At 32.8% G+C, this 110,186-nt stretch overlaps 4 protein-coding genes across 10 annotated transcripts; 2 read left to right on the forward strand and 2 right to left on the reverse strand.

The window, feature by feature from the left end:
• Window positions 1-4,485: 4,485 nt before the first annotated feature.
• LOC148615597 (beta-secretase 1-like) lies at window positions 4,486-20,983 on the reverse strand. Its single transcript, XM_088581985.1, has 11 exons — window positions 20,898-20,983; window positions 17,962-18,224; window positions 17,637-17,725; window positions 14,644-14,857; window positions 13,331-13,465; window positions 12,400-12,534; window positions 11,455-11,556; window positions 10,682-10,834; window positions 9,414-9,498; window positions 6,482-6,628; window positions 4,486-6,244 (listed from the first exon to the last, which is right to left on the reverse strand). Exons 2-11 carry the CDS (start codon window positions 18,154-18,156, stop codon window positions 6,051-6,053), a joined length of 1,449 nt encoding a protein of 482 aa, XP_088438111.1. The 5' UTR covers window positions 18,157-18,224; window positions 20,898-20,983; the 3' UTR covers window positions 4,486-6,050.
• Window positions 20,984-21,138: 155 nt separating this feature from the next.
• On the forward strand, window positions 21,139-99,487 carry LOC148615598 (uncharacterized). 7 transcript variants are annotated; one of them, XM_088581986.1, is made up of 97 exons: window positions 21,139-21,238; window positions 22,907-23,012; window positions 23,837-24,006; window positions 24,293-24,480; window positions 24,757-24,882; window positions 25,057-25,278; window positions 25,493-25,641; window positions 25,958-26,069; window positions 26,351-26,472; window positions 26,739-26,930; window positions 27,332-27,563; window positions 28,836-28,955; window positions 29,186-29,353; window positions 31,604-31,786; window positions 32,052-32,342; window positions 33,190-33,425; window positions 33,667-33,889; window positions 34,923-35,099; window positions 35,457-35,552; window positions 35,811-35,977; window positions 36,414-36,555; window positions 36,923-37,063; window positions 37,264-37,386; window positions 37,786-37,998; window positions 38,287-38,436; window positions 38,769-38,830; window positions 40,816-40,863; window positions 41,113-41,284; window positions 41,576-41,729; window positions 42,031-42,188; window positions 42,495-42,662; window positions 43,896-43,916; window positions 44,754-44,957; window positions 45,534-45,669; window positions 46,896-47,039; window positions 47,363-47,514; window positions 47,871-48,060; window positions 48,300-48,541; window positions 48,764-48,872; window positions 49,077-49,262; window positions 49,574-49,878; window positions 50,094-50,237; window positions 50,447-50,576; window positions 51,103-51,432; window positions 51,628-51,732; window positions 52,116-52,133; window positions 53,057-53,170; window positions 53,479-53,544; window positions 53,976-54,242; window positions 56,042-56,071; window positions 56,739-56,756; window positions 57,165-57,358; window positions 57,839-57,996; window positions 58,435-58,552; window positions 59,091-59,204; window positions 60,187-60,486; window positions 60,677-60,985; window positions 62,491-62,651; window positions 62,949-63,075; window positions 67,244-67,555; window positions 69,735-69,898; window positions 70,610-70,781; window positions 71,100-71,336; window positions 71,598-71,840; window positions 72,406-72,778; window positions 73,192-73,342; window positions 74,594-74,750; window positions 75,030-75,134; window positions 75,450-75,980; window positions 76,206-76,331; window positions 76,473-76,692; window positions 77,099-77,226; window positions 77,485-77,638; window positions 78,154-78,366; window positions 79,086-79,245; window positions 80,073-80,221; window positions 80,472-80,836; window positions 81,764-81,994; window positions 82,253-82,409; window positions 82,711-82,725; window positions 83,520-83,709; window positions 84,570-84,679; window positions 84,861-85,094; window positions 85,495-85,820; window positions 86,059-86,239; window positions 89,082-89,306; window positions 89,793-90,061; window positions 90,322-90,396; window positions 90,895-91,042; window positions 91,350-91,455; window positions 91,712-91,988; window positions 92,483-92,684; window positions 93,269-93,471; window positions 95,290-95,426; window positions 95,666-95,783; window positions 97,175-97,268; window positions 97,628-99,487. In XM_088581986.1, the coding sequence occupies exons 2-97, from the start codon at window positions 22,915-22,917 to the stop codon at window positions 98,773-98,775; spliced, it is 17,601 nt and encodes a 5,866-aa protein (XP_088438112.1). In that variant the 5' UTR covers window positions 21,139-21,238; window positions 22,907-22,914; the 3' UTR covers window positions 98,776-99,487. The 7 variants fall into 7 exon arrangements, with proteins under 7 accessions (XP_088438112.1, XP_088438118.1, XP_088438114.1 ...); XM_088581987.1 differs by having other exon boundaries at window positions 21,140-21,234; XM_088581992.1 differs by lacking the exon at window positions 90,322-90,396.
• On the forward strand, window positions 93,481-95,270 carry LOC148615599 (uncharacterized; the record flags this gene model as incomplete). Its single annotated transcript, XM_088581633.1, has 1 exon — window positions 93,481-95,270. A coding segment is annotated over one exon (615 nt), but the record flags the coding sequence as incomplete, so codon positions are not given.
• A 4,596-nt stretch (window positions 99,488-104,083) lies between the features above and the next one.
• LOC148615600 (uncharacterized) lies at window positions 104,084-104,854 on the reverse strand. The gene has a single exon (XM_088581681.1). The coding sequence runs from the start codon at window positions 104,852-104,854 to the stop codon at window positions 104,084-104,086; it is 771 nt and encodes a 256-aa protein (XP_088437807.1).
• Between the last annotated feature and the right edge of the window lie 5,332 nt (window positions 104,855-110,186).

Raw genomic sequence — 110,186 nt, forward strand, 5'->3', positions numbered from 1 at the left:
TCAAACCACAACACAAACAACAAGTCTGTTGTAAAAGTTTAATTATATAAATACCAACAAAAACTTAACAAAGTCTTTTTATATGGAAGACATCCGAGTTACAAAAATAGATCTTCTAAAGCTGCTATTCAAATACACTTCTCTAATTATCTAAAAGTTGCTGTTCATTCACCATGCTGTTACATGGTAACATGTTTCCTACTCAATAATTTTGATGTGTGATTTACACTTATTTAGTTATTAAGGAACTTTTGCTAAAAAAAAACTGAGGATTTCTAAGAATTTTTGAAAAAAAAAGAATTTGTTTAAAAATGATGATCCAAATTTAAGATATTGCAAAAAAATGATAAAGTAGCTATTGTAATTGATCACATAATTTCAATGTGTTCCATGTGTACCCACCTACATACAAACAAAGCTTACCACAACAACAGTGGGATGGGCATCATTCTTTTGCACCAATTGGATATAAAATTGTAGTTTAATTGCCTCAAAAAATATTTTTCTGTGTAATCCTTTTCCGCCAGAAAAAGACTACCTTTTGTGCCAAATAGGGAAATTAAATATTGAAGATGTGAAAATCTAAAGTGATCATAAAATACAGAAAATGAATTAGAATTCAAGAAAAGAAACATAAAAAATACATGTATTTTAAAAATGTATCCAGAATAAAAACCAAATATAAATTATTTATTATAATTTTTTTTTTTTTTCATTTTAATTTGATCGTAATCATTTGTTTTTCAATTTTTAACTTTCAATTTTAAAGTTAACAAAAAAGAAAGGAGAAATAACTGGATAAAATTTCTGTAAATGATTTGATAGTTCTGCTATTTTATAATGAACAAAGCATTGCTCGTCCGTCCATCTGTCTATATGTCCCATAGCTGATTAAAAAAAAGGCCATATTCATTGGTTTACGAATGTAACTTTGTAATGCAGTCATTTAGATTGACTTAAAATATAAGATGAACAACCAAATATATAGACATTTAAAAAATAAAAAGGTGAATAATATACAATAACCACACCATGCATATAATGTAGCACAAATGTAAATTTACTTGTATTCTGGGGCAAAATGATTATTAATTTATTGGCGCAATTTAACTACCTAAATCGAAAAGTAAACTGGCGCAAAAGAGTTGTGGTGCAAAAGGCCTCTATTTTGGCGCAAAAGGTAAATGCCTATTGGGTCATGGAATGGATTAACAGAGTGAAGAACTGTATGGACAGACACAGAAACTAAAATTCTACAAAATATTTTTTGTTTAAAATATAGTAATTCTTAGTTAGCACTAATCCCCCTCTATCTACAGTATTATCTAATAAATATAAAACATACCAAGCTTTAAATGAGTAAGAACTACAATTCTGATATTATTGCACAAAGCAATACATTATCCTCAATCAGCTGCAAATATCAGAGAACCCTTGCAGTGACTGGATATCAACAAACAAGTTTAAGGGCAATAACTAAGTCAAAAATCATCTGAATACACAAAAATTAAAACCTTAACTGTTATTTATCTAGACATAGATATTTACCAAATATCATGGCAATACCTTTAAATATATCCAAAAGTAGTCATTAAAAGTAAAAATTTGATCAAAATATATGAGTGCAAGTGTAATAATGCAATCAAACATCATTAGGAGGAAACTAAATTAAAGCTTGAACAGTAACCCATCAAGATATAGCTACATACAAATATCAAGTCAATATCTCGAAGGCCATTATAAAAAAAGGCCAAGACTATCAATATGATGGAGAGACAGAACATTACACAATAAATATCTAAGATTCAACCTATTGACAGCACTATTGATGAAAATAATATCCTTAAATATCTACATAATAGAGGGAAAAAAACAATTCTAAATAATAACAAATGGCTCTAAAAGAGCCTGAATCGCTCATCTGACAAATCATACCCTGTGAACCAAGTAAGTAAAGGTATCATGCTTTGTTAGATAAAAAATGCTTAAAAAGAGCATATATTGATGAATGTTGTAAGTTCTAAAGAGTACCTTAGGCACTGTAAAATGTTGGGAAATACCTTCAAGGTGTTTTTAGAATATCTGAAAAAAATTTGGGCAGGCGTCCACCTATGCCCTGTCATCAAGTCTGAGGGGGCATTAACCCAGTATACATTTGCTGAAGAAGTGCATAAAATGAAGTTAGACCATGGCTATCCAACATTTTCATCATCCCCATTCACATCAGGAGACCATGTTCACTATATAAACCAATTATTGTTGAAATCAAAGTATAAAAATTAGCAGGAAAATGGCCGCCCAGAACAATCTTTTGTCATCACAATTCAACTTAGAACACCTAGTTTCCTAAAGATGGAATTTGAGCAACTGGTGAAAATGGCTGCCTAAAAAATAATTTCAACACTGCCAGTCAACTCAGAACATCATGTTTATCCTAAGGGTAGTTTTCATTTTCATTATTCTTCTATAGATGAAGAAAAAATATTTAAAAAAAAAAAAGCATTTTGACTCCTGTTCTATTTTTAGTAACAACAGCCACTTTTTTATGACTGATGAAAAATTTTAAATGATCAGTTTGTGGAGGAAATCCTAAAAAAATCATGCCAACTTTGATTAAATTTTGTTGCAATTGGTTTCAGAGAGTTGTACACATTAAAATGACATAAAAATCTATTTCAGGGGCCATAAATCCTGCAACAGGCAACAAATCATTTTGAATATTTCAGCAAAGGTCTGTCTTCCGATAGTGAACAATGTTACTCTCCATCAGATAGATATAACCATGCTGAACCCCTTTACTTTATGTAGGAATTTGCCTAAACCTAATGGTTTTGGAGATATATGCAAAAAACTACTGTCTGACCCCATGTTCTATTATTAGTAACGGCGGCCATGTTTTTTGATGGATTAAAAATCTAAACATATCGTTTGTGCAAGATATCCCAAGGAACATTCATACCAAGTTGCTTCCAATTGGTCAAGTAGTGTCAGGAGAGAGGTTTTTGCAAGAAATGACATTCAATATAGCCAAAAAAATATAGTAGAAAAAGGGCAATTACTTCAACATGGCTAAGGTCTCACTAACCACTTCCGGGTCAAATGGCCACCCCCCCTATGTAGTACCAAAACACACTGAACCTAGACATATGCATTGTAAGTGCATTATTTGTGTGTATTATGATTAAAAGTAGTCAAAATAAAGCTGAGAATGTGTACTTTAAAATCATATATGTAATTAACTACAAAAGTGTCTGAATATTGTTTACATGTGTGAGTAATTTGCCTCCATGTTGTCAGTTAGCAGAAAAGGTAAAAATGTGGATTTTCAGTATTATTTATTCAAGTAAATTTTGTGAAGAATTTCTACAATCATCGTACCATTAGCATAATGATTTTGGAAGCCTTGTTTTCCAAGCTTCGCAACGGTATGCAACTTTAAGATGTCATTTGTCCTGGGCATTCACAGTGAAACTTTGAAAATTACTTTTTTTAACATGTCAAGAATGGAAACGTTAGAAGTGGTTAGTGAGACCTAAACAGATTAAAATGAAAATTTGACCATAGATAGATCTCATCATGCTGCACACTTTTACCTCATGTCAGAATTTGTTTAAACCTAACGGTTTTGGGGATATTTTCAAAAAACTACTGTCTGACCGCTATGTACTATATTTAGTAACGGCGGCAATGTTTTTTGACAGATTATAAATCTAAACATATCTTTTGTGCAAGATCTGTGCCAAGTTTCATTTAATTCCGCTCAATAGTTTCAGAGAAGATTTTTGAAAAATTGTTAAAAGACGATGATGACGGACGATGACAACAACAACAGATGCCAAGTGATGGCAATAGCTCACATGGCCTTGGCCAGGTAAGCTAAAAATGTAAAGAAGTATATATTACTGCACTTGTCTTATTTCACACTGTACTGATAAGCAAAACACTTTTCTAAAATATCTTATTAAAACTATGAAGTAAGTTTTATTTGCTTGAAATGCACATCTTTAGCTAACACCTTTTCCCCTCATAAACAAATAACTTCACATTACTGTCTGCCTATTAAACTAGATATATATGAGTAACCTAATGAACAAGTCTAAAATTTGTGAAAAAAAATTCATCATGTAGTAAATATGTGTTGCAGGCAGTACAGAAAAACCATTTTACCTGAAGGAAAAGTAAAGTTATGTCTCTATAAAAACAATTAGCTACTAATCAAACACACCTGGTCACCACCTACAGATTTAATGAAGTGTTATATATAACAAGGTCAGTTTACAAATTGTCAAAAAATATACAAAATAACAAAAATCCAAGACATGTTGTCACAATTAAAACTTTAAAATCCATGTACAAACATTACATTAATATCAATCTGCGAGTAGAAGTTAATGGTAAAAAGTTGTGTTATAAATACTAGTTACATAATTCAAAAACAAATTCACCTGTATTTCACCACATGTACATGAAGCAGAGTTACCTGTATTCTGCTATATGAATTTTGCTACATGAAGAAGAGTCACCTGTATTTTGCTAAATGAAACATAATCACCTGTATTTTGCTATATGATGCAGTTATCTGAATTCTTTTTTATATGAAACAGTCACCTGTGTTATGATACACAAAGCAAAGTCACCTGCATTTTGCTACATGAAGCTGAGTTACCTGTATTTTGCTACATGTACCTGAATCACCTGTTTTTTTTTTTTTGCTATATGAAGCAGTCACCTGAATTTGGGTGCATGAAATGAGTCACCTTGTATTTTGCTACACCAAGCAGAGTCATCTGAATTTTTCTACATGAAACAGTCACCTGTGTTATGCTACACAAAACAGAGTTACCTGTATTTTGCTACATGAAACAGCCACATGTATTTTGCTACATGAAGCAGAGTTACCTGTATTCTGCTACATGAAACAGCCACCTGTATTTTGCTACATGAAGAAGAGTCACCTGTATTCTGCTACATGAAGCAGTTACCTGTATTTTGCTACATGAAGCTGAGTTACCAGTATTCTGCTACATGTAACAGTCACCTGTATTCTGCTACATGAAGCAGAGTTACCTGTATTCTGCTACATGTGACAGTCACCAGTACTTTGCAACATGAAGCATAGTTACCAGTATTCTGCTACATGCAACAATTACCTGTATTCTGCTACATGAAACAGTCACCTGTATTTTGCTACATAAAGCTGAGTCACCTGTATTTTGCTACATGAAGCAGAGTTACCTGTATTTTGCTACATGAAGCAGAGTTATCTGCATTCTGCTACATGAAACAGTTACCTGTATTTTGCTACATGAAGCTGAATCACCTGTATTTTGCTACATGAAGCAGAATCACCAGTATTCTGCTACATGAAACGGTCACCTGTATTTTGCTACATGAAGCTGAGTGATCAGTATTCTGCTACATGTAACAGTCACCTGTATTCTGCTACATGAAGCAGAGTTACCAGTATTCTACTACATGAAGCAGTTACCAGTATTCTGCTACATGCAGCGGAGTTACCAGAATTCTGCTACATGAAACAGTCATCTGTATTTTGCTACATGAAAGGAGTCAATTATATTTTGCCACATCATGCTCAGTCTAATCAACTGGCCATTGAATCTAAAATAACTAACAGGCAGAGAGCACAACATCATCTCTCAGTATAAGAGGGTTATTTTCACCATTATGACACATTAAAGCTTTTCATTATAAAGTAAACAAATTACACCAAATAGTTTTATACAATGGTTGTAGAAATCGAAGACTCTCTAGAAGATTTAGTTTAAGGTATTTTGTCATGCAACCATTTCATGTAAACATATAACAGATTCTTGATAAGTCACTAGATGTGTACTAACTAAATGTGACTTGTACAATTACAACCTCCTTTTTTCTTGTAAAGCATAGAATTTCTTTGGATTTCACCTTCAACAGTTTGATTATCTACTAGCTTCATTCCTTCCCTGAAAGTCCTGGCTAGTTATACTTCACATTCTGATACATGTTTATACAGTTTTGAAAGAAGACTAATAATAATTTATTGCACCCTATCATCGTTGAGTGGGAATCAGATCTGTTGTGTCTGATCTCTGTTGTAATCTTCTATCATGTATTTTCCACTTGATGAAGACAATTATAAAAGGTATTATACAGAAACAAGTTAATCCAGCCATTATATATCCTGCTATTGTCAAGGCTTTTTCATTTGGTTCAACTTTATTATAGGCACAGTCTTTGAAATTACCTGTCAATAAGTACATTAAAATATGTAGTTACTGCAGTATAAAAAGACATATTTGATTAATGTTACAAAATATATGAATAGGGCTAAGTTAAATAAACCTTATAAAATTTAAACATTTCGTCTCCAAAAACCAAGAGAAAAAGTTTTCACAGGGAACACTGCCTGGGCTATGTATAATACCCATTATGGGAAACTTGCTTGCCTTAGATTGTATTCAACCCCTCATCAGATACTTGCCTGAGTAATGAATTCCACCCAAAATAGTAGACTTTAAAGCATTAGCGTCTCTTACAGGACATGTAGTCTGACCAAACCCTATCTGTTTGTTAGCCTTGTCAAATATCACATAGAATCCTTCCATAGCTACTGCTCCTATTACAGTTCCTGTCAATATCAGACAATATTGGACAATTAAATGTCAGATCTATGAACAGTTGTGCTAAGTATGGACACCATATTTAATTTATACAAAGTTGAAGAAAATGCTTATTTCTGACATTGTTTTAGTCTTTAATTCCAAAAAGGTGAGGGCCATAACAATTCAAATCCATCAAAACCTTCCTCTTGGTATGAACTAGCAGGACAATTTCAAAGAAAATCATTCATTTTTATTCAAGTTATAGTGTGTACCCTTTCTGGCCTGCAACTCCTTCATGGATATAGTAATCACCAAAGTACAATCAGTTATTTAGTGGTAGTTTCACTTAAAAAGAAGCCTTAATTTAGATTATCTCCCATTGCATTTACCAGACAAAACATGTCTTCTTTCATGCATATCTACTTATGATGTCTAATCATGTTTTAAAATTCCATCAAAACACATTAGGAAGGAGTTGCACTAACATGATATGCTGACAGACAACAGATGAGTTGATAAGACGAACTAGAGAATCCTTGCAGGGACATTAAATATCCCAACTGATATCGAAGTCCAGCAAAACATTATCAAAGGGTACAATTATCAAAATATGCTGCCATTCTGGATTAGTTCATTTATTTCACAGAAGAAAAAATACTGGCAAGGATTTTCATAGTACACAAGATAGGAATCGTGAAACCTATTGATATATGATGCCATTTTGAAATGCAACTTCCAGATTTCACATTTCTTTATCATTTGCGCATGAATTAGTCTAATTAGAGGTACACCAAACAGACAAGTTCTCACAAATAAAATTCTTTTTCTAAAAAAAAGTGAACTAAAAACATTTATTGAAAATAATTATACTTGTATTCAACAATGCAAATAAAAAATGTGCCATTAATAATTTTTTTATTTTTTGTATAGCTTCATTTTTTTAATATACTAGCATTTGCCTTATTTTTATTATACAGCTTTCTCAAAATGCATTCATATTTGATAATTCTACATGCTCAAACCAAAAAACTAGGTATATTCAAACTGCTTTGGCAAGGGAATTTTCAGGAACATTTAATTTTCTCATGATATAGGCTAAACATTTTTCTTTTAATTCATTTTCTTCTAACTGACAAGGGTGACAACACCGAATGTATATTATCAATTTTAACTAGAGGCTCAAGAGAGCCTGAATAGATCACCTGGTTAACCATTTGCTTATTTGAAAAACTTGAGGAATGAGACAGGCTAAGTAAAAATCAACTAAATTGTCAAATGAAGGAAATGCTTTTCATAGCATTTTCATGACCTGAACCAGAATTTTGCTAAAGGCAACAATTTTCGAATTTTTTTCAAAAACCTGTCTTATGACCCCTAAGTTCCATTTTAGTATAGGCAGCCATATCTGTTCACGGATTAAAAATCACAACAGTCATTTTGAACACAGTACACTAAAGAACTATTATGCTTATTTTTATTCAATGATCTTAAATGGTTTTAGAGAAGATTTTCAAAGTTGTACGTGTGAAAAAAAGAAAACAACAAAAAAACTGTTTCAGGGGTCGTAACTCCTACATTAGTCAATGAATGGTTTTGAAAATTTCGGCATTGGTCCTTCTCATGATGCTTAACAAGTTTATCCATGCCAGAAATTTGCTAAAGGCAACTGCCATCTGACCTCTATGTTCTATTTTTAGTAATGGCGGCCATGTTTTTTCATGAATCAACAATCCAATCTGTCAATTTGTGTGGAATACCCTAAGGAACATATATGTCAACTTTCACTGAACTCTGTGCAATGGATTTTGAGAAGATTATCTAAGTTGCACATGCGAAAATGCAAAAAAAACTGTTTCAGGGGCCGTAACTCCTACATCAGTTGACCAATTGTTTTGAAAATGTTGGCATAGGTCCGTCTCATGATGCTGAACAATATTACCCTGCAAAAATTTGCTAAAGGCAATGGTTTTTGAGTTATTTGCAAAAACTGCCATCTGTCCCCTTTGCTCTATTTTTAGTAACGGCTGCCATGTTTTTTCATGAATCAACAAACCCAAAAGTCATATTGTGTGGGATACAATAAGGAACACAAATGCCAACTTTCATTGAATTCTGCACAATGGATTTTGAGAAGATTTTCTAAGTGGCACATGCGAAAAATGCAAATAAAATAAACTGTTTCAGGGGCAGTAACTCCTACATCAGTTGACCAATTGTTTTGAAAATTTTGGCAAAAGTCCGTCTCATAATGCTAAACAATATAACTCTGCCAGAAATTTGCTAAAGGCAACAGTTTTTGAGTTATTTGCAAAAAAACTGCCATCTGACCCCTATGTTCTATTTTTAGTAACTGCGGCCCTGTTTTTTCATGAATCAACAATCCCAACAATCATTTTGTGCAGAACACCCTAATGAATAATCATGCCAAGTTTAAACCCTGTCAGTATAGTAGTTTCAGAGGAGAAGACTTTGTAAAATTTGTCCACGACGACGACGATGGACGCCAAGTGATGGCATAAGCTCACTTGGCCTTCCGCCAGGTGAGCTAAAAAGTAAATCTCCTGACTTAGAAGTATAACTGAGTGTGCCATTTCAGTATTGTGCATGTGAGTAAGATGTTGGAATATAAAAGAGTATGATTTTTACATTACCATGTGAACCTATAATTTGTGAACCATTTACAGATACTTGCCTTACAATCAATTCAAACTGGCATTAGATACTGTATACTGAAAAACTAGAATTAATTTTACTTGTATTTTTTCACTTTTTACTCTCCACTTTAGAAATAAGTACTTGTATTATATTCACCTGAAGTAGAATTAGAAACAGCAAATTTAAAGCAGTCTTTATCTGGTGCCTCATCATTGCTCTCTCCAACTGGTCTTAAATATTGCTGTAATACATATGATTATGTTTCTTAGAAAAATAAGTCCAAAATGTTCTCATTTTTATTCATGATAAAAAAATAAACTTTTTTTCAGAAAATCTTTAAGATACTCTCAAACCCCAGTCATTTCAAAGCCTTAAGAAATAAATCCCTCAAATTTTATTTCCTTGCAGTTAACTTACTAAGTTAACATTAATAGATTTGTAAAAGAAATCTGTGGTTACTGGGCAAAGATAAAACTGCATGTTCAGCCTCTTAATGTCTCCAAATGGAATATAATTAAATTTTGTATTAAATATGAGTATTTTAACATGGTAATGTTGGAAATTTGATAAAATATGAAACTGAATGGGAAGAGTGAATAATTAAAATATAATGAGTGCAGGAAAACACATAGACTTCTGGGTATTTCATTTCAAAATTAAATCATTTGTCCTAGAAAGCTTCATACGCCCCATAGACACAATTTGTTACAACTATAGACTTGAACCCTGAATATCAGTAGCAAGTATGGGCACTAAGTATCAATCTTAATATGGATTTTGATTGAATATTTGACACACGCTATTTTACTGATAGTAAAGGTGATACATTTTGTACTAGACTATATAGCACAAACTTTACTTAATAGATATTCAGTTTACATATTAAAATACATATAATCATTGTAATAACTCTTGTGGGACCTCAGTTACGGAAACAAAGTATTTGTATCTTGTATAATGCTAGGACACCTCTTGGGGCCAATCTATAATATAATCAATGCTATTTACAAAAAAAAACTCTTAATATTTACATGTGGGTCAGAAACCAAAACTGTAGAAACCACATTAAATTTGGTCAGACTTTAATAAATTATGCCATGTTAAATGTAGTTAGACCATTTGCACCATCATCACAATTGTTTTCAAGTCCTATGAAGTTTAATACACTTGTTACATTGGTGTTATATAAGGTTGAGGCTATCAGAAATTTTTTGTATATAAATTTCATTCAGATCTTTGACATTTTAGACCCAAACAACTCACTTAAATTCTTTTTGTAAGAAATCTTGCTGTAAAAACTTCATTTAAATCCATCAACTAATGCTCAAATTATTGCATGAAAACCAGATGTCTACAAATGACAGTACAATACATATATACAACTCCAAAATATGTGCAGTTGTATGAAATTTTGTTGCTTATACCTGTGGAGCTATCCTGAGTTCAAATTGAGTACCATTTAAAGTTGGCATGGATAAAGATATAACTGGAAAATTACTGTATGGAACATTTTTAGTTGGCCAACATATATTGGAAACACCTTTAAAGAATTCTTCTGATGGAGCTCCACCTCTGGTCTGAAAAAAAGTTGAACTATAAGCAGTGACTATAATTAATTATGCGTTTTAACTATAATAGCACTTTTGTAATATTTGACAAAGTAAATATTTACAAAATAAAATAAAAATTACAAGAGACTCCAAGGAGCCTCAATAAGTAACCTGAACAACAAGTTCCCATTTCTTTAAATGAACCAATGATAAAAAGCTAGAAAAACTGTGAGCAATGCTCACAAAACTGATACCCCACACACCCATTCAATAACATGCACCAATTGATTTGAATCAAAATCTAAATTAGAAGGTGCACAATGGGTATATGCAAAAAAGATACTGTGACAGTTTCATTAATAGGTAAGAGAGTGGTACCCCTTTGTGTAGCGGAAGAAAGGAAATACAAAGGAAAGACAGACACCACTATATATCCTCCCACTTGAGGGAGTACAAAACAGTTATTATAGTGCCTTGGTCCATTGTATACATTTTTTCCGTAATGATTATGCACACTTTTTTTAAATCTATATTTTCTATCAGTAATTTTTTTTTGAAGATCTAAGTTACCAGTTTTGACCAAAAAAAATGAAAATGCTTTTCATATTGTATTTGCATTGCTAATGCTCTGCATTAAAACTTTATACCTGTAAATAATCCTTGATTTGTTTAACTAGACTTGCAAATACTTTTATTGGAAGACGTAGATTGGTTGTTCCACTGTCCACTATTGTTTTCACAAAATTATACTAAAATAGAAACAAAACATGATGACATTTGATGTAAAAAGTGCATTTACTATAAAGAAAAAAACTATAGAAATACTGTGAACAATGCTCATTTACTCGATACCCCCACTCCCCATTTGATAGCAAACACTGTTTGACATACAAACACATTTGGATCAGGATCTAAAATAAGAGGTGCACAATGGGTCACATGTAATGAAGATTCTGTTAAAGTTTCATCAAATTCCATTCAGTTTTGAAAGAGGAGTAATGGTTAAGATAGGTACCCCACAAAGTCCATGTTTCGCTATGTGAAATCTTCAAACTGATATAAATCAAAATCTAAAGAAGGAGGTGCACAATGGGAAAATGTCATAAATATTCTGTAATACTTTCATTAATTCCATTCTACCTAACAGAAAAAAGCAATGATATACTCCCTAACACTGTGTCAAATAAAATATAATTAGGTATCCTATATATAGAACAGTCATCAATTTCACAAAAAAATAATCGTAAGTTATGATGTCACAATACTTTGATCTATTATGACATCAGAACATACAACTGATTTTACACTTAAGATTTTGTGCAAAAAGCTCAGCAGATTTCATTTATTCTTATCAGTATAATAGTTCTACAGGCGCTGAATAAACAAGGAAATGAAGCCAATGTTAACTTTGGATTGTTACTTCAATTCATCTCACGATTTATCGAATTACTCTTCTGCTTTAGGTGATGTGCTTTTTTCATATAGGTAGAATATGGTTTTTAAGATAAATATAAATTAATCTGTAATGCTGTAAACAAGAAGATAAACTTTACCCCCTCCCCACAAACACATTTATATTATAACACGCTAACCTCTTTACAATCCAGCTGTAGACTGATACCATTAACTTTGATATCTATAATAACTACATCATAATACCATTGTTTGTTAACTGGGGTATAGTATAATGGTCCTACATATAGAGAAGGATCTGTGTCACCAAATGTCTGCAACATGAAATTATATATATTCATATATTTCATATTCTTCGAATAAATATAGCATTAATGCAAATTAGAAAAACAATTTTTTATTAAATTCATTGGGTTAATATCACCTCATATCATAAGACTACAAAGTATCATGTCCTCTTTAGAATACATAACTAAGTAGTCTGCAAAATTTCAATACAAAATTGATACATAGATTAATAGTGTTTTTAAGTACATTGTACTTGTAATTAAATAGAAATACATCACACTTAAAATCAGAACACTTATGGTATTATATTATTTGTTCATTAAAAGAGGTGTGTAAGAATCTTTGTACTCTTAACTGTAATTAAAAAAATCAGTTTATAAATTTATGCAATAGTTGTACAACTTTAATACCTGACCAAACATTATGATGCTAGACATTAAGCCAATATTAGCTCCTGCAATCCCTTGAAACCATAAACATGATCCAATGATACACTGACACACTGGTACTTGCCAAAGTCCCACCCAACTCAACATCTTATACCCCGAGTTCCCTTCTATCTCCACATTTGATACACTGGCACACTGGCACTCACCAAAGTCTCTCTCATCTCCACATCTGTTACACTTGTATTCACCAAAGTCCCTGCTATCTCCTCATCTGAAACCCCGACATCCCTCCCATCTCCACATCTGAAATACTGACACTGGTACACACCAAAGTCCCCCCCAACATCTCCACATCTGATAGACTGACACACTTGTACTCACCAAAGTACCCCTACCGTCTCCACATCTGATACACTGACACTTTTGTACTCACCAAAGTCCCTCCCATCTCCACATCTGATTTGTCTTCTGTCTCATACACCAACCCACATAACTGTAAACTGAAGATGTTATCTATGCCTGTGTCCCTTACCATAGAATCAAAGAATGGAGTTACAGAACTATCAGGCTGAAACAGTAATCAAAGTATGGACTGACAGAACTATCATTACATGCCAAAAATGATATAGAGTAGGTATTAAAACACTAGAAGCTCTAAAGAGTCTGAATTGCTCACCTGGTTTGATAAGCTACTTCCAATTTCTTGTAAAAGGGGCCATGTTTTTGGGATGAAAATTCCTAACAGTCATTTTGTGCAGGATACCCTAAGGAACAAAACTTTCACTGAATTCTGTACAATAGTTTTAGAAGTTTTAAAGTCAAGAATGAAAAATAACAACAACAAAAAAATGTCCATAAAGGGCAATAACTCCCTAGATTAATCCTACGAGGAGAAATGACCCGACCAGTGAAAGCTATATTTTATATAGCCCAGCTGGTCGAGTGGTCTAGGGTGCTGGACTTGGTGCAGGCGGTGTTGCCATAGATGTCACAGTGGTACAAGTTCGAGTCCTGTGAACGACTAAAAATTTGACAGTTCTAACATCGTATATATATATATATGTGTGTGTATGTTCTATTTCAAGTAACAGTTTAACATGCATAGATATTGCACTAGTCATTTGCACTTTTAAGGTAACAGTGTTCACATGTAGCCCAACATATTACAACTTGTCAAGGATGTGTACTGAATGACTTTTACAACTGGCAATGTGCATGTCGTAGTTCTTTTTTTATTTACTGCCCTTTTCTGTTTTATCATAATAATTTCCATAAAAGGTCACAAAAGTTCACTTATAATGTTTTACTGAATATGAATTTGATTTTCCTTCACTTTACAAGAATGAATGCAAATGTTATATAGCTAATACACATCTATATAATACCTGTATTTATTTACAGAATTTGTGTGTGTGTGGGGAGGAGAGGGTAATTTACACAAACCATGCCTATTTTGGCACATGCTTCTTACATGGTTATCAAAATTAAACCATGGTTGTGGTCTCAAAGGCCTTTTGAGGATGTTATATAAGAATTTTGTATTATCTATGAAAACCAAACAGACCCTACATCTATTATTTACACCAGCAGTATGTTTAAAAACTTATACAATAAAGGATATACATGTACCTTGAATCTAAGACAAAATTTACATAAAAATTGACCATTGTTTGCTATTTTTTCTATCTATTGTGTTCATGAAAAGACCATTTTGGTTCATTTATTAGTCTGTTGTAAAAAACCCACCCTTGCTATTTCAGCATAGGCAAAGCCTAGAATGTCCTGCCAGTTAGATCCATTAATGAAGAAATTACTGGACTCAGTGATAAAAGTTATTTGGCATCTAGCAGTGACATTAATGGACTTGGTGGTGACTATATCTGATCCCAGTATACCTTTCCAGTTACCCTGTGTGTAGAGAACATAAACTTCGGTGCCTATCTCATTGTAACTTGATGATCTGTTAAAAGATTTAAAATATAATCAAAACTAAAGTACAGGGTCATTAAACTTCAATTGGGTCCTATTACAAACCTGTAATACAAAATTAGAAATTCAATTCAATTTTACATTTTTGATCAGAACAAGGTACTATTCAAAGAAGGAATTAATTTGGAATTTAGAAAATGAGAGAAAAAGAACTTGTAAATTTACCCCTCATAAAGGGGTTAGTCATGCTGGCACGGCTAAGTGGTGAGGTAAGTTGGATAGCAGAAGGCAAGGAAAACTATTACCCCCCCCCCCCCCCATCCCCAACTTAAGGCCAAAAACCACTAATTCCACTTCCCATAGGCTTCTATGCTAATTTCACAATATTCAATGGCTTCTCTGGACTTTACCTTAACTTTAACCTGCAGAGGACTATATATCAGCATGATTCTACATATGTCAGCTCACAATCCTCAGAATGGCATGTGGGGTTAGCAGACTTGCAGTGCAGTACTGGTCACCGGAAGTGAAGGGTCTATAAATAGCATGGGAAATCCCAGTGTTTTCACAAGATAGGGATATTTAAAAATCATTATGGAGATTAGGCTTCACATCACAAGAAGCCAAATGCACCTATAAAATGTACAGAAATGTTTTTCCTTTCAGAAACTGTTTAAATTTTTTAAATAAGATGAGAACTTTTTTCACAGCACTATGAGGAACAGGGGTAATTTCTGCGTAGGACTATTTTTGCGTATGTTCCAAATGCTTATTGGTTGAATTGGTGGTCTGTAACCTAAAGAGTCACTTTTTGTCTTAGAAAAAATAAATAACTATACAGGTATCTTCCTACACACATACTGAATGCATTTGCAAAGTTTCAGTGAAATGTGACAAGATTTTTTTTTAAATATTTGATTTTTAAATATAGGGTAACCAAGTTGTGCGAGCAAAAAAGTGACAATATTCTACCATACTTAAATGCATTAAATATTTGCAAAGAACTTTTTCTGACTTTTCAAATAAAAAATATCAATCACAACTTGTTTTTTAACAATATTAATGAAGAAATAGTTTTAAAAGTAATCATTTTCTGAGAAATTGGTCTGTTTTTTAAAATTTATTTCTGACATGCCTCCCCCTTTTTTTTGATCACATGTCAAAAATCCTAAATCTTTAGATTTTCACAAAAGGTGATATATTTGGCTTTAAATTTGTAAATACAGTGTTTTCACATTAAAACATGACCAGTAAAGGGCACCTAAAGCAAAAAAAGTACTCAATAATGGATTTTCCATGTTGCCATAGGGGAATGCTTATATGGCCTTAACCGCAGTAATGAAAGTGAGTTTTTCCTCATTTCTAACCTAATTTTTGCTCAAATCTACACAAAACTTGATTTCAAGTGCTTATTACCACCATATTTAGGTAAATATAGCCCTCAAAGTTTAATATTTGATATTTTTACTAAATTTTCTACACTTTTTACAAGATAGGACATAAAAATCAGCCAAAAAGACCAATTTTCCATAATTTGGACCTATAACTTAAAAAAATGCATATTTTGAAGGATTTTTGTAGTGTATTCCTCTCATGGCAAAGTTAACAAGATCTTCAAGTAGTTTAAAGCTATTTCAAGAAACTTTTCATTTTGCCATGGCTTCATCTTAAGGCCAAAAACCACTAATTCCACTTCCCATAGGCTTCTATGCTAATTTCACAATATTCAATGGCTTCTCTGGACTTTACCTTAACTTTAACCTGCAGAGGACTATATATCAGCATGATTCTACATATGTCAGCTCACAATCCTCAGAATGGCATGTGGGGTTAGCAGACTTGCAGTGCAGTACTGGTCACCGGAAGTGAAGGGTCTATAAATAGCATGGGAAATCCCAGTGTTTTCACAAGATAGGGGTATATTTAAAAATCATTATGGAGATTAGGCTTCACATCACAAGAAGCCAAATGCACCTATAAAATGTACAGAAATGTTTTTCCTTTCAGAAACTGTTTAAATTTTTTAAATAAGATGAGAACTTTTTTCACAGCACTATGAGGAACAGGGGTAATTTCTGCGTAGGACTATTTTTGCGTACGTTCCAAATGCTTATTGGTTGAATTGGTGGTCTGTAACCTAAAGTAATGACAGCATGACTAACCCCCTTAGTAGGGGTTCTCAGGTCAGTTTAACAAATTATTTTTTTATTTAATTTACAAATCCCTAGTTTCTAGTATTTCTGAACAGACCCATTCTATTGGAATTACAGTAATTAGTGATAATCTACTGTTATACTGCTAGAACCAACAACTAAATTATTTGATAAATTAATAAAATGAGCAAATCTTGATAAAACTAAATCTTGATACAACCACAAAGGTTCCTAAACACTTGGAACAAATATGGACACAACATCAAACTAGATACACCTCTTAATATGGATTGTGATTAAATGTTTTGACTTTTTATTTAGATATAAGAAATACCCTGTAACTAATTATAATTTCTACAAAGTTGAAGATGATGCATTTTTCTAGCCTTTTTTTTGGTTCATCATTCCTAAAAGGTAAGGTCAATTACCTTATATATCCATTTAAACATTTTTTTTTGTGGTGTGAAACCTAAAGGTACAATTTCATGGATACTCAAATTACTGCCCTGAAACCAGAGAATGTTTGTTTTTTGCCCCTTTTTGCCCATAATTTCTTCATTGCCATACCATTATAAGACCACAATTTTTTTTTACAGTTGTATGAAAATTATTTTAACAACTGGATTATACTGGATGAGGAATTAACAATTCACATACCTGTTTGTCATAAAAAAGTATTCCACTGCTGGATTAGGAGAGGCTGCAATAGCAAAGTTACTACTCCCTGTGTCAATTAATACATTCATCTACAAAATACATGAGAAATTGAAGCTTACTAAAAACTATTCCTTTTTCTGTGATAAATAAAGTATTAAACTACTAATTACCAGTGCTTAAAAATTTTATTATTTTACAAGATATTAAACAAAAGTTCAATATATTGTACTTACATCTTAATAACTTCAAAAAAATAAATAATTAAGAATGCCATGTTCCTCTTTTAAGCTCTTGAAATAATAAAGTACACATGAGAAATACAAACCCTCTGAGAAGGTGTTCCAATATCAACTTGTATGTAATACCCCTGACCAGGCTTTCCATGTAAATTATGCCTCTGTTTTCTAACATCAATAGATCCAACACAGGTAATGTGTAGCCCTAGTAGAAGGGCAAAGGAAGTTGAATACCATTTCTTTTTCGATGGCAGTCTTCTCTTCATACAAGCAAAGGTTTCCATATGGATACCTGGTTTGAAAATCACCTATTCACAGTGCAAACCATTCTCTTTTAAGTAAAATTGATCAACTGTAAAAAGAAATAAACATTTTGATTCCACTTTATACCATATTTTTAAAAACATTTTAGGTACAGTTCCATATAAATTTCATTGCAGAATTGTTGAAATGTCTATGGCCAGTTATCAATAATTTGAATAAATTTACAGCTTTCTTAATTCAATCTTAACTTTAAGTTTTTACAAAAGAAATGTGTTGTGGTTACAGATAAAATGTATGATGTCTTTCGATACAACCTCTTTTCTGTTGTCTTTAAATGCAGGAAAGTTGATTCTTGATAAAATGAAATTGGTCTGCAATTTCAAAGCAGCAGAGGGGGAATACCTTTTTTTTCATTTTGTTTGAAGTTTTGCTACTGGCGATTTATATCAATCATTTGGAATTATGTGATGCTGCCATTTTTCACAACGACTGCTATAGACTATAAAGTCTCTGGGCATATGTTACCTATGTCTGGATATGCAGTTTGCATATAACACCTCCTAATGACACCCTTTCAGCTTGAGTTATAACAGTAACATAGCGTGGGTAGTTGTTCCATAAATTATCTTTATTGTTGTTTCTTAAATATGACTACCGTGTGGGTCAGGGTGTCAAAAGAATAGGTACGCAGCAGCACTAAGCTTGTCATAAAAGGCGACTAAATAGTGCTCAGAACCCTGGGAGGGCTAGGGCACTTTGCTCACAAAGCAGCTGGGTTGAGTGGCCCAGGTGATGGAGTGGGGTACCCCTGGAATGTCACATGTCAGGCCACGATACAGAAAACCTGATGCAAACCATAGTGTTGCAATGTGTTTGGAAAGATGCCATGTTCCTCACACGTTAAAGAACCCTGTTGTGGTATTCTCCCAGAGTAGGAACCATTTGGCTCCGCCACAGAAGGCTGAATTGTCAAACCCTACCCAACTCTTATTTCCAGTGGCAATCAAAATTTGTCAACCCTACTATCCATGTGTCCCATCCCATTTTTCATGTCATCATCATTTCATGTTCATTTTATCATGGATTTCATGTTCATCGCCTGAATATTGCTGCTCGGGCATTAAAACCCAACAATCAATCATTCAATCTTAAATATAACTGGTTTTTTTTCAGTAGTTTTAAACAATAAAAAATTATTTGTTTATGTTCATCAAAGACATGAATGGTATTTAATCTGCTCATCAATTCTTTAAGTTTATTCATCTTTTCCTAACCTTATGAAAAATGCTTTTCTAATCAATTATTATTATAATTTTATAAGTTTACTACAGTCATCCATCTTTATTTTACTTAAATACAAATATGTAAAATTCATAACCATATACAATAGTTAAAAAATTATGGACAAAATATACAGTGGCTAAGATAATTTGTGACTTTGGTAAAGGTGGTAGTGTGGCCGAAACAACTTGCATCTGTGTAATTTATACAAACAAACGTTTTAAGTGTGGGTCTTAATAGGGTAGGTTCATTGATGAGTCAACTAGGATTAACTGAACTCAGGTGTTCTGTGAAGTCTTACATGTTGTTTGAGACATCACCTATGACAATATGGCAGTGCATCATCAACATTCATTTTCTAGGACAGGTAGATTCATCCCTTATAAAAAATCATATAATCTGAGCATGTATTAGAAAGGCTTATCCTAGTATTTGTTATTTGATTCTATTTCTTTGGTATATACATGTATGGTATTTTTCAATCTTTTCTTCCTTTATCTTGAAGATTGAAATCCTGTTGGTATTTTAATGAAAATCTTTTTTCAACTTTCATTGCAAAGCATACTCAACTTTTTTACATTTAAAAGTACTCTGACATTTTAAATTGTACCTCGCAATGGGGAGTGTATATTAGAGGGAGAAGCCATTTGCAATAATCTATATAGAACATTGTTGTTGCTATTTAGCTGTTCATTAGCCAATTTTCTCAAATTTCTCTGTTGAAAATAGGCCCATTAGGGTAACTTGGCTAAGAGTGTTTATAAAAAAAATAGATATCTTTTGATGAGTGATGTCCCAAATTAAAAATAAAAGATTGGAGAATGGCAACAGGGAAGAAGGAAAAATTATATTTTGAATTCCAATTGGAAACTAACTCCTTATTCTAATCAATAAGTGATAAACATGTATTATTTGTACATGCAGTCATGTTCATGTCATTTCATAGGCAATAGACAATTTTATTTGCACTAACACATTTACAGTACATGGTTATGGCATGAACAAAAACAGAACAATGTAATATACATTACATATAAACTAAATTTATGACCATGGTGCGACAGTGGTGTAAATCTGATCAAAACAGATTAATCTATAGTTTTAACGTTATATATTAATATAATTTCTGTTAAATTAAATTGACCTTCGATTCAAACATTCACTCATGAATTTGATAGTTATTTTTAGTATTTCTATAGTAATACTAATAGAGCTACTGTTTAATATGAATGCTATGTCTCTTGGTGTGAGGTGAGGTTTTGATGAAGAAATTAAATTATGGTTGTCCAATTTCATTCTGTATTGATTTCCTTGCGGTGCGTAGTGGGTGCACACCAAGAAGAAATGATAATTGATATGTACACAGTACAGTATCTCTGGCTCGTGTTTCTCAAATAACCTGCAATTAGTAAAAGTTCACATAAAGTTTTCAAACAAACAACATTCACTCCACATTTTCCCAGTTACTAATGCCTCTTACATTCTAATTTTCTCGGAAGTAATAGTTCATTTTCTGATTTCTTAAATTAGTCGATAAAGGGAGACAATGCCAATTCAACCACCTGTTCTCAACTTCCGGATAATATTTTTTTACAAAAACAGTTTGAGGTAAAAAATTAATTTATATCTTTTTTATTAATGTATATTTTAGAAAAATTAAGAAAGATTTGATAAAAATTAGATTTTAAAAAATTTTTTTTATGCAAATTAGCAAATTTGACTAGCAACACAAACAATATGGCCGACGTGTATGAACGCACTTGGAAGGAAACTACATAGACGCTTGTTTTAGTGCCCATGACGTCGCAACCTTAAAAGTTGGTAATTAAAAAGAGCATTATTAAATATACGTTTCCTTTGAGGTTAGGTAAATGACATATAGTAACATTGTTGTCTGTTACAAAATAACTATTTCTTGTATTGAACTGTTGAAAGGATGGTACAGCACCTGCTTTTATTCTTCTCTCAGTTTTCTAGCGTTCCTTCGCGGTCGAATGTCATACACCGAGCGTCTTATATGAATTTACAAAATCATGATGATGATAAATTTAAACAAGTTGATGATAGAAATCAAACATGTATAGATTTCAAAAATTGGTATATTGATAACTACATGTATTTGGAGTAGGTTATGGATAGAAGACAGGGATAAGGGCTGGTTCTGTGACCAGTGCCTTGAACCCCTCTTCTGTATTGGCAGAAGTGTACTGCATTGTAGTTTATTTCCTTGTGTAATTGTGTGGGGAAAGAATGAGTATTTGTAGTAGTCTTTGAAGGTCTGAATGCGTTTAAAGTTGTATGGTTGCTGTATCTTTTTCTACTCTCTGACTCTGATGGAATGAGTAAATTTGTTAGAAACTGTTAAATTTTCCCTGGAAGGATGGTTACTTTTTTTGCTTCTTTCTGGACTTGTCTTATTTTTCCCTGGAATATTGGGGACACTGCTTTTCATTGATTCCTATAAAGTTTTTGTATTTCTTTTTTTACTATCCTGCTGATCCCACTGTACCAAGGTATTACTAAAACAGGAACATGGAGAGATAAACATTTTCATGCAATATTTGTTGTGTTCAAACTTTTAACCCACACTTCTTTCTGGTTTAACTAAGGACAGGAAATTACAGGGAAGAATCAAAATTTGCCTGTGATTTTCAGCAATTTTCTAAATTTTCTATGGTCATGATAGAACAATTGCTGTCAAATTGAATGCAGATGAAGTTGGGATTAAAAAGTTCTCATGAACTACTGTAAAGGTACTGAAGTGTTTTCATATAAATTCCTAAATTGCAAGAGTTTTGGCAGAAACTTTTTAAGATTGATTGATTGATTATTGGGGTTTAATGCCTGAGCAGCTTTTGAAGACAAGTTTTCTTTTTTTATATAGTGATACAAGAGAGCATTCTTAAAGCATGTTAATTTACCTTACCTTTTGGCAAGCAATGTGGAACAATTGTTTAAAATGCTGCATTAGAAAACAAATTATTGCAATGAAAGATTAGATGTATATGTACTAACATCAGAGAAAGTAGAAATCCGTTTCTAGAGGCCTGTTATTCCTGAAATTTGGAAAATCTGTTAGCTTCTGTGATACAGTGAGACTTACTGTGACATAATTTATAAATAGGTATTATAATTGAATTTAAACTAAGAGGATACACCACCATTACAATATCTACTATCTCTACTATACTATCCTTAAAGAGTTTTACAGTTTCTTGTTATAAAGACTAACAAATTTTATCCCATAGACAGATATTCAATTCCATTAATTTTAAGTAATTACAGAATGAAAAGTTGTCAAATTTGTTAACCATACAGTCACCAAATTCATAAACAATTACTGTGTTCAATAATGTTATTGAATTTGAAGTTTTTTTTTTCAAAAATGGAAAGGAATTAAACTAATTATAAATATGTAGGAAAAAACTAAAACAATATTATGTATTTGTATGTAACTAAAAATCTCAGTTTTCAATTTATTCTCTATAGACAATAAGATGGATGAACGGCTGAAATGGTTGGAAGGGAGAATTAACTCCTCCCTTCGCCCTAGAAATGAGGATCTCAAGAATATGTTCCAAAATGATGAAAACAGGTAAAGATGGTTTTTCATAACTATTTTATGAAAGTTTGATACATGTATATTACAACTCAAATTATTTACATACAATAATAGAAGTTAGAAGCTAATTTGGTAAATTGTCTAGTAACTGCCGATATGATTTTATTTAAGTTATAGCTGTGAAGAAATTATTAGTGATAAATAACATATTTATCAGTTATTTGTACAAAATTCCTTTGTACTTCACTTGTTATTAATGTTTCCATTAGCAAATTGTCCTGATCCAGAAAATTACTGGGCTAGACATGCACTAAGTCCTGCACTGAGATGCCAATCACATAGTGATAAGTTTGACTTTGCTTGCAGAACAATAACACTTTCCATTGATAGATTTGAAATTGTATCCTCCTATGAAATACAGTAAATGTTTAGTTTTTCTTTCTAAGGTATTACATGTTTTTAGTAACATTTTGAAACAAAATGCATGAAATTATCTGATACATGGAATAAATCTAATTTTGATTTTTAATAGTTATTGAAAGTGATACAGGATTTTGTTGGGCTCACCTGACTTAAACTGTGATAAAGTCACTTTTAAAAATAAATGGTTATTTATTCTATATGTATCAGAATCTTAGAACAGTCCAAAGCCTTATTATGAATAAAATTTGATATTTTTGAAATTTTCTACAAAGTAAAAAGTATCATCAGTTAATAGACTTAGGTCTCTTGATTTATGTTACATGTATTTATTGATATTAATTTCAAATCTTGCAACAACAAAAAAAAACAAATGTTGAATTTAATTACCAACACAGAATTGTATTATTTTTTCTTTTTTCTTTTTTCATTTTTAGACTAGCTTTTTATGAATTTATCAACAATGAAGATGTCCGCTGCTTATATGTTTTCAACAGACCTCCAAAACAGATCATTGCTTCTTTGATACCTCCTCATGAACTCAAGTATAAATCTATCTTTTTTCTGAAATGTAATGCTGGGACAAAACTGACAAAAGAAAACATTGGTAAGAAAGAATCACTAATTACAATAAGTCATGTCATTATAGCCTTTAAAGCATGAACCAAAAAACACACCTTGATGTTACATTTTACAAAAAAATCTAATTCCAACCATCATTAGGTTTCACACAATTGGCTGTATGGACCTAATATTTGATGTTTGACCAATTTCTGTTATCTCTTACCAGTCAACCAATAACATTGAAGTTATGAAAAATAAACTAAGAATGACAGTATACTGTTTTGATCAAGGAGTCCAAAGTGTAACAGAACCTTTTTTTGTACATACAGGAAAGGAGGTATTTTACCTGGATTGTACCAACATTCCTCTAGAACATTTAGAACTGATTATTAGAGAGGTTTATCTCCCTTTGTTATGTACAAATCAACAAAATCTTGCCAGTTCTGGGGGAGACAAAGTGATGGATGTATTGCATCGCTTGATGTCAGTTGTAGAGGTGTCCCAAGGTCATGCAGAGGTAAAGCTATATCTGTTATGTTTTGTTTTGTTTATTTCATGTTTTGTTTATAACTTTTATTTTTACTGGTCTTTATGAATCAAAGTATCCAAGTACATTCCTGCCAAGTTTTTTTCATTGCTTCCCTGGCAATAAAGTAACAATATCCTCTTTGTTAATCAGGTGTGTACATGTGTATTTTTGGTGAAAAGAGGGTCTAGAGTTCACTAATATGGACAAGATTCAAAATCTTATTAAAACCAATATTTAAACATTTTTAAATATGTTTGATTTCAGGGAAGAATTATCCTGAGTTTACCTTCAATAGAAGTATTAGCTGAAGCAGCAGCGGCTGTTAACAGGAGAGGTGCAGTGTTACATGTCTTAGAGACAACAGTACTGGCATGGATCAAACAAATCAAGGTTCGTTTAAATGTAATATAAATGTTTAATTACAACTATTCTACTCAAATGATTCAATGTGGGCATTCTTTTTTTGCTTACAGTTTTTTAAGGTGATGGTCTTAATGTCTATGCTATGTTTTTACTTATTTTACTTATCAAATTTAATTTATTTTACCCTTTTGGGTGTTTTAGGGAGTTTTACGACATGATCCTATTGGGGACTTGTTCAACCATTATGGACCAGAACCAGGTCCTTTAGATGAAATTAAGATGTGGGAACGACAACTTGGAAGATTACATTCTATACTGAAGCAATTAGAATCACCTGTAGCCAAAGATATTTTACAGAATTTAGATTCAGCACAAAGCCAATACTCTAGTTCATTCAATCATGTCAGAAAAGATGTAAACAAGGTATTTTTATTGAAGAAAGCTACTTTTCTGGTTTTATCATCTTTAAATATCTGAGAAGAAAAATATTTGAGAAAAATGATGTTATGTAGGAGGTGTATGTTATAATGAATTTTATTCTCAATAAGTGTTCAATATTTCATTTGAATTTCAACTGTAAAATGAAGTATTATATATTTTTTGTTTCATGACATTCAATAAATGTTTGTTATTACAGGCTGTTACAGAAACCAACAGAACACTGAGATTCTTAGCTACTATGAGATGGTTGTTTGAAGACCTACATGACACAATGGATCCTAAACACATGTTGGATCTTTTCAAACCTATGATGCAAGTTCTCTTCCTCGTCTGGCAACACTCGGTGTAAGTAATAGCATTTTAATTAATGCATTTGTTACCTAAATATTTACAGTTTTTTTTTAATAGCCCTGTTTGGCTATTTTCTCGGTGATTAGGGAAATAATTTCAAAAATTGAATTAAGACATGCTACATGAAGTATCTCTGAAGCAAAATATAAATAACAGATTTTAACATTTTTATGATGTTTAATGTGTTAATGAGGATTGATAAATCATGATAAACTATAGTCATATACTTAATTGTTTAACTTTAGTTTTGGAGTGTATTTGTGTAAAATTCCTTTCAAGCTTATCTTGTATAAAATAATAAATATTATAGGTATTACCACCAGATGGATAAATTCCACAACTTGTTAAGATTGTTGTCTAATGAAGTTGTTCATAGAGCCATATCTATGGTTGGAGAAAATATACTCAGAGAACCATTAGAGGTATATAGTTTTGTGTCTTAAAAAAAACTTCTTCTTATGTTTCATGATGATAATGAAAGCATCTTAACTTTGGCTACCAGTTATCTTACTTAACAATGTGTTTCCTTTCAGGCACACTTATTTTCATTTAAGTAGAAAAGGCCTATAGGTTGATATTTTAAATAGATCATGAAAATTTCTGACAATCTATAATGATTTAACATAAAACCAGTTGTTCCATTGTTCAGTTTCAATCTGAAAAGATTGGCATTTATAATAGGAACTTTATATACTTCTTTCAGTCATATTCCAAGTTAAAGGAAGCATTGAGGGTTTGTGCAGCTTTCCGTGGAACATATTTAGATTTTAAAGATAAAGCTGATGAACAAAACCATCAGAACATTGTGGAAAATGCAGAAAGACTGTAAGTACCATGCCTCATTGACATGTATTTTAAATTTCTTTAATGGGGGATAACTCTAGAAATCTATCAATTTATGTGACTGAAATTTATTGCAGGTCTAATGGTCATCTGTTTGTTTTTTCCTTTGCTAGTTTTTGTCTAAAATCTTGCTATTGACTTTATGTCTATACAGGTGCTATTTGGAAACTTTACAATGCCACATTTATGTACCCAGTCATTTTATTTTGGAGTGCATTAATAGCAGAAATATTTGATTTTTAATACAGAGCCTCCAAACCCCAAGGAACATTATTCCTGACAAAGATGTATGGTCCCCATGCCTATACACCAAGGTATGGTCTGAGGACTGGAGATACAGGAAGTACGTCAACACTGAATGATGATGAGCTCTGGACTGACAGCCCATGGCCTCCAAGGAATGCTCCATGTTTTGATCTGTTAAACAGTTTTATGGAAAGGTAAGGAAGATGCAAAATTTGTTTAAAAGATAAAAATGTGAAACCTGTTTGAACAACCCTCATATTTTTTTTTTCAGTTGAGAAAAAATTATCAAAAATTTATATAGTTGAAATAAAGAAAGCTTTAACAATCATTGATCCATATACAGTGTAGTAGGGGAAAGATTTTTACACGATTCTTGAAGATTTGAATTTTATCATATGAAATTTATTTTGATATTATAAAAATGCAATCGTCTATGATGCAAGTCTGGTTAAAAAAATGAATTTGTTGAATTATTCATGGACATCAGGATGTCATAGAAAACAATTTACAGTTTATATCTAATTCATGTTACTATTGAAAAATTTAAATATACATGAAAAAAGGTTTGTTTTAAAATTATCCTCTATACTTGCAGATGTAATGATGTGTTAGAGTTAGTAGAGACAACCCGCCACTTCCGACTCTTGGCTGATGCTGCTGAAATAGGAGGTGCTGGGAACATGAGTTTAGATGCATTAGTAAAGGAAATCCACCAGAAATATAACTCAGTGATGAAAGAATTCTTCTCTGTAGTAGAGAATGTTCTCAGCATTGATGGATCTCAGAACTTTGAAAGGGCTTTCTTTAAATTCAGAACTGTTGTTAAGGTATGCATTAAAAAACAACTTAAGCATAGTTCAATTATATGATAATGATTTTGTCAGTTTTTAAGAAAATTATTGATTCAATTTTATTTTGTTTAAAATTGTATTACCGTATTCTTCTGTGTAATATGTGCACTCGTTTATACTGCACACCCCCTTCTTGGCAAGGGAGATCGACTGAAAAAGTAATTGTCTGTGTAAAACGTGTACTTCGAAGCAAGGAAAAATCACCAGCAGAAGACCACATTGAGATTAAAGGATTCCGGTAAATTCCCTGAAATGCATATCCGTTCATCTTTAATCTTTTAAATAAAAGCATTTTTTTTTATGTTTCCCTGCATTTGCAAGCCATTTATTGATTAACATACAGTGATGTATTGGATCAATTCAACGAGTCCGCCAAAATGTTTATATTTCCTGTTCGTATGAAAATCAGGTATTTCACGAAAACAATGGTGTCAAGTCCGACTGTGTATAAAAAAGTTGTTTTAATTTGTCAAGTTTGTGTATTGTTATTTGACATCCGGAAACAGTTCATCAAGCAGATTAAAGCATTAGTAACAATTGTTTTCACCTTTTAAATTGATCTTTTGTTAGGACAGGTTTGCAGTCCCATTATTGTAAATTTGATGTTCCATTGCACACATATGAAGAAAATTAAGAAGCCAGTTGTAGATTTTTGTACAAACTATGAAATGAAAAAAAAAAGGCATTGATGAATAAAACAACTTTTAAATAGCAGTAAAACTTTATTTGTTTATTTTACATAAAACTGTTATCAAAAATATGTAATGGCTCAATGTTGTGTTTTGTTGACGACTTCGGTTCTGATTCTGAAAACTATGTCTCCAGAAAAAAATCTAGAAACTCATTGTTTTGGTGTAAACCATGCACCTCACTCCTAGAACAAAGAAAAAGTTGGAAAAAAGTGTGCGGTGTACATGGAAGAATACGGTAGTTGTGAATCACTATAATTAGCCTTAAAAGGTGACCTCACTTTTTTTTGTAATTTGAGGGAGCTGTGTGGTAGGTAAGCTCACTCACAATGAGGTTGTTACATGAACCAATTTTCTTCCTGTAGGTTTTGATAAGAATGTTTGTTGGACATGTAGAAATTAAGAAATTTAGGGTGAACTGCTGTTTCTGTTGTTTTTTTTTTTTTGTTGGAGAAAACACCATGTATACTGTGGTCAATTTTCAGTAATGAAAATCACTGTCTATAAATAATTCTGTCAAATTTATGGTTATTAAGGTAATTAAGCTCTGTAATTGTAGACATTAGAAGGAAAGTTGGCACAGATATTGAGGGTATCTTTCAATCAATGTCCTACAGTTGAGGCACAGCTCAGATTGTTGGAAGTGTTTGAAGGCATCAGTGGAAGAGAACTAGTTCAGGTAATTATAAAAGAGAAGTTGTAGTTGAAATGTTATGCATTATTTTCTAAAAGAAAAAAAATTATACATCTCTTTTAAAAACATGACATAGAATTTCAAGTTAATATAACCTCTCTATTTTTATGTCTATATTAAAATGGAAGTCATTATTGACAGTTTTTAAATTGTGGATCATAAATATGTAGTTTAGTAATTGAAATTTATTTGATTAGCAATACTTTGTATACCAGGCACATCTAAAAGACAAAGATGAAATGATTGTAACACAATTCACTGAAGAATTACAAAATGTCCAGACAATATTTGAGGCAAATCAACACAACCCACCCCAACACAGTAACATGCCACTGATAGTCAGTAAAGTTATATGGGTAACAGCACTAATTGATAGAATTCAAGTAAGTTATATTTCTAGAACAGGACTGCAATGTATGAACCTGTGGTTATTCCTATAATGTGAGGAATGGATTTTAAGGTTTGACAGAACAGCAGAAATTGTATTTTAACATTTTAATCAATCTGGAAGTAAACATTGATGGAGGAATTGGAAATAAGCCTCAGATTTGAAGTTTCAATTGAACACATTTTGGTCCCGCCACTTTGTGATGGACGCCCTCTAGTAATCATTCTGTCCATCTGTAACAAATCACATCTGGGATGTCATATGTTGTGTGCTTTTGATATTTAGCCTGAGGGTAGATCAGCTCAAGACAATGTGTCAAGGTTGAAAATTCCTAAAGCCCAACGCCCGGGACTAAAAAAATTGTACCTTGGACTTTTTGTTTTCAGTGAAATAAGTCCGCCGGGCATGGCAAATCTAAAAAACTAATTTTTGAAAGATTTTGTTGTCATCATTTGGACCATGTTTCTCGATCTATTTCCTGACCTATAAATAGTTATAACTTTATTTTTAGAATGGGTATTTACTAGATCGATCTATAGGGTATGTAAGTCTCGTAGTTTCATTTTCTTTACCGGAATTTCCAATGTAGAACGTATTGAAAACTGAAGACGGATCTGTATTTTATTGTTTACTTCCGGGTACTCGAAACGCAGTATAACGATGCAAAATCTTCTAGGTTATGTTTTTTTCTTACTACATTTATCAGGTAGAAATAGTTATTTGTCATTTTTATCAGTATTTTTTAGACAGAAAGATTTTTGCCCTTAACACTGAACTCAACGCTCTCTAAATGACAAATCTCTATGCTTTTGAATGGTAGACTAGGACCCATTCTCATGAAATCACGGGGTCACATGACTAGACTTACATACCCTATTGATTAGTCATTCTCAAGTCTGAATCACACCTGTGCTTGATCAGACGCATTTATTGACATACTACAAATTTTATTAATCAAGCGCTGGAATGATAAAGATCAAATTTCGTTGATAAACTTTTGAGGAAAATATCGTTGCTCAATTATAATTTCACAGTTAAAAAAAACGCAGAAACGGAAAGCTGATGACAAGGCATCAGATATGGAGACGGAATCAATTGACACTGTGTCTTCTTCCCTGCAAACATAGAATTATACATAAGAATATCAGATAACAAAATTGCATTTATATCAATTAGGACTTGACACAACATTTTTCGGGTTAGTGTACAAAAGATGAAAAAGTCCAGGGCTCGAGTCTTCCCAAAAAAATTTTCAACCCCTGTGTGTCACATACCATTGTTGATGAACTTTGACCTCAAAGTCAAATTAATGATTTTGCAATACAGATTTGTGTCTGGGCTGCTACTTTTTTTTTATTTGGTGTTGACTTTTGATATTGAGCATGAGAGTAGCTCAAGGCAATGTATCATGTACCATTATTGATGACAATGATCTTGAACTTGAATGATTTTGCAGCAGATATTTGTGTCCTGGCTGTAACTTAGTTGAGTTTTTGTGAAAGCATTTGCTATTTGGCATTTGGGTAGATCAGCTTAAACATTTTGTATAATTCATATCCTCTGAAATGTTCATAATTCACTTTTTTTAGGCTACAGTGGGTCCTTAGAAATGGTTTCAGTTTCAATGTTACATTTGTTGTATCTATTTTTTTTTTTTTGTATTTTGTTTTTGCTCTTGTGTTACATCACACCTTATGTTTTTAATTTAGGGTACAATGGAAAAAGTGGAAAAAGTATGCATTATTTCTTTCAAAAGATTTTGTAGATATAGATTAAGTTTAGGGAAGTTTATGGAATGTTTCAGATTGATGTAGTATGAACTAATACATATAATACTTCAATGGGAAAATATGGAATAGTGCATGGTGATGTAGAGGAAAAGGCTTATTACTAGTTTTTATGCAAAGATTTGAATTATTTGAAGTTTAGTAAGAATTGAAAAAAGAAAAGCTATTTTTTTACAACTATAAGGCCCCTGTGCCTGACCTTGGTTGGTGAAGACGTCACTTATAACTTTATAACTTCTGATTTCGGGATGTTTGCTGTTCTTGAAAAAAATATATAAAGGTACTTAGTTGTTATGATGACCCTTTTGTAATTAGTTTTTCTACTTGAATTTATTTTTAATTATATTTTCTGGATATCACCTATTAACAAAGTTAGAAAGTTTAAATGTCATTTCCATAAAAGGTATTTATGTGTCATTTAGCTGTGACTATTTTGTAAATATAAATGTACTTTACAGAGACCAATGGACAAGATAAGGAAAGTGAGTCCCCATTCAATGGAAGGAGAAAGTGGCTGGCAGATGAGACATACCTACAATGCCTGTATGAAACAGTTAGAGAACTATCACTCTCAAGTTGTCACAGAATGGCAGAGTAATATTACAGCTGAACTTACTATGAAGCTGAAACAACCTCTACTGGTAGTTTTACATAACTGTTTATTTCTTACAAACATGTATTACCACATCATTGAACAGATGAAACAAGATTTACCAAAAAAAAGACTGTCTGTTGCTTTATAAGGTCTAAAGCTTTGAAGTTAATTTCAAGGTATTGGTCTTTAACCATGTTGCATAAAATTACCAATTTTTTTTTTATATTGATAATTTCCATGGTTTAATTAAGATTATGTGTTTAGAAGGTTTTTGTGTTACTTTGAGATCTGTCCAATTTTCTTCTCAATAGATTGCTGAGGAATATGATGAAGAAGTAGAAGTCAGACCACAAGTTGTTCAAGTCAATTTGGATTCTAAATTACCCACAATTTTACGGGAAATCCACTATCTAAACCAAGACCCATTCAACATCCAATTGCCAGCATCAGCAAAGGAATTACTAAGAAATACAGATTCTTTTGAACTCAGAGTGACATCAACAAGACTAGAGACAATAGTATCAAAATATAATACTATTATGAGGACTATTACAGAGTTTGAAAAACCATTGTTTGAAAGAAAGCTTCTGAAGATAGATACTGTAAGTTCAAAAAAATTCAGATGACTGTGTGTGTACAATGTTTGGGTTAAGTTTAATGTCTATCTGGCTAATAAACAGATACACTAAAGGCTGGGAACTAGTATAAACTGGTACACTGAAGGCTGGGAACTTCAGTGTAAACGGGTACACTTAAGGCTGGGAGCTTTACTGTAAACGGGTACACTGAAGTCTGGGAGTTTTAGTGTAAATGGGTACACAGAAGGCTGGGAACTTAAGTGTAAACAGGTACACTGAAGGCTGGGAGCTTTACTGTAAACGGGTACACTGAAGTCTGGGAGCTTTAGTGTAAACGGGTACACTGAAGGCTGGGAACTAGTATAAACTGGTACACTTAAGGATGGGAGCTGTAGTGTAAACAGGGACACTGAATGCTAGGAGCTTTAGTGTAAATGGGTACACTGAAGGCTGGGAGCTTTAGTGTGAACGGGTACACTGAAGGCTGGGAGCTTTAGTGTAAACGGGTACACTGAAGACTGGGAACTGGTATAAACTGGTACACTGAAAGCTGGTAGCTTTAGTGTAAAAGGGTACACTGAAGGCTGGGAGCTTTAGTGTAAAAGGATACACTGAAGGCTGGGAGCTTTAGTGTAAAAGGATACACTGAAGGCTGGGAACTTTAGGGTAAACGGGAATACTGAAGGCTGGGAGCTTTAGTGTAAATGGGTACGCTGAAGACTGGGAGCTTTAGTTTAAACAGTTACACAGACGGCTGGGAGCTTTAGTGTAAACTGGTACACTGAAGGCTGGGAGCTTTAGTGTAAACGGGTACACTGAAGTCTGGGAGACGTTATTCTGTTAAATATCTATATTTGTATTTTATTAACAGCTGTTTGAGTCTGGTTTACAACAATACACATGGAAGATGAAGGAGTCTGGAGATTTTATAGAACAGGCCATGGCCATGGTGTGTCTAGATGTGTTCCAGAACTTAGATATAGTGCAGACTAATTGTCATGAGATAGCAGAGATAACTATATCATGGTCTACTGGGATGTTAGATGTGTTTACAGGCAGGCAGAAAGATTCCTCATATTCCATGGAGGAGTTATTGACAATGCAAAAGTAAGCTGCATGGAGAGAGTAACTTATTTATTGCAGGGATTATTTTATCTTAAAACTGATAAAAGAACTATACCTTTACCATTCAACAACAAAAAAATAGATATATATATGTGTGTTTAATTTATCCAAGAGTTAATTAATTGTATAAATTAATCAAGAATGAGGAAAATTGGTTTTAAATATAAAAAAAATCCAGATAAAGTCAAAGTCAGTTGTACTCAATGAATTTCTATTATTTCAGAACACTGACAGAGGAGCATGAAAGTTTAGTAGTACCTTCAGGATTCAGAATACACACATTAGTCCAAATGTCATTTGATGCAGTCCAGATCAGTCAGGCCTCACCAGCTTGGCAGGATTATATAGACTATATTGATGCTATAGTTCTAGATGGACTTAAACAAGCCACGCTTACAAGTCTTAAATCAATGCTCAACAACTTAGTCCAGGCTAACATGGCTGAGGTTAGTCAGTGTTGAAGTTCTGTATTAGGACACAAAGTTTACAATGTATATTGTAACAATCTCTTTCATGTGATATGAAAATAAAATAAAACTAATTTCAAGTGCATGTACACATGTACAAGCATGTTGTCAACATCAAGATGTTCAGGATGTGTTTAATTATATTGAAAGATAATTTAAAATCTGTGTTTAATTGTATTTTAAAAATGATTTAAAATTAAGGTAAAATCTTCAAATGGCTGATTTAATACTTGGCAGTTAGAGCTATGTATCACCTTTTTTATGTATTATGATATAATAATCCTTATTATGGTAATATTCTCTCCATTATAATTTTGCATAACATGATCAAATATTGTTTATATTCAGAAAAAGCCAGTAAGTAATTGTTTTAGGCTTTACTGTAGTTCAATCATTCATAAATAGTTTGGTCAAAACAGATATCAATGTCTTTTACTCTGGTACAAACTTTTCTGGATGTGGCATCTAATTAATATAATCTTGTTTTTTTTCTATTTACTTTATAACTACTTTCTCCCCAAAGATAAAGTAAATCATATTTAATTTGATTCAAAATATAGTATCTCTTGGTGGCATTTAAGAGAACTTCAAATGTTTTTTTTTGTTTTACATTTTTCAGTAAATTTTTCTCATCATCATGTCTTTGTTACAGTCAGTAGCAATGCTAGATTAAAATATAATCAGTCATCACATTTTGATATGGATAATGTTTTAGGAAAGTTTGTATGTAATAAATCTAAGAAAACAAAAATCTTACAGCAAAAAACAACATACAACTCATTTAACCTTCAATAAAGAACTAAACCATTTCTCTTTGGACCAGTGATGTAAAATCAATATTCAATAAAAAAAAAAATACATCTTAGTCAATTTGTACAATGAAACGCTTAGAAAAAATATTACATTTTTGTTTCAAGTGTATTATGTTTTGTCACAGAGGACTTGGAATTTAAAATTTTTTGTTTGCCTTCTTTGTATAAAATTTTCACTTCATTAATTACACATTGTGTAGGATGATGATACATTGGTACCAATCCTGACGATCAGACTGGAGTTAATAGACAATAGAGTGGCATTCAGACCACCTTTGGATCAGTCAACTTCTGTCATTAGCGTTCAGGAACTAGTACAACAATGGCTTGATGGATACTTAGCCAGGGGGAAACTTGTCAAAATGTTGGGACCAAAGGTTCGTGTATCTTTTAATTGTTGTTGAAAATATTTTCTAGATTTAAGGATACTTAGACTGCAAATTATTAGTGAAGGTTGTTAAATGAGTTTTTAGAAAAAATGTTAACCTTGATATGCTCCTGTTTTTGGTTAAATTAAGGTGCATTATCTTCCATAATAGAGTATTATAATGTCCAAGGTTTTTTCTTAGTTTTATAAGGTAGTTGATGAATGGAAAGAAGAGTTAGTATTTTATGATAAAATATGCAAAATCTAGCTCTTGAACTGACAGTTCTGAGTACAATTAGAAATTATATTTATAATAGTTTGTATGGCAGTTCACTAAACATCAAAACATTGTATTTTACTTGCACAGGGTACCTACCAAGATTATATATCAGCTGATGATGAAGTGAAGCAATTACTACACAATATTAACAGACTGGTTGAAGAAAACAGTGAGGAATGCAAGGTTAATATTTAGTACTTCTCCAATAATACAAATATACTGATGCTTTACCATTGAATGTGAGCCAATAGTGTGAATAAAAGTTCCATCACCTTTAAATTTTGAAAGATGGAATATATTTTTTTACCTAAATGGTTTTTTGCTGATTTAGTGACAATTCCATGAAATGATCTATAACAAAACTTACACTCTTTGATATTATTACGGTAATAAAGACTGATTTATGTAGATTTTTCTTTTTCATGAGATTTCTTTTTTCAGAAACTGATAGAAATATTTGGTGACTACTCATTCCTGTGGATACAAGATGTCAACTTTACATTTGATGAGTTCTTGAGAGGAAAATTGTCCCCAAATCCACTCAGAAGTCCCAACAGACAGTTTGGAGGAAATGTCAAGCAAATAGTCACTGATAGGTCTGAATCAAGGTAAATATGAAAATAGTCACTGATAGGTCTGAAACAAGGTAAATATGGAAATAGTCACTGATAGGTCTGAATCAAGGTAAGTATGGAAATAGTCACTGATAGTTCTGAATCAAGGTAAGTATGGAAATAGTCACTGATAGGTCAGAATCAAGGTAAATATGGGAATAGTCACTGCTAGGTCATAATCAAGATAAATATTAAAATGGCTTGTAGTTCATCTTTTGATGAAGTAAGAAAAAACAACTGTTTATGAAATTCTGTTTTGCAGTAGTATAATAACACATCAAAGTTGGAAAGAAAGGTTGAAAAAAAATTTAATATAAAAAAACCTTGTTATTTTTAATTAGACAGTAATGATTGAGTATAGATGAAAGGATTTTTTTTTTTAGCAGTTCTGCTTTGTTATAAAATGTATCTATTTTTTACCTTCTTGCAGATCATCCAATGCTAGCAGTATGGACTCTGCAGCAGGCCTGAGTGAAAGAAGAGCTTTCCTAACACCCAAGAACTTTACTGAGGATGAGAAAGCAGAAATCCCTGCACTGGATGAATTTGATTCTGAAATCAACATTTACAGGGTATGATTATATTACTTGTGTGATGTATTTGTAGTGATATAGTATTGCTTGATGACATTGATACATTACATTTAAATCAGTCATTTCAGTTTAAATTGTTCATAATTATACTACAGGGAATAGTGAAAATCATGTAGCAAGTTAAAAATGTTTTAAACTTGGTTTTATAATTATTTCACTAAAAACTTTTATTTTGATGAAGTGAAATCTATTTCAAAATTAAAACTGGAAAGGTTGAGATTTTAAGGATATATTATTAGTCTTCTTTAGGCTTTGAATAAAAACACATTTTGATCGGTAACTTTTCATCCTGAAATACACAAAATATCTGCCATAGAGCGCTAAATCATTTTATTGTACATAATAGACTGCCAGGGATGAGTTACAGAGTTTAGAGGACTACCATAATGTAGGATGGTTACGTGTAGATCTTCAGCCCATCAAACAAGTCCTTACTACATATGCCTCCAAATGGATGTGGACATATACCAAGTATCTTTCAGATCAGGTAAGCTTTGAAGCCATTAGTTTTTGGAAAATGTGTACTCACAGGATCTTGAAAACCTTTAAGCGATTGCTTTCTCCCCAAACCTTACAATTTCATTACTAAAATCAGAGGTAAACATTTTACTATGGATATCTTGAATGGTTTGTGAATTGAATTCTATTTTTGTTTGTTTGAACCTATTTTTAGTGTTTACCTTGTAGGTTACCAGCATGTTGGAGAACTTAGATGCTTTCCTAAAGAGGACAGAGCCAGAGATTGAGAGTATTACTGGAGAAGAAAGGGACACAGCTTCCTTTATGAAAATGATGCGGCTTTTCAATGAGGTAATTTTTAATAATAAAAAGAGATAGGGGTTTGCTTAGGTTACTGAGACAGAAATAACATAGAATTGATATAAGAGGATGATGAAGTTTATTTCCTTGAACAATAAACAAGCTTAAAGACAGAGCTAAGACTACACCTGAGTGATACTAGTTCACCCTTTGCTGTATTTTGTAATAACTACGAGTGAATCCATCTCTGTTGGTTCTGATTTACGGATCCTTTTTGGTCTCTTTGACTTCCTCCTTTACAGATCATATCTTTTGTAGATTATTTTATAAATAATGATCCTACTGTAAAAATCTGCTAGGTCTACTGTATTTTTTTTTAGAAAATAATAGTTATAAAGTTGCTTAGTTTAAATAAATTTTCATTACTTACTTGGTGTATGATTCTTAAAGGTATCTGCCCAGCAGTCTGAGATGGATGGAAAGTTTTCTGAGATGAAGAAAACAGTACAGTTGTTGAGGAAGTATGGTCAGAAACTACCTGATAAAACACAACAGCTGTTTTCTGCAGCACCTGGAAGGTGGAATAATCTAAAAACCAAGGTGTCACTGGCCAAACAGAGACTTGGTCCAAGAATCCAGGAGGAATCGGTCAGAATTACACAGGTAATAAACAAACTGTCATTGTTAGTCATGGTTGATATTAAATGAGGTCTGTCAATGTTATGTAGATATGTGTAGTATTGTTCAAAGAAATTTTGTAGATATGTAAAAATTGTTCATTCAATCAGATATTGGCATAAATGAAACAATTACAAGGCATAAACTTATCTTTTCTTAAATTAATATGATTTAAAGATAACATGTATCAATGTGATTCATACTGTAACTCAAGAACTGATTTGTTCTTTTAGTCTGAATATTTTGTTGTTACTGAACTGTTCATTGTTTTAGGATTTGGAAGCATTTGGTTACAGAGTAAACACATTAGCCAAAGAACTGGAGAATTCTGATGTGTATAACAGGGACTGTAATATTGATGATGCTTGGATAATCATTGATAAATTCTCAAAGAAACTTACTGTGCTGGAAAATGAGGCACAGGTATTGAAATAAAGTTTTTTACGTCCTACATGTAAAGGCTTATCCAAAAATATTGGGCAATTAGGTGGAATATTTTATATAGATTTGTGACTCAAGCTATCTGTATATATATTAGCAGAACTTAAACTGTATCGAATATATTGCTGAATTACTGAACTTGAGCATTACACTAACATACACAAAATCTATTTTTCAAAAGATAAACATGTAAAAAACTGAGGAATGAATGTGATATGAAATCTGACAATTAACTTCATCTTGTTGAATCTTACCAGTAAAGCAATGGAGTATATTTCTGGTTGTAACTAGGAAAAGTCACTTTTTTATTTCAGGATTTGATAGAGCTACAGGAATTGTTAGAAACATCAGTTGTTGATTTTGCTATTATTCCACAGTAAGTTAGATATGTTACATCCTGCTTTCAGTTCTCCTGCATTTCTACTTTTATGCTATTTTAATTAAATCTGTCCTTTTAAAAGTTACTCGATACATTTAGTTAATTTTCATTAATTTTATTTTCTGTCTTATCATGATTAATCTTGTAAAATTTAAGATTCAGTATTAAAAATCGCCTTTTAGAATAAGGCCAGTTTGAATTGTAAGAGTAGTCCATTCATACATAACCAATATGTATTTGATCATAAGCAAAACTGATGACTTCAGGATTTTGCCAACATCAAGGTAGATTCCTTAGCAGATGTTTTCATATCATTTTATTTTGCTACACTGTCATAATTTTAATGGAAAGTGACACTGATTTATATATAAGTTAATTACACACATTTTATAAATGTCTCTACCAAATACTACATATATATAGTAATATTCATCACAAAAGTTGTTTAATTATAAACTCAAGCACATTTAGTTTAATTTTCCATTGATGATTATCAATATAATTGGTTTTCTATTATTGAAAAGACTGCCTTATTTATATATTTGTTTTTAACATCTTTTTATCTCAGTTAAATAGATAGATCAGTATTGGCAAGTTGGTATATAGCAGCATAGCTTCATTTTGTCTGATAAAATTCTCAAATTTGGGCCGTTGTTTTATTTAAGAAATGAATAACTCATGATTCTTTAAATGTGTCAAAATACTGAAGAATGAATGTAAAATGAAATTTAGACAATGAACCACATCTTGCAAAAAAATCAGTTGGCTTCCAAAATAAAAATATTGGTGTGTGTGTGCAGCACTTTTTGAAGTTTTTTTAAACCTACATAACAGCTTTACAGGTGACAATATTGACCTCATTTATTATTTATTTTTGTTACCATGATTCTGACGCTAACAATATTGATCTAGGTATGATAGGCATTGGAGTTGTAAGAACATGGACTTGTAAGTTAATGCGTCACTTTGTAGTATTCATTAAAATTTCCAGCAAATAACATCTATAGCAGATTTAGGTAGATCCTCTTCCCAATTGTCAGCATGTTATTTAGGACAAATGCATGTAAATGCCAAGTTTTTAAGCTCAAAGTATTAGAAAAAGTATTTGTCAGGAGGGGTATTTTGTATATATTTGCATGATTTGTCACCAAAAAAGATGTACATATTAATGTAGTATTGTTAAATGTATGAAAGAGTAAATTTTGTGTAGTATTTTATTAAATGTGGTTTACTTAAACAAAGTTTAAAACATATAGAACTTAAGTTTTTGTGTTCATCTGGTCATTTTCTTCCTTTTTTTTTTTTGGTCATGAAAATGGTGTTGCTTGTATCACAGTATTAACTTGTAATATACACAGATTATGCCTAATTTCATTTTTCTGTCTGGAAGGTACTGAACAAGTCTTCAAAGTTGCATCAACATATTCTTTTGTTTTTATTTTCTAAAATGAAATGTATCATATCAAAGGTATTGAAGGTTATTCTTATGTAGTTGGTGAATTATTGACATTTGGTTTAAATGATACCAATAACATGTTTAAAGTAAATATAACTTATTTTACGTTTTTTAGGTATAAAGTGCTATTCTCTGTAAGAATTAGGCAATAGGCGAATCATGGTGGGAAAAAAACATGTCTTCCAATGAAATCTTATTCAAAATTTTATCTGAAATGCAGAAATGGCAATAATTTCTTTTTTTAAGTGTCAATATTATGTCTCTCATTATCAAAGGGAGATAACTCACTTTCCCCTTTCATTCTATGGTGTAAAACTTGCTTTCCTGCATCCTCTGAAACTTCTATGACAAAAGAACTGTCAATTTATTTTCTATAACTTATAAACTATGTGCCCACATTTTTAAATTCATATGCTTTTTCTTAACACAAATCATTGTTTTTCAGTTCTGCCTGATTTTTTCAGATTGCAGTAGTTAAGTTTGAAAGTCTAAGTACTGATTGATTATGACATTGTTATATTTAAAGGTGCAGGCACGAACTGAATAATTTGAAGCAAGTGTGGGAGACTGTAAGGTCAGTATTTTATTTATTTGTTTTGTTGTTAGCCTAATTGTGTTGTCAATTCATTGGGTTTTACACTTAAAATAATAATTTTGCAACAAAATAATATCAAGAATATATCAAATATTCCAAGACTTATTATAAAATTATTAAAATTTATTAGAAATTCTCATCATAAACTCATACTTTTACTCTATTCAATTTATTGAGTTGGTTTAATGCTTTATATCTTTACGAAAGTGTATATTTTCCTCATTTCAGAGTAATTGATGATCAACAAGCTGAGTGGAAGAGACATAGATGGCAGAAAATGAATACCAAGTTTTTGAGAGAAGAGACAAACAAGCAGTTAGATATTGTCAGAGCACTGCCTGAGGATGTATTTACCTGGGATGTCTATATGGGACTGCACGAGTCTATTACCACCATTCAGGTATGCATGGATTTATTGTTTTAAACACTATATTTTTCGAATATCTAATTTGAATTTTATGTTTGATTGTATTGAATAGGAACAGGTACCTCATCACCAGCTAAAGTTTTTCACTTTTGAAACAAAAAGAAGAAACTGTGTATTCTGTCTATATTTTTTACAGTTATCAATATTCATTAGTTCACAATAAACTGGTTTAAATAGCTAAGACATTGATACAATTATGTATTGCTATGAGAAGTGGGTTTACCTAGTAAAAATGAGTACACTTAGTAGAAAGTTTTCTTGTAGGCCTGTTTACCTTTGATTGACGACCTCAGTAATCCTGCTATGAGAACCAGACATCTGAAGTTATTAGTTAGAGTGACAGGAGGGGCTGTTAACATTGACAATGATACACTAAAGAGGATGACATTGAAGGAATTCATTAACCTTGGATTACAAAGTTAGTGCCATGTTACCTTACTTTTAGAAACATATAATCTTATTTTGTTCTTCATACAAAATAAAAACTTACTGGGAGAGAAATGTACTTATACATTTATTGCAGACTTTACAAAAAAAATAATTTTGAGGTTTTTTCTTATATAAAGATTTTGGACCTCTGGATACATAGTGAACATAGTTAACCTATTGCAGCCACTTGTTTTGGGATAGAATTTCACTATTTACTAGTAAAATTATGTAACTTCTCTCTTGTTTTGGTATTTGAATGGTATTATGATGGTAAATATTAACTTTTTTAGAACACATTGATGATGTGAGAGCAATTGTCCAAAAAGCAGTGAAAGATCTTGCTATTGACCAATCTCTCAAGACCTATGATGAAATCTGGACCAGCAAACTGTTTGAACTGAGGGTCCATACAAGAGTCAGAACTGAACAGGAAATTCTAGCAGTTCCTGTAAGAATTGAAGCATAAGTAAAATTTGATAGGTGTCTGGTTTTTCTTGGTGATGAAAACAGAATAATATTTGAAAGTTCTGTAGAGTTCAAATTTTCATTGTTTTCATATTTTTTTCAAAGTACAATATTATAATCACAACTAAACATTGGTGCTTCAATGAACTTGAACTATTGGAATTTTTAGAAAAAAGTTAATTATTTAGTCCTTCCCACAATGTTGGTAGCAACAAATGAAAACGGGAGTAAAATTCTAACATTCTGACCAAAAAATGAGATATTGATGCTTACATTTGTTTCTTTGAAGGACCAGCATAGTGAATCACAGAGTGAAGGAGGATCACAACCACCACAGGCTGTCCCTAGTCGAAGTCAAGCCAGAACTACTAGTCGTATCTCTAATCAGAGCTCCACTGGGAAAAACAAACGTAGCAGTATAGCCTCTCTACCATCCTCCCTCCTTAATCTTGGACAGGTTAGTTATTTGTCATAGTATTTTGTTTAATGTTTAATATTTTGATATATGCCATAGTTATAAACCAGAAATGTATCACATACTACTCTCACAATTGTTTAATGGAGAAAATGAAAACAAATAAGGATTTTGAGGAAAAAATTTTTTCATATCCCATCAAGTTATTTCTGTTTCTGGCTTGACCACCCCTCCTTCAAAACAAAACAAAAACAAAATCAAAATTCTAATTTTGGTTTGACTTTTTTGTATTTTACATAGAATCAAAATAGAACAAGCAGTATTGTAACTTGTCAACTGTTTTGACATTTATTTCAGAGCCTTTAAATGCATGGACTAATTAACTATTAATACTCACTTTACACTACAGAATCCTTATAATTTTTCCTTGTTTCAGTTCTGTTGTTAGCAAGCATTACTTCTCACTGCTTCTAATTTAATTTTACAGGACAAGAAAAAGGTGTTTATACCAATAGTAGATGTATTCTTGAACAAGAATTTATAATTTATAGTGTGATTCTTTAAATGATTTTCATTTGTAGTATTTAAGCAAATCAAGATGTTTTAACATAGGTCTATATTTGCTTCTAATATGCATGCTGATAGTAAACCTAATTATAGATCCAGATTGGGGTTAGCTATATATGATAATAGGGGAAGTAAGTCTCATCATGTGATTCTATTGTTGTATGAGAATGGGTCCTAGTCTACCATTCAGATGCATAGAGATTAAAAGCAATGCATCTTTTCGTGTAAAAATACCAATAAAAAATGATACATATGTAGTTCTATATTAAAAAAATGATAAGAAAAGCGTAAAATATAAGATTTTGCATTGTAATGCAGAATTTCGAGATCCCAGGTGTAAACAATAAAATGCAGATCAGTCTTCAGATTTCAATACATTCTACATTGGAAGTTCTTGATAGGAAAATGAAACTAGAACGAGACTTACTAACCCTATATTGTCAAAATTAATAGTTAAGGTTGTAATGTTGAATTTAAAATAAAGCTGTTTGATTAAAACTTGTTATTGATGCTTCTTTCTGGATTGAATTTCCGATAACACCATGTTTAATGTTTAACTTAAAAAAAAAACACCTTGATAAAAATGTATGAGATATTTAAAAATCTGGAGAATATTATTGAAAATGAAAATTACATTAGCTGTTTTAATGTATGTACCACTGTACACAGACTAACTATAATGTATGTATTTAATACCTGATTTTACAGATAAAAGATAGCATAGTTAAGGTATCAGTTATGTGTGGCTTATTATTTTGTCTGTGTATAATTGTTGCAGTAGCTATTTATTAAAACTGGGTCAAAAATTGATTTGAAAATAACAAATTTAATTTTATTGAATCTCTTTTAATTCAATCTTTTTCTTATCAGGCTATATCACGTAGAATCCAAACTTAGATATTACAAGTAGATGTAATAGTTATTACTGTTAGTCAACATATTTATTGAATCTGTTTTTAACAAGTCAGTTATCAATTTTTCTGTGTAACAAAAAAAAACTAAAACAATTTAGGCTTTGCAAATAGGACACTGAAATACACAAGATCAGTATTAGGTATGGTATTAGTAAAATATATTTTTTTAAAGTACCATAAATGATTTTTTCATAAGTCAGAATTATAACATGTGTTATAAACAAATGGATAAAGAGTTTATGCCTTTGAATTTTCATAGTTTTAAAAATGTTGTGTGCTTATGTAGTTGTTATTTGTACATAAACTGAGTGAGACACCAACATAATGATTTATTGCCACTGTATCATGCTTATTGTGAGAGCATTTTTTAGAAAACTATATTTTCTTCAGTATTTCCATTTACATGTGAGGTAAGAAGCACCTTCATCTCTGTTTATATTATACACTATAATGTATGAACATTTTTGAATAGGTTTGATTTCATAGGTTCTGAAGGCCTTAATGACTCGTGTCATATTTTAAAAAAGCAAGGTTTTTAATAACGGTATGCTTTATATGTTTATTATCATTAAAAGCAATATGCAATGTAATTAAGAAAAGAAAAAAAGAAAAAAAATGTTTAGAAATCAACTTAATTTCAATACTTTTACAGGACACTGGACTTATATACCTATTGAACAAATCAGGACCAATATTTGAGGAGCTAGAAAACCATCAAGTGTCATTACAAGCCATGCAGAGTTCTGCTGGATCATTCCTTGATGACATCATTAAATGGCAGAAGAAGTTGCAACAGATAGAAGCTGTTCTAGTAATGTGGTTAGAAGTACAGGACAAGTGGATTGAGCTAGAGGAGGTATTACTAATGAATATGTTATCATTGAGATAGGTACTTTTGAAGCTGATCATATATGTAATCAGTATCTTTCATACTGTCTTATTGGTTCACTCATGTTTACAAGTCTCTATTTGGATTTAATCAATGTAACCTGCTAAAGGGTGTAACATTTTACCTCATTTATTCAGATAGATATTGCTGGATATAAAATCATTTGTATTGCAGATTAGTTTGTACAGTGTCGATAGAAGTCTTTATTGTCCCCAGCTGCTACATGTAAGGTTACATAGAAGTGCCAGTGTTGGTGCGTCCGTCCATGCATCCTTCCGGTCACACTTGTGGATGCAACTTCTTGGAAACCACTTGACGGTTTTTGTTCAAATTTTGTAGGATTGTTAGTAACCATCTGTAGTTAATCATATTGCACCACCATTTTGATTCCACAAATTTTACCGGGGTTATGGAACTTTTGCATTCAACTTCTTTTTTTGCAGCAGTGGGGGACATATGGCTACAAGTTTCTTGTAAGTGTTGCCTTTTATTTGGTAGAATCTTCTTGATGTCCTGTTCACTTATCATATTTTATGTTATCAGATATTCTCTGGAGCTGATGTTAGGACTTCCCTGTCACATGATGCCAACAGATTTGCTGTAGTTAACAGAGACTTCAGACTTCTAATGAGAGCAACAGAGAAAAATCCTAATGTCAGACAGTGTTGTGAAAGAAAAAGTACGTAGCCTAATGTCAGACAGTGTTGTGAAAGGAAAAGTTGGTAGCCTAATGTCAGACTGTGTTGTGAAAGGAAAGTAGGTAGCCTAATGTCAGACAGTTTTGTGAAAGGAAAAGTAGGCAGCATAATGTCAGACAGTGTTGTGAAAGAAAAGTAGGTAGCCTAATGTCAGACAGTGTTATGAAAGGAAAGTAGGTAGCCTAATGTCAGACTGTTGTGAAAGGAAAATTAGGCAGCCTAATGTCAGACTATTATGAAATGAAAAATAGGGACAGGTTTTGTGAAAGGAAAGTAGGTAGCCTAATGTCAGACTGTGTTCTGTAAGAAAATGTGGGTAGCCTAATGTCAGACATTGTTGTGAAAGGAAAAGTAGGCTGCCTAATGTCAGACAGTTGTAAAAGGAAAAGTAGGTAGCCTAATGTCAGACAGTGTTGTGAAAGGAAAGTAGGTAGCCTAATGTCAGGCAATGTTGTGAAAGGAATGAAGGTAGCCTAATGTCAGACTGTATTGTGAAGTGAAAAGTAGGCTGCCTAATGTCAGACAGTGTTGTGAAGTGAAAAGAAGGTAGCCTAATGTCAGACAGTGTTGTGAAAGGAATGAAGGTAGCCTAATGTCAGACTGTATTGTGGAGTGAAAAGTAGGTAGCCTAATGTCAGACAGTGTTGTGAAGTGAAAAGTAGGTAGCCTTATGTCAGACGATGTTGTGAAATGAGAGTAGGTAGCCTACTGTCAGACAGTCTTGTGAAGTGAAAAGTAGGTAGCCATATGTCAGACAGTGTTGTGAAATGAGAGTAGGTAGGTAGCCTAATATCAGACAGTGTTGTGAAATGAGAGTAGGTAGCCTAATGTCAGACAGTGTTGTGAAATGAGAGTAGGTAGGCTTATGTCAGACAGTGTTGTGAAATGAGAGTAGGTAGCCTATTGTCAGACAGTGTTGTGAAATGAGAGTAGGTAGCCTATTGTCAGATATTGATGTGAAAGGAAATTAGGTAGTCTAATATCAGTGTTGAGAAAGGAAAGTGGGTAGCCTAATGTCAGACTGTGTTGTGTAAGAAAATTTAGGTAGCTTATTGTCAGACTGTGGGGTTAATATCAGACTGTGGTGTTTGCTTTAGGTAATATAGGGCCATAGTTCAGAATATTTAATTTTTTGGTATTGTCAAACATCCTAGCTATATTGATATACTGTTTGAAATAAATCTAACTATATCATCTTATTTTGCAGACATCCTAGCAATCTTAGAACACATGAACCACAGTTTAGAACAGTGTAGGAGATCACTACTGAACCATTTGGAGAGAAGGAGACAGATCTTCCCTAGGTTCTACTTCCTGTCAATGGAAGATGTTCTACATATTGTCTGTAATGGTAATTATATCTTAACTGAAACCAATAATTTTAGAATTAGAATATTAGCTGTCATTTCAGCTAAAATCACATTATTTTGTCATGGTAATTTTGGTTGAGTGTAAATTGTATTTCTAGTTGCCTTTACGAAATTTTACAAACAATTCGTCATCTAATGTAGGAGTTATGGCCCCTGAAACAGTTTTTTTTTTGCTATTTTTTGCATGTACAACTTTGAAACTCTTATTCTCAGAAAACATTTTACAGAATTCAATGAATATCTAATTTAAAATGGAGTTTTGTTAGATACCATTAAGTTCTAGTAAGTTTTCACTATTATTTAGGATATGATTTGAACCAAGTGAATGTTTACATTGGTAAAGTATTTGAGAATGTTGGAAGTCTGCTATATGAAGAAGTGGAAGACAATGAGAAGTACCACTACATGATAACTGGAGTCAACAGTATCCTAGGAGAGAGACTGGATTTCTTACAGGTAAACAGTTCTTTGTTGATGATTTGAAGTTATTCTTTTGTTTCCGAGTGAACAGTGCTGCTGATTTTTAAAAGATGGCAATAGAAGTAATGTTGGTCTCTGTTGAAGAGTGGAACATTAACCAGATACGTATTGTACCTATGATATCTTGGTATTGGCAACATGTCATTTGTGCTGTGTTCCCTGCTGTTCACCATTACTTTGTCATCAGTGATGTTTTATCAAAGAAAATGACACAACAAATTCAATGGAATTTCTATTCCGATAGATCAAAAGACAAGAAAGCTACCTCACATCATAAATTGTTTATCATTCCATTGATCAATATCTGATTACCTTCTTTGATCTATTTTCAGCCTGTACCATGTGAAGGACAGATAGAGACATGGCTGACCAGCTTTATTCAAGGTCTAAAGAATGCTTTACAGTATCAGATGGCCACAGCTTTAGGACATGAGAAACCAAAAACCAGAACAATCAGAAGTGCTGGGTCTAGAAAAGTCACATTGAAAGCATCAGGATCTGCAACCAAACAGTCTGCTAGAGGTAACTAACAAGAAATGCGTAAAATTGATTTGTTAATGTAAATTTATATCAGGGTTAGTTTTGTAATACTGAATCTTCTTCCACTGGTCCCTTAGAAGGTATGTGGTGTTGAGAAGTTTCAATGACTTTAAAACAAAAAGTATTGACTTGTTTGGATTCATGAAGAAAAATGACATTGGCATAAATAATACCCAGTCTGGAAAATTGCATAGTAGACATTGATAATTTTTAACTTGCAGGCCAAGGCAGTAGACCTAACAGTAGACAGCCTAGCAGAATGAGTAAGAAACAGGCTGAGGAACAAAGCCGTGCTTCCTCTGTGGCTGATCAATTACTGACAGATGAAAACAAGAACTCTCAGAGTTCATGGACATTAGATCATGTGTCTGAGGTGGTATACCTTGCCACACAAGTTCAGATGACAGAAACCATCGAGACTGCTTTAAAGGAAATGGAGAGTGGAAATAAAGATAAGCTTGAGGTTAGTGAATGATTTGAACTATTCTATGTATTTTGTTGGTATATCAAAACAATTAGCTTATGGATGATATATTTTCATTTTAATAATAGTATATCTAATAAAACTATTTAAAATTGACAAGTACCAGGCAATGTTTTTGTCATGTACCAATATTTAATAAATCAGCTGACATTTTAGAAAGGGGAAGAACCTGTTTTTAATTAAGAAACTGATGAATTACAGGCTGCACTTGCCAAGCTGAACTCTAGTATTAAGGCCACAACATTACTGCTGAAAGGACTAGAAGGAGAGAAAGAGGCAAAACTCAGGCAAGAGAAAACAGAAAGTGAAGGTCAGTTTTCAGTCAAATGCTTTGTAAGGACTATTTTGTTCATTTTTTTAGAGCAATTTGGGATTGACAAATTTTATAAGATATATTTTGTGACTTAAATCTGCAAGATTTAAAGAATATAGAATATGACCTGCTTTATATCTTCTAGAGGCAGAAACACTAATCACTACAGTTAACAGTTATTTTTCCAATGTAATATTTCAGCTGCTGCCAGATCTGCAAGAGATGGTATGTTAGAGGATGAGAGTGCATCAGTTGCAGGTGCTCGCAGTAGTTATGGTGCTCCATCTCTAGAAGCCTCAAGGAAGGATGGATCCCTGTTGGACCTTGCTGATACTACTAGGACTCCTATAATAGAGGAAGAAGGAGAACCAGGAGCTGATGGCTTGTGTAAGTTTCTAGTCACAGACAGAGTTTGTTTTTTTTGGGGGTTTTTTTCAGCTACTGTAATTATGTCATTTGCAATATGATTCCAGCTTGTTTGTCAGATTATATTTTTCTTCGAATATCTGTATAGGTATATATACCTTATGATAATATTGTACAGATGATTTAATGTGGTTTTAATGGTGACTTGATAAGTATAAAACTATATTTATGTCAAGATATAACTCTTCCTTAAAACGAGGACTGCCTGTGAGTAATATTGAAACCAAATTTTGAAATCAAAATATGACTTCAGATTATTTTTACTTGAACAGCAATAGTAGAACCACAGACTTTAGAGCCAATAGATACCATGAACATTACTGCTGCTGCTGCTATGGGAATGAAACAAGAAGAAAAAGAGAAAGAAGAAGAAAAAATAGACCCTATGGAACTAAAACTATTGTTGTTCCCTGGACAGATACAGAAACTGTCATCACTTTTAGCATTACTGGCTCATCTGAGGGACTTCCTGGAGAGGATTATAGATTCTGATGCTGGAGCTGAGGCTAACTCATTTGACTGGAGTGCCCAACTTAGATATTACTTCAACAAAGATAACAAGGGTATTTCTGTTAAGGTATAGTCTATTTTGTTGCTTTTAGCTATTTTATTAAAGGAAGTTTTATATTACAGACATATTGACGGTCATTGTGATTCCTATTAGGTGACTCACATTTTCATTAATCAAAGAAGGGATATTACTTTATGGAAATCAATAAACCTTACAAGATACAATAAGTAAGATAATTGAAGTAATATATAACTAGCAGACTGACTGACTTATCATTTCAGTCTTTAGATGCAGAGTTTGACTATGGCTATGAGTATATTGGATCCAGCAATAGAGAAGTTATTACACCACTTACAGAGCGTGTATTTGTCTCCCTTACCCAAGCTATTAAAGCTCATATGGGGGCCATGTGTGTTGGACCTATTGTAAGTATTGGTTAAATATTAGAAAACTAAATTTCTGGTGTCTAACCTGAATTAACAGAGAAAAAATCCAGTAGTTAACATGTATAAAGAGTTAATCTTATCACTTATTTAAGGATATTTTTTTTAGATTTAAGCTTTTTATATCTAAGTCATGATTATTAGTTTGCATTTAAAACTAACCAAAACTCATATATGTGTTTAATTAATAGGACTGTGGTAAATTTGAGCTTGCCCACGAGCTTTCCAGGAGCCTTGGACATCCATTGTATAAGTTCAGCTGTACTAATACAACTGATTATGTTATCCTGCATGATATATTCAGAGGATTGGCTTCTACAGGTAATATTTATTAGTCATGTGAAGCAGAGTTATTGTTTATTTGCCGATGCATTTGTAAACAGAGAGCATGATGCTTTCAATGAAATTCGATATACCTTCAGTCAACAATGATCAAACTTAGACCCTTGTTGCAAGTCAAGTGCCAAACCCATTCAGATAAAAAAAATTATTCTCCAGTCAAGTTTAACTGGCTATTTAAACCTACTTTTTTTTACAACACAAATAGGCTGTCCTGCCACAGACCTTCAGCAGGCTATTTTTTATAGATATTTAACATTTGTCAGATGAAATGAATCCTCTGACGAAGGCGTCTACCAAAAAAACTCATTTGTTTAGTGAAGCAGTAAAATGTAAAGCATTAACTTTCCTATTTATTGTATTGTGTTATTTTAATATAATAAAATGTTTTACTTTGGTACTCAATACTAGTATGTGCATTAATACAACTTAAAAATAACATAATTGCCTATAATGACAGAAATGAGGTACATATTTAAAGTACAAATCTGTATTGTTTTCTGTACAGGTTGTTGGGTGTCCTTTAACAATATTAACCACCTACGTCCATCAGTCCTCAGTGTGTTTGCTCAGCTGATTCAGTCAGTAATGGATGCTTTGAGAGCAGGAAAAGGAGCTGTACACCTTCAGTCAGAGGACATACAGTTAAATCAGTCTGGAGCATGTTTTGCCTTGTTAGATAGTGCTTTACAGGTTCAACCTGGAAATCCTGATGCTCTGCTACTCTACCCATCAGCTACAGCTCACTTACCAGACTACATAATGGCTCAGTTCAGAACTATATCTATTGTCAAACCTGACCTTCAATTAGCATTAGAGGTCATGCTTTGTGGACAAGGTAACTACTTTCTAAGATTTCTCTATTGGTCAGCATAAATATTTTGAAGATATAAATGATTGTGTTAACTTGAAAATATGTGTAGGTTTATTTTAACCTGTGATTATGATAACTTGAAAATGTTTGTAGGTTTACTTTAGCCTATGACTATTGTTAACTAATTCATCAGAATTAAATTTGTCATGTGACTTTCAGGATTTGTTGGTGCCAGAGAACTATCCAGGAAGACAATGACTCTGTATGAACTGTATCGTAAACTTCTGGGAACTAATGTACCAATTTCAGAGAATATTATCCTAGGTAAGGTTATTAAAATGCTCTCTGATGACCCACTTGCTAGGAAATAACCCAGATTTCTGTCTGCTTTAGATGTTAGTTTAGTTAAAACATATTGACCTTTGTTTGAAGGATATAAGATTATATGCAGCAATATATATTGATCACTTTATCATGTTTATAATTATGGTCCCATCAAAGTTACAAAATGTCTAAATTTTATTCCTTATTCGTTTCTCTTCAAAAAGTAGGAATGAGAAATGAAAAATTGGACTTATTTCTCATGGTTAAGATACTTTTGATTGTGCTGAACAGATTAATAGGCTAGAATATGGAATTAATGTGCTTTTGTGTGTTGTTTGCAAACCTTCTGTTATGAGAACATGTGTAATATTCCATTATAACAGGTAGAATTAAGAGAATGGGTAAGTTTCTGAGCAATTGATGCTTTAACAATGGATGTAGTCAGTAGTGCATGGAAGGCTGACACATAACAAAGCTTTTGTTTACAGGCTACATGTAAATGGAGACAGACAAACATTATTGTAGATGGTACAACTATCAATACTGTCAGCTTCTTGATTTTCATATAATGTAGATAGAAACATTCTGAAGTCTTTGCAGCAGGTTAATTTGAGGGCCATGGGGTCTTATTTCTCTGTCATTTTTTAAAGCTCAAGTTGTCATTAACCTCTCTTAAAGTTTAGATAATTATAAGGTTTAATGTATAATGAAGATTTAGTGGAGAGTTTATTGGTCTCTATCTGTTTAATTATATTTTCATCTTCACATGTAAACTATGTTGTGTAGTAGGATAAATCACAAAGAAATCTTCTTTCAGTCACTGTAGGGAAACAAATTAGCTGTTCAGTAACTGTGCCATTAATCTGATTTGGTTCTAACTTATCTCATGTCTTATTGGAATGGTTTTTGTTGTCTTTTTAACTTCTGGGTTAAAGTGGGTTTGGATTAATACTCTTTGAAGATCTGAGTGTTTATATTGATGTTAGAAATGGTAGAACTAGAAACTATTGCATGTCAAATATATTTTAGGGATAATCAATTTCAGAGTCATTTTATTCTGAGATATTCTTCTTCAGCTTGAGCAAAACTAGGGCAGCAATCTTAGTTGCCAGGTTTATTTATAGGCAGAACTGTTTTAGCTTTTTTTTCCTTTTGATAGATATGTATTTTTGAACATGAAACATTTGATTTAATAATTGTTGGAAGTGTAATCCTTAATGATATAATTTGAACTGATTCATTCAAAGTTATACATTACACAAATGTTATGTGTAATGATTTTTTTAATATAAATGAACTTGACCGAGGAACTTTTTGTTATCAGGATGTGATGTTAGTGGTAGTAGTGGAGGTTGGAGCATGAAAACCATGAAGGGTGTAGTGTCTGAAGCAGGAGCTTACCTAGAGAGGATCAAAGAAGAACCAATAGAAGATTTAGGTAGGTTAATTATCATATCCAATGCAACATTTTGAATTTTGCTCTTTGTGCCAATATTTCAATATTACCTTGAAAAACTGCATGTACCAAGAATTAACCAGTGGCTAGTTGTGGAAAATGGTATACTTATACATTTATTAGACTGAAAAAAATTTAGAAAATGAATAATAGGTAAAGCCATAAATGAAATTCATCAAATGTGATGGATAAAGTTCATTTGTCTTAAACTGTTCTAATGTAGTTAGTGATACCGTCTCATTAAATGTAATTAACAACATAATTGATGGTACCAGGTAAATGTTTTACAGACACCAACAGAATTCTAGAGGAAGATGAGGCTGGAGGAGACAAACAAGAGAAAACTGAAGAAGACTGTATGTATTGGACATCATCATGAATTACATTATAATATAATATGATATACCATATGATATGTCATTAGGTTAATAAGTAAGAATTAGCTTTGAAATAAATCATCCAAAAGAAAAAAACAAGAAAAACAACAGCATATTAGATGAACATTATCATTAGATGTACTTGTGGATAATGACTTGTGGATAATGACTTGATTATGGTTGCTTTTATTCCCATATCTTTAACTATTTTTTAGATGTGTCATTTCAACCAAATACAGTTTTGACTTAGAATTCTCTTTTGTTTCTCATTTCTGATTAGATGTTCTTGTGCTTTTTTATACTGTAACAAAGTAATATGACTTATGGATTAAATAAACTTTCTATAACCGTATACTGTAAGGCACAAGTTAAGTATTAATCATAATATCTGCGTGTACTTGATCTTTCAGATGGGTTATGGTCTGAACAGAAACTTCAGCAAGAAGAGAAAGCACTTGTAATGGCAATCAGAGATACTTTCCTCCCTCGTCTCCATGGCAGAGATGCCAGTGTTTTTGCTACTTTGATTACTGACATGTGGCCTTACCTCAACATACCCATGGTATTTGGCGGTGAACTGGATGTCTTAAGTAAACCTCCTCCTTCCAGAAGCCTTAGAGGAGGATCATCTAGGGCAAGAACTGCAAAGAGTGTTGAATCAAATAAATCTCTGAAAGGTTGGTATATCATAAGTTTTTATTCTCTGTAATAAAAAAAATAAGAGAATGAAAACTTTTGCAGTTTGGTGTTTCAAGTAACCAGAAATGATGTGTTTAACCTGATTTTTTTTTTTGGTTTCTAAAAAATAGTTACAAATTATTTTATGCAGTGGGCTTTACTAACCAGTTATGGCCATTTGAAAAAAAACCCAAAAAAGCTTGATTTCTTTTGTGTAGCTCTTAATTCAATTCATGAAGTAAATTTAATTATAAGAGTGCTCCATACTAAAATTTTAAAATTACCAATAGCTTTGATGGTAACAGAATTCAGAATCATATATGTTAGATGGAATTTTATGACCATGATCACACTCTAGTTGTTTGGTCCTTCATTTTGTTAATGTTAACACATTTTTATTTCAACAAAAGGATTAAAAGGTAAGGTAACATGCACAATTGAAGTATTTATTTGTGAACAATGATTATGATGATTATTGCTTATAATGGCTTTTTAATCAACATTGCAGCTTGAATTTCTAGAATCAAATACATAGCTGATTTATGCTTGCACCAATTGCTTTCTTCACTTCTTCCAATTTTTTTAACAATTTAAAGCATACTTAATAATTAGTGTTTTTAATCACTGAAATAACAGATCTGGAAAAAAATGTGCCCTATTAAAAAAGTAGATAATATTTGGAAGGGTTTTTTTTGCATACTGTGAAATGCTTCAAATTCATTTAGATCTATCATTTGCCATAAAGTTGCTGAACTTAATATTAAATCCACCAAGGAAGTTGGGTGTGTTTGGATGTTGTTTGTATCCTGGTTGTCCAGTGACCAAGGGATTTTGGTGTGTTTGGATGTTGTTTGTATCCTGGTTGTCCAGTGACCAAGGGATATGGGTGTGTTTGGATGTTGTTTGTATCCTGGTTGTCCTGTGACCAAGTGTTTTAGGTGTGTTTGGATGTTGTTTGTAACCTGTGTGCCCTGTGACCAAGGGTTTTGGGTGTGTTTGGATGTTGTTTGTATCCTGGGTGTCCAGTGACCTAGGAATTTGGGTGTGTTTGGATGTTGTTTGTATCCTGGTTGTCCAGTGACCAAGGGATGTTGGTGTGTTTGGATGTTGTTTGTATCCTGGTTGTCCAGTGACCAAGAAATATGGGTGTGTTTGGATGTTGTTTGTATCCTGGTTGTCCTGTGACCAAGTGTTTTAGGTGTGTTTGGATGTTGTTTGTAACCTGAGTGTCCACTGACCAAGGGATTTGGGTGTGTTTGGATATTGTTTATATCCTGGTTGTCCAGTGACCAAGGGATTTGGGTGTGTTTGGATGTTGTTTATAACCTGGGTGTCCTGTGACCAAGGGTTTTGGGTGTGTTTGGATGTTGTTTGTATCCTGGTTGTCCACTGACCAAGTGTTTTGGGTGTGTTTGGATGTTGTTTGTAACCTGTGTGCCTTGTGACCAAGGGTTTTGGGTGTGTTTGGATGTTTGTATCATGGGTGTCCAGTGACCTAGAGATTTGGGTGTGTTTGGATGTTGTTTGTATCCTGGTTGTCCACTGACCAAGGGATTTGGGTGTGTTTGGATGTTGTTTGTATCCTGGTTGTCCAGTGGTCCAGAATTATTATTATTATATTCTTCAGATTCATTGTGTTTATGATGGGTCATTAAAGTGTAATATATACAATTAGGTTGATTGAAAAATTCCATTTAAATCATTAGGCTTGATATTTCATTATACCATCAGAAACAAACTTTTCATTTTGATACATGTACTTTATCTTTGCTTCTCTTTTGATACTGTTTCTGGTAAGTGAAACTTTCTGATGTTTCTTCTTTTTTGAGTAAGTGTTATTGTTCTTTGTTATTATAATGTTATTATTATTTAAGAAAAAAACCCTGACAACAAAACCCACAATTTTTGTTATCATTTTTTTTTACTTACCTGGACATATATGCAACCATTATTGAACATAAATTATTTTACTTCTTTTGAGAAATGTAACCTTTTTGATGTATTCCTATTTTACCATGAGACTAAAACCCTTGCTTGAAAATATATTGTTATACTCACTCCTGCAATGATTGATAAAATCAGATCTTTTACAATTACTGTATGACAGAGAGAGAATTTATTTTCGATGTGCTTGTCATATTTTATATTACATAAACAGAATTTATCATTGAGAAAAGATTTCAGAAATATTTTACCTAGGAAACAAAGTGAATATTTTTTTTTATTGGAGACAGATTGTATAATATACTTTTGTTCTTTAAGAATATTTTTTTTTTAATTTTATTTTATTGAAGTACATGTATTATTTTGTCCCATATGTTTGGGTTTTTTTTTTCAAGACGATTCAATTTAAAATGAGTAATAATTGTATGGTTTAACTAAAATGTTTTTACAACTACTAAACAGCTAAAAGTAAAGCACAAGATGCATGCTTTATATAAATAGTCAATAATTTTAATAGAGTGTAAACAACAATAAATGTAAACCTGTTATAGATGTCAAGGCTAGGGGATGTAAGTTTTGTCATATTTCTGTTATGAAGTTAGCATGGTTTATTTTGACATTGCATGTGTCTTTCCAGTTCCTGTTGCATTTATTTTATATAAATGAGAATATAATTAAAATACTTAAATAGATTACACTAGATTTCATTGAATTTGAAAAGTTAGAGGTTTTTTATGAAAGCTGCCAGTGTTTATGTTTTACAATTGTTATTAAACTAAAGCCTTCTTAAATTAATCACAAAAAAATGTAAGATTTTGTTCAAAATAGGTATATTGTGGGGAAAAAAATATTAAACCACTATCCATGATAAGAAAAATGATTTTTAGGGTTTTTATAATATTCCTTTTGTCTGTGTAGCTGGATCAGTTTTTCAGCTGTTTAGGTAATATATATTTTCATATTTTTGTTTGCCACAGATTCTATTCCTCTGAACACTCCAGTAGTAGCATTACAGACAGCCCCGAACTTCCTTGATGCTCACCAGAAGCATGTAATAGAAGACATGCAGGATGCCATTGCCATAGCAACAGGGGAATTAAATCTGCTTCCAGGTGTTGCATTCCAGGCGAGAGTAGCTCAGTTGTCTCAGCTGAATGCAGCTCACCAAACAGTAAGTACTATTCAAGTTATTAAAACAGATACTGTGAAAGTACTATTATTCGTGGGATACCAATTTTCATGGTTTTTGTGGATGAGCCAGACCAGATTCCCATTGATGTATGTACCAAAAACCTCAAAACCACAAATTAAAAAATCCGCAAACTTGTGTATTTTCCCTAATCCACAAAAATTGGTATCCACAAATTAAAGTACTTTCACAGTATTATTTAAGAGATTAAAAACCATGCAAGGTGAAAATTGTAATAGAAGCAAAATGATTTTTTGACAAACACTTATAGGTGTTGTAGACCTTTAATAGACAGATTCCAGTTCAGAATAAAAGCAACATATGACTAATGGCATGACAAAAACATTAATGTGAAAGCAAAATGGATTTAATATCTTTAATTTATAGGGTTTTGAATCAAGTGATGTCTGAATATCTTTTTTTCTTCAGTACCATTTATAATTTGAATATATATTTTTCCAGATATTTGTCGTTGGACCACCTGGTTGTGGTAAGAGTGAATGTATTAAGACATTTGCTGTAGCTGAGAGAGCCAGAGGGAAGATCATCAGTGTTCAGAATGTTTTTACCAAAGCTGTAGAATCTGATGAACTGATGGGATATCTAGACCCTAAAACTAAGTATGTGAACTGATGGGATATCTAGATCCTAAAACTAAATATGTAAACTGATGGATTATCTAGATCCTAAAACTAAATATGTGAACTGATGGGATATCTAGACCCTAAAACTAAGTATGTGAACTGATGGGATATCTAGATCCTAAAACTAAATATGTGAACTGATGGGATATCTAGACCCTAAAACTAAGTATGTGAACTGATAGGATATCTAGATCCTAAAACTAAGTATGTCATTTTAGACTATAAATCATTCTGTTTAACCATTTTAGATTTTTTACATGATTTGTTTGTGTTAGTAATGTCTAGCTTTGTGAAATGTATATATAGCAGTTGATAATTTTCAGATGGAGGCCCATTACCAGTTATTCCTGAATTATCTCTCAGCAATTCATCTCTAAGATTGCTTATTTATATTGTTGGAATTTGTAATTGTAGGGAATGGAAGGATGGTTTACTTGCATCAATTCTGCGAAAGTTCTGTGTGCAACCACCTAATATAAACTATGACTTAAAGGCCAAACCAATCATGAAAATTGTACAGTTAGATGGAGAGGTAAACTGACACAGAAATCTATTTTCTTTTTTAGTGTGCTGAAGCAATGTTAGTTTTTACACTTCTTGCATCTTTTCTGTCAAGGAAAGAATTAATTTAGATAAAAAAAATGAAAAATAATCTTTATTAAAATTTATTTAGAATCTTTTATCGTAAGAAAAGATGTAACTTTGTTACAGTAGAAAAAGAATGTATATGGTGAAGCATAACGAATAGATCCTGCTTCTTGCAAGGTAGCCCCTTGTGCTGCTTGCTGAAATTTTGTTACAGAAGACGACTAAGCAGTAGTATACTGTTTAGTTCTTAGGCTGACCCAAAGCTTATTATTAAAGTTTCAGTGTCATTCAAAGTATTACCTTGTAAAAAATTTCTTATGCTCCCTTTAAATTGTTGCAGGTACGTGATTTATGCTTTACAGTAGCATTACTCATATTATATGAGTACAAACTATTTCGTCTAATGAAAAATTGTATTGTTGAAATTGAAACAAAATATCTTGACCAAATTTAACACCATTAGTTTTGTTTTATTATTTAAGTCTGAGCCAGCCCAGATGGAATTATTAGGTGCTGTATTGAACAATGATGGATCAGTTGTTCTGGGTAATAATGAGAGAATTGTCATAGCTGACACTATCAGGTTCCTCTGGGAGGTGAGTATTATATTATACCAATCCCAAGAGCTTTCCAAGGGTTATCATACTTTTATAAGAAAGAAACTGAAGGGTCACACTTCCAACATGGGTTGTAATTGGTATATTATAATGAATACTTCTTATAGACTTTAAATAAAAAAAAAATCATTTTAATTTTAACAACACAAAAATTATATAAATGTTAAATTGGCATTTCACTACAGTGTTGTTCCATTAAAGCTCTTAAGGGCTATGTGAGCTATTGCCACTACTTAATGGCAATGTTATTGTCATCTGAAAACCTTTTTTCAAACATCTTTTCAGAAACTACGTGACATTTTTCAGTGAAAATTATGTTATCTGGGTTGTCCTGCACAAATTTGCATTTCGATTTTTGATCTGTTAGAAAACATTGCTGTCATGTCTGTTTATAGAACATAGGGTGAAGCCACATATTTCAAGGTCTATCTCAAAAACTACGAAAGATAGAGGAAAATAAAGGGCACTATTCTTTTGGGCTTGAAGAGCTCTACTAAAGTCTCTATTTGATGGAATTTGTAGGATGACTCTTTGTAAAAGTTTTTGCCCTTGAAAAGCCAAAAATGGTGTTTTTGTAGTTTTTAGCTAATATCTTGAAAACTATATTCAATAGAAAAAAACTTTCAATTAATGAAATTATCTTTACAATAAGGAATACAAAAGTCTCTTTTGAGTGGAAGTTGCAGGATGACTCCTTGTTAGTATTTTTGCCCTTAAAAGGTGAAAAATGAACCAGGTGAGCAATTCTGGCCCCTTGGAGACACTAGTTTCACCATAACATGCAGAGTATCACTTAATATTCCATTAATGCCCTATTTTTCTGTTATGTTTTTTCATTGTAAATTTTGAAAAAAAAATTGAAGAACATTTGTATGCTGGCTAATATCTAGATTTGACATTAAATATGAAATTCCTTAATTTTTAATTGAGCAAAAATGACCATGAATTATTGTATTTGTAGATGGAATCAGTAGCTCACATGAGTCCTGCCTTATTAGCTAATGTAGGTGTTATGGTGATGACCCCTAAGGATGTAGGATGGAAGCTGATGTTAGTCCAGTGGTTAGAACATCGTCCAGAGAGTGAACGAGAATTATTAACTGGTTTTTGTGATGTGTATATTGAGAAGATTATAGATTATTTATCTGATTGTTGTACTCCACACATGTTAGGTGGAACAAAGAAGAATTTACCACAGTACAAACGTGTCATACAACATAACATCGAGAATATGATAGGAACCTTCTGTACTCTATTGGAGGTTAGTTAATCATTTATGCATATTCAAATGTTTAAAGAAGAATATCTATTCTAATACCAAACTGCTGTATATTCTATGTTAATAAGAACAAATCTTTGTACAATAACACATACATTTTGATCACAATCAGATTATAAACAGATAAGGTCTAATAAACTATAATTGACAATTGACATTACTTGTATTGAAGGCTGTAGTAAACAATACCTCCACACAAGAGCTTAGTGATGTTGAGTATGAGAGATATTTTAACTTTGCTGCTATCTGGGCATTTGGTGGTACTCTGGAAGAGAAGTACCGTGAATCTTTTAGTAATTGGTGGAAGGAACAGTTTGAGCACCACATTGAATACCCATCAGAAGAAGGGACTATATTTGATTTCATGGTTGATGGAGATGATCATGAATTTGTCAGATGGAAAGATACCTTACAACAGTACAGTGGAGAGAGTAGGAAAGGCATATCTGCTGAATCCTTTGTACATACTGTATCTGTAGAGGTAAGTATTGGTAATTTGTACAAAATTCCTTTGATGCATACTTGCTGGTAAAGCTTGGATGGGCAAACTAACTTGATACAAGAAATTATCTGGTCAGTTTGAAATAGGTATGCTCCAATTATCTACATAGGGATTCCCTTTTTAGCTCAAGAGTTGCCCTGGAATGATGAAAAATGACAGGTTTGTTTAGTTTTTAGCCAATATCTTGAAAACTCTAATAGATAGAAAGAAACTTTCAATTGCTGATATGATCTTATGATAAGTCCTACCAAAGTCTTCTTGAGTCAAAATTTTTGGACAACTATTTGTTAAATTTACTGCCCTTGAAAGACAAAAGCTAATCAGGTGAATGATTCAGGCTCCTGGGAGCCTCTTGTTTTGAAAGCAAATGAAATTACGTTTCATTGTGATGTTGCAACGACCGACAAATTTGTACTTGTACCGTTACTATAAGCAATTTTGTTATTAAATACAAATGAAATGCAATACATGAACAGCAGTATTATAAAGTTCTATTATCAAATAAAACATATAACATGGATTGTAACCAACATTGTTTATCATCCTTTGGACTTCAAGCAAGTGTTGTATCATTTCTGACATTTTCACCACAAGGAGTGACTTATCTTCAGGAGAACTGACAACATCATTAAAGAATTTTAAAATCCTTCATAATAAAGCACAAAAGATGTCAAAAAAATAATCTTGTGATATGCCAACCAATCCCCATCGCTTCATCAGCTGACACATATGCTTTCCAACTTTATCATATCTCATATCTCAGGATTAATGGTCATCCAATAAAATAGTCCACATTTAATAAATACTTTTGGGTATTACTTTAAACAAATTTCAGATAACAAGCATCATTTTCTTTTATTCTTCGCAAATTACTGATAAAAGGAATGAATGACAATTTGTGTTAGATGGTGACTTCATTACGGTTAATATCAGGGCTGGTTGTAGCGGACTTATTTGATATAAACTGTGATAAAGTCACTTTAAAAAACAAAATGTCATTTATTCCTATAGTAATACGTTTATTATAATGAATTCTTATCTGATTGTTAAAAAAATAAATCAAGTAAGAAAGTAGGTATGTTTTAGCTTTGTTTTTTCATATGTCTATGCAGATATGACTATTTATTATAACCATGAACATATGTTAAATCCTACCCTTCAGATGATTGTGATATGAGAATAGCTGTTTTCCTACCCTTCAGATGATTGTGATATGTAGAATAGCTGTTGTTTTTCTACCCTTCAGATGATTGTAATATGTAGAATAGCTGTTGTTTTTCTACCCTTCAGATGACTGTGATATGTAGAATAGCTGTTGTTTTCCTACCATTAAGAGAAGAGTTGTCAGATATAAAATGGTTTAAGGAGTGAAATTGCCTGTCATTTCTTTCTTACTTCATTTTCTTGAGCAAAATATCTCTCCTTCAATATGATATAAATTGAGTTATTGGGTTTTAATGTTTATTCATTATTGTTTTCTGCAGCAATTATCCTTCCTGATAGGAACACTAACAGAGTATGGAAAACCTGTAATTCTGGTTGGAGAGAATGGATGTGGTAAATCTTCCATCATCAATGATAGAATTCGTACTGTATGTTCAGGTGAAGTGGCTGAGGTCCTGTCATTGTCTATACCCGCCAACAGGTATGTAACTTACATCTACTATTTCTATTATTTCCAATTAGATAAAAATACCTTTGATATGTAGGTAAGTCCAAAAAAAGCTCTTTACACTATTTATAAATTTCAGATTTTGACAAAAACTTGGACTTCATGATTAGTAAGAATGTGCAAACTTGTACTATTTGATATTTTTTTCCTTGGAAATGGAGAACACTTGTGAAAATATTTGCTGAGAATTTTTATAGCTTAAAAGTGAAAATCACAGCATCAGTGTTGTGTGATTTGTTGTTGGTTTATTGACATTTTTGTAATTGTCAGGTTTACCAATGCTCGATTATTGTATGACCGTCTGGATGAGAAGTTAGAATGGAAACATGGAAAGACCTATGTACCCAAAGGCAACAAGAAACTTCTGTGTATGATTGATGATATCAACCTATCCCAGGTATATATATACTCCAATTTAGCATAATATAAATAAAAAATATCAGAACATATTAAGGTAGAAGATACATAAATATTGCGTCATAGAATTTTTCTGAAATTTGCATGCGGAAAGATCGACTCAAATGTAATCATAAAATAACACACATTTGTATCAAAATAACTTAATGATAACTTCAAAATATAGATGAAATGGACAGGTATACGATCGTTACATTTTTTTGTTATTTTGTTTTGTTTTTTTTTGGTGTTTTTTTTTGTCATTCCCTGTCAAAAATGAAGCAATTGATCAAAATATTTTGTTTTTTGCTACTCTTGGCTTTCCATTGATAAGTTTTTTTGCCTAGTAGCTGTTTTACAACTTCCACGTTCTGCATTGATTTGCTAATCTCAAATGCAAAGCAGTGATAGTTCTAATCCAGATGACGCATTTTTCTTAACCAAAGGTTTTGAAATTACACTAGACGGAACAGATGAGACAGTTTCACTTCGGATATTAATGTCCCTGTCCTGTTTTGTCTAAATGAATTCATGATGAATTGAACGGTGAAGGTGTGACTATTAATCATTTTTTTTTTCAGCATTTGCAAAGCTTTCACGTCCTGATGGCATCATGAGCGTCATATGATATGCTTAATAAATCAGTTACTAGTACTACCTGACAAAATTTTTTTTTTCAATTTTCCGCTTTACTGAAAACTCCTTCATAAGTGACAGAGTATCTATAAATCCCACACACTATTCCTTAAAATTTTCCAAAAGGCCATGTGAGCTATTGCCATCACTTGGCATCCGTCGTTGTTGTCGTCGTCTTCTCGTCATCGTCGTTAACAATTTTCAAAACTCTTCTCCGATGACACTACTTGACCAATTTGAATCAAACTTAGTATGAATGTTCCTTGGGGTATCCTGCATAGAACTGTGTTGGGGATTTTTGATCTGTCAAAAAACATGGCCACCGTTACTAAAATTAGAACATAGGGGTCAGACAGTAGTTTTTTGCATATTTCTCCAAAACCATTAGGGTTAGCTAAATTCTGACACTGGTAAAAGTGTTCAGCATGATGAGATCTATCTGTGGTCAAATTTTCATTTTAATCTGTTAAGCCATGTTGGAGTTATTGCCCTTTTTCAACATTTTTTTGCTATTTTTTATGTTATTTCTTTCAAAAATCTTCTCCTCTGACACTACTTGACCAATTTGAACCAAACTTGGTATGAATGTTCCTTCATAGAACTGATGTGGTTTTTTTTTTATCTGTCGAAAAACATGGCCACTATAATTAAAAATAGAACATAGGGGTCAGACATTAGTTTTTCGCATATATCTCCAAAACCGTTAGGTTTAGCCAAATTCTTTCAGTAGCTGAAATGATCCTAATATTTAGGACTACAAAGGTCTTCAGGCATAAAAGTTGTCAGATGCCTCCTTATAAGAGTTATTGCCCTTGACAGGGGAAAATGACAGGTTTTGTTTTTTTTTTTTACAGTTTTCAGCCAATGTCTTGAAATCTATGATAGATTTAAACTTTCATTTGCTGAAATGACCCTTATGATAAGTCCTATCAAAGTTTTCTTGAGTCAAAATTGTTGACAACTTCTTGTTTAATTTATTGCCCTTGAAAGGCAAAATTCAACAAGGTGAGTGATTCAGGCTCCTGGGAGCCTCTTGTTCCTCTCGGGTTTGAGTCGATCTCCCCTTTATCCAATTATTATATTATTTTGGTTTGATTTCCAATACAAGTGGTAAAAAATGATATGCATTGTTTGGGCAAAACTGAGCAAATAATAGAAGAAAAAAAAACAAAACAACAAAAAACTAACAACATCAACTAAAAAAGCTGAATCAAATGAACTAAAAGTGACTGCTAGGTCGAAAATAAGTAGTGTGGATTGGTCTTCATTAATTTCAACAGAATTTTAGCACGACTATCGGTAAAAGAAATGACAAATAAAATAGAACTTTGCAAAGACAGTGGCATGGTAATTTTCTAAGGAATGGTGTCAGTCTATGGCATTATTGCTGTGTTAATCATCTGTATGGGTGTCTATGCGACAATTTGTACATTTAAACTATATAATAGCTTATCAACTGAGAATAAGTTGTGGATAGATGAGTAGTTCATGTACATGTAAATAAGGGGAGATTTGATTTCAACGATTGTGGCTGAAGTTTGAATAATTTGACTGACAGTTTCGATCTGCAGTTCGCTAAATTGAATTTCGACTTGATAATATAGAAACTGAAAAATGCCAACTAGTATAGTTTTAGTATTCCATGTAAAACAACAAACGAACCCAGATATTATAGTAAGTGGCGCACTGCTAAAGTACCAATAGAATTTTAATATGATACTTTAAAGATAAAATGACCATCATTTGTAATCAGAATGGTGAATTTAAATAAAAGTGTATAATTATAACAATTTATAACAACAAACTTGTGTTAAGATTCATTTAAAACGACCTGGTTCTTTGATTTTATCTTAACCCTATTTTTTCAATTTGACGATTGTTTGAAGCATGAAAAATTAAACGATTGATATAAATTGATTCAGTACAAGGGTACTTTGATTTATTTTATAGTTTATTGTCCTAGGGATGCCAATCGTGTCTTGTTTGTTTGATATCTGTTGTTTTCTCCTCGACCTTCCCTTGTTCGGTTGAATATATATAATAACTTTGTATGTGTATATTTATTCAGGGCTATTTCCTCTTGTATGGCTCTTTGGCAAGACACATTTGTGCAGCTGTCAATCCTTTTACCTATTTCTCTTTCTTTTTGCTTTAATTTTTTTATGCTTATTGGTGGTATCTTCAATTCAGCCAGGAAATTGGTAGTTTGGTAAGGACCCGGCCATTCCCATGTCAAAGTAGGATAAAATATTGTATTATACATACAAAAAAGTTTTATAAAACAAATAAATTCCCAGACTAAGTGTGTTCAACAGTATTCACACACACACACACACACACACACACACAAGTGCTTCCAAATTCAACCAAATAATAAATTTCATGCAAAAGATTTTACAAAAAGGTAACAATATAATATTTTGCAAACTGTCTAACCGTTCATTTAACTCGTTTTCATATTTTATTCTTCGATACATGACCGGTCATTTATTTTCATTTGGAGGATTGGCGGAAATTTCCAATTGTCTCATTTTTTTCGACACCCTCACAAAATATAAGATACTTTTCTAGAGTGAATTAGTGCTCAGGATGTCACAGATTTCCTTTAGAAATTCGACAATCTATTTTTGAATGGTAAAAAGTGGACCCGAGAGAAGTACATGTCCAAATAACAGAACATGGCTTACTACATTATTTAGTGTTGTCTTTTCATCCCGGGATTTTTGTCTGTGCTTGCTGTTTTCTGTGTCACCTTGTGGACAAAAACAAAGGAATTAGAGTTGTATCTCAGATATGTTCAACATGAACATATTTTTTTCTTATAGGTTCACTTTATTTCTAAAGTTACTCGTTTTTCTTTGTATCTATGTATTTAAAGCGAGGGTGGAAGTGCGTATATGAAATCTATCAGATATGTAATAAAAATGTTTTCAGAGATTTCGTTTTCTTTATACATCCTTTATGTCTTTTTAGGCATACATCAATTATCATAAAGATGCTCCCAAGACCATATCTTTTCTTTGATTAAACAGTGGAGAATTATAGTTTTTTACACCTATAGAACAGCTTATCTGCCACATGTCCCAATACTACTACTCTTCTACCCTGTTGCCATTCCAAATTGTTGTTATTACTTACGCCTGCTTCTATTTTTTTTTTCTCAGTTCTTGTGAACATCTTCTGGTCTGTCTATTCCACAAAGATTATGTAATTTAGTAAAATACAATTAACGAACAAAATATCCACGGGAATTTCGATTACTGGACATTTTAGTCAGTGGTTGAAGGGAAATAACAGTAACACAACGTCAGCGTTTTTTCCCGCAATTTGCTTGGGGCATTCATTTACGTAACTCCTACCTTAACAGAATGACAATTAGCAACTGCATTAAAAATGTGTATTATAGACCTAGTATACATATAAACTTCTCAAAAAAAAAAAGATAATGACTATGAAGCAAAAATATTGGCATAAGACTCTTAAATTAAGTTTAGAGATTTAATTATTCACAAATTAAAACTTGTCTTTTGTAGGTTGATCAATGGGGACATCAGACTGCTATAGAACTTGTTAGGGAACATATTGATGATGGAGGATTCTACAATCAAGACACACATGCATGGAGATATGTAAAGAATGTCACCTATGTTAGTACAATCAATCCCAATACCACTGCCAATGTACCTAAACTCAGTCAGAGATTTCTCAGACATTTTGCTGTGTTCCACTGTCCATACCCTGGCCAAGAGGAGCTACAGACTGTGTTTAGTACTTTACTTCACTGTCATTTTATACTGCCAGAAACAGCTGGAAGTGGCATGTCTGCTCATCATATGGATCAGAAGGTAGAGTTTCATAAATGGTCATTGTTGTTCATATGGTTTGAATTTCTTGTATTGTAATTTACTGTTTATTACTACAGGGTTAATGTTGAAACTACAACATCTTTATTTTCATTGTAATTTACTGTTTCTTCCGATTTTAGAAATAATTGGTTCAACTTTGTGAATTGGTTGTTTTTAGATGAATTGTCAAAGTTCTTTTTAACATTTTCAAAGTTCCTTACAAAATTGATAACATTGTGAACAAGCACATAAACAGTATCCTTTGTTAAAACAAGAATCTTGAAACATAATATTTGATGTACAGATTATATAATAACAATAGATAAAAACTATATACCATTTCTATGGTTTAGAAAATTGATTGTTTAAAACTTTATTACCTTGTAATCTCAGAAATATAGTAGTAGCAATTCCTTGTAAAGAAAGATTATACTCTGCGATTTCAATGAAAATGTGATTTTTTTTAAAAGGGCGGTACATGTTTCTAAAACTGTTGAAATAGTATTGAAATATTTATTACCTCCCTTACCAAATTTTGGTTATAATTTATTGGGGTTAGATTATATTGTTCACACTTTTAAAAATTGTGCTGTTCAAAAAATGTTTTAAAAAGATATTATCAAAAATGAAAGTATTGTGTATAGAATTCTGTAATATGTACCTTGAAAGAGTAATCAAGGAAACCAAGGTTATAGCGGTAATCAAAAGAATGTAATCCAGGGACAAAGAACAGACATGGAAAACAGACATACACAACATAGAACATAAAGTAACTAAAATCATACATACAAAGTAACAAAAGCAAATGAGCAACTTGGACTCCACTAAAAACTTGGAGCATGGACCAGGTGCACCGGTAGGGTAAGTGTCCTCTGCTTACACCCACCGAGTTGCTCATAAAAAGTCAAGTCCAGGGTAGACAAACGAGGAAATGAAAACTACGACCCGTTGTATAAATCAGTTTTCATGGTGCAGATGGATACACCGTAACGATCCACTAGTTCATGATGACGACCATCAAACTTCTGTAGTGATGACTTCAATCTTGTAGCAACATAACCCTGTTCCAGAAGCCTATTTGTTAGAGTTATAGCGTGATACAAGAAGTCTGAGTAGTTTCAGCAAGCTCTGGCATAACATATGAATTGTGATATGAACACTCCATACGCAGGTGCTGAAGGGATGTTGCCACAGATGAAAGGAAAGTTGACAATTTTGAATGGAAAGTCATCACGTTTGTCATAAAGTTTGGTCAATAGTTTTCCTTTACCATCGATTTCTAAGTGTAGGTCAAGATATGAGGCTGACTTCACAGTGTCTGTAGTATCCTTTATCTCAGATTCTTTGGGTTAGATGCGATGTATCAAATCCCTGAAATTAGGATTGTTTAAAGATAATATGTCATCTATATAGCGGAAACTGAGATTAATGGATCTAGCTAAAAGATATTCTTTCTTTCGGATCAGATCAGCTATAAAATCAGCCTCATAATAGTGAAGGAATAGGTAAGCAAGTAAAGGAGCACAATTTGTTCCCATTGGAATGCCGACCAAGTAATTCTCATGCTCATCAATTACTCACTGTGATAATATCTATTTTTGAATGTAATAAAAACCTAGCTTTGATGGAAAGGCTTGGAAAATGCTGAACATTGATTTCTGGTGATTGTTGAACATTTGAAGGTTAAATTGGTTGGTATCATTACTAGAAAAATAAAATTAAAATTAAAATCTGCTAAACTGTATTAAGTCTTTTTTTAAGTCTGGTATTTTTGCAGGACTATGAAAAGTCACAGTTATTTAAACTTGGAATTCAAAACACTGTCTAAAAATTGGTATAATATCCAGCAGTTTTTTATGTACCTTAACTGGATTTGTTTGGTATCACTTTTTTAAATTAATACACTTAATTGTATAAGATTGTTACCGTAATTGTTAACTTTGAAATCTTCGTCAGCAGGGCAAGAATCTTGGTAAAGGGTACTCTTTGTATGACAGAATGATTTGACTTCCTTTGTACACATATATAATGACTAGCCTGATTTAAAAATTGTATCACTTTTTTTTTCAAATTGGTATGAAGAACTGAAATGCTGGGCATGTAGTTGAATTAAACAGCTTTTAATGTAAGATGATAGAGTTTCGTAAGGTCAGTCTAGTTTTTTTTATTATTTTTACAGGCCATTAACAAAGTAAAGGCTGAAGAAGAATCCATGAGAAAACTTTTGTCATTGATGGTCAAAGTGAATGTAGAATTACAGGACAGATTACGTCATATGTTTCTGTCAACAGCCCAGAGATGTCATTATATATTCACCACCAGAGATCTCTCTGTTATCTTCAAGTAAGCTCAGCTGTATTTTTTATATGAATTTTTAATGTAGTGTACCTATTTTGCATTTTAAACATTGTTCCATCATTCTTTTTCATAATATAATTATCAGCTTACTAGCCAGTTTCTAAACTGTCCACAAACAATGATAGACCATATATACTGACTAATTGAAATAATGACCAAGATAATCTTTGAGTTAATGAAAAATACAATGTACTTATTATTGTTTATTTTCATTTTTTGTATTAAAGCCCAATCAGCGAGGGGATGATATATTGGAATCACTAATCCATCCATCCAAATTTCATAGCAGTTATCTTACTTCCAGTGGATGGATTGATTTCAAATTTTGTGTTTGGCTTTATATAGATGGGGCATATGTTGTAAGGTGTTGTGCTTGGCTTTATATAGATGGGGCATATGTTGTAAGGTGTTGTGTTTGGCTTTATATAGATGGGGCATATGTTGTAAGGTGTTGTGTTTGGCTTTATATAGATGGGGCATATGTTGTAAGGTGTTGTGTTTGGCTTTATATAGATGGGGCATATGTTGTAAGGTGTTGTGTTTGGCTTTATTTAGATGGGGCATATTGTTGTAAGGTGTTTTGGTTGATGTCCGATATCAACTGGCTGATTCATGGGAGTCAACAGTTTGTAATGGTCACCATCAAAATCTCTGATATTTCCCTTTAATTATCATCATGTATATATTTGTATTTAGGAATTTGTGTTTATCACTTCAACCAGCATGTTCCCATAGAGATTTATTGTTGCTATGGAGACATGAATGTTCATGGGTTTATGGGCACAGACTGGTGACAGAAGTGGACTATAAGAGATACAAACAAGCATTCATTACAGCTGTCAAGAAAGAATTTACCAGTGATGAACAGGTACTCTGTTAACCATGTTATTAACACCAGTTACTGAAAGTCCCTTTATTACTTCCAAATTTAATGCAAACATATCAGTAAAATACAGAGAAAGCTACAAATAATAAAATCTAATATTGTGATCAGAGTTTTATTTCTCTCACTATATCTACAACATGAAAAATAATAGAATCCCCATCTAAGTAGTCGGTTTTTTAAATGTATGGAGTACTATGTATTTCTTTATTTGTTATCCAAAAGCACCAAATTACAGATTATCTTATAAGAAAGAAGTAAAACTTTCCTTTGTTAAGTCTTTTGGTATTTGTTTATTTGTAGATCCGATTGCTAATCTCAAATAAGGAGCCATTGTTCAGTAATTTGGTAGAGCAGGACAGTGGTGTAGTTACAGCAGGTATGATTGATGCTCGTCACATTTCCAGTATCTCTGAGGATGACGCCAAGACAGATCTATATAAATCAAGATTTAAACAAAAGGAAGTGGAGGATCTGATGATTAAAGGTGTTGAGGAATACAATAAAATACATCCTAGGATCAAGCTAGCGCTGTACAAGGTTTGTTTTCTTATTGAATATTGAAGAAATTATAGATTGAAATGTTCATGGAAATATCTTGGTTTATGGGAAAAGAAAATGAAAAAGTATTGGTATTGATTTATAATTTTTGTACACTGTAATTTTTTAATTTAGTTTTAAAACTAAATTGTAAGTAATGCATTCTACAAAATTTTGCACTCTCTTATTATCATAAAAACATTTTTGACTATTTTTCTTTGTAAGTAATAAATGTAAAACAATTGCTGTTTTATGTTGCAGAGTGTGATAGGACAAGTATGTAGACTGGCAAGGACAATAGCCTCCCCACAGGAGAGTGCACACACAGTTCTAGTTGCTGAAGGATGCCCTGGTAGGTGTACAGTCATAGCCAAGTTAGCTGCCCACCTGTGTGGCTACACTGTGTACCAAGTCAGTCCATGTTCTCTGCAGAGCTCCAGGGAGTACAAAATGGAACAGTTCAAATCAGACTTGGTTCAGTGTTATACAAGAGCAGGGTCAAAGGTTAGTTTACAACAAGTATCAAAACTGCTTGAAGCTTGATCCAGTTTACTGTACATCAAAAGTTTAACCTACACTTCTAAAGGTGGCAACATGATAATAAGTATGGTGTTGCTCCTTTTGTTCTGATTAGGACATTTTAAAGTTTTGAAATGAGGTCAATTTAAAGTTTCATGTAGGTTATTTAAGTCAGTAGGGTATCACATAATGACCCACCACTCTTAGTGGTGACGTTTGATGTAATACCATCCAAAAATATGCATGTCTGTCTATCACCTGACGGTTTTTTGATGATATCTTAGAACAGTACGATGAATTTTTTTTTAAAGTTTTCACAATTGTAAAGTACAATTAAATACAGGTGAGGTTCAGTTTTCAGAAAAATTTAAAGCGTTGTTTTCAAGTTAGGCCATTTTGAAAATTTGGCATCCTTTTTTTCTCATCATTACATGGCAGGGTATCACTAAATGCCCTATTTTTATCATTGAAATATGTAAAAACCCAATACTTTTATTTCATTTTAACTCTATGAATAAGCATGAGTGGTGATAATCAATCTTCATTTTAGGGAGAGAAAATTTTATTGTTACTACATGAAGAAGAGTTGATGGAGGAAGATTTCTTAGTTTTCCTAATTGAATTTATAGTGTCTGGTTCTATCAGTCATTTGTTCACATATGAGGAACAAACTACCATCATTAATTCTATAAGGACAGAAGTGACATTAGCTGGACTGACTTACACAAGGGATACAGCATGGAACTTTTTCCTTGGCATCGTTAGAAACAACTTCCGTATCTGTATGATTACATGTGATGGAGGTCAGCAGTTCCAGAGACGATGCAGGGAATACCCTGCATTCACCGAGAATGTCAACTTCTTGTGGTTCCCACACTGGTCCAAATCCACCCTCATAGAACATGCAATGTATCACCTCAAAGGTAACTATGCAGCTTAGTAATTGTGAACATAGTGTCAAATGTATTTGACTAAAATCATATTTGATGAAGTAAAAGAAAACATTGTCAAAAACTGGGTAGGTTATATATTGACTATAAAGTGTTATCATCATTGTAGATTGTAAAGCTATAATGATGATAACACTTTATAAAGCTTAACTTCTGTGAAAAATGACTGTTTATATGGTAAGGTATTCATGGTCTATTTAAAATAAAGTATAGATATCTCTGGTATATTTTATAAAAAATTATAGGTGATGTCAGTGCAAGAGAAAATTGGCTTAAGACAGTCATAATTTATTCAGCTATAGATATTTTCTAGGGGAATTCAATAAGCACCCAGTTTTATTCCTTATAAATAATGCTCCTATCTTATAACATGTAAATACTTGTAGATGTTGGTTGGATGGATAACATACAGAGAGAAAATATTGCCCATATGATGGCCTCAATGCACCTAGTCCTTAGGCAACAAGATGGTGGGGAAAAGGATGCAGGAGAATACAGACATGTGACCAATACTTCATATGAAAAGTTTGTAGAAAGGTAAGGAATAGGAGTATCAAGTATCAATGAATGTAACAAAACTATTAATAGAAAAAGGAACAGATATGGTGAAATGCAAAAAAAATGCACCGTCACGTGACTTTTATGAAAAAAAAATAGTAAATACTTGAGAGATCACCAAAAGGTCTTCAATAAGTGTAAACACACTTTCAAGTAAGCTGGGAAAGGCCTGACATCAAAAGTGATAAAACCCAGGGTAACAGAATGATGACCCTTCTTAAAAATAAACTAAAAATTCAAAAACAACACATAGACACATTAATGACACACATTGTCAAAAACTATTGACATAAGGACAAAATCATTTTTTCCTAACCAAGCATCATGCTACAATTGCAGCAGACAACTTGGAAATAGTCTACAAACATCAGAAATCAACAAAATTAGATTAAGGCAAAGAAAAACCACCATAAAAAATGCATCATTTATCAATTATTTTTTCAAAATTTTGAATTTGATCTTGAACTTGATATCACAAAGTAATAATTCGTGCAATTAAAACCAATGCAGGGCCAAAAATTTACTTGAAGATTTCAAAAGAAATAGAATATTTATCTCAGTGTAGTACAGCGTTTCCAGATTATAGAAAAAATTAGTGTACTTCGAATATTGGACATATTTTAAGGAAGTTCCATGAAATTTAGAAGACATTATTTGGTTACAGATTGAAATGAACTGTTTTTTTTCTTCTCCAATCCATCTGAATGTATATTATTCCTCTCATCTGACATTATATTGGCCCATTCTGACTACACTGTCCCATCTGACAGTACATTGGTCGATTCTAACTACACTGTTCCTCCCATCTGACAGTACATTGGCCTGTTCTGACTACACTGTCCCATCTGACAGTACATTGGCCCATTCTGACTACAGTGTCCCATCTGACATTATATTGGCCCATTCTGACTACTCTGTCTCATCTGACAGTACATTTGCCCGTTCTGACTACACTGTCCCATCTGACAGTATGTTGGCCCGTTCTGACTACACTGTCCCTTCCATCTGACAGTAATGTTGTGTTTTTTGAATCTTGGTTTCCTTGATTACTCTTTGACAGAGTTATTGACCCCAGAATTATTCAATTGCAGAGCATTTCATTAAATTTATTGCCCATTTTGTGAAGTAGATATGATCTTTTCTTTGTCCATTAGTGATGTTACATTTTTTTCTGACAATATTTCCTCCATTGATAGAGACTGAAAACTAGCCATTATCTATACCTTCCAGGTACATTTCACTGGCAGATGCTAAACATTCTGAGATCATTGATATCAATGATGCTGTTTCAAAATCACTGAACCAGATCAAGAGTGAGAATGAAGTAGCCATCAAACTGAGGAAACAACTGGAGCATGAAATGGTGGTATTAGAGGAGAGAAAGGCTGTAAGTTATCAATATTCTTCACAGACACATTTAAGTTTATTTTGTTTGATTTTTGTTTTGTTTTTCTTTTTATTGATGGATTTTCATGAAATTAACTATTATATTTTTCTGTAGAAATACTAAATAAAAATCATTATCTTTGAAGACTGCAAAAAAATTGATTGTAAAATTTTCTATTGAAAATAGTCAATGCTTCCAATTAATAATAAATATAGACACGATAAAAGCCTACCCTACCATGTACAAACCTATATGGTTCAGTGATATGTTTACTTACAGAGTGCTGTTAAGTTCCTCTGTCAGATTGGACAGGATACTGCCATTACAGAACAACAGATCAAAGTTGTCAAAGCCCAATTGGAGAAAATATCAAGGTTGAAGAAGGTAAGTTTTGTCTTTCAAATAGACTGTTTAGTTTTAGTATATATTTTCTAAGCATAGAAACTCCAGTCTCTCTTTTCCGATTCAACATTGTTAAAAAGGGACAAATAATTATTGACTTCTTAGTATGTCAGTCTGTGCTTGGTTTCCAGAAAATAAACCACAATTTTGTTTACTAGACAGAATCTTTGAAAATTGGTCCATTTACAGTATAGTTATTTTTTAATGCAGATTTTGTTTTTGAAAATAAACCAGAAGGACTTCATCTGTCAATTTATTTAAAGAAAGATGAGTCACATGACAATTTGTTTTTAACAGCTTTTGCCTGAGTACCAGATAGCAGAACAAAGAGCTGTGTTTAAGACAACACAGATTTATGGTGATACTATGAAAGAAGTTCAGAAGATGAATGCTGACAAACACAGCTTAGGGGAATTAAGGGGTATGAGTAAACCTCCTCTGGATATTGAAGATCTTATGGCAGCTGTTATTATGATATTAAAGTCACCATCAGCTGATTTGACCTGGCAGAAAGGGGCTAAAAGACAAATGGCTAACTTAGAGAGATTTATAGATGAGATGATGGTATTTGATAAGAACCAGTTACCAGAGTCAACATTGAACCTCGTAGAACCTTACTTAAAGAAAGCTTCATTTGATCCTGACACTCTGGAGAAGAAGACAGGGAACTCAGCATGTGGCTCTTTGTGTAGGTGGGTGAGGGGTGTTGTATGGTACAACAGAATGATGATTTCTAAGGTTGAACCCCTACATAAGAAGGTAAAGGAAACAACACAAGCTGTAGATGATGCAGAACACAGAATGTCCAACTTGGAAAAGAAAAGAAAGGTAAAGGGAATCTGTGATATGATATCCTTGTCTAACATCTCATAACTCAAATGATATTTTGTGTGTTAAAAAAGGACAGTTATTGATTAGCTTAAGATAACATTAACTTTTGCACACTCTTTATGAAAGGCAATAGTTCTGAACATTTCTTAAATGATTTGTGTTTTTTCTTTAAATGTATATACTAGAGGTATTATTAAATGAAATCTTATATATAATTAATAGGATCTAGAAAGTAGACTTCAAGGTCTGGCCAAAAGTTTTGAGGAAGCCACAATAGACAAGAACAAGCAGGAAGAGAAATGTATAAAGATGAAAAAGATGTTAGAAACTGCAGCTAAACTTCGAAAGGTATTACTTTATTGATTGTTTCAGGTCTGACCCGTTGTTGTCACATTTATGGTAATTAAATTTACTTTTATGTGGTCATGTAACTTACAAGCTCTATACATTTGGTAGTCTGACTGTTTATAAAACTTGTTTTCTTTTCAGATTCTGAAAGGAGAGAGACAGAGATGTCAGCAGATCTTTGATTCCTTTGAGAGACGGTTGGTATCTATTGCTGGAGGTTGTGCCATGGCCTCAGCGTTCTGTACCTACCTTGGTCCATACCATCATAACTTTAGACGAATGATGCTCACAGTACATTGGCCAAACTGTCTCAGGGAAAGGGGTGTGCCACTGGTCATTGACTCTATAGATGGACTGAAAGGTAATTTAACAGCTGTGTCAGTTGGTGTTGTTGATGTATAATTTATAAGTGAAGTCTATCATTTGGACATTATACATGGAAATTTGTAACCTACACTGTTCAAATACATATCGAAGAAACTAACAAATACATGACGGTGACGCAAGCCCAGACATGTATTGGTCTTGTTTTCAGTACCCACTGAAGATTTCATTGCATGGCTTCATACAACTAACTTTATAATATTTTATTGTCCAATACTATGTCATGGAAATCTCTTATAGCCAATAATATTTGAAATGAATGTTAAATCTTTTCTGTATTGTGCATGTATTTTTTTTTAATATTATAGTAACTTATTTATATTTTATGTAAAAGAAAACATCTACATGTAACTATGTAAGACTTAATTATTTTCATTGTTCAGGTCGTGTGATTGATTGGTCAATAGATTTCCTGAAGACAGCTTCTGGTGCTAGTCAGGTTTATGATATAGACTACACATCAGCTCTGATGGGACCACAAGGAGAGGAGGAACAGGGTGAAGACCCACAGGTATACTTACTGTCATGTGCTGTCTTTCTAAATGTCAGTGAGAATCTGCAGATAAAGTGTGGGAGGATTAGAGAAAATTAAAAGTGCAAGCAAGACTAATTTTGAATTGTGTTAAAGCTTGAATATCTTAAATATTACGACAGGGCTACACTTAGTTAACATTTAATTGATCCTATTTTTTTCTCTTAAGCATAATTTTTTGATGATATATAATGCTCACTTATATTCGTGCTATCTTTCACAATTGTTTATCTGTAGGAGAATCAAGAGGAATTAGATGAAGGTGAAGGTGAAGAAGAAGACAACAAGGAGAAAGCAAGTGAAGATGAAGGAGAAAAGGAGAAAACTGATGAGCCCGAGAAATCAGAGATTGAGAAAACAGAGAAGGAAGGAGAAAATGGAAGTGGTAAAGGTCCGTGACTGTTGAATTGTAACATCTTATTTATTGTAAAATGTCACCTGGCCTTTCAGTTTCTACAAATTGGTTAACCATTGCTTCAAAATCCATATAGCATTTATTCACTTTTTTTTAGCTACCCCCTCTCCTTAAAAAAAAAAACAAAGTTACTCATGGAAGTGAGCATTTTTTTTAATTTATTGGATTTTGATGATACTTTATGCGAAGGTTGTTTTATCATATGTGGATATGCATGAAGAGAAGGTGATTATAATCAGATGGTTGCATGAGAAATATAATCCAGTTTAAGGCTTTACATTTTCAAATTTTAAATGAAAGTTGAGTCAACTCACAGTTCCGGTAGGCAAAGTCCACTGTTTGTTTGACAGCAGTTTAATTTATGATGTGCTTCTATCGAAGACCATGAGAAACTTCAAAATGCTTTCGATGGCTAGTCTTTTTTATTTGTCTTGGTGACAGTATCAAGGGATGTGTTTCACATTTTTATAAGATTTTACATTCAATTTTAGAATCATCAGTATCAATTCGAGAGGAGGACCAGAAGACTGATAAGACTTTAGATAAGATACAGGAGGAGGAGAGTAGTGAGATGCAGGATGATGACAATGCCACCGATGTTACAACATCCCCAGTCCTAACATCTACACAGTACAATAGATATGTGGGATCTCTCATCAAAGTACTGGTAGGAGAGACCATCCTTAATGATTGGATGAGAAAAGGTTATTCGTTTTTTAATTTTCCTTTCATACAAAAACCTCTTGGACTTCATCACATTCGAGTACCTCTCACTACACTACACTCCCTTTACCAAACAAGTTTTTATGCTCCTGTTTCTGAACCTACCTCATCATTATACAGACTTGTGGCCATCATTTTGGGTACTAGTTTCCACAGGCTTTTTAAACCAGTTTGTGTAAAAGGTCAAGATGAAGAAAAAATGATCATTTCTTCCACTACCATTTGTCAACAAAGGTGTATTTGGCTTACATTCTCCATCACAAAAACATCACAAACAAAATTCCTCAGTATTTCAAAGACAAATCAATACCAATTATTTCATATTCCTATACTTTACCTATTTCATCAAAATTATCAATTATAAAAGGCTGTTCCAGGACCTCGAGATTGAGTTCTGCAAGGCTAAACCACCTGACTGTTCTTGCAAAAACTCTCTATTCAAATATTGTCCTTCTGGTCATGTCATTATGGAAGATTTTAACATCATTGAAAACAAATCTCTCTATAAGATCCTTTCTAAAGGTCCCAAGTATTGTGAAGTTATAGAGTAATTGATATACACCATTATTGTTCCTTAGTTTGGACAGATATTTTATAGAAGAAATTTTTATTTCATTCACATCAACAATCATAATTACTTTCTCACATGATGCTAAGCCTTTAACCAAAACACTATGTATATCATGGTTTTAAACTGCAGATTTCGGTCCCAGACAGTTAGAAAATGCTGCTATTCTAATATCATCGTGGCAGAGGCCTCCTATGCTGATAGATCCCAATGGTGATGGATTTACTTGGCTTGGACGTCTGAATAAACTGATGAATAAACGTAAACTGGTTTCACTTGACATGGAGACACGGTTAGTAAAATCCTTCATTCTTACCTTTGCTTTAACTTTGAATGAATAATGATAAATTCCTCTGGCCTGGGTTTCTTAAAAAAAACACCTCAAGTTGAGAATTTCCTTAAATCTTCAGTTTCAAGTGATCCAGTTGTTCAGAATTAAGAGTTGACGAAGGATTTGAGGAAAGTCTCAATTTGAGATTTTTTTATGAAACCAGGCACTGACCTCATTGTGATGTTAACAGTTTTCACTTGTTTGAGTTCAAAGTTGTAAGTCGTACCTTTAATTGATTTTTTTTTAATTATTGTATTTTGCAACTGATCAATAGCTTCCCTTCTAACATTGAATGATTTGAACCATAAACTAATACACAGTTGTTTGTTTCTATTTTCCCTGTGTGTGTTTGTGTTGCTGTGACAATTCTAACAACAAACTACAAACAGTTGGTAAGTTGTAGTTATTGTTTCTGTACATTATTTGTCAACATATAAAAAAATCCTTTTTTTTTTTCTTTTTTTTTTTCATAGAATTATTCTTTTTAACACTGTTCATACAATGCAAGTCATGTGTTTATTTATATGGTTTTGTTTGGTGGATACTTTTTTCTCTCTACATGGTTTATGGATATATAAAATAAATCGTTTACTGGAATCAATGATAAAAAATATATATATATTTATGTGATTATTGCAGTTTCAAATTTACATTATTTTAGAATTAAATATTCTTTTTTAAAAGAAAATTCTGTCATTAAAATCAATAACGAAAGGTACAATTTTGAAATATTTGCAGTCAGGATGTGAATAAGTTTCTCACTATTATGTACCTATTTCTAACAACAGGTCAGATCCTCATGTTATTTTAACTCTGGAGAAAGCTATAATGAGAGGGAAGCCAGTTATCCTCAACAACTGTGAGAACCATATAGACAACATTATTACACCTCTGATGCATCATAGAAACACAGCTAATCCTAAGGATGAAGATGAAGGTAAGTCTGGTTACGTACTGAAAATGAGAACACTCTGGTGCATTGCAGAAATATTGTTTATATTCAGGCTGCATGGGATACTATAAGTTTTGATGGGACGATCCTTTAAATTTTACATGCATTTTGTCAATAAAAGCTGAGCTTTGCTGCAACTGCTATTTATCTACTACATTGTCTTAGAGTATTTTAGAAACTTATCTGAGTTTTATTTTCAGTGTTGAGATTTTCATTCCCTCTGTTTTGATTGTAGAGCCAAGAATGATCAGATTCTGTGGACGTAGAGTTCTTTGTCATCAGGACTTTAGATTTTATCTGTCTACACCACTACCTAAACCCAGATTTAACCCTGAGGTTGCTTCAACAACCAGCATGATTAACTATGGAGTTTCCCATGATACTCTGACAGAGGATCTCCTTACTAGAGCTTTTGCTCGTATGAGACCAGAACTTTACAAGGAGAAGAGAGTAGCACTACGTAACATGCAGTTACAGAAAGACACACTATTGAGGTTGTCAGATATTGTAAAAGAGAAAGTACTGACCAATCAGGAGGCCATGTTAGGAAGTGCTAAAGCTCTTACCTTCATTACAGATATAACCAATGCAAAGATAGAGGTAAGATCAAAATTCATGTCCATTACAGGACTATGTTTGTTTATATTATATATAGTTATATCCATCAGTGTAGTCATTAATTTCAGTAAATCCCTTCCACCAGTGTGGTAATTAATCTCATTAAGTTCCATTCTCCAGTGTGGTAATTAATCTCAGTTAGTCCCATCCACCAGTGTGGTAATTAATCTCAGTCCCTTCAACCAGTTGGTAATTAATCTCAGTAAGTCCCATCCAGCAGTGTGGTTATTTATCTCAGTAAGTCCCATCCACCAGCGTAGTTATTAATCTCAGTAATTCCCATCCACCAGCATAGTTATTAATCTCAGTAAGTCCCATCCACCAGCGTAGTTATTAATCTCAGTAATTCCCATCCACCTGTTTAGTTATTAATCTAACTTATTCCCATCCTCCATTGTGGTAATTAATCTCAGTTAGTCCCTTCAACCAGTATGGTAATTAATCGCAGTAAGTCCCATCCACCAGCGTAATTATTAATCTCAGTAATTCCCATCCACCAGTTTAGTTATTAATCTAACTTATTCCCATCCTCCAGTGTGGTAATTAATCTCAGTTAGTCCCTTCAACCAGTATGGTAATTAATCCCAGTAAGTCCCATCCACCAGCATAATTATTAATCTCAGTAATTCCCATCCACCAGTGTAGTTTTTAATCTAACTTATTCCCATCCTCCAGTGTGGTTATTAATCTCAGTGAGTCCCATCCACCAGTGTGGTAGTAATTCTCAGTAAGTCCCTTCCACCAGTGTGGTTATTAATCTCAGTAAGTTACTTCCTCCAGCGTGGTTATCAATGCCTTAATAATTTCCAGCATTACTTAAAATGAATAAGAAGGTTTTTAATTAGTTAAGTATTTTCATAGAAATATATCTTTTATTGTATTTAATGGTTTTATTCTTGTCTTATACAGTTGGCTAAGAGACTTTCTGAAACACAATCACTCTTGACAGACATAGATGACTTGAAGGATGAGTTATTTCCCTTGGCTAGGAGAGGTGCCATGTTATTTGCTATCACTAGAAGTTTACAGAGTGTACATAATGAGTACCAGTTTTCACTCAAATATTTCCTAGAACTGTTTGATGAAGCTGTTGGAACTGACGTCCCTGATGATTATAAGATAGATGATGATGAGGGTTCAGTAAGTCAGTTTAATCCTTTTATCATTGCATATCTATTTGTCTTTGAAAAATAATATTTGACTGCCTGTGCAGAGATAGCACTTAAATTATGTTGATTATAGGATATTGAATTTGACTAACAAAATAACAAAAAACATAGTCATGAGTGCAGAAGAAAGCAAAGATTTAATGTTGACTTATTCATTTTTTTTACTGTGAGAAATTAAGGCATTAATAGTGAATAAAGAGGAATATAAATCTTTATTTCTATCTTAAAGGCCTATGAAGATGATGATGAAAGTACTGTTGCCCCTAAAGCCAGACAGGGCAGTACTTCAACACAAGGATCACGACAGGAGAATCCTGAGAAACATGATGATGAAAAGAAAGACAAAGCTGAGGGAGACTATGAGGCTGACTTTGAAGACACTGAAGGTAGGATTTACATAAAACATTTTAAAGTCTCTTAAACTTAAAAAAAAATAGTAGCTATACTTGTTGTTTATGTCTAGGTGGATCTAACTAGTAACCAAATGGATGTTTCATTTCTATAATAACAACTGCTTGCCAGTTATACATTGGTAACTTTTAGAAGCATTATAATCTTTGATTCACTCTATTGCCTTGTTACTTTTAGGTTAGGTTAATATTATATTGTACAGATTATAGTGTTTGTTTATTTTATTAATTAATCAGTTACTGAAATAAAATAAAACATGTCCATTGCTGATTCTAGGAGCTAAGAAACAAGGTGAGATACAGCTGTTTTCAGTTTTACTATTTTACTGAGACATGTGTTGGTTAAATCATTTCATATGAAAACTTTCAAACATTTTCAGAAATTTAACTATTTTCTTTTGATGTTTGTGACTTTTGATTAATTGAAGTTCATGTTTTTGAGATAATTTTATTATTATCACATTGTTAATAGTCAGCACATGTTTCTGAATTGGTTTATGAGGCAAATGAAATATGCTGTTTTATCTGCAAATTTTGCAAGGAATCTATTTTGAAGGAAGTTTTAACCCATTCACAGCTGCATATGTTTGTCAAGAGAGTTTTTGAGCACTGTTATTCCCCTTATCATCCCTTGGTGAAACACAAATCCTAAATTTTAGTGATTATTTTGTACTTTGTTATCATGATAATAGTTAATTAATGATCCCTGAGTGAGAAAGCAATGCACACCTTTCTTTATGCTTTGTTTCTATGTGTTTAAAGATAAAGTAATAATTATAATTCTTAAACCAACCAGTACAGATCTTTGTAAAAACTTATTCATAACATATACTTTATTATTTAATTAAATGTTTTATGTGAAACAGATATTGGAAAAATGGCAAAATGCCTTTTTTCAGTTTTTTTTTTTATTTTACTACCTTCCAAATGATATTGCAATATATTTACAAGCTGACAAAATGACTTTTTTTTATAATTTGATTTGACTACCTTCCAAATGATATTGTAATATATTTACAAGCTAAAGCATAAATATATAAAAATGTTTCAATTCAATATTTTGAATTTCACTAATCTGAATTACAGGAGATTCTGCCAGTACTGCAGCTGCTCAGAAACTGATAGCCGGCACAGAATCAGAAGAGTTACCTCCCTTGGAGATACCAGAGACTGTACCATTACCATCAGAGGGAGTAGAGTACTCCTCACTGTCAGCCAATCAAATCAAACAAGTCATGGATAAGCTCACTGGACTGGTCTACAGGAGAATCAGAGAGTAAGATTAATAGAAAATGATTACATGAGGAGAAAAGTGTTGTGTAAACATATATTTTGTTGAATACCTCCTTAAATATGCAGAACGTTCATGTTTGTATTGAATCTAATACTTTTCATCCTGCAACTAATATTATACCCTCACTCAGCTAGTGGGTGATATATTGGAATTACCTTTCTCCATCTGTTTGATTTTTATTCCAATTATCTCAGTTTCCAATGAATGGATTAATTTCAAATTTGGTTTGTGGCTTTATATAGATATGCAAATGTAAGCAATTTTTTTGTGCTGTCAGATATTAACTTCTTGTACATAGGGTTTACCTATCATGACAACATATGCAAATTTATGTTGAAAGCAGTGTGTTGTTAGCGATTTCTTGCACTCATAATTTCAGTACTTTACATTCGCATGTGATTTGCATAATTATATATTACTACTCCACAATAACCTGCTGATCTGTGCTGTTTTTACTGTCTTAGCTTCATAGTTCTAGCTTCATATGAGATCGAAATGTTCTTCTTATATATCAAACGTGTTCTTTGTGTGTTTTTTGCTTGTATGTGAATGGGAAGTTGACATTAAAAAATGAAATGATCAGTTAGTATTGAACATTACCCAGTTTCCAACTCAGACACATGGGCTTAATACAATTGACTATATAAGTCATCACGGTTAAGAAAGAGTAATAATATTAAGGGGACCTAAATTCTAGCCGAAGTCAACTGATTTTAGAGCATATCACATTCATGCCATTTCGGATGTTGAAAGTAAGCCAAAATCAGTGGCATAGAACATTTCACGATTAGCTTCTTTGAAGACTTCAGCCTTTGATTTTTATTTCTTTTTTTCTTTTTCAGGAGCTTGTATGAAGAAGACTGTTTGTTGTTTGCCACACTTCTATGTCTGAACATAGAGGCTGAAGGAATGGAGAATTTCTCTAATGAAGAAATGTCTCTCTTACTACAAGGTAATTTAGGCATTACATTTTTTTTAATCCAACATATAATTTGCCAAACACAATCAAATAAGGCATTTCAGTTATGGTAATGGTTGAGGGTATAAGGTTTCTATATTTTAAGTCATCAGGAACACTTTCTATCTCTCTTTGCATCAGTTGTTCATCATTATGATTGCTTTATTTATAACAGGAAATCCAGGTTTAGGAATGCAGTTGACTCTGAATGACTTTGACTACAAGGATGACCCACCTACCTGGTTACCCCAGGAGAAATGGGAAGATATCCTAGCATTGTCTGTCCTCCCAGGACCATTAGATAGTCTTTGCGTCAACTTTGCTCAGAATTCAGAGTCGTGGAAGGCTTGGTACAAATCTCCCCACCCTGAGAAGGAACCATTACCCTTGGCTGTTGGTGAAAGTTCTGGTAAGAAAATTTCCTTGTTGTGACTCTGTAAAAAAAACTCACTGAAATAAAGCCTTAGATTGTATCTTGATTTAACTATCAGTGATTAATAAAATAGCTGATAATTTTACAAGATTACAAATGTTCATTCTGGCTTAGCATTAAGCATAGAAAAGGAAGAATATTTGAAAAAGGAACTCAGGGTTTATCTTTAACACAGAATATAAATATATGCCAGAAAGACAATAAACTAATGCTAAAATAATTGATAACTTTTAAAATTAAAACATTTATGAAGCTGTATTTCCAAACTGAATGTATTCCAAAAATACAGGAATGGAAAACTAAAATGAAATGATATTTTTTAACCTTTATGAGTAGTCTAATCAACTATTTAAATTATTGTTATTTTTAATTGTAGAGAGAAGACCAGCTTCTGGAGGCAGTGCAGAGAATATTAAGACACCTGACCTTGGGCCAATGACAGATTTCCATCAACTGTTATTACTAAGAATGTTACGCCCTGACAGACTACCTACAGCACTTGTTAACTATGTCAACAAACATTTAACATTAAATCTCCCTGATCAATCAGACTTCAACCTGGCAGACACATTAAAGGATGCCAAGCGACAAATGGGTGTACTACTACTGCTGCCACCTAGTATTACAAGTGGACTGAAACCATACTCGACCAAACTGAGAATGACAGATCAGCCAGTAGATGTCCTGTACAAGATGGCTCAGGTTATTTGATACCTTCATATTATTACATTGTATTCAAAGCTGTCAGCTTAAAAGTTTGTTTGGGATTTTGTTTTAAAGGGTTTTTCTAAAATTATCAAGTCTTGTGTTTAATTGTATTTTATATAATATTTTTGAGAACTGCACACTAATTGAACATATGTATGTCCTTCACAGGCTGTAGATGCTGAGGTAGAACATGTGAACTAGGCACTAACTACATATGTATGACCTTTTACAGGCTATAGGTGCTAAGGTAGAACATGTAAAGATTGGTGAAGGATGTGAGTATCTGATACAGGAGGCCATAGATGGTGCTGAGAAACATGATGGATGGGTACTGATAGAAAATCTACATTTAGCAGATGACAAACTCTTCCTGAATCTCAAGAAACAATTAGTGAGGGTAGCTAGATCACGAAGTAAGAGTTAGTTATTATTACCTTGGAGAAGGGTATTATTTCTATAAATAGATGTGTCGTGATCCACTGCAGGATTTGTTTCACAGAGTTTTATTCGGCACACTTTAGACATTATTTGCCTCTTTTCATATCACAAGAGCACACAGATCAACTGACTGGTTTCCTCAAGGATTTGGTCAGTAAGTCTTGTCTACCTTTTTTTTTATCTGCTTGGCCTTTCATTCACAAAAATAAATCTGTTAATGTTTCCAGATTTTACAGTCCAAAATGATATTTGTAATGATACTTGGTATACAGTTTGACATATATTTTCAGCTTTGTCTGACTGTATCTTTCTGTTTCAAACCATACATGTATACTCCAAAACAGTCATGTGATACAACCTAATGTTATCCTTGAATTGAATATCAAACTAATATTAGTTGATCAATATTTATGTATCAGTCTTTATAAAAAAAAATCAGACAGGAGGTGATTCGAGCAAGTCAAAAACCCACCAAATTCACTTTTGTTACTAATTCAGAATCTGTTACACAACCAGTCATGGTTTGAACACATAAAATAAAAATTCTATAGATTTTGTATGAAACTGATTTGTTTGATTATGTGGGAAATGAATGCATGATTTTCTCCAAAATACATACCTAAATACAGAAAGGACAGAAAGGAAAAGTATGGTAAAATAGATGTAACCAAGAAAAGTTTTTATAGTGTGTACTTCTACACCTTGAGTTACTTTTCCTTTCTAATATGATGTCTTCATATCGTCAAACAGTATATGGCAGTACAACCCCACGTTCAGCACCTGTGCACTTTCTCTTTTCATTCTCTGTCACAAAAATTACCGTATTTGTCATATTAAAACAGAAGTAATTCCTTCTGGGGGTAGATTTGTACTCATTTTAACATGGGTTTGGCATTTATATTCTCATTTAACAATTGCATATGTATTCTCATTTAACACCTCGCTGTCACTCTGTGTGAAATTATCGAATATAAATGCCGTACCCAAGTTAATATGAGTACAAATCTCCCCCTCCACATATTATTTCTTGAATTTGCAGTATCTAAATTGTACATGTCATGTTCTTTATTTTATTGTCATCATGTAATAGAATGTTCTACTCCATTGTGCACATTACTTTGTGAATTTCCCTTTTTTTAGCTCACCTGGCCAAACACCATGTGAGCTATTGCCATCACTTGGCGTCCGTCGTCATTGTCACTACATGACCAATTGAAACCAAACTTATTATGAATATTTCGTTGGTTATCCTGCATAGAACTGATGTGGGGATTTTAGATTCGTTGAAAAACATGCCCGCTGTTACTAAAAATAGAACATAGGGGTCAGACGGTAGTTTTTCATACATCTCCTACACTGTAATGTTTAGCTGACACAGGTAAAAGTGTTCAGCATGATGAGATCTTTCTGTGGTCAAATTTTGGTTTTAATCCATGTTGGAATTATTGCCCTTTTTCAACCATTTTTGCTATTTTTAATGTTATTTCTTTCAAAAATCTTCTCCTCTGACACTACTTGACCAATTGATACCAAACTAGGTATGAATGTTCCTAGGGGTGTCCTGCATAGAACTGATGTGAGGATTTTTTATTCATCGAAAAACATGGCCGCCATTACCACAAATAGAACATAGGGGTCAGACAGCAGATTTTTGCATATTTCTCCAAAACCATTAGGTATAGCTAAATTCTGACTGGATAAAAGTGTTCAGCATGATCAGATCTATCTCTGGTCAAATTTTGGTTTTAAATTGTTGAGTCATGTTGATTTTTGCTATTTTTAATGTTATTTCTTTCAAAAATCTTCTTCTCTGACATTATTTGATCAGTTAAAACCAAACTTGGTACAAATGTTTCTTGGTGTATTCTGCATAGAAATGAAGTGGGGATTTTTGATCCGTCAAAAAACATGACAGACGTTACTAAAAATAGAACATATAGGTCAGACATTAGTTTTTTTTCGCATATATCTGCAAAACCGTTAGGTTTAGCCAAAGTCTTTCAATAGCTGAAAGGATCCATATTATTAGGACTACAAAACTCTTCAGGGATAAAAGTTGTCAGATGACTCCTTGTAAGAGTTATTGCCCTTGATAGGGGAAAAATGACTTCTTTTTTTTTTTACAGTTTTCAGTCAATAACTTGACTATATATAACTATTGTTATATCAAAATTGTTGGACAACTTCTTGTTAAATTTATTGTCTTTAAAAGGCAAAATTCAACCAGATGAGTGATTCAGGCTCCTGGGAGCCTCTTGTTTTGTGCTATTATTTAATGTATATTACATTATCATTTCACTGCTGATTTATTTTGTATTTTTGATTTGAGATTTGTTTTGCTGTTTTTGAGTTGTATGTCAATAGTGCCACACAGAATTGGTTGCTATTTGAGCAATTTATTTTGAATATGTGGCACATAAAATCAGATAATCTCATGACACTGAATATGTGGCACATAAAATCAGATAATCTCATGACACTGAATATTACATCACTTTATACATTGATAAATTTTTACGTTTATGCTGTTGTTTGTCTGTAATTTTAGTAAAGTAGAATAGAAAATTTATACAAATTAAGTTAGAAATTTTTTTTTAGACTTTATGAAAACTTTTTTTTTCTTTAAATCACGTATTTTGATTGAGAAATAAAAGATTTACTCATCACTGACCAATGAAATATTTCAATATTTATAATTCTACCTTAAATCTTGTAAGTTGACCTTATATTTTTACTTATAATTCTACATTAAATGTTGTAAGATGCCCTTATATTTTTTCTCTTAAATCTATTATACTTCATTTTTATTATATTTAGATGCAACCCAAGAAGATAAACAGAAAGGAAACAGATTCTGTGTGTGGATTTCATCAGAGCCGTGTTCCAGAATTCCAGATTTCCTCATCAGGAACCTCCATAAAGTTTCCTGGAATCACATCACACATGATGTTATCACAGAGGGTACACAGACAGAAGAAGGAGGAAAACCTGATGCTCCATTTGCCATCCAACATAAATCTCCTCAGTCTTATCTGCATTCAGGTAATAGTAATTCTTACAATCATTTTAAGAGAAGTCTTGTATGCAGAAGAGATTTGAATTATCTTCCTCAACACTAAGTCTGATGAAAAAAAAACTGATGCCTCATTAAAATCTTCAATTTAATTAGAATTCAGGTTGACAAAACTGTAATATGAAGTTGTTGATTTCTTAAAAGTTTGAAATGATGGAGTTTTATGAAACATGAGAAAAAAATGATACTCATTAAAATAAATACAAAATATTCTCAAGGCAAAAAAACACAAAATAGTTTAAAACAATTGTTGGCAACCTCTTTTTGTAAAAAAGGGTTTTACTTATTTGAACCCTGTTACTATAAAACATCTCATGTTAATTTGTTATAATGGAAGTAAAATATTAAAGTCTTTCTCTATAATTTGATTGAGGAGAATTTTTTGTGTATTATTTATTGTAAAATGCAAAATTTTGTAAATATTTATTTATTGATAAGTTTATTATATTTTGCAGCTATCGTGTCCATCATGAAACAAGCATCTCATGGAGCATTTGAGAAACTGGCTACTGAATCACAATTGATCAAATCAATTGGTTTTGGTCTGAGTGTAATTCAGGGTATGTTACAGTCCCGTCAGTTATTTGGATCCCAGGGTCTAAACCAATGGTACCCATTTAATATGGTCCAGATGGAACAGGCTGTTGAGATACTTACAGGGAAGTTACTAAGACCTGGAGGACAGGACCCCAAAACTGACAAGATGACTAATATGTTTGCTCAGGTACACTATAATTATTCCATTATGAAAAGTAGTTTTTTTTTTATGCATTTTTGTTGGATAAAATTTGAGAACATGTATATTTTATAAACCAAATCAAAAAATTATTATATAACAGTTAGACTAGCTATTTATCCTGTCTTAAAGAAAAGATTGAAGAAAAATATATTTGTTTTTGTTTTTTGTCGTTTTTTTATTAATATTATATAAAGTTATGGTTAGAATCTTTCTGTATGTGGTAAATTTTGATACAATGTATTTAGATGGAATCCCCTTGGCCTACAGACTTAGGTTTTGGAGCACCAAATTTTGAAAACCTTGATTATTCTATATTAACGGTAATCTGAGTGAAGGGGTTATGGCACATTTCATTGCACTTAGATGTTGGGGTCCACATGTTTAGAGGATCTTCTTCAACAGTTGTTGAATTTTCTAGAACTACACATGTATATATGTTACATGATATGAAAACATAATTTTTGGTGGTTTGAAAATTGGAACTCCTTTACCGTGCATTTAACTTGTGTATTTGTGTATTGAGCCCACATTTGCTCAGGTCTTGCACTATTGTGAATGTAGTTTTTGGTGGTAATCATGTGATTGAAATTTTTGCTTAGTTTATAGTCACTGTATAAATTTATGTATGTGAGATATTGTTATAATTATGCACTGAAATTCTAATATAAATTATTGCCTAGAGATGTTTATAGCAGACTTAATAACTACCATAGAATTATTGTACTTTTCACATAGTAGTAGGTAGAATTGTCATTCATTTCATTTCTTTGGTAAAATTAAATTTGGAGATGGAACATTAGTTTTATTTTGATTTGCAGTTGGTGTATAATAATTGTGTGTGCAGTGAGAGTGACATGACATACATAGAGTCTGCTATAAGCCATGTACTTTACAACTTGTACCAGGAGAGTTCTGGATCCCTTGTTCTGGGCAATGTAGCAATACCTACTCCACCTGCTAACGTTGGTAAGTTATTGTATCAGCTGTGTGTTATTTTATCTATACAAGGAGAATTCTGGGAAATGTAGCCATGCCTATTCCACCTCTGTGCTGTACAACCAGTAAGAAAGAATTGTATCTCCATGAATACTGATAAATTTTGTCTGAAGAAGGATATTTTATGCTCAATTTCTACAATTTGTACCTGTATGAGTCTACCAGTATATCAACATATAAAATTGATAAAGAAAGGAAGCTTTTTTTAGATTTTCTGTCTCCATCCTCTTGAATAATTATGAATGTAACACTATACATTAGAAATGTATCGCTATAGATCCTCAGGAGTATGGGTCATGGTATGAAAAGAATGTGGATGAAGACTTCACCATTGCTGCACTACAACTACAGTCCAGTGTGGAGAAAGAAAGTAATGATGCCAAGTAGGTTCCAGTAAATCATTTAACTTCTAATGTTAAGGGTAACAGTCAGTAAAAACAACAAATACTCTCTTTTAATTTTATACATTATTTCCAAGTCTAAAAGCGTTGTTTTGTTTAATTTTTTTTTTAATCCTTCAAGACCTCGAGTTTTCTTTCTTTTTTATCTAATTGTCATTGTTTGTACAAGTGGGTTATATATAAAACATAATAAAAAAAAGAGCAAAATGGCTTTTTATTAAATATGATTTGATTTCAGTTCAAGTGTGTTTATTAGACATCTTGATCACATGTTTGAGACACAAAACATGGAGGCAGGAGATTTGGCTAGACCATCTGAAGAAATAAATATAGCTAAGCTTAGATCAGCTCTAGATTTGTGTTTGGAAGAGTTACCTAACTTGTTAGAATTAGGTAATGTTCGGGATGTTATTGGTGAAGACTATGACTTCCATTATCACAGACCATCTATCATGAGCCTAGCTACTGTAGCCAGTACACAGATGCCAGAAACACTTGGATATTGTTTGTTACAGGTAAAGGGAGACTTGCATCCAGTACACATCTTGAATGAAAAATTTAAAGAAAATTATAACTGCATGAATGATCAAACCAAAATTTGATTATGCTGTGATAGGAGACTTTTCTAGAAACATTTAAGTGAGTTGCTCATGTCATGTCATGTCAGGGTTTATTTGGAAGTGGAAACTATGATAAATGGAATGCACCTGTATAGTTTACTTGGTTGTAATAAAAAGATTTAAAATTTGTATAATCAAATTTGTCACATTACTGAAGGTGGTTGTTTGTCCCTAAAAAGCTTTTATTTCATTTTGTCAATGATTACTATAATAAAGTCACCTGACAATACCTAGCTTACAAAAATTGTCCTTACAGTCCATTTTTTCTAAACAGTTTTAGAAACAAGAAATGTAATAGATTCTGTTTAATGTGAATCATATTTTATAAGAAGTTCCAGGCATAATGACTTATTATTATTATTATTATTATTATTATTATTATTTTGCAGGAATGTTTGTGGTTTAATACCAGTCTTTGTCACATCAGGCAGGAGATAAGTGTACTACAGTCACATCTATTGGGAGGACCTGAGGCTTTACCAAAGATATTATCATCCACTGTATCCAGTCTACAGGAGGAATATGTACCTATATCATGGATTCATCCAAACTCTCAGCCATGTACTCACTCTCTTGTTTCCTGGCTAGAAGGTAAATACACTATCTGGTCAGGTGATAAAATTTTTATCTATATTTTCTCATTGCCTCATTGAGAATTACAGCTTTCTTTACTTTTGTAATTGAAATTAAGTCATCTGACAAAATCTCAAGTTGAGCCGTTTAAATTGTACTTTTATGGTCAAGAAGTGTTTCTGTTGCACATTTCTTACATATTTTAAATACATTTTATTTGTAATAAACAAAATAGATCAGACACAAGTAAAAATAACTTGTGAAGTCTTTTCCTGAAATAAGAATAATAACAATAAAGTACAGGTATGCTAGTTCACTCGGGCCAATTGAAGTTTTACGAGCTAAAACTAAACAGAAAAAAATATAACATTACTTGATGTGATGTGTACTAATACTGCTCAAGCAATAAGGAGTGCATTTCTTACATGCATAGGCCTTTTATAGCAAAAATGTATTTGAGCTTAAAAGTCATACATAAGGTTTCTCAAAATGATGAGTTGATTCTTTTCTAGTCTTAATGTAGAAAAATAGTTACATTTCAAATAAGAGGTTTTCTTTAGTAAGTTTGCTTACTTTTCTTCTTTTTTTCATTTTATTTACAGATACCAAAAAGCGTCATTCTCAGCTCCATAACTTTGTAAAACATGGTATGGTACCTACATACAAAGAAGATGGTGATGAAAATCCAACCATAGCCTGTGGAAGACTGACAAAAATCTGGCTAGGTGGACTGGTCAATCCTCAGGCATTGCTCACAGCGCTTAAACAGGAGAAGGCTATCATCTCTAACAATAAGGTGGATGATGTAAGTAGTCTGCCTGTCACTGATGGTTTAAGTAGTTGGCCTGTCAGTGATGATGTAAGTAGTCAGCCGGTCACTGATGATGTAAGTAGTCAGCCAGTCGCTGGTAGTGTAAGTACTCAGCCTGTCACTGATGATGAAAGTAGTTGGCCTGACTTTTATAGTGTAAGTACTCAGCCTGTCACTGATGATGTAAGTAGTCCACCTGTCAATGATGGTGTAAGTAGTCAGCCTGTCAGTGATGATGTAAGTAGTTGGTCCGTCTCTGATGATGTAAGTAGTCAGCCTGTCACTGACGATATAAGTTGTTGGCCTGTCACTGTCTGTAATGATGTAAGTAGTTGGCCTGTCACTGATGATGTTAGTAGTCGGCCTGTTACTGACGATGTAAGTAGTCGGTCTATCACTGATGATTTAAGTAGTGGGCCTGTCACTGATGATGTAAGTAGTCAGCCTGTCACTGATGATGTAAGTTGTTGGCCTGTCACTGTCTGTAATGATGTAAGTAGTGGGCTTGTTACTGATGATGTAAGTAGTCAGCCTGTCACTGATGATGTAAGTTGTTGGCCTGTCACTGTCTGTGATGATGTAAGTAGTTGGCCTGTTACTGACAATGTAAGTAATTAATCTGTCACTGATGATGTATGTAGTCGGCCTGTCACTGATGATGTAAGTAGTCCACCTGTCAATGATGATGTATGTAGTCCAATTGTCACTGATGGTGTAAGTAGTCAGACTGTCAGTGATGATGTAAGTAGTTGGTCTGTCTGTGATGATGTAAGTAGTCAGCCTGTCACTAACGATGTAAGTTGTTGGCCTGTCACTGTCTGTGATGATGTAAGTAGTTGGCTTGTTACTGACGATGTAAGCAGTAAGTAGTTGGTCTGTCTCTGATGATGTAAACAGTCAGTCTTTCACTGATGATTTAAGAAGCTGACCTGTCATTGATCTCATGATGTAAGCAGTAAATCTGTTACTGATGGTGTAAGTAGTTGGTCTGTCTCTGATGATGTAAGCAGTCTGCCTGTCACTGTCAGTGATGATGTAAGTAGAACGCCTGTCACTGATGATGTAGGTAGTCAGCCTGTCACTGTCACTGATGGTTTAAGTAGTCAGCCTGTCAGTAATGATGTAAGTAGTTAGCCTGTCAGTGATGATGTCTTTGCTTGATGGGTCAGATAAGTATAGTTTCCTGTATTTATGTGGACCATTGTTAAAAACTGCCATCTTGTAATATTTTTAGGCTTTGGGTTTAGGTGCTTGAACTTTAAAAAACTGGTTTGTCATTATTTTAAGACCCCCAAATTTTTTTTTATTGTAGAATGGTATAACCCTATCTTTGTTTTCATCTTTGGTGTTCATTAACTTTTTTAGTTTATCTACAAAAACTTGAGTAAAACTTTGTTAAAATATTGTACCTAGGAATATGGAGGAGGACCCTATAGTTTTTGGAGGTTTTTTCCTCACCCCTTTTGGAAATTAGAAGTTGGGCTAATTGGATTAAAGTCCTTATGAAAATCCCTGCCTGCATTTTTCAAATTGATTTCAGATATCTCTAACCATTTTTTCAAGTTTATAGAGGTCTAAGGGGCCACACCAAAAAAAAAATTAATTTTTGGTCAGATATTAAATGTTAAATTGAATTTCAAATTTTGTGCTATATTGTGTCCAAACCATTGTTGTGTCCATGATAAATTGTAAATCCCTATGCTTAAGTGCATCAAAAACTTATATTGTGTCCACACTTGCCCAAACTGCCCATACCATTATGTCACAGTTACTATTCATTTATTTTACTAATATTTATTTCTGTATTTCCAGATATCATTTGAGTGTATTGTAATGGATGATATAAACACAGAAGACTATGAAGTAGATGAAGGAGGGCTGTTTCTAACCACAGTATATCTACAGGGGGCATCATGGGATTATGAAAATGATAATCTTAAAGCACCTGGGTAAGTTGTAATATCTCTCAGCATGTTTTATTGATTTTTTTCCCTTTTTTACCCTTTTACTAAACAATACATGTTACACGTTTCTTTAGAGGGCAAGTTTTTCTACCTATTTGTGATGAATGAATTAAAAAAAAAAGTATGTTGTAAATGTTAATTCCTATCTATTTTTTTTTTCAAGCAGAATCTTTCCAAAATAGATATCAATATTTATATCTTTAATGTCTATTATTTATCTCCAGAGCTGGATTGTATTCAATACCATGTATATATCTGAGACCTGTGATACGGACAGACACTGAAGATAAGGAAGATTCTAAAAAACAGCCAACATATCCCTGTCCTATGTATATGAATAAGGTCAGCATTTATAAATTGTTATATTTATGTTTGCTTATCAACGACTGTCAATTTACTACTATCGGTCAATTTTATACCCCTTACAAGATATTGTATTTACATGTGTTGAATTGTTATTTCATTTTTAACGTGTTAGTGTAACGCTTAATGAAAGTATTTTGATATAAGAAAGATTAATTAAAAATTATTGTTCCTAAGCTTGTGTGCCTTTCTTTTAACAAGAAATCTTACAGGATTTGTTGATATTATAAACCAAGTAACAAATTACTGTGCACTTCTAAAGTATTCTGAAAAAACAGTTTCTTACAGGAATCATCTAATCTGTCATATCATTCATCTATCAGGTTGTCCACAACTCTTCTTGAACTAGTTGATATATTTTGAATAGGAATGTTAGACACTTTATGTAGAAATATGATGTCAGATACATGCAAGGGGAGATAATCCAAGTTACTGGTTTTGATATGTTAATTCTTCATAAACTAGAACTCTAACAAATAGGCTTTTGTATCAGGGTTATATTGCTACAAGATTGAAGTCATCACTACAGAAGTTTTATGGTCGTTATCATGAACTCGTGGATTGTTATGGTGTATCCATCAGCACCATGAAAACTGATTTATTCAACGGATCATAGTTTTCCTTCCCTTGTTTGTCAACCCCGGACTTGACTTTTTATGAGCAACTCGGCGGGTGTTTTTAGAAAAGCAGAGGACGCTTACTCTACCGGTGCACCTGGTCCATGCTCCCAGTTTTTAGTGGAGTCCGAGTTGCTCATTTGCTTTTGTTACTTTGTATGTGTGATTTTGGTTGCTTTGTGTTCTTTGTTGTGTATGTCTGTTTTCCATGTCTGGTCTTTGTCCCTGGATTACATTCTTTTGATTACCGCTATAACCTTGGTTCCCTTGATTACTCTTTCATAAGCCCAACACCTACTATTTGGATGAATCTTTACAGGAATATTATTCATCATATTCAGATATCAATTTTTGGATATTACCCAATTATGGGTTTGTTATATTTACAGCTTGTAAGGGCAACTCCTAAATGTTTCAAGAGTATTTGTAGACACTTTATACTAAAGTGAGGCTTTATGTGTTATGTGTGCATGAAAGAAGTGATAAATGTTGAAATGGAAGGGAAACAATCCAACTAAAAGATTTTTATATTTTTATAGCTTGCTAACGAAAGTCATCCTAAATCACTGTTTTGTTTTTTATGAAGTTTCGTGTAGATGTGCACTGGGATAGTTATTTTCAAATGCCTGCAGGTTTAGATTATCCAATTTAAAACTTAATATCTTGCAAATGGACTATTAGTGGATATGGGGTATTCTTATTGTGTGCTTGCAGACAGTAAATTTAGTTACATCTTTTTTCTGTTGATTACAGAGTAGACAAGTTACATGTGAAACCTTAGACCTTAATTGTCCTGCCCCAGTGGACAAGTGGAAGTTGTCAAGGACTGCTCTTATTTTAGATCCAGGTAAGATACTCATGACATTTCAGGTGTCGTCCCTACAGGATCATCACCTTTAAATGCTGTATTTCATAGATTTTGTAAATTATAAATGTTTTAGTTTGAATTTTGAAATAACATTTCCAAAATTGCAGGAAAAACTTATGTACATGTAAAAAAAAAAACAAACACTGTCCTAGTATCTTCTTTCAATTATAGTTTTCATATTTATTTGCTAGGAACAAGTTGATTCTCTTGGTTTTTTGGGGTGGTTTTTTTGGGATTTTTTTGTGTGTGTTTTGTTGCACATATATTTTAACTTATTCACTTTGTTACCTAATGATGATTTCCAGCTTTGTCTAATTTGACTTATACTTTCACCTCAGGTCTTCCAGAGGATGGTGCCAAGAAGTCCAGATCATATCTGATGCTAATGAAGGCAGGACCATCCATGTTACCAGCTGAGGCAGAGTCTGAGATTCAGTCAGAGGAAGATGATGAGGAGTTACAAGAGTTAGAGCAGGAAGAGGACTTTGATGCCAATCCATCAGAGGTCTCACAGCTTTCCTACAGAGCCATGTCACCCAAAGCACCACCACTGCCACCAGGTATGGGGCTGTCTAAGGAACCTCATATGGGAGAACGTGGTGATAAACCTAGGTCTGTTAAGTCTAGTCCTAGACCTACAGTCAGTGGAAAGGACCAGTCCAGTCCTAAACCAGCAGGCAGTACAGTCAGTGGTAAAGGTACACCAACTGCCCAGAGTGGAAAGGACCAGTCCAGTCCTAAACCAGCAGGCAGTACAGTCAGTGGTAAAGGTAGCCCTGGGATTGCTGGTAGTACTATATCCTCTCAAAGGTCTCTTAAAGGGAGCAAGAAAGCAAGTAAAGCCTCACCAATACCAGAAAGGACATCAAGACCTGCAACTAGAGGTAGTAAGGCATCAAAAGGAGGAGCTGTTACACCTTCTAAACCATCTAGCCGAGCATCGCAGCCTAAAGTCAGTCAGTCATTAGATGATGAAAATCAAAATGCTAGGCCAAGGTCACAGCTAGAAGAACCAGTCACACAGATTGAGATAGAGACTGATACAGATAATGACACAGCCAGAGATGGAACAGCTAGGGAAGGCATTGAGAGACAGGAAAGTCAGGACAAAGATCAGACAGAGAAGAGTGAAAGGACAACAACAGAGGAAGCAACAAGAGGAAGTACCCCACCACAGTCTCAATCACGGGATGAACCTCAGCTTAAAAAACAACCATCAAAGTCCAGTCTTAAAAAAGCTGACTCTAAAGCAAGTATTCATACAGCTGAGCCTAAACATGAATCTAGTAAAAACTTACCTAAAGCTCCTTCTAGTGAGAACTTACCTAAAGCTTCATCTAGTGAAAATTTGGAGAGGAGTGAAAGTAGAGGTGAAGAAGTCAAAGGTGAAGATGAGAGGGTCAATAGCAGAAGTAGTCAGAGGCAGGAGGACAAAACTAGTGGTAGTCGTAGAGCATCGAATGCATCAAGAAAATCAAAGGAATGACTATATTAGTGCTGACACTTTGTTGATTGTTTGATATACATTATTATGTAAAACTATTCATAAATTGTTGTGTTGTGTCATGATTTATTTATTTTTACAATTTTTTATATTGAAATGCTGCTGATATAAAGGCCAAATGTACATATTATTGTTAATTTACACTATAGGTCAATATAGTGGATTCCTGTTAATTGCATAGCCTTTACTGTAGGATATAGGTCAATACTGAGACATTTTACGATGACCATGTATATGTACATGTTTATCCGTCCATTGTCTACTTAAGTTATTTCCCTTGTGGATGAAAATTAAGATGCTTCATAAATTATTCTGTCAGTCATTTTAAGGAAGAGAAGTTAATCAGTTTCAATATTCAGAGTGAATGGAGGAACTTTATTCAGTCATTAGATTATGTAATTGTTGATAAGAATAATAGATCTATTCAATTAAGTCCGATTATATAGTGTTTAGGGAAAGGTTATCTGTGATACAATAGAACCATTCCAAATTATATCTGATTGTTTTATTCATCTTTACATATCACTGTTATGATTTTGTTGTTTGTTTATATACTGTGAACTCTTTGTGATATATGTTCCGTCCAAAGTAGTGCCTTTTACAATGTTCTCTAATTTTTTTTTTGTTCCTTGACACTTATTTATGGAGGTTTATACATTGTTTATTGTGAAACCAAATAAAATATTCAATTTAAGCTCTTGTTTCCATCATTAGTAAATTGTTGGGCTTCTTTTTTTTTTTTTTTGTTTAGTTCCACTTGCTTCATTAGTTGATTAACTATTTTTTGTTGTTGGAATTACATTGTTCTTTTCTGTTTAACTAATGGCTTAATGATGCCTTACTGAAGAACTGCAAAAAAAACACATAGAGACTTCCTTAAAGTTTTTATCCTTTAATCTGAATTACACCTAGAATTTAGAAATGGCCATTGTAGTTACCAACCACTCATTGGACTGATAATGATGAACTCAGGATTATGGAGGTGTGTAATCATTTTCATTAAGTTTTTATTTAGGATAGTTTTGGAATGGTGTCAAAGGCTATGTGAAAATTTAAAGGTGAGGTCCACCAAAATGCAGAAATAGTTCAATTTGAGAACATTCATTCCTGAACCATGCATAGAAATGAGAGGGAAACTGAAACTGATCCTTCCTGAAACCCATAGGGCTAATAAGCACTTACAGATATTAGGATAGAAGTGAGATGAACTGAGCTAAAAAAAAATCAAAGAATTCATGTACTAAATCAGTTTATATTCATTGTTTGAATTGATAAGAATCAAATTGCAGTTATAGGGATAAAAGCTAAGAAGGCGATCTTAACATAAGCTTTTTGCTGTACATTGTTAACATTGAACTCATTGACCTGATTAGGTGTTAACGTCGCGACATGTATACTAGTAACATAAGCTCTGCTTGTAAATGCTTGAAAATTTTAAGAGGTTAGAGGTCAACTAGTTTTGATTGGATCGTTAATTCAAAGCAATTCAATCAGCATATTTGTTTTGTTTGGAGGGAAAACGGGTTTATTTGGTTTGTTTATTGGCGTAAATAGCATGCAATTAACATTGATACTTAAGCATTACCTGTGAAAGGGACTCAGATTCAGATTCTTTTATTCTCTAAACACCATTACAGTACAGAGAAGACAATACAGTTAATACATAAATATTCAGCGCATGACAATTGTGGAAACTATAATAAGATAACAGAAAAAAAAGATTAAGTAAATAACATTTTAACACATTTTGACAAATTTCAGATAGTGGCATTGTAGAGGACTAACCTTGAGAAACATTTTTAAAATCAATTTCGATGAGTTTAACAAATTTACATAGGTTTCGTAATTCATGCTTGTTTTTTGTCTGAAACAGATCTTTAAATTTCAGAACATTCACTCGCTCTAAATATCTTTTGTTTAAAAATTGCTTCCTCGTGTCCGAAAAATGGAGACATTGGAAAATGACATGGAACTCATCTCCATGTTCTCCATTACTACATAAGGTACATAAAATTGAGTTATCAAAGTTTTGCCAAGTTGCTGTTTCGCTTGGTAGTCTATGGTTGCCTACTCTGAATCTACAAAGAGTAATAGCATCCTTTTCGTGTAAAATATCTAAATAGTTTTCGAATACAAATTTTTCTTTAATCAATTTATAACAAAAGCATTTATGCGAGTTTTCTACGTCGGATCTCCATGTTTGTTGAAACTGGTCTTTTAATCGCAGACTAATAGATTTTGTAAACCACTCTGAATGAAAACCTCCCGCAAACTGAATGTGCCAAATGTTCCCAAACCCACAATTATCTAGAGTGTTTTTAATCATGTTAACCCATGGAGATTCAAATATGTTTTGAATATATAGTTCATACATATATCTATAAAGTACATTTGAAAGTTTACTGGATTTGCCATTTACGAGTCTAGACCAATATCCCATCATACGAGACTTAATTTGAACAGCTAAAGGGTAAGCACCGAGCTCACCATATATCATAACATTTGGCGTGCTCCTCTTTAAGTTAAGCAATAGCTTACAGAATTTCAAATGAACCCTCTCAATAATGTCCAAGTCAGTATGGCCCCATATCTCGCAACCATATAAAAGAATAGGTTTTACTATCTTGTCAAATAAGTCATATTGGTCTCGTATTGACAGGTTATGTAGTCTACCCTTCTTAAGAACATCATACATAGCTATGGTAGCCTTTTTAACATTCATCTTTTTCGCTGATGTTAAACTGCCTGATCTTGAAAATAATTGACCGAGGTATGAAAATTCTTTAACAATTTCAATCGCATTACCGTTATATGAAAAATGTGTATTTCTAGGTATGCGACCTGAAGAAAAAATGACTACTTTTGTTTTATTAGTATTAACATACAGTTTCCATTGAGTGCAATATTCATAAAATTTATCAATTTGAAACTGTAAATCTTCTTTTGTGTCTCCTAATAACACTGTGTCATCAGCATATAAAAGTAAAAATAGTTTGATAAATATGTTGAGTTGATCACCTATCTCATCAGATAGGCTGTTCAACCCCCTAACATCAGTCTCTACGAAGAATTGTTCTAAATCATTTAAAAATAAGGCAAATAAGAAAGGAGGTAAATTTTCTCCCTGTCTAACACCAATATTACATTCAAAGTATTCAGACATACTACCATTGTATAAAATTCTCGACTTAATACTACTATACATGTTGAAAATAATATTATACATTTTACCATTTATATTGTTTAGTAACATTTTATTCCAGAGACCAAGACGCCAAACTTTATCGAAAGCTTTTTCAAAATCAATAAACAAACAAAATAATTTCTTCCTCTTATATTGTCTTATCAGATCAATAAGGGAATTCAGAACAAATAAATTATCTATCGTTGAGTATCCTGGTCGAAACCCTCCCTGATTTTCACATATCAGGTTTACTTCTTCTGAAAATTTGTTCAATCTATAGTTTAAGACAGAGGTAAACAATTTTCCAAAACAGCCTATAATAGTAATAGGCCTAAAATTCTTTGGATCGAATTGGTCTCCTTTGTTCTTATAGATTGGTATAATATTACCAAGAAGCCACTCATCGGGGACAATGCCACTATCAAAAATGATATTAAATAATCTAACATATACATTAGGCATGATAGAGAATGAATATTTCAAATATTCATTTACAATATTATCGTCACCTGACGATTTGTCATTTTTCAAGCGTTTTATAGCTTGTTCTATTTCTTCATAAGAAATAGTATGATTAATTTGTTCATTCACAACATCTACCTCGGGTAGATCAAAATCATCATTGTGTGGATTCATGTTAAGGGTTTTGAAAAAATCAAATAGACTTTCTATTTGAATATCTGGTGACTTTTTCTTTTTATTACCATTTATAATTTTCCAATACTCCTTTGGGTTTTTAGTTTTCAAATTATTTAATTTCCTTTTTAACTGCTGCCTGTGTAATTTTATATTAACATCCAAAGTGGATTTGTATTCTTTTTCTAGTCGCTTTGTTTGATTCTTCAAAGCCTCTGTTTTCATACTTCTAAATTGACGTTTTGAACGTTTATAACGCCTTCGAGCTAATTTATAATCAGCATTGAACCACGGTTTATCATTTTTCTTCTTTTTATTTTGCTTATTAGAAGGAATACATGTTCCAAAGGTATTTTCGGCAGCATCTGTCAGAATTTCACCAACTTTCTGAACGAGCCCATTTATAATATTTTTGTCAATATTGTTCATGTTGACATTTTCTATTTCTTGCAAAATAATATCAATATTTTGAGTATTTAAATAATTTTGAAAGTCGCCAGCTTTTTCATTATCCCATCTCTTAGTTTTCTTGATCAGTGATACGTTTTCTTGCTCCATTTCATTTGGTTTACTAATACATTTCAAAACAAGATGGATAGGATTATGTACATCAGACAATAACTTACTAAAACCTAAAATTGAAAACTCATTTATAATGCTAAAAAATACTGGAGAGCAAACAACAAAATCTACAACACTAGTTCCTTTACAAGTAAAATTTCCAACATTTTTATCATCTCCAGCTCTACTGTTAACTATAAATAATGAGTTGTTTCTACAGAACTCTAGTAGGGAGTTACCAAAATTATTCCTTATTTTGTCACAATTAGTTCTATCTAATGGTACATTCAATTCGTTCAGAATTTCTGAACCATTAGTTTGACTTTCTAACATGCCCAAGAACTCGTCATAAACAATTTCATTATAGTCGTTAGCTTCTGCAACCCTTGAGTTGAAGTCGACCATAAGGCAAATATATTCGTAATTGTTGCTGAAACGTAAATATTCATTTTCAACTTCATTGTATGGACTACCAACACAGTATGCCGAGTTTTCAGGCGGTATGTATATAATTCCACATAAAATTGCATCGTTTAGTTTCAAAATGCCCTTCTTAATTTTAAACCACAATACATATTTACTATCAGATTCAATATATTCAATGTATTTTTCAATTGTTTTCTTGAAAGCCAAAATAATACCCCCAGAACGTACCCTTCTGAAAATAAATCTATTTTTCATAATAACATTAAAATTTTCTAAATCAATAACAGTTTTATCGTCTGTTTTAGTTTCAACAAGACACAAAATATCATATTTATCAATCAGTTCAGTAAATTCTGGGTACTGACTTCTTCTTATTAATCCGCAAACATTCAATGTTAAGATATTCAAACTATTGTCATTTGTAAAACCGTTACGATCAGATGATTTATCGGTCAGGTTTATATGTCTCTCAAGGTCGTCTTCCTATGTTTCTCTATCGGGAGTAGAACTCACTCGTGTTCGTTTTCTTTTTTGTCTATTGTAGCGGGGCTCTACACGATTACCGGTAGGATAGTCTACTGGGACAACAAGTTCGTTGTTAACATATAGTTTGTCTCGTTTTAAAACGACTTTAGACTTTTTCTTTTTCTCCTCCTTCATGATTGGATACAGTTTTTTCCTACGGTCTTCTATCTCGGTTGGAAATTGTTCATTAACGCCGAAATGTTTCCCTTTCAAAAACTTTCCTGCCTTTTTTACCGCTTCAAGATCTCGCCAATATATGAATCTTGCTACAATAGGGCGTGGTGGGCTATTGTAGGTATCCGACTTCTTGCCAAAGCGATGGACATTCCCTAATTCAACATGCTGTGTTATGTTCATTTCCTGTGCTAAGAATTGTCGGAGTTTAGCCTCACAGTCTTCTTCGGGTTGTTCAAGTAGTCCTGTGAAAATCAGGTTATATTTCATTTGCCTACATTGAAGATCCGTAAGTTTTTCTTTCAGGGCGTTGTTGTCTGCCGAGAGTAAATCAAGTTTTTCTTTGACCGTCTGATATTCATCTTGATCAATTTTATCGGCTCTTAAATCTCTGACAGCTTTGTTGAGGTCCTCGGTTTTTGTTTTCATTTCATCAAATAAGTTCCCAGTCCCTTCTGTGTTAGCTTCTAATTCTGAAACTCTATCTTTTACATCTTTGATGTCATGTTCGGCAGTGATCACTCTCGAAGTCAGAGACGTCAGTTTATCACTCATATCTTTTAAAGTTGAAGTGTTCTGGTTCGTGTTTTTTTCAATGGTTGACAATTTTGTGTCCATACGGCCAAGCACTGCAAGTAAGTTACCGAGGACTGCTTCAAAACCACCGCTTTCATTCACTTGATTATCTCCATATAAAACATTCCTAGTCTCGTTTAGAATTTGTGAAGTTGACCGAAGTATTTGTATTTGAACCTTAACAGAAAATACCGGTGGAGTTTATTTTCCTGCGGCGGTGTAAGAGATAATTGCAGGCGCAAACCGGTTTTACAAATCTGATGGTTCTGTCGACTACTGGTAAAATTACCCCCCACCCCTGTTTTTTGTTTGTTTGTTCTTTTTTTTTTTTTCGATTTTCGATATTAAGTTCCAACTTTCATACCCAGTTAGGATGGCACCAAGTCAGAAAAAAAAGCTTGCCTGACAACCTCTAGCACTGCTGGAGTATAGTTCCAACGTTCCTCATTTTTAGATATTTTTTCTGGAAACTTGCTTATATGCATTAATTGTTGAAAATGATGGTAATTTCTTTCTGAAATTTAGAAAAAAAAAATAAATCCCGCTATTAGGTATCTATGGGCTAGAGAAAAGCGCCGGTGGATTTTTTTTAATCTGTTCATGGCGGATTTCTAAATTTAACACCGTGTGTTCATATACAGAAATTCACTTGAAAAATAATTGCGGTCTCGTGCCTACTGTAGATCTTGATGTTAATGTAAACACTCCAAAAACTAAATTTTCACCACCAATAGGCCAGATGTAGAAAAAGAACGGATATGGTGAAACGTCACATATTCACCACCGTATAACCTAAATATAAGATAGTAAATACTTTCAGGGGTCACCAAAAGGATTTCAGTAAGTGTAAACACACCTTTTAGTAAACTCTGGAGGCCCCGGCAACAAAGCAATAAAATCCATGTTAATTGAACAATGACAATTCTTCAAAATAAAACTAATGTATTATAACCACACAGACACATTGATGAACAACAACATCTCTTGACTGCGGACAGGTGCATCAAATCTGCGATGGAGTTTAACTAGTTTTTCTTTAACTAAAGGACCCTTTAATCGTCATATAAGGTAAAAAATGAACTGAAAGAAGCAAACACACCATAAAATTCATTCAATAATACGCCCAATTCTCTCCATGGAATATATCAACATAACCCATATAGACAAATGAAATATCCACTTGCAGAACGCTCTCAGTTACTAAAAGTTAGCTCAGAACATATTAAAGAATGACAATACCATCAAAACCACCAGAATTAGAAATATTCGGTCACTACAAATTAAGTGGGTTAGATTTGGAGTAGTAAGGCACCGACCATTTTTATACTGAGAGGGTGGGGGCTGGGATTTTCAATGTTGCTATATAATTTTTTTTCTGCTCTTCCTTTATTAATTTTTTTTTTGTCAATAGCAAATTAATAATAATTTTTTTCTCAAAAATATGGCAGATTTTTTTTCTTTTTTGCAAGTCAAATTTGCGATAAACAAAAAAAAATGGAAAATGTTATATAAGTATCAAGGGAGGGCATATGAGAGCAGGGATTCACTTCAGATATTTTATTTTTGTTAAGAACAACTTGAATTTAAGTAGATTTACAACTCCTCCGGCTCCTAAAAAATGACATTTTTTATTAAAATGGGACGGGAATTTTCAAAATCAGTTTTTTTATGTCAGTTTCTTGTATTTAGGCACTATAATATACAAATCTTTCAATTCTTGGTGACCAAAATAATGTTTCTTCTCTAAAACTGATGTGGCTATGGATTTAGAACATGTCTATACATCAAATAGCTAAAATTAGGCCAGCAAATATCTGGTAAGGAGTGAAAAATAAAAAAAAAATCCTCCCAACCATCCCATATTTTAAGGTTGGATGAAATTTACTTGGCCTTAACAAGACATGGCTTTGACTGTAGCCAGGAATTGGACGAAGAGCTGCTTCTTTTTTCTAAACCATAACAGAGCACGAGAAAGTCTGGACTCGTGCAGGCGGGTAACCTTTCCCTGCGTTAGCAAGAGAATGTCTGGTACTCGTGCATGCGGGTAGCTTCCCTACAATAACACGAGAAAGTCAGGGACTCGTGCAGGGAAGCAGCCCAAGTCACAATCAATTATACATGGCCAATCTAGAGTGATCATCTTGTATAACATCCCAAGATATATCAATTAGACAAAGGGTAATATATGAGTAAATTCATGATTATATATCATATCTAATTAAAATTCTTGCACACTTATATAGAACATAAGGGGTGACAGGGGACAACCTTGGCGTACTCCTATATATACATTGAAAGATGACGAGAGGGTTGAATTGTAGATGACTTGGCATTTAGTGTTTCTGTAGATTCCTTAATTCTTTACTATATATCATGGATTCTATAGTGTCTTAGTACCTTCCAAAGTGTATTTCTGTCGACTATGTCGAAGGTCTTCTCGAAGTCCACGAAGCTGATGTAGAGAGTTGATTGCCATTCTATGGACTGCTCGATGATGATCCATTACGTGGCAGTTTTGTCAATACATAATCGGCTGCATCGGAATCATCCCTGCTCATCATGTATGTTTGTATATATTGCTGCCTTGATTCTTTCCAGAATGACTCTTGCTAGGACTTTACTTAGTAGTGAGAGTAGCTGAATTCTTTTACAGTTCTTGGCAGTTGCTCAGGTCGCCTTTCTTTGGAAGCTTAATGATGTAACATAAACTCCACTCCTCAGGGTTTTCTACTGTTTCACAGATGTTTTCAAACAGGTCACGCAAGATGCTGTAGGGCCCCGTGCGGGTCAAACTGTCAAAAGTATAAATATTACCAGTTTTATATATTGTAAATTTCGATATGCTGTACACGAATAGGCCCATAGCAGCGCTAAGTTTGTCGTAAAAGGCTACTAAATAGTGCTCAGAACTTTGGCGGGCAGCTATGTCGCTCTGCCCACAGCTTGGGTTGTGTGGAATGGGGTAACCCTGGTATTTCACATGTTCCAGTCCTGATTCTCCTTCATCCTTCGTGATTGGACCAATATTAACATTCTTTCTACAATCTTGTCTTGACCTGGTCAAGTTGTATCTTAACAGACCTACACTTTTCAGTTGTCTCGATTGTATCATCAGATAACCATGGCTTGTATTCCTTCTTTGAGAATCCAAGTTCTTCTCAGCATGTGGTGTTATATGTTGATTTTACTCTCTCCCATTGTTTGTCTACTCCGCCTCTTCCTTGTGTTATACTTTCTGCTTCTAATCTGATCTTGTGTAGTTGCCCTGGCTATCTTGGTCTTAAAGTATGCCACCACAAGTTGATGATCGGATGTTACATCAGCACCTCGATAATCTCTACCGTCTGTCATGCTCTTTCTCCATCTCCTGGCGACTGTAATGTGGTCTATCAAGTTCCTAGTTTTCGTGTCTGGAGATACCCAAGTTATTTTGTGTATGTCCTTATGAGGGAATGGAAATGTCGTACCCCTTATGACCAGATCGTTGTGGAAGCAAAAATATGCAAAGAGTTGACTATTTTCGTTGGTGTTCGTTGTAGCTCTCCATTTCTATTGCAGCCTGGGCAACTTTTCCGGTTTCGCATGATGTCTGCTCGTTCCAGCTCCCAATCACTGAGGCGGTCTTAAAGGAGAAAAGTTTCACCGGCGGATGAAAAATTATAGTTAAGTAAAATCGAATTGATTTTGTAATACATATACACATATCACAAGCATATTTCATGAACATTGCATTGGTTTCTATTCATATAGTGAAAATATTAATTAGTTTCGTAATAAAATGTATTATGTAAAAGAATCATATCTAAAGAACGGTATATACAGGTGATGATTTTATATTAAGCAGACAAACGGTAATATGGAGTAATATTTATTTGCATTATTGAGGTTTGACCAGAGTCGTTCAAACAGTTAAGAGCATTCAGGGTTATTAATTATATAAGACTAGTGCTTTCGTAACAAAAACGAGATTGTATGTGATGTTGGATGGTATTTGGTTACAAATCATAATAACTTTTTATTTTTTTTTAGTCTGAGAGCACACGCTCTGCTAGTGGGAAGCACAAGCTGTATATTTTGCAGTCGAGTATAACTTTTTAATGAATTAAAACTTTTGAGATTGTGCATTAGGCACATTGGACTACTGTTAAGTCTTAAGTGTCGCAAGGTTTCATCCTATTCCATTTGGATTTAATTGCATTTCTCTAAGAAATTTACTGAGGACTTCGATAACGTATAAGTAAATTTGAGTAGTTCAGGTTCTTATTTGCAATGTTAAATAACATTTGAAGTTGATCAATAGACTCAATAAAGACAATGAAGCCATTATCTCGGAACTAATTATGTTGTGCTTGTTTCGGATCTTTTCAACCAAAAATGTTATTAAGTTCTTACGTTTAAATGTATGTCGCATATGTCAGGGCTAGGGACTGTCCCCATTGTATGTCGCATATGTCAGGGCTAGGGACTGTCCCCAATGTATGTCGCATATGTCAGGACTAGGGACTGTCCCCATTGCATGTTATATTAAGAAGTAGTTCTAATATTAAAAATAAGTTCTCAATGCTCAAAAATATAGCATATTCTTCATTTTTTAAATTAAAGTAGACGTTTTCAGCGGCCTTAATTAGTTCATTACTGAACATGTTTGTATACATGCTTTTCATTTCATAAGTACATACATAGGAACGTTGTTGTCATTGGGAAACTGTAAAAGTTCCGAACAGTGTCGTACATAAGTTCCTTGGTTTTAAACTATAGGTAGCAAAAGAAAAAGTCAAGAAGTCTACTCAATTTCTGCAACGGGAAATAATCGGACAGCCTAGTATTATCTCTTCTCTGTTGGAGATAAAATCTAAATTGGTTATAATGTTTAGTGATAGTTCGTGTATGTTTGTGCATTTTTCTAATACTTTGTTTAACATACTGGATTAATATAAAACAAAAGTCTCTGGAAATTGATATCAATTTAGTTGCTCATTATAACATCACGAATTTTGCAACTATAAACCGTAAAACTTTAATATTAAAGACATTTGTTACATACTTTTTCATACATAATTTAACATGTTGAATAGCAGATATGATACATTCATGATATGTACATGAGATTCCTCTCATCTCCTTTTCTTTTTTTAATTTTTTCTACCTAAACTTTTTTATACATAAAAAAGAATACATTATTTTTTTTTACCATTGTGGAACTTCATTTATTTTTTTCTTGCCACAAAAAAATTTTTTTGTTATTTTTCTTCAAAGTGAAATTAATATTTTTTTTTCAAAAATATCCCAGGTACCCCCCCTCCCCTTTACA

The sequence above is a fragment of the Perna viridis genome, chromosome 5 (genome assembly GCF_037379345.1).
Source record: "Perna viridis isolate PV_CMFRI_1.1 ecotype Kerala chromosome 5, ASM3737934v1, whole genome shotgun sequence".
NCBI classification, from domain to species: Eukaryota; Metazoa; Mollusca; class Bivalvia; order Mytilida; family Mytilidae; genus Perna; species Perna viridis.

Bases quoted from the DNA above. Each gene is read 5' to 3' on its own strand.
- LOC148615597 (XM_088581985.1), bottom strand. From the start codon at position 18,156: ATGGAAACCTTTGCTTGTATGAAGAGAAGACTGCCATCGAAAAAGAAA. The intron at 17,726-17,961 runs GTTTGTATTTCT...TGTATTTTGTAG, and splicing joins TTGGAACACCTTCTCAGAGG to ATGAATGTATTAATTGACAC. The intron at 6,629-9,413 runs GTGAATATAATA...TGATATTGACAG, and splicing joins TGTTTCTAATTCTACTTCAG to GAACTGTAATAGGAGCAGTA.
- LOC148615598 (XM_088581986.1), top strand. From the start codon at position 22,915: ATGGATGAACGGCTGAAATGGTTGGAAGGGAGAATTAACTCCTCCCTT. The intron at 44,958-45,533 runs GTATTACTAATG...TTATGTTATCAG, and splicing joins AGTGGATTGAGCTAGAGGAG to ATATTCTCTGGAGCTGATGT. The intron at 78,367-79,085 runs GTTATTCGTTTT...TTTAAACTGCAG, and splicing joins TAATGATTGGATGAGAAAAG to ATTTCGGTCCCAGACAGTTA.
- LOC148615600 (XM_088581681.1), bottom strand. From the start codon at position 104,854: ATGAGTGATAAACTGACGTCTCTGACTTCGAGAGTGATCACTGCCGAA.